At 56.6% G+C, this 140410-nt stretch overlaps 1 protein-coding gene across 1 annotated transcript; it reads left to right on the top strand.

Annotated features, from left to right (window-relative positions):
• The first annotated feature begins 73091 nt into the window (after positions 1-73091).
• On the top strand, positions 73092-119787 carry ZNF831 (zinc finger protein 831). The gene is made up of 6 exons (XM_037501654.1): positions 73092-73135; positions 73233-76752; positions 79009-79126; positions 118209-118357; positions 119008-119122; positions 119579-119787. Exons 1-6 carry the CDS (start codon positions 73092-73094, stop codon positions 119785-119787), a joined length of 4155 nt encoding a protein of 1384 aa, XP_037357551.1.
• The last annotated feature ends 20623 nt before the right edge of the window (positions 119788-140410 follow it).

Genomic DNA, 140410 nt, shown 5'->3' on the forward strand with positions numbered 1-140410 from the left:
ATACTGAGACATACACTTTGACCTCAGTGAATTTATGGAATTCATTTTTAGCCTGCTTGCAGAGATTGGAAATTTATACAGCTAAGGGCTGAATGCATGGAAAGATTTATGGGGCCCAGCTGAGGTCTTGAGCAGACAGCAGTCCTGTCGCCGATCCCGGGAGGAGGTGGGCATGAGCTCCGATGCAGCTTGAGGGAGGAGTGTGGCCCGACGGACACGCAGAGGGTGCACAGAGGCTCCTGCGTGGGTAGAGGGGCAGTCGGCGCTGGGCCACCCTCACATTTCTGCTGCGAGGGGCTAGCGCTGGCTCCGTGCAGACTCAGGACTCAGTGCTACCAGACTGAATTAATAAAACTGAGAAGTCTGGCCAAAAAAAAAAAAAAAAAATAATCGACACCACTGGAACCCCCAAATGCAAATGGGCTCTAAACCCAGGGTTTATTTATGAGGGTTTGGAACTCAGAATTCATGTCTTACAGAGACTGTGATGACAGTGGTCAGCTTCCTGCAATGGCCCATCCAGCCCTTGTGGGGCGGGCAGTGGGAAGGGGCTGTGCGTGGGCCACTACAAAGGAAGCCACAGAAACGATGTCCCTGCGGCCAAATCCTGTTGCCTTGAGAAAGATTGCGCGTGTCTTAGACGTGCAGGGGCTGTCCCAGGGGCCTCGGGGCAGTGTCCCTGGAGGAAGCACCATCAAGTTGATGCAGGGAGAGTGAAGGCGAAAACCCAGGCAGGTGAGGAAAGCTGGGGAGAATCCAGGGAATTACAAGAAAGTCTGACTTTGGGGTAGGGACAGCAAGGGGTCCCGCCCTGCTGTCCCCAGCTCCTAGGCGGAGCAGAGGAGCAGCCGGCAAGCAGGCCGATCTTCTCTGGCCGTCTCCTTCAAACTCTGTCTTGTCACTGGTGGTCGGGGTGGGAAACCTTGGTCCCCGAGACCCCTCCTTGTCCCCCACTTTCACCCACCCTCATCCAGTCCTGAGCCAGGCCCGTACCCCACTGTCCTCACTGCTGTGGCCACTGCTCAAGTCCAGGGACTTTAACACACGCAGCCCAGGTCCCATGGCCAGACACAGAAGGTTCCTCGCTCTTCTCCCCGAACAGCACGCCACCCCCCGCCGGCCCCCACGGGCCCCCGGCACTGTCCGGGCAGGGTCCCAGCAGCCGTCAGTGTTTCCCCACGAATGCAGAATCGTGTCTTCTCCTCTGATCTCCTCCAGCAGCTTCTTTCTAATGGTGTTTTCGGCCCCGAGGACTTCCTTGTTATGGCCAGAGCGGCTTCTCTTCTCCATGGCTTTGCACTGTTTCCCGTAAGAAAAACCGGGCACAGCTGGCATCTCGGAGCAAGCCGCTGGCACACGGAGGTAGAGGAGTTCGGAAATCACCTGCTGGGGCAGCGGGCGGGAGCGGGCGAGCAGAGAAAGGCGAGCGCAGGAAATCCAGCACTTGGGGCAGGACTTGGGCGAAGTGGACCCCTTCAGACACGGACAGGAAGAGGGGGAAGAGCTGCCGACGGCAGTGACGAAGCGCACAGGCCCCAGCTGCAAACACACCTCTGGGGAAGAGAGAGCCGTGAAAGCAGCTTTCTACGTCCCAGGAAAGGCGCGTGACCTGAGTCCAGAAATACCCTCCTGCAGCAGCGGGCCTTCCCCTCACACACTCTGCCCAGAGCCATCATTTTCTGACCCTACGAATTCTGAAGAGGTAAGAATAAGAACCCCACTGGGGTCACAGAGGCACTGCCTCAGCGGGTGGTAGTGAAAGGCCGAGACGCATTAAAACCAAGGGTCTCGTCACACGCCCGCCCGTGTCTGGCACAGGCAGGCACCTTAGCGAACGTGAGCCCCCCAAATGCGTGCTTTTAGGCCGCAAGTTCGGCATAAATTTACGATATATATACTTTATTCTGAGCAACGCAGGGCTTCCGAGCTCAAGAAACTTGCCAGATATCCTCCTGGCTTCTACACACCACGGGAAAATAAAAAACAACTTTTGGAATTGCCACTGAACTTTGATGCTACTCCCAGAAAGTTTCTGCTTAATTCCACATCTCTTATGCAAACTGGGTGGCGCACGATTTCATTTCAACTTATTAAGTCAATTACCTGAAAAATAGACACCAAATTACAATGTATACTGTTTTTTCCCCCCACTCTATAGAGAATCAAAATGTCACAGGTAGGTGGGATACAACAGAAGTTAAAAAGTTTTCTGCTTATGAATGATACATAATTTCAAATGACTCATAGCACTTGTTGAAATCAAGTATCAACCTGGCTGACTCATCCCACTGACATGGATTTCAAGCAGACTTTCCCGATTAGCAAAAATGGACCCCCGGGATGCATTGTCGAGAATTAATCGTGACGGTACCGCGGCACGAATGATCAGGCTGTCAGTCATCTAAATAAGCAGCACGACCCCGAGCGGAGGCTCTTGCCTTCCCAAGTCTTCTGGAAGTTTCGCAGGAACTTCTTCCCTAACTTGAACAGAACACGACGAGGTACATTTAACATCTTCTTGAGAGCTGGCTCTATTGTTAAGCTCTGATGGAAAAGTAGGGCTCTTTATTCGCCTGTAATTTTGAAAATGGCCTCATTTATTCTGCAAGTACATTCAAGACATTTTGGATAATTTAAGAATACTGTATTCTTAAAAACACGATGTGAGAAATGTCGGTGTCTGGGAGAGAAAAACACCCCGGTGGCATTATGTGCTGCCTCTCCTTTTGCACCCACCGGGCCTGATGAGCTCGCGGACAATGGATTTCCCACGCTGGGGTGTTTTCAGTGGGAGGGTATTAGGGCAGAAGAATAGGGCCCGGAATAATTAAGACGGATTCGCACTTGCCAGCTTGTGCCCGGGTCCTCCTTTCAGATTTGTAACACCTTTGTGAAGAGTCACCTTCCTCCATTTAGTCTCCTGCTCCAACATGGAAGATGAGGCTTTTACTCGAGTAGCGAAACCTCAAAGGGGAGAACTTCAGAACCAGGCCGAGCGCTCTCCGCAATCTGTCTCCATTTAGAAAAGACGAGAGAGCCTAATGGATTTACGCGCGGGAGGTTAGTGGGCTCGCTTTTATTCAAGCCCCAGCCTCGCACTATTCAGCTTTGCTGTCATTATAAACACCTTTTCTGTGTGAGGATGGCATCCATTAATTTTTTTTTTCCCCAAAGGAAAGTTTCTACAGAGAAAGTAAAAAGTTCTGGGGAAGGCGGAAGCCTCCCCCGGGAGAGGGCTCCTCTAGCGACCTCCAGCTCCGTCTCCCACCCGCCCGGCCCTGGTCTGGGCCAGGAGTGGACAAGGCCGCAGAGGCCTGTCGGGTGGGGTTTGCCCCGCGGCAGGAGAGATGGATTCTGGACCCCCACACACTTCAGGGGTAACACAGCATGCAGCTCCTGAGCAGTGGGGAAACTGAGGACACGCGGGGGTGCTCAGAGACATCTGGCCTGGCTCCCCGAGAAAGGGCCACGTTACCCGAGAGCTGGACGGGAAGACGCCCCCCAGGACCGCCTTGCTGGGGAGGACGAGGCGGGGTGAGAGGCCAGCCGAGGCCCCAGCACCCGGGCTGAGGACAGGAAGGGAGGAAGGAGGGGCACCTCCGCTGCCCTAGGGAGCCAAGGCGGCCGGGGGTGCAGGATCTCACAGCAGCCCTGAGTGTTCCCCTGGGGAAAGTGCAGGTTGGGGTTGACGTGGGCTGGGGGGGTGGGTGGGACAGGGGGACACGACTGAGGGCAAGAAGAAGGGTCCTCTCCTTTGCCCCTATCCCGTGGCTATTCCCCGTTCATGCGGCCGGTGTCTTCACCCTTCACCCTTCACCCCTGATCTCTGGCTCAGAGGAGGCTGAGATGGAAGTGTGCCAGCGCCGCTGGGGGGCCAGAAGGGTGAAGCTGCCAGGTCTGGGGTGAGGCTGGACTTAGCAGGTGGGTGGGTCTCTGTGTGCAGGGGCGCCCTGCTGGGCGCCAGGCAAGGTGAGCCATCACCATTTGCAGCACAATGAAAGGGACTCGAGGGGATGATGCAAGTGGGCTGGAAAGAAACAGGCCGATTCAGGGAGGTTCCATGGAGAGGAGCAGTGTGCAGAGTGGAGGGGTGAGCTGGTGCCAGCGGAGGTGACACCAACCAGCACACAGTGGGAGTGAACGGGGTCCCTGGGGGTGCGGGGTGAAGGATCCTGGACGGTGGTGGGAAAAGTAATAGGAGGAGAGACGGGGGAAGGGAGGGAAAGCAAGTGCCCATTGGGTTAGGGAAGAAATTTTATTTTGTCAACCATGATTTTTAAAAACTCTGTTCCAAAACAAATAAGCCATTCTGGGGTACATTTGTCTGAAAAATCAAAATGGTTCCTGTGAGTAGGAGCTGGCAAGTGACCGAGCAATGAGGGAGACGCTCCACACCGACACCGCCAAACTCTGGAAACTTCCCACATTTAATAAAATCAAATGTAAAGGATGAAAGTTGCCCTTTATTTCAATACCAAAAGAGATACTCTAGGTGAGAAGCCAGAAAATAAGTTATTAACTAGAGAGTTATTAGCAGGTGCCAGTAGCTGAAACTGACCAACTATAGTAAATATTCACACCTGTTCATTTTTTTTTTTTTAAAGACATTAAGTTGTTTATTTATTTATTTATTTATTTATTTATTTATTTATTTATTTATTTATTTATTATTTATACAAGCACTGGGTACAGTCAGAAGCGCGGGAGGGTGAGAGAATCCACCAGAGCCAGAGCGGGGAGCAGAGCAGGCAGAAGGACCGAAGGACACTGCTGAGGGGAGCAGCGGGCGGCAGCAGAGGTCTGCGCGCCATGTGGGACCCTCCTCCGGGGGCCGGGGAGCAGCCAGGGGTCGAACCGGCGCTGCAGAGGCTGCGGGCAGCTTCGCAACCCAGCGCTCAACCGCTGCGGCACCGGGGAGGCCCCACACCTTTTCACTTTATCGGGGTGTCCTTCTCTGCTTTGGTCTCAGGGAAAGACCAGCTGTGACTCTGGCAGTCGGTGCCCTCCGAGGTACATGGCTTATTGGAGTATGAATCAGGAACCATTTTGTTATCTCAGGTTAAAGCAGAGAGCGCTTCCCGGGACAGGTGTTCCTTGTTCCCGACGACCACTGGCGCAGGCTACACACACCCTTCTCTAATACCTGCCAGCAGCCATCCCCGGCTTCACCAACAAGACATCCCAACACTCCAAAATAGCTCTGCTGACCCCTTTTCTGCTCCTTACAATACAACCACCATTTTCTTTAAAAATAGGGCCTGCCATTATGCTGTGTTATCTTTGTCAACAAGTTGAGCTCCCCCAAACCGGAAATCTATGACAATCAAACACGCTGTAAAGACCAGCAGTTCTTGCTTGTGAAGCTTTCCTGGACAGGCGTACACTCAGCCTCCTGCTGGGTCATTCTTTCATAACATCCTAGAAAAACCCAAATACTTAGAAAATTAAAATTGCTATTCATTTTGTCCATATTTTTTATTTACTGAATGCAGGTAGGACTTTCAAGGTGACTCAAGTCACCCAACATTTGATGCTACGTTGGTTGGAGGGAGGGAGATGAGCTGAGACGCAGAGGACAGTGGCCAGGCGAGGACCAGCCCGTCGACCACCTTCCCCTAAGCTGAAGGGAATCCAGCCCCACGTGGGGAGGCCAGGAGACCCGAGAGACCTTGTCTCCGAAGAAGAGCAGCAGGAGGGGAGGGCATCACGCTAGGGGCTCAGCAAACCAACTTGTTCTAGGTTCGATACCAACTGAAGCGATGGCTGAACCCAAGTGACTGAACCTGAAAACCGGAGAGTTAGATTTGGCTGTTTATAAACTAAACTGTCCTGATGGAAGAGGGATTTCTGTGGAAACTTAGTGTCTTGCCTCATACCTTGAGAGCACAAGGGCGAAACCAATAGGGAAGAGACAGGCACAAGTCATCTCTGGCAAGCAATGACCAAGATGGATCTAGGCTTAGTATCTGCAGGTTTTAATGTAGGTGGTGATCTTGCTGAAGATCTGGTTCCACATTTTAGAAGGGATGAGTAACTGACGAAAAAGACATTAGACGGGATGGGAAGAATCAGCTGGATCAGGATTCCTTCAAGGTGATGTGTCAATATTTTGTTCACTATTAATTATAGCTGATGCAGCTACTTAGCTTTATTCTTGCTGGAGCAAGTCCGCTTCTACGGCCCTCCATTAAAGACTGAGGCCTGGACGTGCATAAATACTGCGCCAGGAGGACGCTCATCACAGCCTCGTTCACCAGGACGGAGAGGTGTGCACCACCAGCCGCCTCGCAGCCGAGGTTCAGGCCTCGCATACAGTGGCAGGAGCGTGGGCTGGGGGGGAGCGTGGCCACCCCCACCACGAGACACCGCTTCACCCTTGCAGGGTGTATGTCTAAAAAAATCAGAAAAGAACGAGTTTTGGGGGAGGACTGGAGAGAGACCCTCGAGCTATCACGTGTCGGGAGCGCAAAGTGGTTTGGTTGTTGTGGAAACAGCCGAGCTGTCCTTCAGAAAGCTCCATTGAGAACTACCAGATGGCCCCACGCCCCACCTGGGGGTGCACCCCAAGAACGGGACAGCAGGGCTCCAACACCGGGGCTCTGCGGTTCACTGTCCCGGCACCCTGGGCGGGAAGGTGCTGGCGTGGCCGTGGTCTAGCCACTGCCCTGCTCCTCAGCGGGCGGGAGCTGATTTGAGCTGCATGCGCATGAGCCTCAAAACGTGATGCTGAGCGAGAGCAGCCAGACCCGGAGGACCGAGCCGGGCTGGCCGTGGCCAGGAGGGGCCCAGCCAGAGGCTGGGTGGCAGCTCGGTGTGTGCAGGGGTGGGGCGCGGGGTCAAGTAGGGTGATGGCTTAGCAGGCTCAGGGCTTCCTTTTGAGACGATGGAAGTACCTGGGGCCAGACAGGCAGTGGCTGCAGCATGGGGTGACTGCGCCGATGCCTCCGTGGGGTCCCCTTTAAAGGTGGTCAGCGGTTAACTTGGTGCCATTTGAGTTTTCACTCAGTATAAAAAGAAAATGATGCTGGAGAAGCTGGTCCTGTGGTAAGGGAAACTGGCCGGCGTGGAGTTAGTGGGGAGACGTGTAAAAGCAGGCAGAAAAACAGTAGATATGTAAGTGTGCTGCTGCACCTCCTAAAAATAGTGACATACAGATAATTAATTATATGTTCATGCATCCTCACGTCAACATGGGTGGGGGCTCAGGGGTTCAGGGATTATGCGGTGGAATGAGTGTTGATTTAGTTATTTTCTTATCTGCATTTCCAAATATCTCATAATTATTATTAATACCTTATATCAACAAAGTAATGTGTAGGTGATACAACAGAAACGGGGGCTGTCAGGACAAGGCCCAGGGCCTTGCAAAGCCAGCCCTTTGGCACACAGTGGACAGACTGGGCGGCCCAGGTGGCGAGGCTCCTGGACATGGCTGTGCTTCTGCCCAAGGACTTAAACCTCTTAGCTGAGATAACATGGAGGTAATTATAGCCACACCATCCCGCCACCTGACTTCCGAATGCAGCCAAAAGAAATACACTTACCGGAAATACTATTCAAGAAAATATATCCATGTACTGCATTTAAATGCTCCCTTTCTAAAAGCACAATTTACTAAAAATCACTAATAAGCCCTCACTCTTTCAGTCACAAAGTATATCAAGATGTGATCAATTTAACCAGGATGAAAGCAGACGTGTATTTTACTTACCATTTTCCTGCTATTTCAGGTTGCCGGGGAAAGCAAGCCACTGGGACAATATCTGTATTTCCATGCTTTCAGAAACTGGATAAAAAGGAAAATTAAAAAAAGAAAAGCCAGGAGAATCACATGACTACCCATTGCATTGTAAAGAAGGGCTGAATTATTCCCTGAAAGAATGACTTTCAATGCAACCTGAGAACGTCAGCTTTCCTGAGGGAGCCCCCCGCCTTCCAGCGCCGTCTGTGTCTGTGGCAGGTGCCTGCCTGTCCCCCTGCATGGTCCCTCAGGGCCCCCATTGCCTGGAAGAGTCGGGCGCACTTGATACAATCGTGATAGACACTGGCCTGAAACGCCGGGTGGAGCCCGGCCGGGGGCAGGCGGTGGCTGAGCGGGTGTGGACGTTCCCTAATGGCGGGTGGGGATGAGCTGATATCTCCTGGACATCTGCCAGATTCTGGGCACTGTTCTGACCCTTCACCTCCACCCGGGGCTTGCTCCTCGGCACGGTGCTGATGAGAGAGGCCAGCGTCCGAGGGTTACACCACCTGCCCGAGGCCACCAGTGCTGGGGCCACCGCAAGGAGGACGGCAGCTCTGCCGCTGTGGAGGGGATGGGAGCAGTGGGCCAGGTGTCCAGCAGCGGCAGCAGGTCTTCAGGAGGCCTGGCTCTTGGGGCTCTACTAGGGGGATGGGGCGGCACGTGGCGAGGCCCCAGGGCAGTCGGAGTCTAGGAACTGGGCCTTCCTGGGGCAGTGTCGGTGCCGGTGCAGGGCCCGGCGGGGGTGGCAGCCAGGCTGTGGGGAGGGATGTGCCGGCTTTCTGCGGAGCTTGGACACATCTTGGAAAACTTCCTGGACCCAACTTCGACAATGTAAGATGGAAATGGCAACCGGCACAGCAACTCCCCTCCTGGGCATCTGCCGGAACAGGGGACTGTCCACTCACCGAACCACCAGCTCCATGACGCCGTCACAGCAGCCAGGCCGTGGGGGCCTCACCGGGAGAGGCGAGGGTCAAGCGCTGGCGCGGAGGCTGGACATCGCCATGCGCAGCCAAAGGGAGAGGGCTGGGGGGGCCCTGTGAGGGGAGCAGGTCAGAGTGACCAGACACTGGACACTGCCCACACAGGAGGAAGCGGCGGCTGCGTGGAGAAAGCAGGACCCTCAAGCCTAGCCGGCAGTGAGAGGGGGCAGGGAAGGGAGTGTAGGGTGTGGTGACGGGAAAACAACAAAAAGCAGAACGGCGGCGTGTGTGGTGGGAGGCACGGGAGCTTGGGAGGTTGTCCCCAGCCTGGCGGAGACTCCAAGGGAGAAGATTTCTGCCGGGACCAGGCCAGGAGCGAGGCTGGAGGGCACAGGGGGCATGAAGCACCCCCTCCCCCCTGCCGGGGTAACTGCATTACTGCTGAGGAGCTGGGGGCTGCATGTGGGTTCTTGTCGCTGCTGCTTCCCCTTAGTCCAGGACAGGGCAGGGAAGGCGAGGGCAGGGCTGGGCAGGGCGCGCGGGCGGGCACCGGGGCGGTGTAGGTGTCTCATGTGGGCACTTCCTGCTCCGGGCGGGCAATACTGATTTTTTTCCATTTATGCTCATTTCATAAAGTTCCCCGTTAAAATGAATCTAGTTGGGTAAAATAAATAAGTCTACCAAGGGGAAAGTGTAAACACCGGTGCAGATGGTGGCCGCCACCTCGACGGTGCGCGGGGACCAGGGCAGGCGGGAACGCCGCCACGGGGAGGACATTTCCCCGCTCAAATCATCTGAAACTTAATGTTTTCAAAAGTGTGCTGTGAACCGCTTCCCCTGCCATGCTGGAAACTGGCTGGGCAGTGCCACTTCTTGGCCAAAACCAATCCCCGCCCACTCGAGAGAAGAGGGCGTGTCCCTGGCCAGGGCTCTAGACTGGCCTTGGCGGAGGCTGTGGCCTCAAGTAGCCACCGTCGGGGGCTGGAGGGTGGCAGCGGGCACTGACAGGCTCCATGCTATTTTTTAATGAAACAACGACATTAAAAACAATATTTCCACGAACAAAAATCCTAATACTCCTTTTTGGGCAATATATTATTTCTTCACTCTGTATTTCAAGACCAAGTGGAAAAATCTCTTCTCTGATGCCAAGAAGCAGAATAAATCAAGGGCAGAGCTGGATTTGCCCATGGCTTCCAGGTGGGCACCGCCTCTGTGTGTGGCATCTACGGCTTCTGCTGGTTAGGGAACTGCAGATACTGGGGCATGAGGAGAAGCCGGTGAAGACAAATGCCACTTCTGCTTGAGGTTCCCCTTGGAACACTGCGTTGACTCGTGAATATTCCTATTTAACTCCAGGCACCAAGAGGTACTTGCCAGGGGGAGGTAAAAGATGGTCAATCCCAGACCCCTTTCCTTCTTCTGGCACACCCCAGGGCCGCATGATCAGCTTTGCAAGTTATGGGCATCTGCTGAAAATAAAATTCTAACATAAAGGGAGAAGACATAAGGTCTTAGTCACAGGTAGGGCAAATTACCTTTTTTCTGCTATTCATTTCTAAAGTTCCTCCAGCAAAATGTCATTGGAAAAGATAACCTGCAATTAGCAGGTCTTACATCGGGGGCTTCCAGACCCCAGTGGCTGCTGCCTGCTGCTCCGGATGGCTGTCTGGTCACAGCACTGAGGGCGGATCCGCTCTGGAGCTGATGGAACAATCATTGCATTAAAAATGAATCTGCTTAATACATAAGATGAATTCTCTGCTCCATCTGTAAGATCCATAAAAAGGTTGGGGCCACTCAATAGCATCTAAGTTCAAGATAAAGACATTCTGATCGATCATCAGGGAAGTGTTTGTTCAAAATGAAAATCTTCTATATTAAGGAAAATTCAGCTAAAAATCCATTAGCCTAAACATTAAAACAGGAAAATCAAAAGACACAAATCTTGATTTTTTGGTCTGCATCCTCCAGACAATTTTTAAAACAGCAAAAATATAGCTACATAAACTGCTTTCAAAAACAAGATCCTTGATTACTGGTGCCGTGAAATGGATAGGAAAGAAATTTTAAATGTCATCAAAACACTAAATCTGATTTTATAGCACTTCCCTCAAAACTCTAATTAAATTAAATGCAAATAATATGAGCATGTTACAGTCAGAAAGCTGATAAGCCTTCTAATAAAATTCATACGTTTTTTTAGGAGGTTTTATATAGAACAAGACAGACATTAGAATGAAAATATAAAAAAAAGAATCTACTTGTCTAAAACTTGGAAATAATAACCAGGCTACATGCTTAGGAGAGCAAGAATTCTTTTGGGTAGAAGCAAATGATGTTTTCATTCATTTTAATATCCATTAAACTAGCCAGATAATAACAACTGACTGGTAAATTTTTGTTACTACTTTATAAGGGTGACTTAACGTACCACGTGACCGGTTCAGATGCAATCACAATTTTAAGATTTAATAAATTCCTTTAAAACCCCTTTTAATAAATAAGAAAACCCCAAGTAAGTACTAAATTATCAGGGATGAAATCGTGAACTTCATATTCTCACTAACCACTCTTAGTGTGTATATCCCAGAAGTGTTTTCCAGAATGGAAAGCACTAAGGTAGAAAAACTGTTCATTATAGTAGGCAGGGGTTAGCAAATTATCACCTGGAAGCCAAATCTGGCCCACTGCTTGGTTTTGTAAATGAAGTTTTATTGGAACATAGCCACGTCTGTCTCTTTGCTATCATTTGTGGAAGCTGTCTTTCTGCAAAGGTGGAATATTTGCAACAGCAACCCCATGACTGGCAAAGTAAAAAATATTTCCTCTCTGGGTCTTCAAAGAAAAGTTTGTTGATTCCTGGCTTATAGAATCATTCAGAATAGTGATGATTTATATTCATTTTAAGATTCACCAATGATAGAGAATTGGCAAATTAATAAATTTGCTTCTCTGTTTTTCTGCACTCAAAATAATTTATGTGTTTATTTTAGAACTTGTGGTTGATCAATGCTCAAAAGCAAATAAGCAAAAAACATTCATCAGAACCAAGTTGCCTATAAGTTATTTTCATAAAAATAAATGAGGCAGAGAGTAAGTAGCACATACAATGGATACTACAAACAAGACACTAGCTCGGTGGTGGAGACTACCCTCCAGCCTCTCGGATGCTGCTGGTTCCTAACAGGGGATGATGGTCCTCCCCAGAATGTGGTTATCTCTTCCCCGCGAAGCAGATGCTCAGTCAAAAGCATCATGGCAGTGCTGATTTCAATAAAGTTCGGGAAGCCCTAGACCTTGTGGGAGATGGGCTTGTATTCTCTTGCCTTGTTTTCTTGTAAGAAATTTATGGTAAAAAGCTGAACATTGAATTCTGTACGTGCTCGCTACTGGTGTCAGCACTTGGGCTGCAGCCGTAGACAAGAATATTATAAATATTCTCTGAAATATGAGAGATTAGTCATAAAGGTTAAGATGAAAATAATTTCAATGATCAAAACATAATTAAAAAAGAATAAGAGGTGAAGTGAGTTGCTGGGAGCACTTCAGTAGGGGGGTGGGATGCTCTGGAATGGGACACCGGCCATCCCCAACAGGAGGACACCAGGGGGCGCCTCCTTTCTGAGCTTTCCCCAAGGGTTGTCCCAGTTGGTTGAGATTCCTGAATTTGGGATCCAAACAAGAATCTTTGATTAGAGCCTGAAACCAATAAGAGAACTCTGAAGACCTCGGTTCCTTCCCAAGCCCGGGGCCTCCCGTCTTCCAGTGGATCCTGGGAGTGAGTGGGGTGGCTGTGTCCCCTCAACCTGGGGTCTGGCATTTGCATGGATGTAAAGACCTACTGCCAAGAGGAGCCCTGGTTCTTCTTCACATGAATTGTGTTAAGGTTCACATTACTCCATCAGGAGCTGTCTGTGGGGAATGGGGGAATGTATTTTGGAATTTTGGAGGCTCGCTCGGGCTTTGCCTCATTCTTGAGTACGGGTAACCTTGGGCAAATTACTTGACCCCCTTGGGCTTCACTCTTCCCATTTGCCACCTTGCAGGACCATCACGAGGATAAGGGGCGATGCCTGTCAAATGCCCAACGCAGAGGGGGCACGTTGTGCCATCTACCAGCCGCTGTTATCCTTGAATTATATTTAAAAAATAAAAAGAATGAAATTCAGATCTTTACATTCACTACTGTTCAATTTCTCCTCAATTCTGGCTCATCTTTCACCCGCGAAGACCTTTCCTAAGCTTGATCTGTCCTGTCAGCAGAAGGACGAGCTTTCCCTCCCACCCCGGCTACACCCAGCTTTGATACACGCCCCTTTTCCATGTCCTCATCCGGGTGGAGCCCACATGTGCAGGCGGGGCCCAGAGGGGTACTGAGGGACCCTCCTACCACACTGATGGCAAACTGTTAACCGGCTCTTCCTGGGGGCAACCTGTCTCGAGTGATTAAAAATGCCCGAGTCCCCTGGAGCCTTGCTAATGTCCTAATTCAAGGTCATGGGCAGCAGCTGAAATGACCACAACTAGGCCTCGCTCCTGGGGTCCATGTTCCCTAGGTCTTCTTGCTTTCCTGTTGGAGGTCATTGGGCCATGAGCCTTTTGGTGGCTCCTGGTGTCTCCCCACGATGCCAGGCCTTTGGTGGTTTAGTTCTGGTAGGTCCCTGCACTGTCCTCATGCTGCAGAGTGGAGTGTGGGTGTCAGCACTGCTCTCCCCTGTCACCTGCTCCTGGTCGACCACTTTTGATGCTACATCCTGCACTGGGATCAGCTCGTCCCCAGCAGTAGGCCCACCCACCTGGAAAATGGGTTTCGGGGTGCTCAGAGAGCTTTTAAGCTTCTTTAGCTCCCTTTGCCATGTTACTTGCAACATATCCCCAGGGGTCAGCTCAGAAGGCACTGAGGGGTGCTGCTCAGGGCCATGGTGACTGCAGACTAAGTCATGACCTGGCTGCCAGGCCAGCGCAGAGGATGGTGGGGTCTTCCAAGCTCAGGAAGAGAGTTTTCCTTGTGAGTTTCAGACACAGTAAGGAGTGGGCACCTGTCTCCTCTCTTGGGGAGATACTATCTCCTGGACTTGTGTGTCCTCAAGTCTCCCTTTGTTATTCCTCCAAAGAGGCCTCACGGCTCAGATTAGCATCACTGCTGGTGACTTGCTCTGGCAGCTTCCGGGGGGTCCCATAGAGACCCCAACCTTGTCTCGTAATGCATTTCTTGACCCTCCACTAGAAGCAGATTTTGTCCTTATCCTGCAAACCATAGCTTTCTGGAAAGCCGGTCACCCAGGGCAGGCAGCAAACAAGCTGGGGGAGCGGGCCTGTCGCTGGGGCCGCCACGGGTGCATTCTGTCCAGATGACGCCTGTGCACGCTAAGAGGATCTGGGGTACATGCTGAAATACTTCTTAAGTGCTGTTCTTCCCTAAAAGCAAAGCAGGACTAATGATTTTCTAGTTTCTCAAGAGGTAGGCTATTGACATTTTATATTTTTAATTTGCTCTTTCCTGCTGCCAGAAAAACACTTGTTTCAGTCGAGTGGCCTCGGAGCGCCAGCAGGAAGCTTGGGGCTCTGCTCCTCTCCCACTGCCACCCCCCCCAATGCATCACCCCCAAGGCTCACTCTGGCAGGAACACACAGGTTAATTCACCACAACAATTCCATGCCGAAACCCCACACGCATTTTAGAAAGACACAGGATCTAGGCTGAACTGTTTCTTTAGCGATGCTCTTTTCTAAAGACAGGACTAGTGGTATTCTGATTTCTCAAAAGACAACGGATAATTTTTTAAAAGTGAAACTGGAATTTGCACACAAGCTGACCTTGCCTGGACCACCGACCAGTGCTTCTGGACACCGCCCCACAACTGGGAAGTCCCAGCATCTGCCTTGAGTTATCCAATTCTGCAGTCACAGTTCTGGAGGGGCCCTGTGCCTGCTCACCCTGCTGAAGGCCTCCAGCTATTATTTGCACCCTTTATTTGAGTTTGGTTGACTACCTCTAGGTCTTTTAAACTCAAAGAGCTTGCTCCAAATAGGATTGATACAAAGAGGGGTCCATCGGAGCTCAGCTCTAAGGAAGAAAGATGAGATTTGGGGTGCTTGGGTTCTGTGAGGTGGCCAGGACATGCAGAGGGAGACACAGCAGGGAAAGCCCCACCTGCTGCGGGGAAGTTAGCGATAGATGGGGCAGAGCAGGAGCTGGAGCTTCCTGGAGGGGTGTAGCACTGGGGTCCAGCATGAGGGCTGCCCGGCTGCCTGGGGCTGCGCTGCCTCATTCACCAGGGAGGACTGAGCTCTGCCGGCGTGTCTGATGCCCTGTCCCGTCGTCCTCTCCTCCAGGGCGGGAGCACCTGGATTCGACCTTGTTTTCCCACATCTCTGTGGTCTCTAAACAGGGGTCCCCAGCACTCGTTGCCAATGACGCAGCTGTGCTCACGATGGCCCTGCGGCTTCTCCTTAGCATCCTGGCTGCCCTTTCAGGGGCCATTTTAACTTCCAGGCCAGCATCTCTGAGGAGGGCAGTGGCGTCCTGGTGCTGAAGTCCCAAGTGTTCAGGTTGATAAAGAGAAAGTTGTTTCTGGACCACGAGGTGTAAGGCGTGATCTGGATGGGATTTTGAGCCAGAAAAAACCTGTTCTGGGCCACAGTGGAGACACTGGCAGCCGGCTCTGGGGGACAACGTCACCCACCTGCCCTTGATCCACCCCCTCCTTTCTCCCTGAAGACCAGCGAGGGCGTTATATCAATGTCAATTCCCTGAGTGCCATAGCTGTGTTGCCATTACGTCAGGGAATGGCCTCTTAGGAAATGCCCAGGGAGGTGCCCAGGGCTGCAGGAGCACCACGGTGCCGCTCCCCTCGGCTGGCGGGGCAGGGAGGAGGCGCGCGCGCAGCCAAGCGGAGCCATCGGCACATCTGGGTAAAGGGAACTCTGGACCAGTGCCCCGGCCCTTCTGTAAGTCCAAACTCACTTCCACAGAAAAAGTCAATGAAACGGAGTCATCTCGAAGGCCATGACGGCTTCCCCCGCAGCGTGACCAAGGGCACAGACCACGGTTGGTCAACACGGCCTTGGGGCCACAGCTCGCTGCTCGCGCCACTTCCTTGTCCGCCTCACGCCCTCCGTGTCTCAGAGCCCACAGGCCTCCGAGGCCCCTGTGCCCGCTGTCCCCCCCCCACCCCGCTGCTGCCCTCGCCGCCCCAGAGGCTCCACGGCACTCCCCCGCCGGCCGTGAACACGAGGGTGGCGCCGCGGCAGGTGCTCAGTTCACGGTCGTGCCGTGAGGCGGTGCCCAGAGGGTGCTTCTGAGCTGGCTTAGAAGGAACCGTGGGCATTAAATGAAATCGGGGGCACCTGCTTCCGCCCTCCCTCCCCCGAGCAGACTGGGCTTTGGCGTCCATTCCACTCAAGTCAACTGTCCCTGGCAGGCGCCAAGAGCTGCTCACTGGAAATCCGATGAGCAGTTTCAACCTTTGCCACGCTGACCGCTTCGGGGCTGTGTGAGCGGGAGGGTGAGAGCCGACGACACACACGGCGGCGGCACCGTGAGCATCACGGCTACTGATTTCTTTCTCTAACCCTAGACGTGGGGGTTGTTGTCTGTGCTAGTCTATGTTGGTAGCTGTAGCAACATATACCAGGTTGGGTGGCTGACACGCCGCAGAAATTCATTTCCCATAGTTCTAGTGACTGGAAAGTTCCAGATCAAGATGGCAGCTGGTCTGGTGCCCTCTTCAAGTGGCAAACCGTCCGCTTCCCTGTGTGCTCTGGGGCCGAAGGGACAAGCTGTCTGGACCTTTTCTTTTCTTTCTTTCTTTCTTTTTTAAGATTTATTTATTTATTTATTTATTTATTTATTTATTTATTTATTTTAAGATTTATTTATTTATACAAGCACTGGGTACAGTCAGAAGCATGGGAGGGTGAGAGAATTCACCAGAGCCAGAGCGGGAAACAGAACAGGCAGACTGACGAGGTACACTGCTGAGGGGAGTAGCAGGCGGCAGGAGTGGTCTGTGCACCATGCGGGACCCTCCTCCAGTGGCCGGGGAGCAGCCGGGGATCAACCCGGCGCTGCAGAGGCTGCGGGCAGCTTCGCAACCCAGCGTCAACTGCTGAGCCACCGGGGAGGCCCTGTCTGGACCTTTTCTCATTCCCTTCATGGGATTCCACCCTCCTGATTTCACCCCGCAAAGACTCACTCCCTAGGTCACTTTAAGGGTCAGGTGCCAACCTATGAATTTTGCAGGGGAGGACACACACTTCCCGACTGCAGTATTCCCAGACGTGAAAGCCATTTTCCAGCGAGATGCTGAGACACAGGTTCCGTAACTGACTGACTTTAGTGAGCCCGAGCCAGATCTGCGGCGGGCCTGGGTGCAGATGCCCGCCATACTGAAGGGCATCTGAAGTGCCTGGCTTCTCCCTGGGAGGTGCCCAACATGTAGCTGCGGCGTGAGCTCTCTGATCTTGGCTGGAGGTCCCAGGTTGAGGTCTGGCCCTGGGCTGTCCAGCCCTGTATCCTGTAGCTACCGGCAGCTGCCAGCCCCTGACGTGTGGTTACTGCAAACTGAGAGTGTTGTACATGCAAACTGCAGTTTGGATTTTGAAGATTGAAGACACCCAAAAAGAGTATAAAATATCTTGATAATGAAAATAACATGTTGGCTGTAGTGGCGAAAATAATATCTATTATTAATATTTAGCATTTAAATAATTAAGACATACTTACCAAGTGATCTACAATTGCGTATGTGGCTCCCTGGCATTCCTCCTGTTCAGGGCCGGCCTGCAGACTGGAAAGAAGGCATGAAGCCTGGGGCTTTCGTGGCAAGCAGCAGTTGGTCTTTTGGGACAGATCCGCTTGGGGGCGAGGAGAAAAGTGGGGCAGCTTTGGGGTAGAGGATCTAGGGCCTTGCATAACCGCCCATTCCTTCACACATTGCTCCGCGCAGTCGCTGCCCCACGAGCAGTTTTCTGAAAGCCCTGTTCTCTCCAGAATATTTGCAAAGTTTCTGGAAGCCGGGCCGCCCTGTGACTCCCGTACCTGTCTAGTCATCAGTCTCCACGGCTCGGGGCGGGGCTCCATTCCTGGCGGACCCCTCTCCCCCGCCCAAGCCTCTCCGGCTGCCTCTGCCCGTGAACGTGTCTTTCCACGTGGAGCTCAGGTGCAGCCCCCAGAACCTGCCTCTCTTGTCTGCACCTCCACCCATCCCCCGAGCGCTCCCCGGGGCCAAACCAAGGCCCAGGCAGGATGGTGGCGCCCTGACCTCGGGCTCTCCACCTCCTTTAACCACTGGTCCTAAATATATCTGGGGCCTCTCCAGTTTTCTGTGCTCCCCTCCAGGTCACCTGGACGACTGGGAGGGGCCGGAAGTGTCTTCCTGTGTCCGGTCAGCCCCGTGGGGCCCCATGCAGCCCCGCGCTCTCCTGGCACGTGCCCCTAAAGCTGCATCTGACCAGGCTCGGCCCTGCTAGGGGACAGGCCTCTTCTCGAGCTGCCCCGCCTTGATTCTGCAGTCTGCCTTCCCAGGCTTCTCCTCTCCCTGCTTTCAGGGTGTTACCCAGGTCTTGCTTTGCTACCTGAAATTTACTCTCCCTCAGTTCTACCCCTGTATCCAGAGCCACCACTGCAATCCCCTTAACCCCCCAAGAATTTTGCCAGACGAGCTCTCACTCTCCTCAGGTCTCAGTTTGGCTGCCCTTATCCTGTCTCCTCTCTCCCAAAGAACACTGCATTGAGCGTGGGCTGCTTTCCCCCCCAAGTTATGTTTATGGAGGTAAAAGTAGGTTTACGACTTTCTACCCGCTCTGGGGGTTGTGGGGTCAAAAGCTTACAGATGTCTGCTTCCACACCCTGCTCACCAGCCGTGCCCAACGAGCCTCCACCCATTCCTGGGGGCCCCTGCCTGCCCCCAATCCCACCCAGCGCCCTCCCCAAACCAAAACTGGCTGCCTCAGTTTTGCCTTCAAATGCTAAGAGTTTATTACTGGTTTCGTGGGGACTGATCCTTCATTTTGTTTCTCTATATTCCACATAAAGTGTAACCACTGGGTGTTATTTGTCTCTCTCCTGACTTACTGCTCTCAGTAGCACTGGGCTGCTTTTACTGCTTATTTCAAAAGCAGCATTGGGCTGCTTTTACTCTCCATTTTTGTCTCTAGACTAGCAAGTGCTGAGGAGATTGCGGTAGTTACAATAGCAGTAGAGATAATAACTTGTTACGTAAGCAAATGGATCCATCACAGCCAGCTGTTAGCAGACCTCCAGGTCAAGAGGAGTTGAAAGCTTGGTAGATGTGGACACTCGGATCTGCCTCATTTCCAACCTCTTATAAGAGAGTAAAGCTTTCAAGGCCAAGGGCATTAGCTTTCTAAAATCTAAGCTCCTTCCTGCTTGGCCAGCTGATGATAAGGCCGCGTCTCCCATTAGGGTGACTCCACGCTCTCCTGTTGCTTATGGTTTTCAAGAGTGGCCAGGTAAAGAGCGCGCCAGTCAGGGGGAGCTGGGAGAGGGTTGGGAGAAATGGTTTCTGCTTCACTGGGGAGAGTGAAGTAACTTTTCAAAATTGTGAGCTCCTAGAGACTTTTACTCAGCTTACTGTTTTCAGGTGTTGTTCCCAAATTTAATTTGAGTCATTTTCGGGACCTGAAATATCCTTCTGAATTATTGGATGTGGCCGTAACATACGTCCTCAAGGAACCCCTGGTAAATTTCACTGAGAGACAGTGATCCCGAGTCCCGCGTCGGCGGCCGTGGCTGGTCACCGTGTGGACGGGAGGGCTGGCGAGGATGTAATTTTGCCTCTAACTCTGCAAACAGCCAAGTGGCACCGTTTATTATTTTACATAAATCAGTCCTGAGACCAACTTGTCCTTGAACCGTGTTCTTCGGGCCTCTCCAGCACTGCTTGTATGGCCTCCATTGCTTGAAACTGCTCCCTGGCTTCTGCCCTGGGGGAGGGTCCCAGGACGGGAGGAAGCAGAGCCCCCAGAGGGAGCCCCCTCCAGCACACCGCCCGTGCTGCGCTCCACGAGTTAGAACATCTGGATGGAAAGCAAGGAGTCCGCTCCATGGAGAGTCTATTCTCAGCTTGGCCAGATGCCTTTTTCTATTCTCATTTAAAGTGTCTTTTGGAAAATAGGAAATTGTAGGTCTGCATGAGTCACCGCCAGGAAAACTTGTACAGGAATTTACTCTCTGGTGTCGCTGCTGGGAGGGTGGCCCCCATCCGCGGGTCCCGAGCAAACGTTAGCAAGAGCCCAGCACGCTGATGAGGATGGATGCTCGATGGGCCATATGCTTCCTGTGGCTGTAATGGGAACAACGTTGCATGTAGCATAATGGCAATATGGAAAGTCCACTTCCTTCTCCCGGCCATAGTTTTACTAATATAACATTATAATGTGATTCTCGCTTGTTTATCCCGTTATTTTTTATGGTTAAATTTTTAATTTGGTGTTTAGATGGAATTTGAATACTTCCCGGAGCTCTCCAGAGGCAAGGTGATATCAATTCTGCAGAAGAGAATAATCGTGATTATCACATGGCGCCGGATGGCGGCCAGGGACGCGTGAGGCCCGCGATTGGGTATCCGAGCTCCTGCCATCAGCTTCCAAAGCACCGTTATGAGCAAATGAGAAACCGATAAAAATAAATGTTTCTCTCCTTCCAAATTCAGTTACCAGAGTGGAAAATCAACTTGTTATCTTTTCTCACCATACTTTATAGGATGAAAATCTGGTCTTTAAAAAATTATTTAGGAGTAACTACCTCGGCTCCTTCTTTCTGTTGAGCTACAGGCTGCATTTCTAGGCAGGTAACTCAACTGTGAAACTTAATCCTTCCCTGTCTGATTTTGGCTGCTGTGCTGGGGGACGGATTATATTCTTCTTGTTGTTTATGCTTGTTTGTCATTCTCAGTCCAGTGAATTCTCCTCTCGAACTTCAACTCAGAGTTAATCTGCACCCCCACGATTTGATCTCCTTGCATGTGATCAGAAATGGCAAGTGACTTGGGGAACTTTGTGCTCCTGTGGTTCTAAGTGTTTGCTCGTTGGAGGCTGTTGGCTTTGCTTCCACTGTAAGCCGATACTGGCGCTGGAAACGAAAAAAGAAATCCCAGGAAGATGGCAGCGACAAGAAAGAATCAACAACTCCAAGAACATGGGTTGCACACCCCAAGTGTACCAGGCCCCGGCTGGCAACACGTTCTCAGCGGGGAGTAACCCAAGGTCCCTCTGTGGGAAGCTTCCAGGCGCAGAGGGAACCCAGGGAAGTAAGCCGGCCGCCACCCAGGCTGGTGTGGAAAACCAGCTGCCTCTGTGAGTGTAGGAGCCTCAACTATAAGGTCAACCCCCCCCTCACTGGTGTCACTATCATTGTGGTCTTAGGCAGACTCTGAGTCTCAATTTCCTCATCTGTAAAATGGAGATTCACAGTTTCATTTTCAGTGTGAGGATTAAATGAGTGGCCACATGCAGAACACTTAGCCTGGTGACCAGGGCATCTCCACTAGTCATGAAATCTTGGTGGTTTAGTAAGTTTTTGCCCTTGACTATAAATTCACAATCCCCAAACTTTGGTTTTCACACATTTTGCTGTATTTGCAGAAATCACATTCATGCAATTATTTATTTATAATTTATTTAAATAACTTCATCTTTCAGAATCTAGACAACAAAAACATTTATTTTCAAAAGAAAATAGGTGCAAATGGAAACACAACATAACAAAACCCGTGTACTACTGCAAAAGAAATACAAGAGGGACATTTTTAGTGACAAATGCCTACATGAAGATCTCAAATAAAAAACCCAACTTTAAACCTCAGTGAGCTACAAAAAGAACATATTAAGCTCAAAGTTAGCACAAAGAAGGAGGAGTAAAGATTAAAACAGAAATAGAAAATAGGGGGGGAAAAAAAAAATCAATGAAATGATGAGTCAGCTTTTTGAAAATATAATCACAGTTGACAAACATTTAACTTGACTAATAAGAGAAAAAGATAGAAGACGCAAATAAATACAATTTTAAATGAAAGTGGAGACATTACAACTGATGTCACAGGAGTGGAAATGATCATGAGACTAGTATGAACAATTGCATGGCAAGAAATGGGATAACCTGGAAGAGATGGATAAATCCCTGGAAACATATCACCTACCAAGAGTGACTCACAAAGAAATAGAAAATCTGGCCAGGCCAACAATGAGCAAGAAGATTGAATCAGTAATTAAAAAACCTTCCATCAACAACAACAAAAACTTCCAACACCAGATGTGTTCACTGCTGAATTCTATCAAACATTTAAAGAGTTAATGCCAGTTTTCTCAAAGTCTTCCTAAAATTAAAGAGGAGAGAACACTCTTAATTTTTTATTTCATAAGGCTTTGATAACAAAGCCAGACAGCAACACTACAAAAAAAGTTAATCTCTATTGAATATAGATGCAAACATTTCTCATCAAGCTATGATCAAACTGAATTCAATAACACATTAAAAGGATACTATACTGTGACCAAGTGGGATTTCTCTAGGATGGGATAAATGTATTTGTGAATCTCATAATTTATTACAGGGTTGTTCACAATCACCAGTCCTGGAAATAACTTAAATGTCTACCGATGGACAAATGGATAAAACAGTGCCCTGTCTGTCCGTCCGTCTATCCATCCATCTCTCAGGCATAAGGAGATGCAACAATATGGACCTTAAGGGTCCATCTGAAATAAACCAGCCAGAGAGAGACAAACACTGTATGATCTCACGTACATGTGGAATCTAAAAAATTGAAACTCGTAGGAACCAGGGGTACACTGGTGGCTGTCAGGGGTGGGGCTGGGGAACATCCCAGTTATAACATGAATATGATCTGGGGTCTCGTGGCGACATGATCTCTACAGTTTACAGTATTAAAAATTTTCAAAGTAGATCTTAAGCATCCTAACCACACAAGCACAGCGAGGTAACCACGTGAGTGATGCGTGTGTTAACTGACACTGTGGCCGTCATGTCCAAATACATATGTCTACGGAATCATCACCTGTGACCTGACGCTTACACAGTGAGTGTTATACGTCAATTGTGTCTCAGTGAAGCTGGTGAGAAAACCTTGTCCCCCCCTGAGCGTTCTGGGGGAAAATTTTCCCTCTTCCTTTTCCTAAAGAATTGGATCAAGACACTAGGAAACAAACGTTGTCTTTCAGAGGGGAGGGGTCAGTGTGTTACCTCTTCACATGAGCTCCCAGATTCATAATTTTGGGGCTCCCCTCCTGCTGTCCACATCCTTGAACACAGAGAGTGACCTCTGGCTTCACTGGGGCCCTGCGAAACATTGGGAACAGGACGCTGGGCTGTGACTGTTGCAATTGTTTGTAATTAGTGTGCTGTTTCTGCTCTGTGGTCCAGAAACTCATGTTTACTTCCAGGATGAAATGAATACAACCGGGGGATGGGAAAAATTTAGTTATTAAAAACTTTTCAGGGAGCAGGTGCTAGAACTCCCAATAGCGCTAAAGATAGAGAGCCTCAGAGGTTTAAAAGCGATTTCCCACCATGATCTACTGACCTTCTCTAAAGTTCAGAGCCAGTGGGACGGCTAGGAGGCTCTTGCACAAATAAGGAAAGTGATACTAAAAGGTGAAGGGATTTGCCTGAGGTCAGGCTGCTTGTAAATAACAACTGGCTGCTGCTCAGCCAGGGCTGACTCTGCCCTCCAGCAGACATCTGGACAAGGCGGGGGACATTTTTGGCTGTGACGGTTTGGGGGAGGTGCCACTGGAATCCAGTGGGTAGAGGCCAGGGATGCGACTCAATACTCTGCAGCGTGCAGGAAGGCCCCAGGAACACGTCTATGTTGCCAAGTGAGAAACTGCTTCTAGAGTCTTCCGGCGCTGGTCACCCACCGCTTTTCTTGCACTTCCATTCTGTCTGATTGAAAGTGAAAACCTCGCAGTTGCTTCCTACCGAGAGTACCTATTCCTGTGAGGGTAGCATGTGTGACGTTTTCTTTAGTGTCTAAATAGTCTCTGACCTTAGGCTCATGTTCTGCCAGGTAACGTCTAACTCAGGCCCGACACGGAGCGTCCTGTTGGCATGTTTTTCCTTTAGGAGCCGATTATAACAAAACAACAAGGCGCTGGGTAAAGCAGCGAGCTGGGCTGCCAGCGCCTCCCAGAGGTCTTAGAGGAAGCGGCTCCCGGCGCCACTCTCCGGCTTGTTGATGTGGAAAGCGCTCTCCGTGTTCCTCCCAAGAGCATGGCGGCATGCGGGCCCAGTCCTTGGCTGGCCTCTGGGCCGAGCCTTGTGATCCCAGCAGGGTAAAGGGGACTGTCATCTGGCCCACACCCTTGGCTGCCAGGCCGTATGCTTGATACAGAGCTTTAATTTTTGGAGCGCTGAGAATTCTACACCGCAGCGTGGACACGGGCTCCCGGGCAGGAGCTCACGGGGAGCAGGTGGCATTTTGTGATTAGTCAAGGGTTCTCGGCTTCATCCTGACCTCAGCTTCTCCCTGGGTCTTATCAGAAACCTTCTGCTATAGTTTCATTTGATTTATTTGTTGGCTTCATTTTTTCCTTTGCTTTTTGGTTATTGTTATTTCCCTGGAGTGTCAAGGCTTCGAGTGAGGGGATCAGGGCACTAAGCAACAGCTTGGAAACCTCAGCGACGGTGAAATTCAATCTCCTGTTGGGACAAATTTGCTGCGACCCGACATGGACACTCTGCGTCCACCCGCGCCGGCCTCGGTTTCCCTGATGAGAGGCAGAGTCTCTCGCCTACGGGGCGAGCAGACGTGCCAGCAACTCACTCGCCTTCCGGGGGGGCGAGGTGCTCCGTCCCTCACTCCCGCCGTCCACACGCGGGCTCTGGGTTGGCCCGACCCCTTCCCCACCATGATTCAACTCAGCTCACCAAATCCTGGTCCAACTCCAGCCTGCGGGCAGCCGCCCTCGTCACGACAGTCTGAACCACGGTGGCTAACTGTGGAATTGGGGCTTTAAATTCTCCCCCTCCTGGGGGCTGGGGAGCAGGGGAGTGAGAAGGCCTGTGGCCGGCTACCCTGAGGAGCAGGACCACCTGCGTCCCTGCAACATCTTCTCACTTGGCCTCCGGGTGGTGGACACACATGGGATTGGGGCGGCCCTTCTCCCCGAGATGCTGGAGGTAGCCCGGGTGAGGTCTCTGCGCGGGGCAAACAGTCACGCGTCTGGCGGCAGCACCAGCACCCATTTCCTGCTTTATTTTTTTAATCCAATTTTACCAACTTCTCATTCATTTGCGAAACTGTATAGTTTTCGGTGCCACCTCACACCTCAACATGTGCCCACGCAACACCCCCCTCCCCCAGAGCTGCGGTCAGTGTCCTGCCCCCTCCCGCCCGTCCCCTTCAACCCCCTCCCGCAACCTCCCGAGTTTTCACAGAGCCTAAGTGTGCTGTGCGCGTGCCCAGGTTCTCTTCTGGGGTCCTTTATATTCCACAAATGAGTGACACCACCCATCCCTGAAAGGCTGTGTGTGTGTGTGTGTGTGTGTGTTTTGGGGGGCTTGAATGTCCCAGCTTTTCCCTAGCTGTTGGCTATGACCTGTCAGGTGCTGGAGGGCGCCAGCTCTCTCTGCTGTAGGGGCTGACCTGTGCCCCCAAGATGTTGGCATCTCAACCCCTCTTGAACATGACTTTACCTGGCAGGTTCCCACAGACCACCAGCTCAGCTGGGCCCACAGAGTGACCTCTCAATCAACGGAATGTCCTTACAAAAAGGGGAAGTTGGCATCCAGAGACAGACACAGCTAAATCTCTGCTGTCTGAGTCCTGCTTTGGGGTGTCCTGTTGAGACAACGCCAGGAAAGGTGTCCACTGGCACGTGGTTACCCTCCCCATGCAGGGGCGCGGGGTGCACCTCCGCCCTCTGCCAGGATGGCGTCTTACAGAGCATACCCCACCCGGGGTGACCTCCCACCGCCTGGGCCATGTTCTGTGGGCCAGAAGCAAGCACAGGTCACAGAGGGAGAGGGTTACGGGAAGCGGGGCTGGTGGGAGGGTCACGGGGCCGCCCTCCTGGGGATGCAGGGCTGGCTCGTGGGTCCAGCCGCATGCCAGCCCCATGCAGGGCAGGACTGTGTGAAGGCTGGCCGCAGACCAAGCTCTCGCATCTGGTGAAACAGGGGAAAAAGCAGGAGGTGGTGGGTTTTTCCACGGAGCCAGATTTATTCACTTGAAAGAGATCTGATGTTCTGGCTTGCGACGGAACCCTCAAAGGAGATGAGGGTGACAATAGGGGGTGTGGGGCACTTTTGCTGGGGGGCAATCTCCTTTTGGCAGGGAAACTCTGTGTCATTCCCCCAAGTAAAGAGTAAGAGCGACCCGGCCTGTGAAGTAGGCCAGTCTGAGGATACCTGGCGGGGGCTCAGCCCTGCTTCGGGCAAACGGCAGACATGGCGGCTGTCGCCTCTGCCCAGGCCTGGCCGGGCCGGCTGTTGTTTGCAAGGCGTCGGCCCCCGGGGACAGATGGGCCGCCCGTCTGGCTTCAGTTTGGATGCTACAGCCTCCACCGGGTCAGCAAAGAGGCTGCCGCCTTGGAGCTGCCTGGCGCGGCCCCACAGGGCGGCCGGTCAGCCTCGCGCTCGAACTTTCCCCCATGCACCAGGGGAGACAGGCTGTTTTCTGAGAAACTGCTCTGAAAAACACCATCCATCAGGTTGTTCTTTGCCCCTTATTCCGAGCCCAGGGGATGTGAAGTGAGGGCTTGGAAGAAGCCGGCTGTTCTCGGCCAGCTCGCACACATTCCTCCCCTGGGCGGCCGGCGCCGGGGCAGCGGGGCAGCGGGGCAGCGGGGGCAGCGGGGCAGCGGGGGCGGGTGGCCGGCTCTCTCGGAAGGCGGAGGCAGCCTCTGTGCTCAGCTGGGGTAGTTTTCCACGGCCGAGGGTACCTTGACCTCCTGCGCCTGCCAAGTGCTTTCCCTCTCCTGGCCCTCCTAGGCCTTTCTTCAAAGCCTCACACGTTCTGCCCAAAGAACGTGGAACCATCCATCCGGAGAACGCCGGGCCCTGCGGGTCTGCCGTGGCTCTGCCGCGCGGGCCAGGCGGGAAGCGGCCGATGCCTGGCGGGGGCCGAGCAAGAAGACGTGCTCTGTCCGCACCAGGCACGCAGGGACGCCCACACGAGCACCACAGCAAGATGGGGGAACTTTGGGGGAAATCTGTGCAGTAAAGCAAGTCGGAACGACCGGCATCCGACGGCTGTACAGCGGGGCTTAGACAGCGGCAGGTACTGCTAAGGCTCGTGGACATTATAAGTGAAGCGAGGGGCCTGAGGTTAAGGGGGAGAAGGAGAAAGGGCTGAAGGGCGTAAGGGCTGGTGGTGGGAAAAAGGAAACGAACCTCATCAACTTGAAAAAGCCTCACTCATTTATCCTGAGAGCCTGTGTCACGCTGGCTGCCTCACCGCTGGGAAAAAAGGACACGTATTTTTAGGACTTATCTTCAACTCGTTCAAGTCTGCTGGCGAGTCTTTGAGGGACAGGCGGAGACACGGCAGTTTATCGTCCCAGGACCGGGGGAGCCAGCCTGCCCCAGCGAGTTTGTTCTTGAGCTGAAACGACCCCATGGGGGCTCCACATCTTGTTTGATAAAACAAAGCAAAACAACACAGTCTTCTGGGCCGACGGTATCTGTGTGTCTGATCACAAGTCAGCTCCGGCCTCTGGGGAGCGAGGGGCGTGTGTGGAGTCACGTTTCCCAGTCACTCTAAGGAGTAACGAGCTTTGTGCGTGAGGATGTCCCACCCCAGTCAATGGCCACAAACCCCTCGGCGCGCTCCTCACCCTCAGCCCCGTCTTCCCAACCACGAAGCCCCAGGGGCGCCAGGAGCATGGCAGTGGGCAGGCCTGGCGAGTCTCGTGCGCGGAATGTGCTGGTTTCTCCGCTGGTGGGCCTCAGGCCCTGCTCTCTCCCACACGTGTGCATCCTCCAAGGAGACACCAGACTTCTCCGCTCTCCCCACCACTCACCAGCCTCTTGTCCCGGTTTCTGTTCCCCAGGAAGTCAAGTCTGAGACCAGGACTAGCAAGCAGCTGGCTGAGGGGGTGAGGGACTTTTTCTAGACAAGTGAGGGGTGGTGGGCTGAGCTGTGGCTTGCAGCATGAGATGCCCCCTCCTAACATCCAGCTCCTATCAATGTGATCTTATTTGCAAATTAATTGGCCTGATGGCAGGTGTAATTATGCTAAGAATCTTGCAATGAGCTCACCCTAGATTTGGGGGAGCCTGCAATCCCCAGCCGGATGACTTTATGAGAGCCTGAAAGACACGTGGCAAGCAGACACAGGAGGAGGCAGGTGTTCTCGGTGGCAGAAGGGCAGAGGCGGCCGCAGCCAGGAGCTGGACGAGGCCAGACCCTGCCCCCGGAGCCGCCGAGGGACCCGCGGTGGGGTAGTGGCTCCAGCTTACTCTCAGGGCTCCCCTGTCACTACCAGAGGTGGGCCGTCTGGGTCACTCTGCATGTGCCCCCCCCCAGTGTCCGTGCCCACCACATTTGCCTCTTCCCATGGGGACCAGCCGTCGTGGGGCAGGGCTGCCCTACCCAGCGTGGCCCAACTGACCCATCACTCCTGCTGTGACCCCCAGATGAGGTCACGCTCTGGGTTCAGGGCAGGACGAGCAGTGGGGAGGCCGCGTCCTGCCGGGCAGGGCATCGGGCCTGCGTTGGGTAAGGGCTGTCTGGCCACCGGGCTTCGGCTCAGCCGCCCGCCCTCCGGGAAGCCGCTCCTGACCTCCCGCGCCAGGCCAGCTGCCCCCGGGGACCCTGCAGGTGGCTGGTCTGCCTAGGGCGAGGGCAGCCCTGCAGCGCCCACCCCCCAAGCCCGTGTACAGGCCGGGCAGCTCTGGCCGGTGCCACCCTCACTCCTGCTCCCGGGGGCAGACCTTGGGGACGCTGCTGGCCTCTGGCCTTGGGTCATGGAACAGTGGGACCCCCTAGACCAGCTGCCATGGCAGGGGATGTTTCTTGTCCCCCAGGAAGCCGCTAGGCGGGTGAATGCCAGGCTTCGCGAGCCGGGCCCCGGCCTTGCCCACACCCTCTTTCATGTCAGCATGGCGGCCGCAGGCCTTCTCCAGAGGGGCTGTGTCCAGACTCCCCCGCGTCCAGCTGGCTCCCTGCCCTGTGGTTACCAGTCAGGGCCGAGGCCTGCCCTGCTTCCCTTGAGGCCCGTCATCTGCCCGGGCCCGCTCCTCGGCTCGCAGACGGCCCTTCACGTTCACACGGCCTCTCCCTCTGCACCTGCCTCACCCGGGGACTCCTCGCTCGCAGACACCAGCCACGGGGCCGGCGCCGGCTCCCTGGCCGCCTCGCCCCCTGACTCCCGTGTTGTCACCCCTTCCAGACACCCTCACGCGCACGGCCCTGTGGGAAGACTCCAGCCTCCGCTTTTGGGGGACACCACTCAGCGGGACCCGGCCTCAGGCTCGGAGGTGACGCCGCTGCAGTCACGGAGCTCTGACCCCCGCGGGCCTGACTGGAGTTGCTGGGCTACTCGCTGCAGCCAGAAGCAAGGGCAGCAGGGCCAGGTGAGGCCCAAGCTCATCACACTGGAAATCCTGGCCCAGGGCATGAAAGCCGGGGATGGTCCCCAGTGATGGGGGCAAAAGCCGCCGGAATGTAAGGGCTAGAATGTTCCCGGAACTGCACTAAGCAGAGGTGAAGGTGGTCAAGAGACTCCTAAGAGGAGGTGGGGTCCAGGCTCACCTCGGGCTCAAAGCAATTTATTTCTGTGGCCCCGAAATAAATCAAGGAAATATAAAACGAGCCATACATTTTTAATGTTAAAACACACATTTTCTTTCCTTCAACCTTTGTATTAAGGAAACAATCACGCATCTGTGGGTGTTGAGAGGTGACGTGACGCACCCCCTCTCCTGCCACCCACAAATTTCATGGTCTTTAATACTTTGTCATCCTATCTAATCTGCTTCTTTCTTTCCTGGACTGTTTTGAGGCAAATAACAGTATATTATTTTATCTCTCAGACCTGCGAGGTGACATTTCTATCAATAGAAGATGCTTTTTGCATAATCACCCCCGTGCTGTTCTCACATCTAAGAAACCTCACCAGGAATCTCATCCAGGACCCTGGCAGCCACTTTCCCTGGTCATGAGAAGACTTTCTTTTCACATTTCACTTACTGGGATGCGGTCCAGACTTCGTCCACAGCCCACGTTTGATTGACAAGGCTCTTTCCGTCATCTGGGGAGCCCAGCCCCTCACTCCCCGCTGCCTTCGTTGCTAGCTTTCTTGAAGAAACTGGGTCATTTGTCCTCTAGAAAGACCCATGGTCTGGATTTTCTGGGGGCTTCCTTGCAGGGTCATTTGCCCTGTCACCCCCGCCCTCATTTTCCTAAGGCTTGGTAGGAAGTTTTAACTCGATTAGACTCAATTTCAACTCTCCGTGTCCCCTGGGGTCACCTCGGCAGAACTGATGTTGAGACATCTCACTGCGGCTGACCCCTGGGTTTCTGTGCAGCTAGCCTGGTTCACCCCAAGAGCTCCCTGTGACCCCTCTAGCTAAAGAGCTTCGAGGATTGTTGCCTAGATGCACGTTTCACCAGAGTGAGAAAATAGTGTTACTCTGATTTGATGATTCCTACTCATGGACTCACTAAAAATCCCTTACAGAGAACTCTCACACCTCAGCATTTGGCTGCCATGGAATAGTGGGTACCAGTTTAAGTGCTTTTTCCTTCCTTTATCACTTGCTGAATAAGCCGGTCCTGCCGCCTGCTGGGTGACCGGCCTGCATGGCTGCTGCTGCCCCTGGCCCCATTGCTGTGCTCCCGTCGGTTGGGGTCGTGGCTCCTCTTGCTGCCCCGGGGACCTGTCTCTGGCCAGTGGGAGCCCGTGGGGACCCCTAGGTCGGCTCCAGCTCCCTCCTGACTTGACTCGTGGTTTTTGATAGTTTTCTAGTTTCTAGTAGAACAGAATCCATCAATCATGTTCAGCTTGTACATTTCCTGCCCCCGCCCTGGCATCAGCCGTTTCTGCAGGGACCGCTGGCTCTGCGGGCGGGAAGTGACACGGCGACCTCCTTCCACAGCTGCAAGCGCTCAGCCCTCGCGGCATCATTCTTTCCAGGACTTTCCAGCAGCACAAGTGAGGACGACACAAGCTTTTCCTAATGAACTCACGAGCTCCTACGGGCGTTTCTGTTCAGACTTGAATTTATGGAGTTGAGCTCTGGGTTTTAGGTGTGTAGCTCTTTACTTTCATACTGAAACTTTCGGGCTGGGAGATATTAACATAACTGCCCTTTGCCTTAACCTACGTTGTCTGTACAATAACTCCAAAAGAGCAAGACCAGCATCATGAACAAAAATAAGCTGCGTCAAGACTTCCTGACGCCTCCTCTCATCCTCGGGGCTGTCCCGGGCCGAGGGCAGGTGCTGGCGGGAGTCACGGGGCTTTGTTATCTGGTGGCGCTCCTGTGCCCCACTCTCAAGTGTCACGTTTGCATTGATTCCAGTTTGGGTTCCGTTTCGGGGTGACTTTTAAAATTTTTAATTTCTAGCAGTTTGTGTGTGTTGGTTCGAAAATCCGTTCCATAAATGCAAGGACTTTTCAGGACTCATTTCCACACCTCCCGCCCTCCCCTGCTCCCTCCCTTACCCCTAGGAAGTCGTTTTCCAGTTTTTTAAAATATAAAATCTACATATGTCCTCCACTTTCCTACGCAAAAAGTGGAACCCAGGAGCCCGTTCCTGCCCCTAGACGTTCGTCGCGTTCTCGGCCCCGGGTGGGCCCTGGTTCCCGGGTGCCGGTGTGGACATGGTGCCGTGAGCCTTTCATGCTTATAAATCACACAAGAAAATCTGTTGCTGTGTCTCATGAGGAAAACGCCCATTGGTAGCACTTAGCTTGTGGTCCAAACCGAAGAACTCTCCAGCTTTTGCCACTGAATAGTGCTATTTTGTGGCCAATCTGAGAGGTGGTCAGAGAGACGCTCCTTGGCTTCTGGGGGACAGCAGGAGGGAGCAGGCCGGTCTGACCCATGACCCGGCCGTGCAGGCCTGTGCAGGCGGCCTTCACTTTCTGAGCCTCGAGTCTAACCAGTACGAAATGGAGTTAGCATTGTCCCCCCACGACACAGAGCAGGCTCTGCCAAGACAAGGGGTGATCTCCAGCCCCCCGCCCCGCCCCTTGGCTATAGCAGGTGACTGGCAGACTCCCTGTTATCACCACCACCTTTGTTTCTAATTTTTGCATATATCGTCACAAAGGGTGGGACCCCAGGTGAGGAAGGAAGGGGGAGGGCAGCGCCCTCTGGTCATCAGCATTAATGTCTCCCCTGCTTGGGCCAAGGGGCTCAGGTAGGGGCAAGAGAGGACCGAGGGGCGTGTCCCCGCAGGGTTCATTGAAACACCACCAAGGGCGTCTTTATTGCAGCAGGAACGTGTCTAAATAAAGATTGACCTTACCCTGTGGTTTCTGAGCTTTCAGGTCAATGGTCAGCTCCAGCCCCGACCCCCTCCTTGTGTTGACAAGAGAGAGCCAAGCTCCGTGCCAACAAGGCAGCGCCTGTCCCCAGGCCGCACTCACCCGGGCCTCCGTGGAGCCTACCTCGGGCCCTGACCTCAGGCAGCCTGGGAGGCTCTGGCTGAGGGACACGTAACTTTCCAAGAAAGAAGTTGGTTTATGCCAAGAGAGCTCATCAAGCTGTCCCCTCAGCCGACCTCCAGGCGCTGGCAGGGGGAGCAGCAGCAGGAGACGCTGGCCCAAGCCCCAGGACACTGTCTCCGCGGCTTCTCGTGATTCTGTGAAAGGTCTCTAGGCTCCGGGCTGGACCCCTGGGGCTCTCAGGCCACTGTGAAAAACACGAAGGGCACAGACCTTCACTCGCTGAGGTGGAGTTTGGGTTGGATTCCCAAGACCCGGCCGCCCCGATGGCTGGTACCTGCCAGGTCTCGCCAGGGTGCACCTGGAAACCACAACTGGGACCCCTGCTGCAGGGAGTCTGGGGACAGTCCCCTGGCAAGCACAGCTGCCATCCTGCTCTCAGAGGGATGAACCACCTCACCTGGCCCTGCTGCCCTTGCTTCTGGCTGCAGCGAGTGGCCCAGCGACTCCAGTCAGGCATGCGGGGGTCAGAGCTCCGTGACTGCAGCGGCGTCACCTCCGAGCCTGAGGCCGGGTCCCGCTGAGTGGTGTCCCCCAAACACCGAGGCTGGAGTCTTCCCGCAGGGCCGTGCGCGTGAGGGTGTCTGGAGCGGGGTGACGGCACGGGAGTCAGGGGGCGAGGCGGCCAGGGAGCCGGTGCCGGCCCCGTGGCTGGTGTCTGCGAGCGAGGAGTCCCCGGGTGAGGCAGGTGCAGAGGGAGAGGCCGCGTGAACGTGAGGGGCCATCTGCGAGCCGAGGAGCGGGCCCGGGCAGATGACGGGCCTCGAGGGAAGCAGGGCAGGCCTCGGCCCTGACTGGTGACCACAGGGCAGGGAGCCAGCTGGACGCGGGGGAGTCTGGACACAGCCCCTCTGGAGAAGGCCTGCGGCCGCCATGCTGACATGAAAGAGGGTGTGGGCAAGGCCGGGGCCCGGCTCACGAAGCCTGGCATCCACCTGCCTCGCGGCTTCCTGGGGGACAAGAAACATCCCCTGCCATGGCAGCTGGTCTAGGGGGTCCCACTGTTCCGTGACCCAAAGCCAGAGGCCAGCAGCGTCCCCGAGGTCTGCCCTCGGGAGCAGGGGCAAGGGTGGCACCGGCCAGAGCTGCCCAGCCTGTACACGGGCTTGGGGGGTGGGCGCTGCAGGGCCGCCCTCGCCCTGGGCAGACCAGCCGCCTGCAGGGTTCCTGGGGGCAGCTGGCCTGGCGCGGGAGGTCAGGAGCGGCTTCCCGGAGGGCGGGCGGCTGAGCCGAAGCCCGGTGGCCAGACAGCCCTTACCCAACGCCGGCTCGATGCCCTGCCCTGCTGGACACGGCCTCCCTACTGCTCGTCCTGCCCTGAACCCAGAGCGTGACCTCATCTGGGGGTCACAGCAGGAGTGATGGGTCAGTTGGGCCATGCTAGGGTAGGACAGGGTAGGGCCCTGCCCCACGACGGCTGGTCCTCATGGGAAGAGGTGAGCGTGGTGGGCATGGACACTGGGGCGGCCATGTGCAGAGTGACCCGTACTGCCCGCGGGGAACCGAAGGGCCTGTCGGGGCAGAGATGCCACCGGAATCCTGCCGAAGGGCTGAAGCCAACAAGTGAAAGCTCGTCCCGTCCAGTGTCCCGGCAGCACTGCTCCCGCGTGGGCACTCGTCAGCCACGAGGGAAGAGGAAATGGTGCTGGTCACACAAGACGCAAGGACTGTGAGGGGTGATCCATCAGATGACACCGATGGACTCAGGCCGCCACCACAGGGCCGGCCTGAGCCGGTGCCTGTGAGCCGTGGACACTCGGTGGGATGGGCCGGGGTCAGGTCAGGGCTTGGTCCAGGTAATGGACAGAGCGATGAGCATAGACTCGGCCCGAGGGAGGAAAGAAAAGAACTTACTCAGGCACACCCGTGAGGAGGAGAGGCCCAGGTACAGGAGCCAGGGGAGCTTGTGGGGACAGAGGCCCGGGCGGGGGAGGGGGCCGGGGGCAGGAGCTGGGAGGTGGCTGGAGCCCTCCGGGGGCCTAGGGGTCGGGGGAAGCAGGAGGTGCCCCTCCCCAAGCCTTCAGAGGGCACTGGGGCCATGGCCCTTGCTTTGGGCTCGGCCTCCAGCACTGCAGCCCACGGGTGGTGTTTGGTCAGGGACACGCCCAGTAGTCAGATGTGGGTGTCCCCCCACATCACTGCTCTGCACCCTCCTCAGATTCAAAGCCGGGAGCCAGCGGTGCTGTCACTGCTGGTGATTCTGAGGCCAAGGAAGAGCTCAGCTTTGGGCTCCGTCCCCATCCGGGCCCCTTTTGGACCCCTCATGGCAGCCTCCTCCTGTCTGACAAGGTCATTACCTCCCTCATCAGGCAGCCCTCACCCCCCACAGGCTCATGTGCCCATGCCCCACACGCACTCACATGTGTGCACATGCACTCACATGCACACACACCTGTTCAAGGTACTCACATGTTTGCGCACACATGCACTCACACTCACACACGCACACACTCACACACAGGTGCACACAGGCACTCACATGCATGCACACACATGCCCTCACACACACATGCACTTATACATGTGCATGCACGATTTTGTCCCCGTGCTCTGAGCAGCGGCACCCACCTTTACCAGAATATTCCTGCCGTAATAAAACCCTGGGAAAGGCCAACAAAGTCCAGAAGGCACGGACGTGATTTATTGACCCACTGGCTTAAGCAAAACACGGTGGCCCTGTGCGGTGGACGTCTGGGGCAAGCGTCCCTGGGCGTTTCTGAGAATTGCCTATCCCGGCCCGGCAGCCGCTGCGGCCCCAGCGCCACCTGGAGCCTCGCCAGCGTCCTCCGCCCACTGTGGTCGGACCCCAAAGGCGGACATTTCCCTGAGTTCTCCTCTTGGCTGCGGCAGCCCAGGGGCCTCACAGGTCAGCCTGGTTGTGGCAGGCCTCGTTTCCTGGGGCCACCCAAACTTTGAAGCTTCTCCGACTCCTGGAGTGGCCTGTGAGGTCCCTGCGCGAGGCACCTACGGGTGTGATGAGGTTTCTGGAGCAGGAGAGCCCCCGGGGCCCGTCTGTGGCAGGGCGAGCTGTCGTCAGAGCCCGGGCCCGTGCTGGCCAAGGGCCAGGGTCCACCCTGGAAGTTTGGGTGGACCCGTGAATGTTACCTAGAGGACTTAGAACTTCTTTTTTTTTTTTAAACATGTATTTATTTATGCACACAAGAGTTGGGGTCTAGGCCAGAGGTGTGGGGGGTGAGAGGATTCACCAGAGACAGAGCGGGGAGCAGAACAGGCAGACTGACTGAAATCCACTGCTGAGGGGAGCAGCGGGGAGACAGGAGAGGTCTGCTGCACCATGTGGGTAGCTCCCTGGCTGGGGATCGAACTTGTGCTGCAGAGGCTGCGGACAGCTTCATAGGTTGTGTCTTAACCCCTTGCGCCCCCAGGGAGGCCCCACCTAGGGATTCTTATAGCCATGGAAACATACATCTTGGCAGCAGGAAGCCAGGGAGAAACCGGTAGGGTTGCCTTGACAACAGACAAAACCCTGTCTTTGTTGTGAGGAGCAGAGATAATAGACCCACAGTCTTTTAAATTCTTTTACTTGTGGGAAGGAGAAGCTGAAGGGGGTTTGAGTGCCTTCCAGAGAGGGTTCGTGAAAGCCTGGCTTGGGAGGGCGACATTGCTGGGGGTTCACCCTGCTCAGTGGCGGAGTGTCCTGCCTCCCACATGGCTGGGAAGGTCCTGCAGGTCTATTGAAGGTTGTTGTCCTGGGCCCAGGAGGCCCTCATTTCTGGACACCGGGTGGTGACAGGGATGACCTCTCTCCGCCCTGTGTCCTGCCTCTGAGCTGACTGAGGGGATGCAGTGCTGGAGGGCGCTGACCCTGCTGGTCTCGGACACCGTGCCCCCTCGGCCTCCACGCCACCCCCCCAACCCCCACCCTCAGCCCCTGTGCCAGCCCCGCCTCCACCTGGGAGCCACTGGCGGTGACTTAAAGTGCCAGGGCCCACAGGGCACTTTCCTAACGGGCCCAGGTTTGCCTTTAGCTCAAGCCAGCCTCGGCTTTCTTGCTAGCTCAGCGTGGCTGTGTCAGGGACACGTTGAAACTTCTCTGACTCCAAAGTAGCCCAAGAGGTCCCGAGGGAGGCACCGTGGGTGCAATGAGGTGACGTGACAGTTTCTTCTCGGGGGGAGAAGAACACCCTGGTGGTGCCGCCTGCCAGTTCAGTTCCCAAGGGTGCGGGTGTCCCCAGCGGATTCTAAAACCCGTAGGATGCCTGTCACCGCACCAAGCTGCCAGCAGAAGCCCCGTCCGGCCGACGGGCAGCTTCACACCAGGAGAGCAGCCACCATCTGCCGAAAGGCCAGTGTCGCCGTCCCTGACCCTTGAGGCCCCCAAGCTCATAGTTTCTTCGCATTAGAGTCCGCAGACGTGGCCTCGTCACGCATCACCCGCGCCCGCAGATGAGGCGAGGAGGGAACACGGGGCCAGTTTCCACGTCCCGCGTCTCCGTGGCCCTGTGGGGGCTGAGCTGGCCTAGCTGCGCCCCTCGCCCAGAGCCGCTCTGTGGTGACGCTCAGCCGGGGCCTCCGCTGCTGCGTTGTCCAGAAGCAGCGCCCGGTGCGGGGTCACGCCGGGTGACGGCCTAGGGCCACTCGCCCACGTGAGCCAGAGACATGAATTAATCTGCGTGGCCCCTGAATGCATTTGGCAAGTTCTCTTAAAAACAAGAATCAAAACCGAAAACAAGGACAAGAAGGTCTCCAGAGCCCCATCAGGGCGCCCCGCCTGGGACTCTGGCCCGCACCAGCAGGGCCCCTGCTGCGTCCTGTTGGCTTCTGTTTAAAACCAACACCTTTGAGAAAACAGGTTTTGAGCTGGGGTTAGGGACTGCAGGGCGTGGTGTTCGGAGCTCGTCCCCCTGGCCTCAGGGGAGAAGCAGAGTCCTTGGGGTCCCCAGGTAGGAGCATCGGGGCGCCAGGGTTAGCTCAGCCAAAGCGGCCCGAGCTGGTTTCTAAAAGGAGTGTGATGGACTCTGAGAGCAGCTGGAGGCTCAGCGACGTTTTCCCCAGTAGGAAACCGCCCCATCTCGCGCTGAGCCGGCTGCTGCTGGCCGCGGCGGCTGACATCTGCCCTGCTCATCTGTCGGCCCTGGCCGCCCAGCATGCTGTGTCCCCTTCTGCGGGCCCCGCTGTGTTCTCAGCCCATGTGGCCTAAGTGGATCCACACGCAGACCAACATGCTCAGTGAGGGGACAGCAACATCTGCGGGGTCACCGGAAAGGGGAACCAAGAGTTCTTTCTAGAAGGGAGTCTGCAGGCTGGAGAATGCTGCGGCTTCGTCCTCTCTAGTGCTGCTTCTTGGCCCCTGAAACACGGTCTGCATGTAAGTGGGCCTGGACCTTTCCACAGGCAAAGCAGTGGGGTGCCAGATGGAGCAACTGCCTTGGCTGCCACCCCCTACCCATCCCGCCGCTCCACATGTTGCACACAATGTGTCTTTCCACCTATCCCCATCCAAAGGTGGGGTCTGCGACCTGCTGAGGTCGATGGACGCAGTGGAGGTTACCAGATGTCCCCTCTGAGCTCCCCTCTTCTCTCGGCAGACTGATGTCTCCACATGGAAAGGCCTGAGCTGGCTGAGGGGTGGGGGGGCTGCCTGTCCAGTCGTGGCCACCCCCTCCAAAGCCTTTGGCCAGGTGCCCCCCACGTTCTCGAGAATCACCTAAAGTTACGGGGTAGGAGTGAGCCCCGCTGGGGCCACAAGAATCACCTAAGCAACGAAAATAGCCTCGGTGGCAGCCCCCAGGCTCCAGGGCTGCTTGTTACACAGCAGAGCCGGCATCCCAGGACCCACCAGTCACGCTCGAGCCGCACAAGATCGGTCACTGCGGCCAAAGTGTCTAAACAGAACTTAACTCTATGGGGCCTGCAAGGCTCTGGGTGGTCACTGCCCCTGAAAACGCCAGGTGCTCCTGTTGCTGCGGGCACACGGGCACCCCACCGAGACATCTCTGTGCAGAGTGGAGCCTCGCGTTGCCTTGACAACAGGTTTGAAAATCCGAGTCTGATGAGACAAGAGACTACAAAACCGAGGAGGCTCAGGAGGAGGGGACAATTAGCCTCAAATTCTCCCCCAAGACACAACTGGCTCCATGCAGCGGGCAGGCTGGCAGGGCTGGCATTGCTGGGTGGGGCCGTCAGGGCACCTGGACTGTCCTCTCTTTTCCTGGCCCCCGGCCCCAGCAGCAGGACGCCACGCAGCCAGCACCTCAGTGTTGCCCCGAGGCTTTGCAATTTGCTCTCAACTAAATTTCTTTCCAAGCACGAGAGGGTGCCCCCCTGGAGGGTTCCTCTCTTCCAGCAGTGAACCCCCATCATTCTCCCCTGTAGCGGGGAAACTGAGGCCAGAGAGGGCAGGCCACTCCAGGTGAGCCAGGACGCCAGGGTTTGGGTCTAGTGTAAGTGCCTCGGCCCTGGAGTCAGCCCTGGGTGTCGCTAGCGCCAGGGGCCCGGGCCACTCTGCACATCAGCCGACCTCCTTCTGGATGGGGGTGGTGACAGCACTGGCCCCTAAACTGGGGAGCCCCAATGAGCAGGTGCTGGAGAGTTTGGAGCCGGGCCCAGTGACTGCGGGGCCTTCCTGTGCCCTCATCCCATCCCAGCCGCTGCTCTGCGGAGCCATCGAGGTGGCACAGGAGGCCTAGCTGGGTCCAGAGCCTCTCAAGGGCTGACCGCGCCTCGGAAGATGCCCGCTGTCGGGTCTGTGTCCTGCAGCCGCAGGCCACGGCTGATGACGTGCAAAGCCGCGGTCCCTTTCGTTTCCCCTTCATGGCGGTCTCAGCAGGCAGGCGGCAGAAGGGCGGCTCAGCATCACTTCGCTCACTCTGTCAAGGAAGATCGCCCCAAGTTCCCAGGGAGCGTCTGTCACCCCCAGCGCTGAGCCTGAGCCCGCTGGCATGTCCAGCCCCAGGTGCTGCCCCGCACACTGGCGTGGCTGGAGTCCCACCAGCCGGGCATTATCACCGGCCATGCTGGACACCTCATCCGTGGCTAGTAAGTGCCAGGCCAGCGGTGCTGGCATTCAGAGCCACGTCTCGGACCTGGCCGGCCCCTCCCGCCTGAGCGATGGCAGCCGGGACACTCTGCAGTGCATGGAGGGCTGTGCTGTAGGGCACCGCCCTGGGAGGCTGGGGCTGAGGCTGGCACGGCGTCCTCATGTTTGACAAGCATGGGCTGGGGACATGGGACAGACGGCCGTGGGGGGAGGACCCAGCTCCTGTCCATGGCTGGGAGGGCAGGGCCTTGCTGCCCGGTGCCTTAGCAAGTGGCAGGGGCCTGAGCTCCGTGAGTGTCTGGGCCTAGGCTGGCTTCGCAGCCACACCCCTGGGTTCTGATGGGCACTCTCCTCTGGACATGCTCCGAGGAAGAGGCTCTGCAGAGCGCCTTTGAAGTGGGTGCCAGCTGAAAGGAGACTGGAGTCTCGACCCCTGGCCAGGCCCAGCGCGGCACACAGAGCGGCCACACAGCCCTCCCGCTGTGCCGCCCGCAGCGCCCGCCGCCCCCACGAAGGCCCGCGGTGTTGGTTCAGGTGCGGAAGGCGGGAGGAGGGCGTTGGAGCAAAATAATCACGGTGGTGGCAGCGTCAGGTGACCATCCAACAGCTCAGGAAAAATAAACTTTCCTCCCACGGCTGCTGCCTTTCACGAGGCTCCGGGCAGACACAGGGCCCTGTGTGCGCCGACCGTCACCAGCGTGGCTCCTCGGCTCCGCCGGGCATGCCCGCCGGGTGGGCAGCCCCACCTGGCCCGTGTGCCCAGGCTGGAGGCACAGCTGGGTGTGGGCTCTGAAGAGAAACACAGTAGTCACCCCCTTTGTCTCTCAGCGGCACCCCTGATGCCATGTAGGCTTCTAGCTGTGTCCCTGATGTACCACCTGTCAGTGTGACCTGTCCATACCTGGTGACACTTTAGGCTCCACGAGCATCGGGACTGCCCGCTGGGGTCACAGCTTCACCCCAGCCAGCTCCTCCGAGTGCTCGGGGGCCTGCTGGGTACAGGGGGGTTGGGGTGCCCTTCCTGCGCTGGGCTCCTCTTACCACCAGGAGGTCAGCTTGGTGACCCTGCGCCAGAGTCAGGACTTGCCCTGTGAACCCCAGCTCCACCCCGGTGAGGGGTGACCCCAGGGTGAGACCTCTCCTCGCGGTGGGGAGGTGCAGGGGCCAGTGCCTGTGGCTCCAAGCTGGGACGCCTCCAAGCTGGGACGCAGGCCAGAGGTGACCTTTCCATCCTCACCAAAGAGCTAAGTTCTGATTAGAGCCTCGGCTCTGGCCAGCCCATTCCTCGGCCGGGCTGCTTTGGGGTGAACGTGCTTCCGCCATACCCCGGGGGCTTCTGAAAAGGAGGGTGGAGGACGAGACAGCTCTTTCTTTGGCTGGCCATTGTTGGATCGGACGAGAGGATGTGTCGCCTTGGCCACCTGTGATGGGGCCCTTCCGAGGACTGTGGCCACGCCCGGAGGCCAGGGATGAGGGGCAGGGTGTGCACCCCTGGAGTTCTCCAGGCCCTGACATGTGAGAGAACAAGAACTCCTGCGCTTCAGCCGCTTAGAAGTGCAGGCTGCATCCCCCAAAAGCCTCGCCCCTCCAGGAGTGACCTCGGAGTCCAGCCCGGCCCCCAGCCCGCACCCCAGATTTGCCCCCAATGAGCTTTTTTCCCACGAGCCCCAGGATGAAGGACTCGGTTCTGACAGGGAGGGGCTCAATGTCCCCCCAAGTGGGAGCACGAGGCGTTGGCGGCCTCAGGTGGCGGCGTGGGGAGGCCTCGGCCAGCACCTCAGAGGAAAAGATGAGAGGCTGTTTATTAGTTTCTGCTTCTCCCGACTGGGTTTCATCGACTCGCATTTGGGTACAGCATGGATTTCGATCGAAAGCCGTGAGTGCAGTAAAATCTCATTAATTCCGGCCTCACCAATTTTGAAGTGATAATTTAAATCGGGCCAGGCCGAGGCTGGCTGAGCGAGCGCGAGACGGAGAGCAAACTGTTTTTAAGGACTTTGGCTCCAAAGTGGATGCAAAGAGGCACTTCCAATTATAAATGAGCCTCGCCTGGGTTCAAGTTCCGCGGGAGCTGCTGGAGCTGCTGGAGCCCCGGCCGTCGGCACCTATTTCCCGCGTGTCCCGCGCTCAGGCCCCAGCGGGCGGAACACGCTTCGCTCCGTTCAGCATCACCCACGCGGGCGGGGGGCGGATTTCTCCAGGAAGCGGCTTCCTCGCCGGCCGGCGGGCGGGCACACTCCCGCTCCCGCTCCCGCTCCCGCTCCCACACGGCCCTGGCCCGCAGCGCGCCCGTCCCTTCCCAAGCCGCGGGCAGCTCGGGGATATCGCTGTCCCCTTAACACAACGGGCCAGCCTCGCTGGCGACCTTCCCAGCCGCCGTCCTATTTCTCTGCTCCCTTTGCCTAAAATGTCTTCGAAGCGCTGACTCTTTCCCCTTCCTGCCTGCCCTCCGTGTCTGCTGCAGCCCACCGACGTGGCTTCCCTCTCCAGACCCCGGGGCGCTGGCCTTTCCACGCTCCCGCATGGCCCGCGGCTGCTGAGTGTCACTGTCCACCCCGCTCTGTCCCGAGCCCTCGGGGGCGCACGGGCCAGCTCGGCATGTGCCTGGAAATGCTCTGTCTCCGGGGTCCAGCTCCATGTTGAGGCTCTGCCGACCTCACTGGTGCGCCGCCGGGTGTCTTCTTTGCTGGATTCTCCTCGGGGCCTGAGCCTCTGAGTGTTGGGGTGCCTCCCTGCGGTCCCTGAGTCTCTCCTGGGGGAGGGGTTAATGGGTGCCACGCCCTGGGGTCCAGCTTTAGCACTGCTTGGAGCTTTGGCCTTGGCGGGCGTCCTGCGGGCCCCGGCTGCTTCTGTCGCCCCGGCTTCCTCCTCGTCCTCCCCAACGGGGTCTGGACTAACGGCCTCTTCTCACTTGCTCTGGCAGAGCCCACGGAGCTGTCCACGCTCCTTCCTCTGCTTCCACCGGCTCCGTCGACATCCCCGGATCTGCGGCTGGAGGCACAGCTGGAACCCACACTTGTCACCGCCTCCGTGGCGTCTCCTGGATCTCCCTGATCCGAGGTCCATCCCGCCCGGTGCAGCTGGCCTCGGTCTACCTGAGGGGGAACCTCTGGCGAGAGCTGCAAAGTCAGAGGCAGCATGACCTGAGGAGAGAGGAAGCTGGGTCAGACTGGGGCTGGTGAGGAGCTGATTCTTGATGTTTTTGAAAACTTTTTATTCTGAAATAACTTTACACTTACAAGAAGTTACCTCCAGAGGAAATACAGAGAATTCCTCCAGGCCTTCACCCAGCCGCCACCAACGGTCACACCCTAAGTGACCACAGTGCATTGCTGAGTCAGGAAAAGGACCTTCCTGAGATTCTGTCGTGTGGCACACGCGTGTGCCGGTCTCTGCGGGGCTATCACATATGGATTCGCGTGACCCGCAACACTGTCCAGATACAGAACTGTCCACCCTGCTGTACTGTCCCTCATGGGTTCACCCCATGTCCCATCCCTAGCCCCTGGAAACCATGAATCTGTCCCCGTCGCTGTAATTTTGTCCTTTTGAGAAGGTTGTGTGAGTTGACACAGGCAGTAAGTGTAACTGGCTTTTTTTGGTCACCCAAGATCCACCCAAGAGGTTGGACGTGTCAACAGTTCATTCTTTCCCAGTGCCACATAGTTCTCTGCGGCGCTGCTGCAACCACTTACCACGGATGAGTGGCTTAAACCACAAGCATTTCTCACAGATCTGGAGGCAGGGAAGTCTGAGATCAAGGTGCTGGCGGCTCTCCTGTCTGGGGGTGCCCACTCCCTGGTTTTCAGATGGGCTTGTAGCCTCACGTGTGCGGAGCAGAGAGGGGAAGCAAGCTCTCCGGGGTCTCGTCTTACAAGGACATGAATCCCACTCATCAGGGTCCACCTCTGTGAAGGCACCGGATCACCTCCCGCCTCCTAAAACCACCACCCAGGGGTAGGGCTGCTCTGACGGGCTCGGTGCCCCCAGACTCCAGCCCATCCCAGCGTGGCCACGCCACAGGCAGCCACCCACCCGCTGAAGGGCACGCGGCTATTTGTCCTGTGAATAGTGTCCGGGACGTGCCTGAGCAGAGTCAGCGATTCAGTGGGTGCGCCGGGGGCGCGCCCGCGGCACGTGCGGTGGGAGTGTGGCGACAGAGAAACGCGGACCTGGCCAGAGCTCAGCTGCTTCACTTGTCAAGTGGGAGCAATTCCAGCACTTTCCACGCGGTGCGGGGAGGGGTGTGGCCCGGGAAGGGCGGGTGTCGGGCAAGAGCACACCCACACGTGCTGCTGCGGGAGAGGCCGCTGAAGCGCAGCGCCAGGGCCGCCTCTCCCGGGCAGGGCTCGTGAGGGACGTGGCCTTGGGGCTGGGCCTGGCAGCACATTCCTGGCGTCCGAATCGCCTCCTTCCCTTCCTGTGTTTTTCCAACAGGATGGGAGCCCTCGCAGCCGGTGGGAAACATGTGGGTTTTCCAAGTGTGAAAGGCCCCCTCAGTCCCAGAGCGAGCTGGCGCCGCGCCGCGCCTGGCCCCGGGCTTGGAGCAAATGGTCACCTGATGCCGCCTTTCATCCTACACCGGCCCGGCGAGCGCCAGCAACACTCATCTGGGGGTCGGGCCGCTTCCCTCCTGACGAACAAGACAGGCTTTATAGACGTGCCCGCTGCCGTGGGCCTCCCTCCTGAGTTCACAAGAACGCTTTTGAGATGCCAGGTGCCCCTCGGCTGAGCCTGGCAGCAATGTTGGAGCTGCTGGGAGGGACAGACCCAGGTCTCCGGCACAGATAAAGTGCTTCCCACTCACACATCCAGGATGGGTGCTGCGTGGGTATCCCCGGTGCTTCCTAGCTGGAGTTTGGGGGTGGGTTAGTCTCTCTCTCTTTCTCTCTCTTTTTTTTTTAAAGATTTATTTATTTATTTATACAAGCACTGGGTACAGTCAGAAGCGCAGGAGGGTGAGAGAATTCACCAGAGCCAGAGCGGGGAGCAGAGCAGGCAGAAGGACCGAAGGACACTGCTGAGGGGAGCAGCGGGCGGCAGGAGAGGTCTGCGCGCCATGTGGGACCCTCACCTGTGGCCGGGGATCGAACCGGCGCTGCAGAGGCTGCAGGCAGCTTTGCAGCCCAGCGCTCAACCACTGCGCCACCAGGGAGGACCCAGTTACAGTCTCTTATTTGGACTTGGGACCCAGGGCCCGGCCGAGTCCCTGCCTCTGTGCCCACTGGCTGTGTGACCTGGGTTCACTCAGCTCCCCCAGCTGAGGCCTCCTGGCGGGAAGGAGGGTGCAGAGGCCCCATGAAAGGCGGCCGTGAGGCCAGAGAATGAGCCTGAAGTGTGGTGACCGCAGGTGCTCAGGGAGGGCCGGGGTCTCACATGCTCTCTTGCAGGTGGTGGGGGAGGGGAATGCCAGCACCCAGCGCCCATCTGGGGGGGATGCAGAACCCTCCAGTGCCACTGAGGACCACCCTACACCCCTCTAATATGGACAGCGATGCCACATTCTTACGGAACAGTGGACAGCGGTGGTGCCGCCAGCAGCCCTCCTGCCCCCAGCCCCTCTAGGGGCAGCAGGACCCGGGGTGAGGGCTTCCTTCTGTCCACGAGGGTCTTACTCTTTGGTGAGTCTCTCCTTTCTTGTCCTAATCTCCTGGCAGGGCTAGTCTGTGGCCCCCGCGCTAAGCTGTAGCCCAGCACCAACAGCAGACAGGAGCAAGTCAGACGCCGCTGTGCCGGGCCTGACGGGGCAGTGCCCGCTCCTCGCCCTCGGTCCTCGCGGTCTTGGAGCACGTGGGCGTGGGAGGGAGGCAGCGGTCCGCTGAGAGGAAGCCTGGGCTGGCCCTGGGGTCGCCTGGTGCCTGCCTGAGTTGAGACTGTTACAGGACACCCCGGATGCCGGGCGCGCTCACGCCACGGTTACTCACCAGAGGGCGAGATTTTATCCCAAACCAGCAGCCCCCAGATTGCTGACAAGTCACGGATGCTAACATGCCTTTAAACGCCCCCAACACTCCCTTTTGGGGGGAGGGTGACTCAATGATGCATAAAAAGAATTTTATTTATTTATTTATTTATTTATTTATTTTACTATTTTTTCTATTATGTGTAATCAGTCCTCTTAATTCTGGTCACCAATGGAGTCAAGATGAAGGCCTGGGGGGCAGGGTGCTGGCTGACACCCCAGGGTCCGAGGAGGTGGTCCGCCTCAGATTCAGCCTTTTGAGGTTCTCTTGGTGCCTCGAACTTTATGGGGACACTTAAGCTGGGCTCCCGATCAGCGCCCCATTCCCTTGAAGCGTTTGTCCACGTGCTCGCAGCTAAGCTGGTGTGGGACGGGGCTCTCCGTTGAGGGGGGGCCACATGGGCCTGGGGCACCTGAAGATGCTCACCTTTGGTTCTCAGCACCGACAAACATGGCCCCCCCGGCGGTCTCTAGGGGTGGAGTGGTGCCAGCTGAGCATTTGAAGAGCCCAGCCCTGGGCGGGGAGGCTGGCAGTGCCTTGCAGGTTTCCGTGGCACCTGAGCTATCTTGGGATCAGCCCATTCCAGGCCCCCCAGCGAGCCCCAGCTCTCCTGTTGAGTTCCTGCCTGTTCCCCCAGGGCCACAGCCGGGTCCGCCTGACCACCGCAGAGAATATCCCTGGCCTGTCGCACCTCGCCCTGGCTACTGCCGTCAGAAGCGCGTTCCGAAAATCCCAAGCTGCAGGTGCTACGTGTGTGTCAGTTACTCGATGTATTTAATTGCAGGATTAATGCCGAGACACAGTAAAGTATTTAAGGACACATCAAAGGTATTATTCTGAAACCGTGATTAACACCGATTTTGGAGCATTTTGGAAGACTAATTAAATGATTGAAAACCACATTCTGGCATTGCAGTGTTTGCTCAACAAAAGCATTTGTGGAAATTAGGTGTAATCCAGCCACCTCATTACACAGCGAGCTGCCTCCCTCTGTCCCAGCGTCTGAGGTCAGAGTTAGGGGAGGCTGGGGTTTCTAGAGCTCGGCGGACTTTCGGACCGGTCTCTCCGCTCCTGGGGTGCAGCTTCTCCCGCCACCTGACCCGCCTGCACCTTGCCCATCACTCACCCGTGCCCTGGCCCAGCCTCCTTGCTCTCACCGGGCAGCGCTTGCTGTTCTCTCTCCTGGAAGCTCGTTGCGACTGCTCGTCACCAAATCTTTTTGGCTCTTTGCACACGTGCATGGTGGGTTACCCCTCTCCCCGAGTCAGGGGACCCCGTTAACTGGCTGGCAGTGAGTTAATTGTGGGCACAGGAAAGTGTCCCCTCTGGGCATTATGGGACAGTGTGGAATTTGCCCCATCCTTTCCCGTCACCACACAGCCAGAGGTTTTCCAGATGCTGATTTGGGTCTTTTTATTTGTTTGTTTTTGTTTAGAACCAACTTTTGAAATGTAAACTTTATTTTGGAACAGTTTTAGGAATGCAAGTCGCTAAGATAGTCAGCAGAGTTCCCCACACCCACGTCCAGTTTTAACATCCTCCGCTCGTGGGTGTGGTTATTATTGCGCCAGTATCAATGGCGTCCTTGCCATGCAGAGGCCATGCGTCATCCAGAGGTCCTCGGTTTTCACCTGGACGCCTGTTCTCCTCCACCCTTCCCCTGAGAGTAACTTCTTCTGTCGGGCGCCCCAGCCCTTGGGCAACCTCCCTGCCCAGGCCGTGTTCTCGGCTCTCCCGGTGCCCGGGGGCCAGGGATTCGGAAGACCTGGACTCAGCGTGAAGAAGCTTGAGGAATAGCCACCAGCTCATTTCACTTGTATTTTCATTTTCATGCATGCACAGTAGTCCAGGGGATAAAATCTGTCTCATTGAGGCTCAAAGATCTCTTTCAATACGTAAAAGGAAGGGCCCGGAGCGGCAGGAAGGCGCCGTGTCAAGCCCAAAATGGCGGCGCAGTTTTCTTTCCCAGTGGAAGGTGCTGCTCGCCAGGGTGTGTCTTAGAGCCCATGAAATGGGGTGTTTCTGTCTCAGGTTGCTCTTATCACAAAGACATCAGCTGTGTCATTCAATTCAACTCCAGCGGCGTTTAACCAAGGCCTCTGACCACTTAGGCAGTTGCCTCATTTCGTCTCAGAGCCTCTGAGATGTTCAATTTGACCTGTTCCGAGCAGGAGACGGACAGGGCTTTGCTTCCCGCAGCCAAAGGGTCTGCATCGCGAGGCTCCCGAGCTGGGCCTGGGCAGGACGAAGCTCCGGGCTCTGGAGACCACAGCCGCCCTCAGGCCCAGGCACCTGTGTGGCCCCATCACCAACTTTGCTGAATTCGTGAATCACCTGCAGGATTTGTTACTTTTCTCTTGAAAACTTTTAGTTTCCAATAATCGTGGAGTCAAAAATAGTTGCGGGGCGGCCAGTTGATGCCTCACGCCTTCCAACGGTGACAGCCTCATCACCATCGGGGAACAGCGGCGTGGGCAGCTGGCCGGGCACAGCACTCGCCGCGCTGCACCCCTCCCTGACTCAGATTTCACCAGACGTGTGCACGTGTGTGCAGTGTTGTCACGTGTGGACACTTGCGAGATGCAGAACCCCCCTCCTGAGCTTCCCTTCAGGGTGCTGCGGCCCTCTCTCCATCCCTCACCTCCGGGAAGCACTAATCTGGTTTCCGTCCTTGTAACTGCGTCATTTGGAGAAGGTCACGTAAGGCGAATCATATGGAAGGGGCAACGGGTCCTCCCCCACTCAGCCTAACGCCCTTCAGGCTCACCCACGTTCTGAGTGCTGCCGGCCGCTTATTTTTCTAGTGAGTCGTCCATAGCCTGGACGGAATATTCTACCCATGGCACGCACGGACCACAATTTACCCACTTGCTGTTGAAGGGCATTTGGGTTGTTCCCAGTTTTTGGTTATTGTAAATAGCGCATCCACGTTCCTCGTTTTGCATTTAGGTCCTTGGCCCATTTTGAGGTAATTTTCGTGAACAGTGTAAGGCTTGTGTCGAGGCTAATTTTTTTGGCAGGCGGATGTCCGGTTGTTCCAACACCAGTTTTCAATAACTCTTGTTTTCTATTCTTTTAACAGGGTCTTGGCGGAGCCAAATATTTGATTTTAATAAAGTCTAAGGTACTGTTTTGCTTTTGTTTATAGGGATTCTATTCTTGGTGTCATAGTAAGAACTCTTCGCCTTAACTTCAGACCCCCAATTTTTCTGCTGTATTTTCTTCTAAAAGTTCTATAGCTTTACATTTCATGTGCAACCCACAATCCATCTTGAGTTACTTTTTGTATAAATGGTGAGGTTCAGCGTGGATTTTTCTCCTCTTTATGCCAGAGGCAAACCCCCGTGGCTCCAGCACCATTTGTTGAAAAGATTAGCTTTCCTCCATTAAATTGCTTTTGCACCTTTGTCAAAATCAGTCAAGCATATTTGTGTGGGCTTGTTTCTCAGTTCTTCATTCTGTTCTATCGATCTGCGTGTTTATCTCCAGCAACACCCCCCTCTCGATGGCTGCAGCTATATGGTAAGCCTTAAAATCAGGCCTGTTGTTCCTCCAGCTTTTTTCTTTCTCCAAGTCATTTTAGCCCATTTAGATTTTTGTTTAACTTGGTTCTTAAATCTAAATAAAGGGGAAACATACTTTGATCTGTTAGCTAGGGCAGTTGAAGTCACATTAAATAAAAATATAACTACTACGACCAAAAAAGAGTCATCTGTAAGCTACATGAAATTAATCTATGAGCCCCAGACAGCAAGCAAGGGTCATCTCCTAGCACCCAAGGATTGGAAAGGGAGCTCATGGGGGTGCTGACTGTGCCCCTCTGGTGATACTCACTTGGCTCTGCTCCCCACTCGGTATGGCCCAGTGGCGTCTGTCTGACTCCACGGCAGTCCCTTGTGGTTTGCTGCTATAGGTTGGCCCACGCTCTGCGCAACTGGGAAGCCCTCTGGGGTCAAAGTGAGCCAACTAGACCCTCCCTGGCCACATTTGAGTGTCGGGGGCAGGGCGGGGGTCAGCAGTGGGGATGGGGGAAAGGCAGGAGGCAGCAGACACAGGGGGTGAGGCTTGCAGAAGGCGAGATGCAGTTGTGAAGAGTGACTGAGCCCCTGGGGTGGGAAGCACGGAGCTCTGCCCCTCCCCCGGCGTGGCAGTGTCTGGAAGTGGGACTGCCCTAGACTACCAAGAGGGCGGGAGCTGTCCTAGGTTCTGTACAGCCTTCTTCCCTCTGGAAGACCTCAAGTCCGGGGCTGGGGTGTCTGGGTCTCCTTCGACAGCCCTCCATGTTAAGGAATGTTCCAGGAGCCTGGAGTTCATAGCACTTGTGCAAGGGTGGCACACTCCTGGCACTGAGTAGAAAAGCTAGTCCTTTCCAACCATCTCAGCCTCGCTCAGTAGGTCTGGACCATGACCCTCCCCTTCCTAGCCCCTTTTTGAACAAAGAAAGGTGGCCCCAGCTTTGGAGCTTTTGATGAGCAGCACTCTCCAGCTAGCGCTTCGGAACATTGTTCTGCTTTCTTTGTGTTTTTGATAGTCATTGGACCACGTATTTGTTTCTCTCCAATAATGCCTAGCCATAGTAAAGGTTCAAATTCTCAGCCAACGAACTGTTGAATGGATTGGACTTTCTAAACTTGCTCTGATGTTTTTGGTCCTTTTAGCCCATCTGCCACGAGCCCCACGGAGGCAGGGCGGCTGCATTCCGCCCTTCCGTTCCCAGGGCCAACGGAGCACCGGCTCGGAGTGTCCAGGCCACTGTGAGTCCCCAGTTACAGTCGGGGCCAGTCTTGGGGTGTTCGTCCATTTTGCTTTGTCCACACGGGGCTCACATTTCCTGATGCACTTAGTCAGGAGCAGGCGTGGCCTGTCCTGGGGAGAGAGATGGGAAAGACAGGAAGGCCCAGGAAACTCGTCCTGCTGGCCTTGCTCCTTCGGCTCGCGAGGGAGCTCATGTGACTGTTGAGCGTGGGTCCACTTCAGTGTCCGTGTCCAGGCCGTGGCTGGGCTTTTCCTTCCCTAAAAGCCTTTTTGGGCCTGGGCTGGCCCCTCGCATAGCCCCCTGCACATGTCCCCCCTCCCTCCCCTCCGGGGCCCTTCCCTCCACTCAGTCACCTGCTCCACGTGCCTGTCCACGCTCAAGCCCACGGGGAATCCACCATCTGGGAGAAAACTTTCCTGGGCCCAACCCTGCGTCCTGCCTGGGGGGTCCTGCCAGAGCGCGGGGCAGAATGGGACACGGCCAGTGTCTGCCTTGAGGCTGGACGGTCGGCTGGAGCCTGAGTCTGAGCTGAGATTTCACGTCCTCTTTTTGTCCGTCCTGCCGATGTGCTGTGTGTGAGGCCGGCTGGAGAGGCCCCCCTAGACAGCCCCGCGGGCCACACGCATCGTGCTCTCAGCGTGACCCCTTCCCTCCCTCGGAAGAAGGTCGACAAATCATTTGAGCTTCGTTTAAAGCCTCTTTAATGGACTCTATAAGATGCTCTAATCACCAGTGATTGTCCGTCGGGGCACACGCGAGCTTTTTAAAGCTGTTCTGCACCCATTTCCCCGGGTTCACACAGGGCTCCGTTCTCTGATGCACTTCATCGGGGGGTGTTGCCCTTTGTTCTTTCTGGTTTTAATCGCGTGGTTTGGAGTGTGAGCACGGCAGGCCGGCTCGCTCTCTTTTTGGTCCGAGGCAGCGAGTTCTCACTCTGCTTTCCATCTCGACACCCGACGGGAAATCAAATGCCATCTAAGTGACTCGGAGTCCCTGGCCCGCGGAGAACCTCCTGGGTTCACTCAGAATCCTCGTGCATGTTGTCTCGCTGCAGCCCCGACCCGGGGTGAGGACCATGGGTACCAGGCTCCTGCCTGCACCAGGGCTCAGGAGGGGGGCCAGCAGGGGCTCTACCCTGGGTGCTGGCAGCATCATCCCCTGGTATGACAACCCCAAATATTCCAGACGCTGGCCCCCAGGGGCAAAATCAGCCTTGAGAAGTTGACTTGAACCCTGTTTTCAGACAAGGAGGCCAGGAGCCCAAGGGCTTGCCCACAGCCCCACGGCGGCAAGCTGTGAGCCCGGCCACTTGGCGTGGGTGGCTGCAGGTGCCCCGGATCCAGTGGTGCACCCGCTCTTCCTCTGTGCCCCCACTCAGGCCCTGCCTGCCCTCCTGCCCTGCTCACCCCCACACGGGGAACCATTCCCAGCACATCTCCCCTGGAAGCTTGGGTTTCACGCCCGCTCTGCAGCCAGGCCTCACCGCTGAGGGACAGGTTCCGACACGGACCGGTTTACGTGGGGATGGTGGAGTCTGCACAGGACGCTCTCAGACCCTGCGGTGGGGCTCACCGCAGGGACCCCGGGCCAACTCCTGGCTGTAGGCTGCGCCCCTCTGTGTGCTGTAGAAATGAGGATGACAGCCCCCACCGCCCTGAGGCATCACCTGCCTCCCTCACGCGTCAGACCGTGAGGCAGCCCCAAGTCCACTGGCTACTGCTTGGGGCTGCCATGACCCGCCAAGGGGAGACGGCCTGGGGAGGTGAACTCTGACCCGCCTGGTTCCCAGTGTCCATCTCTGGCTGCCCTCTCTCCTCTGGCTGAGAGTCCGGTAGGGTCAGGCACCTCGGGCAGGAGAGTGTGAGCGTGTGCTCGTGGGTGGCGGCCCAGGGAGCAGGCTCCTCGCGCATTTTGGCCATGCTGGCTTCACAGTGAAGTGGATCCTCATTGCAGGACTTCTCAGAGCCTTTACCCACCAATGTGCTCTGTGGCTGTTCTGGAACATTCTGGGACGTGACGATTCCCAAAGAAATTTCACCCTAGGATCCTTTTTCTTTCCATGGAGAACCTCACGCCACTGTTTACTGCCTTTTCCTTGGGAAAAGCATCACCCAGGTGTGAAGGGGCACCCCACAGCCCCTCCGGCAGCCTGTTCTAAGGTGACTTCGACACAAGGAAGGAGGGACGAGGCCACACAGGGGAACCCAAGCTCTCCTGGGTGAGAGGCTGTCGGAGGCGGCTTCTGGGCAGGACCCCCGCGGAGGCCGCCCCCTCCAGGGTCTGTCCTTCCCGACGCTGGGGCGCGTCTGCCTGTGCTGACCGGTCTCTGCCGCCGGCCGCAGGGGTGGGTGGTGTGGCTGGAGGATCCAGGGCCGGGGCACCCAGAGGGGCAGACGCCCACCCCCCTTTGCTCCTGCGAACCCTAAGAGGGGAGGGGCAGGGGAGAGCGTGCAGCAAGAGGCAGCAAAACAGAAGTTTCCATTTGCAGCGGACGGTTTTGTTTTTTGATCTGTTTGCAAATGTTCAGTGTAATGGTTTGAAACCCAGCCTGTGCTGCCGCCGCCCACACGCGGAGCTGCAGCGGCTCCGAGCTCCAGCAGGCAAGCCTCTCACCAGAGTCGGCCATTACACCGAGCCCACGCCAGGGCAGGCGGCTCTCCTGCCCCGGGGCCCTCGCCGCCCTCCGCCCCGGCGCCCGGCGCCAGACACCCACCACCCTCCACACACACACTTGGGCTTTTTTTAATTCCCAGCACTCGGTTTCTCTAGAGAAGGCAGAGAGACGCGAAGGCAGACATGGGACGAGCAGGGAGAGCGCTCCTGCCTCATCGGAGCCACCGGGTCCCGGGAGAGCACGGCGGCCCCACCTGCCTGCGGACGGAGCACATCAAGGTGAGAGGGTCTGTGTGATGTCTGTGTGCACCTGCCGGTCCGGGCGGCCAGGCCAGAGGAAGGGACCCTAATCACTGAGCCTTTCTGTTGCCTCCCGAGTGGTCCTCTCGGGCCAGCATGATGGACACTCCCTCCCAAGCACACACAGTCCTCTCCGACATGAGCCTGGCCCAGCGGCCCCCATGAGAGCTCTGGAACCAGGGGCTCCCAGCCCCCCTCCACCCTGCAGCACAGCCTCCTACGCCAGGGATGTGGAGTCAGGGGTGACCTGCCTCGGGCTGGGCCTGCTGGTTTCCGGCCGCGGCTGCCGGCCCCTCCCTGGACGGAGCACTGACCTGGTCCTCTAGGGCCATATGGAAGGGTTCTCCATGCAAGGGGCTTTGGGAAACCTGTTTCCCCCGTGGCCCCACGCCCGGTAATCAGAAGCAATCAGACCCAGCTGTCCAGCTAATCTGTATGAAATAGGCTTCCTTCCCAGCAGAAATCAACAAAGTTTAAAATAGAAGGGACTGTAATCGGAAACGAAGCTATAGAGCCTGTGTGTGATGCAACAGGCAGAAACATCCGCATGGAAAATATTAAGTGCAAATCACATAGGTCACAGCCATGTGAGCCAGGAAAAGCAAGGGCTTCCTTGCTTAGTAAGCAGGCGTGCGGGTCGGAGGGCACCGAGTGGGGGCATCTCTGGAAGGTCTGAGCCTCTCGACCAGGAGGAGAGAAATGCGAGGAGAGCAAAGATGGAGCGCAAGGGGAAGGCCATGCTGTAGCGCTCATGTCGGGGAGAAGCAGCAGAGACACTCCCCGCTCTGCGCAGCCGGGGGATGAATCAGTTGGCATAGGTCTATTTTTAGTTTCCAAGATCTGCTGCTACATTTGCCTGGCATTAATTAATGTCACAGGCGTGTTCCCCCCAGGTTCTGAAGGGCCTTTGTGTGCCATCCCGCCGGGGTGGGGGGAGGTGTCGGCCCTCCCATGTGGGCGCCCCCCAGTCTTCTGGGGTCTGGGCTCGGACACAAACATGTGTGCAGAATGTTCCACTCTTCGACCTTGCCCTCTCCGGGTGCATCCGTTGATCTCCCGGCTCCAGCCCTGGGATGTCTGGCCCCTGGCCAAGGAGAATTGTGATTGTGATGTTTTGTTTTTCAAAAAGGAAAGGCTGTACGGGCTGAAACTGGGGGTGGGGGAAGGCGTTGGGTCCTGGCGTGGAATAAGAAAGTGGCCTGGGGGCAACTCTACCTCCACAAAGAAGAAGGAGGCTCTTAATCTCCAGCGAGGCTGATCTGACAAAGCCCATTTCACACGCGGGAGCATCCTCCGTGTGGTTTGGGCGGTGTGTAGTAGTGAGCAGAGGCTGGCGTTGATGGCGCCGGGCTGAAGGTGTGCGTGGGGCTAATTACCCTGGAAGAGCGGGCTCACATTCCGGAGCTGGGGCTGTGCATCTGAACCGAGACGCAGGCAGGGTGGCAAGCCCGCCCTTAGCTTTGCAGGTGAGCGACAGGTGAGCACGAAGACTGGAAGGCTGAGTTCGAGGTCCGCTCTCGGGACCACTGTTGTGAGCATGTGCGCCTACTGCCAGACCTGTACGGATATCAGCTGCACCGGGGCCCCTGATTAGAAGAGGCCTCCCCTATGCTCACTGGGCTTATCCAGAACATTCTCCTACCTTTCCTAGAGTCTGGCCAGGTGGGTGATTCTAGCTATCCCGCCCACTTGCCAAGGCCCACGTGTCATCTTCATTTGGCTCAGAAGTCACTTACGCTTGGTCCATCCAAGACAGGGGCCTATGGACTATCCCCCCAAGTGGGTAGGGGGTCCCCACACCACGTGCCCGGCCCTCTGTGAGCAGAGACATACCAAGAGCATGAATGAGCTCCATGGCCCCTGGCTGGCCAGCTCCCAGGACTTTGGGTAGTATTGCCCATGCTTTGGAAGTGTCTAAAAAGGGCCAGGACCCCAGTGGGCGTGGGAAGCATGCCGCCGAACATGTGTGTTCCACACGGCCCGATGCCCCCCTTCACCCACATGGCAGATGCAGGGACCCCGGTCCCCTGGTGAGGGTGTCTGGTGGTCACACTTGCCCCTTGAAACGGGCATCTTGGCCCGGTCAGGTGGGTTGCCCCAGGCTGAGGGGCACCGGTGTCCAGCCTGTGCAAGGAGCCAAGGCCTGAGGTCTGTGGGCGTGGGCACACAGATGGACGTGTCAGGCCCAGCAGGTAGCTCTTAGGCAGGTGTCCCTCTGCTGAGACCCCCGAGGCCACGTCGGAGCCAGGTGGGCTGAGTTGGTGCTTCCTGTATGCGGGGGAGCCTGGAGCAGGCGAGGGGCGTCATCGTCGGCCCCACCAGGTCGGAGCAGGTGGAGGTCATGTGTGCCCTGTGCTGAGCTGGGAGGCCGCCCGGGGCTGGCGCTGTCCTCACCGTCACGCTGGGAGGAGGCAACTGACCCTCTGCGTTTCCTTTCACTTTTGGCTGCTTTACCTCAAAGACACGAAACTTGTGCGTCGTGCTCCATGGCATGTCCGCTCATCTCGTAGAAGAACACTTGCCCCGAAAAAATCTGGAAGGAAATCATGACTGTGGGGGAGGTGCCTGGAGCCTCGGCAGGCGGAGCTCGGCCGTGGCCTGGCCTCGGCCCGTCAGAGTGACCGCCCAGTGTAGTCGATGCCCGGCCTTCTGGACAGTGATGCCAATGAGTGGGAGACCCCACTGGTGCCTTCCCTGCTGGGCCGCAGCGTTGGGGAGGAGAGGGGACAATCCCTCCCGGGCAGGGCCAGCGGAGGGAGCGGAGGGGTCTGGGGCCATGGGGCTCCAGGAGCCTCCCTCGTCCCAAAGCACCGCCCCGCCTGCCCGCTGGCCCCTTCCTTTGTGACCTGCCGCAGGCCCCATATCCTGAGGTGCCCAGAAAACAGCGGCAGGAAACGTGCCTGGCCACGGACAGTGACCACTGGCTCCTCACAGAGCCAGAGGGACCGGGCCTTGGGTTTTTAAATAAATTAGGAAACACATGTCCCCCTCCCGGCCGCTGCCCCCAGCAATTCTCAGTCTACCCCACATGCCGGCTCCCCTTCCTGTCCTGCATCGGGAACTGGACATTTAGGAAATAAAGTCCATGTCCCTCTGGGCTGAGGTAGAAGCTGTGCGAAAACAGGATATTCACGATAATAGGAGCCAAGGGGCCCCGGGGTCCAGGCCGGGCTGGAAGCGCAACGCGGCCCCCAGCTGAGTTGCCAGGACACGTGGGTGTTTTGGGTCTAGCCAGTCCCAGAGGCTGCCCATGACACGCTTACAGGAACTGACCGTTGGGCGTACCTCCACCTCTCATTTATTGTTTCCTTGAAATTCACATTTCGCGGGTGCCCGTGCTTTCACACACCCGCTGCAGCCAGCCGCGGGCGCCGGGACCCGCCGGGGGCACATCCGGAAGCCCGTGTGGGCAGCACCCACCAGACCTGCCCGCTGTGCGCGGGGCCACAGGCACCTCCGTGGGCGCGTCTCCCGGGTCTGGCAATGGAGTGTGTGGTGAGGGGCTCGGGGGAACCTGAGGCCCGGGAGACCCGCCCGACTTGCCTGGGTCAGACTAGCCGGGCGGAGAGCTTGCTGGCGGCGGGCGGGCAGCAGCGAGGGAGCGGGCGGGAAAGCAGGCGGTTCGGGGAGCAGTAGTGGCACGTTAGTTGGAAGCCTCTGCGGGGATGGGAAAGGCTGAGTCAACACAAGCAGATTATATGCAAATAGGCTCCCCCGCCCCCCCCCCCGCCAGCACCCCCACCAGAGGGAGGCAGACCCCACCAAGGCCAACCCCGTGGGTTGAGCAGGGCAGGAGTGCCGGCCCGTGGCCCCAGCCCCCGAGGTCCAAGTTCCCCGGGGCGTACGTGGGCAGGCAGGAGGCTGGCTGCGGGGGTGCCCACACGTGCCCTGTGCTGCGGGGCTGCGAGGGGGCTGGTGTGGGGGTGGATGCGTGAGGCTGGGGAGCTGTCGACGGAGCGTGCACACCCAGAAGCCACAGCCGTCTCCCGGGATAACCTCTCTCCAGGCTCCTCTGGCATCTCTCTGGAGGGGACGAGGCCCCTCTGGCCAGGCGTTCCTGCAGGGGTGACCGGTGGCTACTGACACTGAGCCTCGGTGCCCGGGGCTCTGACTGTGCCCGTGAGGGAGGTGGAAAGAGGCGAGGTCACCTGCCCACACTGGGGAGGCAGGAGCTGGGCCTCCACACAGGGCAGCTCCGCCCTCCCGGCCGGTGGATTAACGGACAACCAGCCCCGGCCCGGGCACAGACTTTCTCGAGAGGGAGCATGTTTTGAGAAGTTCTTGGGGAGATTTGCAAGTGTTTTAACTGAGTTGGTTTCCATTTGTGTGTAGAGCTAGTTGGGTTGCCAGCTGCACCCCACATGCCGGGAGATGCTCAAGAGAGGAGGCTGCGTGCGGAGGACAGAGGCGGGCGGCGTCTGCAGGAGGCGGCCTGGCTGGGGCCGAGCGCTGCATGCCAGGCAGGGCCCAGAGGTCTGTGCAGACCCCTGGCTGGTTGGCCTCGAGCCCCGCCTCGCCTGCCCAGCCTCCGACCCTCACCTGTGAAGTGGCGTGCGGAGCCGCTGGTTTATTACCCCAGGGCTTTGCGTTCCCGCTGGGCACTGCCACGCGCCCGGCGCCATCCTGGGCGCTGCTCAGGCCGTGACAGCGGCGCACAGACGCGGCTCTCACCTTTGACATTCTTCAAACCCAGCAAGCCGGGCTGAACCCGTCACCGCGTGAGGAGGGGAAAGCTGCGCCCCGAATGGGCCTGAGCGAGGGGCAGGACGGGCTCCCAGCAGGGGGCCTGGGAGTCTGTGGACCCAGAGGTGGTGGCTTCGGCGTGGGCTGGAGAAGGGGCTCAGGCTGAGGGCGTGGCTGAGGGCGCGGCAGTGGCAGCAGTTCGGGTGGGTCCGGAGCAGCTTGGTCTGGGCAGATGCTCCTCCACCGTCCACCCGGCGGGGCGGGCTCGGAGCCCCTGACCAGGCCCAGAGGCCCTGCCCGCAGGCTCTTGTTTTGTGTCTTTAAGCAAGTCTCGGCCACTTCTGAGTTTTAATTATAATTGGGGTGTCCAGGGATGTCTGACCGGGCAGGGAGCAGGCACCGGGGGCAGCTTCCTGAGGGCGGCTGCTGGGCGAGGAAGCTTTCACAGGGACGGGGTAGGGGTGCGGGGACTACCCGACCCCTGGCCCTGGGTGGCGCCGGGGGCCTGACTGAGGCTGGGTCTGAGGAGCTGAGGGACAGTGCATGGCAGGGATAGACCCAAGAAATGGGGTTTGGGGAGCGCTGGGGAGGTGGGCGGTCCTGAGGGCACCGATTCTCAGAGCAGTGGGGGCGCAGTCACGAGGGCTGGTAGCTAGAGAGGGGCGTGTGGACGAGACCCCTGGGGTACAGTGGGGACTGGTCTCTGGGGGCAAGGCGGCTGGGGTTCAGCCAGCAGACAATTTAGTCTAAACCACGTGGCTGCCCCCTGCCCCTGGGCTCTCGGCGCTCACTGCTTAGCGCCTGGGCCGCGGTGTGAGCAGAGCTGTACCCGGCCCGGGTCTCCCCCCGTGGCCCTTCAGTGAACACTGCGTGACCCTGGCCTGTGTTTTGAGTCCTCTTCTGAGCCAGATCCTGTACCGCTGCGTCCAGAGAGAGCGCGGCGGCAACACGATGCCAGGTGTGCTCGGACCCGCCACCTGACTTCTGAGAAGGTCGGCTGAGCTCTGCTCGGCCTGTCTCGCTGGGCTGGGCGCGCCACCCTGGGGCGGAAGACCTGGCAGCAGGAGGGAAGGCTTGGGCGAGAGCGAACTGGATGCTGCCCAGCAGTCTGGGTCTCGTAGTCGCTGAGGCCTGACTGGGACCCCTACCCCCACCCCCCACCCCGTCCCGTGCAAGGCAAGCCAAGGGTGGGTCTTTCCACCACGTGAGCTCGGGAGGACAAGGACACACAGGAGCAGGCTTTGGTCACCTTGGCCTTGCACAGGAGCCGCCTGGCTGCTTCGTGCTGCGCTGAACTTTCTTTGAGAAAACCACAGCGAGTGTCTGCTGCCCCAACGCCAAGGGGAGGATTCCGTCCCTTGTGGCCTACCAAGTTCTTCCCGGGAGCCTGGGGCGAAAGCGACGTGTTGGCCCACACCTCCCCGGAGCACGTGGTCCAGTGCGAGGGACAACACATAAACCGTCGGCACAGCCACTGTTCTGTGAGCAGGGGCCCTGGGCCCGGGGAGGCCCCGCTGCCGGCCAGGAGGGTGTGTCTCCTGCTGGGTGGGGCTTTTTGTCATTCTCTTATTTATTTTTTAAATTAATTGACTAGGGAAATTCTGGTCCAACTTCTTATATAGAAATTTTCTTGGGGCCTCCCTGGTGGTGCAGGGGTTAAAGTCTCAGTCCTAACAAGCGATCTGCAGCCTCTGCAGCTCGAGTTCGATCCCCGGCCAGGGAGCAACCCACATGGCGCAGCAGACCTCTCCTGTCTCCCCGCTGCTCCCCTCAGCAGTGGATTTCAGTCAGTCTGCCTGTTCTGTTCCCCACTCTGTCTCTGGTGAATCCTCTCACCCTCCCTCACACCTCTGGCCTGTACCCCAGCTCTTGGATGCAAAAATAAATACAAATAAATCTTTAAAAAATAAATAAAAAATTTTCTCAGACAATCTCATTTAACAGTTTGAATCAGCTTCTTCCACCGCAAGGAGACATCACCTGGCCGGGCTGCTCCAGGGGTCCACGTGTGTGTCTGCACGTTGCGAGCTCCAGGGCACCCCTGGCTGGGCGGCCCCTGTGGGCCAGTCTCGGAGCAGCTCTGGAGCCCCAGGCCGGGTGTCAAACAGCAGAGAACTCTTGTCTCGCCTGGGATTTCTTTAGCCCTGGGAGCAGAAGCACAAGCCACAGAAGTCCTGCCCCCATTTTTCTTATTTTCCATCCCCTTCTCTCAGCCCACCGCAGCGCCAGCACCGCACTTCTTCAGACTCTGAACATTCCTTCCTCCATCAAGCCCCTGACGCTGCTCTGAGCTGCCTTCCTCATCCTTGCGCTGGGTCTGACATTGCATAGAGTGAAGTTCCTCCTTGGCCTAAAAAGCTCCATATCACTTTCCACCTGCAGCCCCCCGGGCTGGTCTTCCTGTGCTCACCCCAGGGCCTTTGCACCAACCACTCCCTCAGGCGGCCCCGTGGCTGCATCTTCCTGCTCTCTCAGGGCACTGCTCAGGGAGGCGCCGCCTTTCCTCTCCTCTCCACTCTTCGGGCCACACCTTTCTTCTCAGAACTCGCCTGTCTCTGAAATCATCTCACTCACTTATGTGTTTCCCTGTTTATGGTCCTCCCTCACCACAGTGTCGGCCCCCGAGGGCAGGTCCTCATCTGTCTTACTCCGCCTTGATCCTTTGGCCGAGAACAGAGCTCAGGTGTCCTCGGCTGGAACTCAAGGAAGAGTTGGTGAGCCGTGGAGTCATGTCAGCGGCGCCCGGGTGCTCAGGCGGGGAGTGGGGCTCGCTGACCTCTTCCCCTCCAAAGACTCCAGCAAACAAGGGCCTCACACAAGGAACTCTGGCAGCGGGAGGAAGGGGCTGGTCTTCCTGGCGATAGCGAGGCTGGAAGGTGTTTTCTCTCTAGTCTGAAAAATGAATCTACAAGCCAGAGGCAGACGCCGACCAAATCGCCTCAGCTGCTGAAAATGATCTCATGGTCACTCTTGACCGTGCGTCGGAAGCCAGGGTGCACAGCCGCGCCCCATCATCCTAAACCAGGATGTGATTGCGGGGAGCACACGTCCCGCCCCAGCCTCCCGCGCCAGTGGCTCTGGAGTGCTGGTCCCGTGTGGCCCTGGGTGGAGCGGCCGGGGTGCTGAGCGGGAGGACGTCCTGCGGAGGCCCAGGGCCTCCCTCCTCCCCGCTGTCTGATGGAGACCCTGCTCTTGCTGTCGCCGCCCTGGGAGCTGTCCCCGACACCAGCCTCGGGTCCCTAACACCTTCAGGGCCCCGGGAGAGGGCAGGACAGTGTAGGGTAAGGTAAAAAAGTATCAGGCTTTTCTGCCCTCCCGCCATTAGGACTGATGACGGATCTGCCGTCCTGCATGCTCGCCTGATGGCGGCTCCTGGAGTGGGGCGTGGGCGTGCGTAAGTGGGTGCACCTGGGCTGAGAGACTGGGCTTACAAGGGCGGCGTCACGGGGACGCCAGCAGAGCAAAAGAGAGAATGGCCGAGAGCTCAGAAAGAGTGAAGCCTGCCAGCCTCCCGGCCCCCCGGCACCCCTGCCTGCCGTGTGCCTGGTCAATCCCAATAAAAGCCTGAAAAGCCAAAGTGAGGGCTCCAGGACTCTCTCCTTTACCCCGTCTGCTCGGGTCAGAAAACCTGCTCTGTGCCTTCCTGCCCCTGCAGACAGTTTGGGAGAAACTACCTTGTGAGTCAGCAGGACACGGCTAGGCCAAGTTCTGTCCTCTGCCCACGGGCCGGTGGCCGGGCGCCGCAGCTCTTCCCAGAGGGGCCAGAGGCCCCGCCCTAGTCCCGTCCCGTGGGTTCTAGGGTCAGAACCAGAGCCCCAGGAGGCCAGCTTGCCCCAAGGCCCCGGGCACTTCCGTGTTTTAACTTCTTTAAGGTCAGGTGGACTTTCTGAAAAAGGTTTCATTTTGGAATCATTTGGGGTTAACAGAAAAGCCCGAAGGCCGCGCAGGGAGCCCCGTGGTCCTTGTGCACCCCGCGTCAGCAAGCACCTGGGCCTCGGGCGGTGGCACCGGCTCCAGAACAGGCTCCAGACGCCCATGGCCCTCGGGTCTCCCACCAGAGCTCGTGGGGCCAGACCAGGGCCGTGTGGGGCCCTTTGAGACGCCCTTTAAAAACCATAATACTGAGGAGCAAGTCAATGGCCACAATGATGGCTGAGGACCATGTCAGCCACGGTCACAGCGCGGGACGGGTGAAGTGGCGAGACAAGCCGGTGGGAAGAAACGAGCCGTAATGGCGACTCGTGCCCTGCGAGGTAGGCCAAGACTTGCTGTGGCCACGCTCTGCCCTCCGGCTGCAGTAGGGCAGGCCCGGATCCACGTCCTCCGCGAGCTGGGACCATGTCCTGGGCAGGCCGGGGTGGGGTGGTGGGCCAGGGCCCCTCCACAAGCAGCGGCACCCCCTCCCTGGTGGAGGGCGGGAGGGAGGGGCAAACTCTTGGTGGGAGTAACGATTCCTTTTCAATTATTCAGCTGAACCCTGACCCCCCATTACCATGGATAATCAAAAACTGGCTGGATGCAACACGCTTTAAATAAAAACACGGTTTAAGTGGCCCCAGGACGTGCAGGCAGATAATTGCGTGGGGGCCTGGGGCCGGCGCGCTCCGGAGGAGGCACTTCTCCCGCAGAAGTGGAGTGTGGCCGTCATCAGGATGTCACACGCCCGCGGCGCGCTTCCCGGAGGACTCGGCAGGCGCCCCCGGTCTCCGTCACGCGCCGATCGTGATTGCACACCTCTCCCGGCCGCGCGGGGGGCGTGCGGGGGGGCGTGAAGGGGAGCGGAGCCCATGGGGCGGGGGGACGGGCTTCAATAAAAACCGGAGAGCCCCGACCCGCCGAGGACGCCCTCGCGCAGTGTTCCCGCAACTGAAAAAATCCCACGGTTAAAGCAGAAAGTAGAAAATGAAGAGCGCTCTCTGAAACCCCCCTAAAAAGATCCACGTGCTTGTTTCTGAGATTGGCATGGCGGAGCCCCAGATGGGGGTGCCCACCGCGTCCCCCCGAGCCCACCCTGCCTGAGCTCTGGGGGGTCAGAGACCACTGAGGGTGGGGGCCGGGGGCTCCTGGCCTGTGAGCCTGAGTCTCGGGCAGCCGGGTTGCACGGGAAGGTCATCCCCGGGCTCCGCTCCAGGGCTGGCCCTGCCAGGCTGGGGTCTGGGACCACAGCTCTCTCAGCCCAGTGAGGGGGGCAGCAGGCGTGACCACACCTGGGTCTATGGGCGTCTCCCTGGGGAGATGGGTGGCCGGGTCTGGACTGGCCTCCCGAGGCAGGAGCAAGCATGTCGAAGCGCTCACCGTCCTCCGTCTCCACGGGCCCACGTGCTTCAGGGGCCTGGGTGGCCTGCTGGGCGCTACTGTAGGCCACGTTCAGTGCTGTGGAGAGGCCTGGCCCCTGGGAGCAGATGGGAGACCCGCCCCTTCCACTATTGATCTGACTCATCAGGCACCCCGAGGCGCCTGGAAGGGCCCCACTTGCTGTGAGACTGGGGGTCTCGGGAGCCTGCTTCATCCATGTGCACGTTGGGCCCCGCTTCCAAGAAGGGGTGACCTGCATCCAGTCCCCGCCCCAGCCTTTTTGCCCTGTGGCTGCACATTGAGGGGTTGGGGAAAACCCCAGCATGGAACCCGAGGATGGGGATTGTTCTGCCACCCCTCCCCCCTGTTTGTCCCTGGGGCCAGGTGGGGCTGCAGGTGCTTCTCTTCTCACCTGTACCCTCCCGGACAGCAGCCCGGCCTTCCACTGGTCTGCTGGGCACTTTGCCGCGTGAGCCTGGCTCTTGGCAAGGGAGTGACGGATCCTTTCTGTTTGTTTCCTTGGGGGGAAGGACCCGAGCAAGCTGGCTTACCATCGGGAATGATCCTCTTGCTCCTCGGGGGCCATGGCCACAGTCTGGCCCTTGGCCGTCTGCTCAGGAGATGGCGGATTACGTTCAGGCTGAGGAATCGGGAGCACAGCCCCCCAGAAGGCGTCGCAGGCTGCACCCAGCTGCTCTGCACGCCCGTGTCTTGTGGCCAGGCCTTACTCCTTGGCTGCTGGGCGGGGGATGTCCAGGGTGCTGGCCGGGGCACGGGAGGGGCCGCGCCTGTGAACGAGGTGTGTCACCCGACTCTGCGGCTGCTCTGGGGCCCCTCAGCTACCCGCTCGCTGCCGTTCGAATCTGTGGAACTGGGGTCTTACGAAGTCCCGCTCACCGGCCAGAGGACATGGGCCCCTGCGGTTGAGAGCCGCGGCAGGCTGGGCACCACCGCTGGCGGAGTGGGAGCCCCTCCCTGAGGCACACACCACGGCGGCCCCTCCACGTGGCACGGCCGCTGCGCCTGCACACCCCCGCTCTGCCTGCCACCCTTCCCAGCGATTCCGTTGCTCACTCCTGCTCCGGTGGTCAGACGGCTGCCCTGCCCCTCGGCCGCCACCTCTCAGAGACTTGTGTCTCTTGCCCTCCTGGTACCCGAGCCTGTTCCTCGGAGAGGCAGGTGTGGGCCAGCATGGACTGGAGCGGGGAGCACGAGCACCCAGGCGGCCCTCGCTCAGCTGCCATCTTCTCAGAAGGGAAGATGGACGCGAGCCCAGCCGCGTGGAGCAGGACGTGATGTCTGGACAGAGGCGCAGCCTGAGCTCCCGGGCAGCTTCCACATGACACTGGGCCAGGCCCACGGAGCCCCAGGCGGCCCCACGCCCCGGGGGCCTCGCGTCCATGCTCCGCATAGGAGGGCCCTCGGCTGGGGCTGGCCACGCCCTCCCCCAGGTGACAGTCCCCACGCAGCTCAGCTTGGGGCCAGCCTCCCTCCCTGGGCCCGGCTCTTCCTGTTTTCTGAGGGTGCTGCTGTGACACGGTGAGGTACGGAAAACAATCGACTTCCTATTTCTGGGCCGGCCCAGGGTTCATCTGCCTGAGGCTCCTGTGTTGCTCTTCTCCGTTAAACGGGGGCGTCGTCTCCGAGGCCAGGTGCGGGGTGGGGTGTTCCCTCCTAGTTCATTTCTAAGAGGCAGAGAGAAGCTCTTTGTCCCGTGAGGTGCTGCCTGCCCCGTGGGGACGCCCCCCACCCCCACGGAGGTGTCCACCTGCTCAGCATGGAGGGCACAGACGGGCAGGCGAGGCCCTCTTGCTGGGGCCGGCCACCCCCATCCCTTCTGGAACCACAGACATCCGCTCAGGCCCAGCTGGGTGCTTGGGCCTGAGCTGGAGCATCCCTGGCAGAGCCCGCACCCCTCTTCACGAAGGTATGTGCCCTGAGTCCCCGAGAGCGTCGAGATACCACCCCTAAGAAGGCCAGCCCTTTTGCCCCGTGTTCTTGATGGTCTATTATTTGTCCTCAAGCGCAGCGGGATGGAAACTCTAGGCAGATGGGGTCCGCGGGCCCCGCGCGTCTCCCGTGCGCTTCCCACCACCCCTGCTCTCGTCAAAATATTTCCTGCGATGCCTAATGGCGGCCAGAGGCCAGGCCCACGGTCCCTGTTTCACTAGACAGAAGAACTAGTGATAAGGAAATGTGTTGCTTTGTAAGCAGTTTCCCTCCAAGGAAGGCCCGATTCCAGCGGAGGTGTGACTCGGCCACCGCCCCGGCTGTGCGAGCCCAAGAGTTTGAAAACAAGGCGGCCCGCGGAATCTGAACGCCCAAGTATTTGACGGAGACGCTATTTATAGCAGGTCTACAGGGGCGCGTTTTTCAAGGAGATTTACAAGGGACCCTGGGCCCGGACCACGTATTTATTTCCATGTTTGCTTTCCCAGTGTCCGAAATAGCGAAGGGCTAAGCTCCGATAAGCCCGGAGCCCGCGCGGGGGCGGCTTCTGCTTTCCCGCAGCAAATCTTTCTGTGCGAACGAAACCAGAGATGTTATCGCCCCAGAGCGACCAGGGACAGGATGCAGCGCAGAGAAACGATAGCATCAGGGCAAAAACAGAATAAACGTCAGGGCCCGGTTAAAATAGGCGCCCGTGACCCACCCCAGGGCCCCAGGAGTCCATGGAGGCCTGTCCAGGCAGCCGTCCCGGGGCTTGGGGCACCCCAAGAGGCACGGGAAGGAGATTTGCTTCCTCGTTGTGCCTGGACTGGGCAGTCAGGGAGGGGGCGTGCTGTGGGGGAGGAGCCTCCATAGCAGGGTCCCCCCAAGAGGCCTCCAGGATGGCAGGAGGGCAGCTGGGCGGGGGGAAGTGAGCTCGCCGCACGGGGCAGAGGTGGGCGAGCCCCGGGCTTCCTCCTGGCAGAAACCGCAAGGTGCTCCCAGAGACCAGGAGGCTGGGGGGCCAGGGCTGATTGCACAGGCTGCACCCTGTGCTGCTGCTCCCACCCCAGCCCCGAGCAGGCGCGGGTGGAGAGGTTGGGGGACCTGAGCTGCGCTTCCTGGGGAGCAGAGCGAGGTTCAAAGACGGAGCTCGCCTGGAGGTCTGGGAGTTCAGGCGTCCGGGCAGCCGAGCGCGGGGCCTCTGCAGCTCCCGGCTTTGGCTGTCTCTCCGCGCCCGCTCGGTGCTGGCAGCAATGGCCGCCCCTGCCCGGGGTGCGAGCGTCCTTGCAAGAGAGGCGCGAGGTAGGGGAAAGGGACAGTGTGCAGGGGGTGGCGTGCCAGGCCGGTGGCTGTCCCCAGGCAGGCTGCGTGGGCGGGGGCCCCGCCAGTGACCTGAACTCACGCGTGGGCGGGGTTCCTGTTTCAGTTCTCTCTGCGTTAGCTGTGCGCGGAGCCCTCCCGGCCCCGAGGTCACTGCAGGTGAGGGCAGAGACACAGGCACCAGCTCCCGGCCCCGCCGCTCTGCAATCACAACCAGGACGCGGGCCTGGCCCGCACTCCCGGCCTCCTGCGCACACCCTGCTCTCCTCGTTGCTGAGTTGTGACCTCAAGAGAGGGCGAGGGCCTCTCCTGCCAGCGTGGGCCCCGGAGCTGCCCGGTTTGGGCCGTCGGGGATGGGCGCTCCTGGGCTGTAACCGATGAAACTGCTGCGGGCGTGTGTGGGCTGGGCTGTGAGGACCTAAGTTTTCGTTTCTGTGGGGTGAACACTCCGAGGGCAGTGCCTGGGCGGGCAGGTGATGGCGAGTTTCGTTTTCCAGGAGGTGGCCCGCTCTGTTCCAGAAGGGCCGGGCCACCGTGCTCACCCGTGGCGGGCCCTCGGTGTCCTCCTGGCGCTGAGTGGCCTCGCGGACCTTCACTTTGGCCACCAGACGTGCTTCCTTCCAGACGCCATGACCTTCCGCGGGGACCTGTGTGGGTGGTTCTCTGTCAGTGGAGCGTCCACAGCGCACACGCTGAACCTTGACAAGGCCCAGTGTGTCCCACCTGATGGCTCCCGCTCTCCTGCCGCCCTGGGAGCTCTTGTGCCCCAGGCCCTGAAGACTTTCTCCTGTTTTTTCTCCAAAAGTTCACCCACCATGTTGGCATTTGGGCCTGTTTTGCCACCTGAGTGGACTCTTATTGAAGGCAGGCCTGAGCTCCGCTGAGGTTCCCGCTCGGGCCTGTGGAGGCCAGTCCTGCAGCCACGTGCATGAAGGGCCACCTCACACACTGTGGCTCTGGAACTTTCCTTACAAGTCGCTGTGAATGTCTGGCGGGCGCCATCCTGTCGCGTTGGTTTATCTGCCCACTCCTGTCAGCCCAGCGCGGTGTTGCTACTGCAGCTGGATAATCAGTTTTCACGTAAGGGGCTTTCCGTTGATTAACCTGTTTTCAGATTGAGTTATTTCAGGGGCCTCCCTGCTGGCACATGCGGTTAAGTCTCAGCACTATGAAGCTGTATGCAGCCACTGCAGCATGAGTTCAATTCCTGGCCAGGGAGCTACCCTCATGGCGCAGCAGACCCCTCCTGTCTCCCCGCTGCAACCCTCAGCAGTGGATTTCAGTAGATCTGCCTGTTCTGCTCCCCACTCTGTCTCTGGTGAATCCTCTCACCCCCTGCATCTCTGGCCTGCACCCCAGCTCTTGTATGCATATATAAATAAAAGAAATCTTTAAAAAATTGAGTTATTCTCATTCCTTTGCCTTCTATAGACACTTCTGAGTAATCTTGTCTATGCCCACGAACACCCGTACCAGGGTTCGCAGGAGCGGTGCTCACCTGTCTACCAGTTTGGCAACAGTGAGGAGATCCCAGGGTCAGTCTTACAAGCCACAAACACAGCTTGTCTCTAGTATTTAGATTTTGTTCAAATTCCTTCGCCAGTCTTTTGTAGTTTTTAGCACGTAAAGCCTGTACATGTTTTCTTAGATGAACATCTCAGCATTTTGATTTTTTGTGCATTTGTATTTCTACCTGACAAGATCCAGCTAGCCTTTCACGCGAGGGACTTCTGCTCTTCTGCAAAATAAGAAGGTCTAGTCACTGTCCGTCACGGGCTGTATTCTCAAGCTCAGCCTGTAATTTCTCAATTTCAGCCAGACGTTTTTCAGCATCAGTTGCCGTCACCTGTCTGCAGGGCGGGTACCGGAGCATCCCTGGGCCGCACGCCGTGACTTCTGGCTCCTTTTACGGTACAGCAGCTGTTGGCGAGCTTCTGGAGAAGGGTTTTGCTCCTGCGCTCACGAGAGACAGAGCTCTTTAGTTCTCTTTTTTTGTATTGTCTTTAGTTTTGGTGTCAGTCAAATACCTCACTTCATAAAATGAACTGGGCTATGCCCCCCCCTTTTAATTTTCCGTGGGAGTGTGTGCTGGATTGGCATTATTATTATTTTTTAAATATTAGGCAAAATTATTCAGCAAGGCTCCCAGGGCCTGGAAGTTCCTATTCTTGTATTTTTATAATTACAGTTTCAGTGTGTTGATTGTTCTAGTGCTGTTCAAATGGCCTGTGTCAGACTGGGTGAATTCTGATAGTTTGTACTTTTGGAGAAACTGGCCGACTTCAGATGACTAGTTGTCCACTCTCCGTTGTTAGCTTCTGACAGCTGCCGGTCGTCATTCTAACCCGCTTCCCTCCCGACGGCGCTCATTTATACATTCTCGTTTCTTTTCTCAATATCTGTAGATTCTAATATTGATTTTTATTAAAGGATAGCTTGCTTTTCTTCCATTGACTTTATATTTTTCTGTTCCAATATTTCGGCTTTGGCTACTCAGTTCACACAAGCCCACCGTCCCTTCTCCCTGTTCTCTGCTTCCACCTGCTTGTCTGGGTTTACGCTGCTGTTCTTTTTTTTTTTTTTTAACGATTTATTTTATTTATACAAGAACCGGGGAACAGGCCAGATGCGCCGGACAGAACAGACAGACTGATGAAATACACTGCCGAGGGGAGCAGCCGGGAGACAGGAGAGGTCTTCTCGCCATGTGGCCGGTGGGGATTGAACCGGTGGGAATCGAACCGGCGTTGCAGATGCTGTGGACAGCTTCACAGCGCTGCGTTCAACCACCTGTGCCACCAGCGAGGCCCAACGCTGCTGTTCTTTATCCCGAGGCGCAGTTCAGTTTTTCGGCCACTTTTCTCTGGTGCTCAGATTGGGCGAGTTTATTTTTTCCTCTTTGAGTTCACGGGCTCCTTTTCCTGACCCTGCCCCCTGCTCGTGAGCCCCTCACTGAGTTCTCAGAATGCTGACCCTGGTTTTCAGTGCTGAAAGTTCTATTTCGTTTCCCTTTTCCCGTCTTTCTCTGCTGAGCCCTCCTTGCGTGTGCTCCAAGCCGACGCGCACATTTTTATTGACGTATTTGCCACGGCGGCTTCCAGATCGCTGCCCGAGGCGGCCCCGCTCCTGCATCTTGTGTTGGCGCTACGGGGGCGTCCACTGCATCCAGTGTGAGCTCTTGCTGGTTTTGGTGTGGCAAGTGATTTTTGATGGAAACTTGGACATTTTAGGAACTGTATTAGGAGAATCTAGATTTATCGAACTGTCTGTTCTCATTGGTCACCCCTGGTGCCGCCCAGCGGGGACCTGGGTGCCTGCCCGGCTCTGCTGGCACCAAGGAGAGCTCGTCCTTACTGCTCGGTGAGGGTGGTGGTGCTGGCCCCTGGGCCTCACTGACATCTCTCTGGGAGGAGGGACCCCCGGCAGAGGTGGGGTGCTTAGTGTTCCCCACGTGGCCTCCACTGGCGCCGTGGGTAGGGGGACTTCACTGCTGTCGGAAGTGATGTCGCTACTCTGTGAAAACCCGACCCTCCACCAGGCCTCCTCGGACACCACCCCGCGGGGAGGGGAGGTGGGGGACAAGCTGGGGTGCACCCTCACATTCAAACGCTGTCAGCCTTCTAAGGAATGAGGGACTAACACGGTGACAGCTTGGTGGACCCCAAAGACACAGGCTGAGCCCAGCAGCTCCCCTGGAGCCCCGCAGCAGTGCTGGCGAGGTTGGGGGGCAGGGAGGCAGCGTCCTACTCGCAGGCTGGGGAGGAAGGAGGGGCTGGAGGGGCAAGGAGTGCTGGGGGGTGGGGCTCTCCAGCATCTACAGGGTGAATTGAAACTACTCTACACCCTGCTGTCAGGCTCTCGGGGGTGTTAGCACCCAGGTTCTCTGCAGCTGCTCACAGTCGTCAGATGTGGAACAACCTACATCTCTATTGACGGATGAAGTTAAGAAAAAAGCAAGACTGGGAAAGTTCATGTCACTTACGGTTCTGTTTACGCGACAGTCTGGAAAGGGCAAAACTGTAGGGACAGAGAGAGCTCTGTGGGGTGAGGGGCTGGAGTTAGGGACTGTTCAAATCGGTCGGGGTGACGTGGGTTGTATTCTTTATTTATTTCACTTCGTTTCTTCTCTCTGTCTCTCTGCATTTTACAATAAAGAAGCCCGGAAAGGTCCTTCCCCACCATCCCTTCCTCCCCTCCGACCCGCGCCCCTCCCTCGCCCCCTCAGAGACCTCACTTCTCCTAGTGCCCACTGCTCTTTCTCCGTGTCTTTCTTTGTTGAATGTCACACAAATGTCCAACCTTTGTCCTTGTCACTCTGATTTGCTTCACTCTCCGGAATCCCTCGAGCTCCCTGCACTTTGGGGTAAACAGCACCACCGCGTCTTTCCCGAGGCCGACGCCTTCTCGCCCGGCCACCGGTCAGCGGCGCGGCCCTGGTCCCCCGGGTCTCCTCCTGTCTTCTCCCGCCGTGGCGGCCGTGCAACCGTGGCTGCTTATCGAGATTCCTAGAACTACACACCCAGGGGTGCGGTGAGCAGCAGTGTGCGAACTGTGCTGTGTGCAGCTGTGCCTTGTCAAGAAACGGCTCCGTGCAGGAGGCGTGTGGACGGCTCAGACGTCTGCGGAGCGTGAGCTCTTGCCAGCTGTCTGTGGCCCGAGATCGTCTTTGCAGGCCCCGATGGGCAGGCCTGTGGTGTGCGCTGAGCATGGCTGTGCGCACATAGTGTGTCCACAGGGGGCCCAGCTGGCCATTTACCACGTGGCGCCCTGTCGTCCTCTGAACCCTCAGCCCTGGCCCATTGTCCTGCTCCTCCTTGAATTCAGGGCTGTGTCTGTTGCTATTATCCTGGCTAATTAATGTAATGAAATAAAACAGTAACCAGCACCCACACGGACTCTGACGGGCCTTACCTGGTGACAGCCTGCACAGGGCTTGGTCCTGCTCCATTCCGCGGGCCTCGCTGCCAGGCCTCGGGACCAGCCTCGGGCATGCCCAGCCCATGGGCACAGCTGCTCTGGGGGAGCTTCCCTCAATTTGTTTAAACAAAATACATGTTATCACTAAGTGGGATTAATTTCAGCGACGTCCCGTGGGAGCAAGTGTCTGGTCCTGAAGGCGCCGTAGGGAGGGAGGCCTGCTTGCAGGGCGGGGTCCTCGAGCCAGGCAGCCACCCTCAGAGAGGCTTCCAGAGCCCCTGGACTCTGACAGCAGTCAGAGACGCTCTCGCTTTGGGGGAAAATTCACCATGTGTGTAATTGAAGTTGTAATTTCACTTCGGGTCCCGCAGGCCCAGATACCCACATGAGTGGGCACCTTGGGGAGTTTCTTGGAGGGGGCAGGGCTGGCAGCTGTGTGAGGCGTCACCCCACAGATGGGGCAGGGACTGTAGTGGGGGCCTCGTGCCCGGCTCCGAGCCACCAGCACAAAACGTGCCCCCCATGCCGGGCCCCCCGTGGTGGGCTGACCCGCCGCTGCCCGCAGCGCGGTCAGGCTCGATGACACAGCCTCGGTGGGCAGCTCCGTCACCCGCCCCCACGGCCTTCCCGAGTCGCTCCCCGGGACATGCTGGAGGCGACGCCTTTCCTGGGGCGCCCATCCCGAGCGGCATCCCTTTCCAGAGGCGCTGAATGGAGCCTGCGGCACTGACTGGTGGGGGAGGAGACAAGGGGTAGGAGGGAAAAGAGGGTGGGGGAGGAATTGCTCGTTAATAGTTCAAAATATTATGGCGTGAAGTTGAAAACTCAGGCAAGCCGAGGCTGGCTCCTGCGCGGCGCCTGCGCGAGCTCCCCCGGCCTGCGGCGGCTCTGCCGGGCCTGGGTCCGGCCAGCAGTGTGTCCAGGGCCCGCGCCAGCACAGCGGTGGGCAGGGACGGGCCCCGGGCGTCTGCTCCCCCGGACGCACCACCCAAGTTCCGCAGCCGGTGGAAGGGCGGCCTGGGAGCCAGCCTGTCCTGCGGTCAGGTGGGCGCGGAGATCCGAGCGGCCGCCGCCGTCTGACAACCTTGCTGCTGAAGCGGAACTTTTTTTTTTTTGAGGGGCTAAGCTGGAAGGTGGCTGAAGGGCTGTGCAGCTCCTAGGGGTGGGTCTTTAGGAAGCGGCATGTCTGGCCCCGTCCGCTAGTCCCAGGCCTGTCTGACTTCCCCGGGCTCTGCTCCCCTGCCCCCCGGGGCATGGCCAGGTCCCTGCCCCTGCCTTGCTCGAGCCCACTGGCCCTGGCTGAGCAGGAGCTGGTTGTCTCTCAGCAGCACCTGGAAGGCTTGGAGGCCCCACCTTTGAGCAGAGACCCACACAGGCCAAGAAGTGCTCCCTTTCCACTGGGGGGCCGTGGGGCAGATGTAATACAGGATGCCCAGCTACATCCGGATTTCAAATACACGATGCACACTGTTTGAGAGCACGCATGATGCCCACGAGGCTTGGGGCTGCTTAGACTAAGTCCCGTGTCATTTATCTGAAATTGAAACGTGGATGGGCCCTGAGGCCGCTGTGCCCCGCAGGCCAGCCTGCCCCCCAGGGACCCCTCTAGCCGCGGGCACAGCGCCCAGGCGGGAAGGCCCGTTGGAAGCACCGGCTCCCTGCCCACCTTATAGACCAAGTCCCCAGGAGATGGTGGAGGCTCGCCTGCCTGTGGGGACTCACCGGTCAGCCCGTCCCTGAGGGCCTCCCTGGCCTGGGCCCGGTGTGGGGGCCGGGGAACGAGGCTGCGGGGCCTGTGAGGAGGCCCAGAATCAGAGCTGCCCCAGTTGTATCAAACCGGAGATAGAGCCAGGGCCTGGGGCCAAACCCTGTGAGGCTCTCGTGGGGAGTCAGGGCTTCCCTCTCTGACCCGTTTGGTCTGGCCCAGCCTGGGGCAGCAGTGTCTTCCTGGGGCACCCAGGATTCAGCAGGCGGGGAGATGCCCCCGGTGCAGGGAGGGGCATGCCTGGATGAGGAGCTAAGGTAGGGTCTGCTTGTGTCCACAGATTGCCTGTGATCCCGACACCCGATGATGTGGGATGGAGGTCCCAGAGCTCACCTGTCCTGCCTCACCTGCCAGGGACCAGCCGGCTCCTGCTCCTGGCCCCCCCGGGGCCCCAGGTGGGCAGGCCTCACCTCACCTGACCCTGGGCCCCGTGATCCTGCCGCCACCGCCAGAGCAAGGCCTGGCCCCCACCGTGTTCCTGAAGGCCCTGCCCGTCCCGCTGCACCACACAGTGCCCCCCGGGGGCCTCCAGCCACGTGCCCCCCTGGTGACCGGCGGCCTGGACGGGGCCAGCGTGCCCTTCATCCTCAGCCCCCTGCTGCAGCCTGAGGGGTCCGGCCCCGCCCCGGTGGCGGGGAAGCCGACGCTGGCTGTGAGCATCGTGGGCGCCCTGCCGGTGCTGTCCCCGGGCCTGGGGCCCGCGCTGGGCAGCCCGGGGCGGGTGCGCGGCGCTGGCCGGTACCTGTGCCCGCACTGCGGCCGGGACTGCCTGAAGCCCAGCGTCCTGGAGAAGCACGTCCGCTCCCACACGGGGGAGAGACCCTTCCCCTGCGCCACCTGCGGCGTCGCCTTCAAGACCCAGAGCAACCTGTACAAGCACCGGCGCACCCAGACGCACCTCAACAACTCCCGCCTGTCCGCAGAGTCCGACGGTGCGGGGGGCGGCCTCCCGGAGGGGGCAGGCAAGGCCGGGGGGCCCTCCGCAGCAGACAGACATGGGGACACCTGGAGCCAGAGGGCGGGTGCTGGGGTGGCCCCGGGGACGGCCCTTTCCCCAGGCGTCCAGGCCACCACGCACCCGTCCCCCGTGGCCAGGAGCCTGGAGACGCAGCCGGACACTGTCCCCTGCTCGGGGCCCCCCAGTGCTGACAGAGAGGCCCCGAGCCCCGGGGCGCCCCCTGTAAGTGCACAGCCCAGGTGGAAGCTGCCGGAACAGAAGTCCCCCACGGCCTTCAAGCCGTGCCCCCTGCAGCAGCCGCCGTCTCAGGCCACTTGCGCGGAGAAGTCCTGGGAGGCCAAGGCCCCGGAGGGGCGGCTGCGGAAGTGCGAGAGCACCGACTCGGGGTACCTGTCCCGCTCGGACAGTGCCGAGCAGCCCCTGGCACCCTGCAGCCCCCTGCACGGCCTGTGGGAGCAGGGCGCGCCAGCCGAGGGTGAGGGCACCCCGGGGCCCGGGGAGCGGGGCGCCGGCCTGGAGCTGGAGAAGCGGCAGCTGGAGGAGCGCATCGCCAGGCTCATCTCGCACAACCAGGCCGTGGTGGACGACCCGCAGCTGGACCACGTGCGGCCCCGCAAGACCGGCCTGTCCAAGCAGGGCAGCATCGACCTGCCCACGCCCCACACCTACCGCGGCTCCTTCCACTTCGACATCCGCGCGCGGGAGCCCGGCCGCCGGCGGCCCACGCCCCTCTGCCCCGCGCGCTCCACCCTCACCCTGCTGGACAAGGCCCGGCCGCTCTTCTTCCACTCCGTCCCCACCCAGCTGTCCACCACCGTGGAGTGCGTCCCCGTCACCAGGAGCAACTCGCTACCGTTTGTCGAGGGCACCAGGACGTGGCAAGAGCTGCGGGACCCCCAGGGCGCCTGTCCCCCGAGGCAGAAGCCGCTGAGCCCCAGGCCCACCCCCACCCCACTGGGGGGCAGCTCGGGGCTGACCTGGGTGGGTGTGCCCAGCGGTCACCCCCGGGCCCTGATCAGACAGTCTGCCGTGGAGGACCGGCCGGGCACGCCCCCCGGGGACACGGCAGCCCCAGCGGAGGACTCCGAGGGCGCGCGGGCAGCTGGTAAGGGCAGGGCGGCCGCCAGGAAGTGTGGTGCGAGGAAGCTGCAGGCGTTCTCCCAGGACAAGTGGCAGGTGTACGGGAACGAGACGTTCCAGAGAATCTACCAGAAAATGAAGACCTGCCGCCCCGGAGGCAGGAAGGCCAAGGAGGCCAGAGCAGGTGGCAGGGCAGAGCCGACTCTTCCCCTCCAGGAAGAGGCCACGGGCCGCCCAGACACCCCGCCCCGGGATGTCAGGACCCCTGTCTGCGGGGACACTCCGGCGGGAGCCACGCTGAGGCCTCGGGGAAGCCCACCGGCCTCAGAGGGCCTCGTGGGGACCGGGCTGCCCAAGCAGAGGGAGACTGCGGCCAGAGCGGGAGGTGGTGGCCAGACCAGAGTGGACAGGGCCGCGTCACCCCCCACCCTCTGCTGCAAAGAAGACCCTGGTTTGAGGAACGAGGACCCTCATCTTTCTCCCCATGGGCCGCTGGAGCTGGGGAGTCAACTGCGGCCAGCACCAGGTCCCCTCGACCCAGCGAGTCCCGGGCCAGTTCTGCCGGGTGCCGAGACGGGTGCTGGGAGGGAGGAGGCGGGCCGGCAGGCCCCGAGCACCAGGAGAGAGCAGGGCTGGGGCGCTGGGGAGCCCCGGCCTGCAGGGGACAAGCTCCCCTCTGAGAGGAAGAAGCTGAAGGTGGAGGAGCAGGGGAGCCAGGAGCAACTGGAGCCTCTGGGAGCAGGAGAAGCCCCCGGTGGGCCCACACAGGCCATCTCCCTGCCAGCCGAGAGCCAGGACAGCCATCTCAGGGAGAAGCCCGGGGGGCCGCGCGGGAGTGGCCGCAGCCCGACGAGGGACAGGGCTGTGCAGCCAGATGTGCCCTCGGAGGCTGCTTCTTCTGTGGCCCTGAAGAGGGTGGAGCCAAGGGACAACGAGCCCCCACTGTATGCTGCAGCAGCCACGCCCGAGCCCCGTTCCCCACTGACCCCCCAATCTCAGGCTCCCAGTGGCCTCACCACCCAGGAAGACACTGCCTTCACCCCTAAATACCTCCTCCGGCTACCTCAGGGAGAGACCCACCCACCCCTGCCTGTCCCCAGGAGCCCAGGACAAAGCCAGGAACCCCTCTGCAGGCGCAGATGGCCTGGGGAGTGTCCATCCTCTGCTCGACCAGGAGTGGGGACCCTCCTGTCTCCTGGTCCAGCCTCAGGCCTGGCCCCAGGAGGAGCAGACTGCTTGAACAAGAGAATGGGGGTGCAGGGAGAAGAGAGGGGGGACACAGCAGACATGAGCACCCCAGCAGCTGGGGAGCCTTTCAGCTCAGCTGCTGGGGCCCCCAGGGGGACAGTTTCCTTCCTGACCACCCCCTCTGACATCCGACACCTCTGTATGGGCAGCACTTTGTCAAGGGCCAGGCCCTCCGGGGATGCCCTCCACTCCTGGGTGCCCAACCAGGAGCTGGGGGCGCCTCCTGGGAACGCCCTGGAAGACCCAACTTCAGGGCCCCTGGCAGGGCCCCGCCAGTGTGGCCAGCCCAGCTGGCCCGAGCCAGCCTCGTCTGCCCACTCAGGGACGCCCTGGGGCGGCGGGGCCCAGAGTCCTTTCCCCACCCTGCGGACCGAGCCCCGGCTCACGTGGTGCTGCCTGAGCCGCAGCCTCCCTCTGCCTGCGGAACAGAAAGGGAGGGCCGCCTCCGTGTACCTGGCCCTGCACGCCCCTGGCCGCAGCCTCCCGGACGAGGGTCGGGACACCCGGCCCGTGAGCAAGGCAGCGCCAGCGCGGGGAGGACAGACCAGCGCCAGCCAGGACGGAGGAGGCCCGGCACGGCCGCCCAAGGTAACAGCCCGCTGGGGGCCGGCCGGGGGGAGGGCATGGTTATCGTGGCCGTGTCCAAAACCGGCGGGCCCGTCCCCTGCCCCGGGGTGGGAGAGAAGCGGGCCACGAGTAAAGACATTTATGAAAAAAAATTTCCGAGGAAAGAATTGCTGTGCTCAAAGCGCTGGGTGAGATATTTTCACGATCAGACATACAGTTTCACTCTGAGTTTCCAGGTAACAGAGGCAAAAGTTGAACGAGACGCTGCCCAGGACAGCTGGCTGGCAATCTAAGCTGACGAGCCAGAAACTCTCATTGAGAGACGGACTTTGACAAGAATCCATCTCTTTAAAGGAGAGAGCCTTTGTACTGGGCGCTCTGGAGAAATCCTGGGGTGACATCCAGCCTATGTCTGAGCTTCCTGGGAGCCGTGGGGAAAAGGGAAGTTGGTGGGTGCTTTAGAGTCCTCACCCGCTGATTCCACGATCACCCAGTGGCTGAGCGCACGCCATCCTGGGAGGGCTGCCACGCACCTGGCTTTGCCTCAAAGACGATTCCCTGCCTTGGGATGGTTGGGTCAAGGCTGATCCTGAGCCTCTGTCTCACTAAACCCCACAGGGTGGGACAAGGCCTGTGCCCCAGAGCCGGGCAGCTGTCCTCTCCTAGGGGGGCAGGTAGCTGTGGCAGCACTTTCTCTGTGCCAAGAGGGGTAGACTCGTGAACGCATTGGGCCCAAGGGCAGGTGACGCCAAGGTTTAGACCCCTCCCTTGGGTTAGGCGTGGGATGTGGGGACTCCTGGGGAGGGAGGCCTGGGGGAGATGATAGGAGCTGACCGTGGTACCCACAGGCTTCTGTTTACACCAAAGGCCTGGGTTTTGCTCTGTGGATCCCTCCCAGGCAGGGTTCCAGAAAGTTCCGCGCAGGAACGCTCAGACAGAAATGCAGCCTTTCCGTGCCTTGATTTCCCCAGAGAGAACCCTTCTGTGTCGTTCCCACCACGAGGGCTGTGAGCAATGTGATGTCAACATGCCTGGTATTTTCAGCTCGCCCGCCCAGTAGCCCCAGGGGTGATGTCCCGGCACCAGGTGCCTGAGCCAGAGTGGAAGACAGGACCGCCTCGTAGGAGGGCGAAGAGGTCTCGCGCGCGCAGCAAGCTGAGCAAACTTGGCACCAGCTCCAAAAGGTAGGGCCGCCTCTCTGTGGTGTCCACGTGCATCCACCCGGAAGTCAGCTGCCTTCTGGCTGGACCCCCAAGAAAAATTTACTGTGGGGTTCCGAAGCAGCCCTGTGCCCACGAATGAGCTGCTGTTTGGGGTCGGGGTCGGGCTCTGCTCTCCCCGTCGGCCCCGGGCGCTGCGGGTGTCAGGGCGGCCTTTCTGGGCCAGGAACCCAGCAAGTATTTGAAATAACCGAGTTGAAAACACATCCATCCAGTTTAAGTCCTGAAGAGAGAGTGTGTAAATTATTTACAGCTTTTATTGCTTTTTAATTATGCAAGCATTGCATGTCCTTTGCAGAGAAACCAGAAAATATAGATGAGGAAGGAGAAGACGATAAAGCTTCCCGTCCCCGTGCAGGCTGCTAATGTGGGTGCCCCTGGGCGCCCCCTGGGCCGGTGCACGTGCACCTGCCGGCGACAGAGGGGGCTGTGGGCGCCGCCCCCATCCATCATGTCCTTCCTCCACTGCCTGGCTCCTCTGCTCCAAACCCTCCTGGCCGCCCCCGCGCACACGCTAGAAAGCAACTCCCTCTTGGTCTCGTTTCCCACCGTCTCCTCCCGACCCCCACCCCACGGTGACTTCCTGCCATCCTGGCCCCTCCTGGGGTCTGCTCCGCACTGGGCCCTGCTCCTGGAGCTGCCTGATCCCTCCACGCCTCGGGCCACTCACCCCCCGACTCGCTCCCTGCCGGCCCCCGTCCTCGCTGGTCTCTGGCACTGCGGCTTCCCAGTCCTTCCCGGGCGCTGAGCCCCGCAGTCGGTGCTGCGCTACCTGCCTGGGCCCAGGGCCCCCCACCCCACTGAGGGCTTGCTGAGGGCCGGGCCCTGCACAGTGACTGAGACAAGGGCTACGACTAGCTGCCCGGGGACTCTGCTTCGAACCAGCCTCACTCCAGAGCCGTGTGCCAGGCAGTGGCCGCCCGGGCCCAGCAGGCAGCAGGTCCATGTCGCCTGGGCTTCCCGGGATGGGTCTCTCGTGGGGGTCTCAGCAGACGAAAGCCAAAGTGCCCCTGCGTTCCTCTGGGGCGCCGTGAGCACTGGTGTCCTGCTGCCTCAGGCAGGCGACAGCATCGGTTGTGCCCCCGGCCCCAGCCAGGCGGGCCCCTCCCGCAGGCCAGCGCTGACTTTCTTCCGTCTCCTCGCGCCGATGCTGGGCACGGACGTCTTCCGGGGAGGTGGGGGTCATATTCTGCCCGCCCTCCGCTCCCACGTGAGGGGCTGAGCACACACACTCGTGCCAATTTGCACGCCCACGTCTGCGGTGTGTGGTGTCTGCTTGTCTGTCGTCACCCCCCGGCACGTGGGGTCTCACCCCAAGAAAGAAGTCTATGTCTTCATTCCCTTTCGCCCCTTCACTCGGGTTACCCTAACAGGCCTCAGAGAATGAGATTCTTCAGCGGCCTCCCCCACCCCCCGCAGGCCTCGGGCCCCAGGGAAAGGGAAAATTCGCGTACCCACAGGGCCGTCCTCGTCTCACAAAAGCAGTAAGTGCAGGACTGTCAGAAAATATACTACAAAGTGATCCAGACTGAACAAGTGCTGACATTTTGCCATATTTGCTCATGAGCCTTAAAAATAAGACAAAATATTTCTTCGTGTGTGGTGCAGGTCCTGTAAGGTGAACACTGCAACAAAGGAAATTACGTGGCTGTATGTACTTGGGACTAGTTGTCTCCATCCACGCTTGCATACTTTGCAAAATAATATGTCTACGAATAAATACAATATTGTTTTGTGGCTTTAAAAGTGTTTATTGCTATCCCGGCATCAGCCACTCTTCAGTGAGACTTTCAAAGACGTTGTCTGTCTTCGTGGGTGCAGGACACTGGTGCCCCCAGGCGATAGTCAGTCATCCCCGTTCTGTAGATTTTTCATCTTATGAGCAGAATGCACTTTGTTTTCCAATCCCTTATCTGTGAACATATAAATTGTTTTCAAAAACTTTTTTTTTCTGGCTTTGCAGTGAACTTGCTTATACGTATCTCTTAGGCGTGATGTAAGAGGTTTTCTAAGAAATGGACCCATGAGTGAAATTGCTGGGTTCTAAGAGAAGCACATTTTCAACCTTGTAAGTTTTACCAAGTCCCTGTACGGGGTGGCTGTGTTGTTTCTCATCCTCCAGCTCTGGGGGGTGAGTGTTACTCCTCCTCCCACACCCTAACCTAGGTTTGTTGTTAACAGATTTTTTTTTTCTCTTTGCATTTCATTTGGATAATTTCTATTGGTGTGCTTTCAGATTCACCAATTTACATCTTCTGTATTTCTATTTTCTTCTAGCTCCTTGACCAAATGAGGCTTCTTGGTCATCCTTTTAAGTTGAATCTTATGGAAGAAATTAATTAAGAGAAATTTTTTTTAAAATTTTATTTTTATATTCCCCATACAATTGCAACCCCCTTATTTTGACCCCAATCCCTCCCCCAACCCCCCACCCCTTATAGAGTGTCTCTGGTTCATAGTTGTTTGTTGATTATGGTTTTCACTTTCTTATAGATATTCATTTTCCTGGTCCCTTATTTAAGTTTTCTAGATTCCTGCCATGAGTGAGACCATCCGGTACTTTTCTTTTTCTTTCTGGCTTCATTTTCTTGCCCAATGAACATGACTTGTAGGCTCTGTATGTCGTCTAGATTTGTTCTGTCACATATGCTGCAGGGAGTGTTCAAGGCCATTGCTTGTTTTTTAAGTCCATTGTATTTAGCCACAGAATTGGGCGTATCTTTCTTCTCATTCCTTTTTGCTTATCAAATCTTCCTTCTGGGATTGTTTTCTTCTGTCTGAAGCATATTCTTTAGAATTTCCTTTAGAGAAGAAAATTCTGGCATTGGTAGGCTGAAAACACATTTATCTCATCCTTGTTGTTGAAAACATTTTTGCAGGGTATACAATCTCAGATTGACGTTATTTTCTCTCAGCACATCAAAGCTCATACTGCATGATCCTCTGACACCCATTTCATGGCAGCAAAGTCTGCTATTAGACTCCCCTCTGTCTTTTGAAGGTCTTTTATCTCTGGCTACTTTAAGATCTTCTTTTAATCTTTGGTATTCCGTCGTCTTTCTTTGATGGCTAAAGGCGTGTGTTATTGTTTATTCCATTAGGAATCCATTGGTTATTATGATCTGTGGATTGATGTCTACCTAGAAAATTTGTAACCATCATTCTTCAAACATTGCCTGTATTTCATTCTCTCTCCTCTTTTTGAAACTTTGGAACAAAGTATATCAAAGCTTCTCTATCTTTCATCTCTCTTAAACCTCATTTTCCAAAACTTTGTCTTTCTGTGCTAAAATCTGGATACTTTGCTCAGAACTATCTCTAAGATGTTACTAGTTTTCTTAGTCCAGAGTTGTTTATTTATTTATTTATTTTTTGCCAAGCTCTATGAGGTATATTGAATTTGGATGAATTTTGCATTTTTAAAGTGTACAGTTTAATTTTGACTTATAAACACACTGTGGGGCAACACAGGCAAGATAATGAAGGTGCCACTGTCCCCCCAAAGCTTGCCTGTGTCCTCGTGTCCCGCTGTAGTTCCTCCTTCCTGTTCTCCTGGCTGCCTTCCCGTGCCCAGGTAGCCACCGTGGGCTTTCTGTCACTGTAGATTGGTTCACATGTTCTAGACTTCGATAGAAAAGGGGGAATCATGTGGCACATGCTCTTAACTTTTTTCCATTTTTCCTTTTCACTCAGCATGATAATTTCCAGGTTTCCCCGTGTTGTTGTATTAACTATTCATTCCTTTTCATTGTGCAGTAGGCGGCATGGAGTGGCTGTGTCGCGGTCTGTTTAGACCCCACTCCTGGGCACACATTTGGTTTGTTTCCATTTTAGGCTGTTAGAAAGAAAAACTACTGTAAGTATTGATGTGCAAGACTTTGCATGAATATATCCTTTAAAGTCTCTTGGCTAAACCTCTAAAAGTGAAATGTCTGCATGGTAAAGTAGATGCATGATTAACTTTTTACAGAAACTGACAAACTATTTTCCAAAGTGCTTGTATCATTTCACCAGCAGTGTGTGAAGACCCAGTTTCCCTCAGTCTTGCCCTCACTTAGTGTGGCTGTTCTCCTTAGTCACTCAAATAGGTGTATAGTGGTGACATTATAGTGTGCATTTGCCTTTTCTTTTTTTTTTTAAAGATTTATTTATTTATTTATTTATACATACATACAAGCACTGGGTACAGTCAGAAGCGCGGGAGGGTGAGAGAATTCACCAGAGCCAGAGCGGGGAGCAGAGCAGGCAGAAGGACCGAAGGACACTGCTGAGGGGAGCAGCGGGCGGCAGGAGAGGTCTGCGCGCCATGCGGGACCCTCCTCCTGTGGCCGGGGAGCAGCCGGGGATTGAACCAGCGCTGCAGAGGCTGCGGGCAGCTTCGCAACCCAGCGCTCAACCGCCGCGCCACCGGGGAGACCCGCATTTGCCTTTTCTTAATGGTGGCTGACAGTAAATATCTTTCACATGCTTATTAGCTATTCACGTGTTTTCTTTGGTGAAATACTGTTCATATCTTTTGCCTATTATAAAAATGGGTTGTTTGTTTTCTTGTTACTGAGTTTTGAAAGTAATTTATACACTCAGTTTATAAGTTCTTTATAAGATATATGATTTGAAAATATTTTCTTCCAATCTGTGCTGTGTTTTAATTCTCTTAACAATGTCTTTTAAAAAACAGACAGTTTAATGTCTGTGTGTAGACATTAAATGATGAAGTCCTACGATCATTCTTTTCTGTTGATTGTTCTTTCAATGTAATAACTACAACAACCTTTCACTGATTTGCTGCCTCAAAGATTTTTATCCTAAATTTTCTTCCAAAGTGTTTTAACATTCAGGCCTGTGATGCATTTTTGCTTAACTTTTATATATGGTGTAATGTGTACATCAAAGTTCTCATGTTACGTACACGTGTATATACAATCATTCACCTCACTGTCTATTTTGTTTATCTCATTGTCTGTTTTCTACTTTGATGGAAACACCGCGGCATTTTAATTTTACTACTTGCTTTGATAACTTACTATAAAGCATCAAAGTAGACAAATAAGTTAATGGACTAAAGAGTATATAAATAAACCAAGCACGTATGTGCTCAATTGAGTTTTGCTTAAAGTTTCGCAGGAAATTCCGTGCAGAAAGGATAGTCTTTCCTACACGTGGACCCAGGGAATCTCCCCACCAGCAAGCTGAAGCCTCACAGGCTCCCCTTGTGTGTTCCTCTTCTCTCAGGGATCCCAGTTCTTCCTCACTCAAGGCCCAGGTCTTGAAAACCAGTGTCTCACACATTTGTCCGGAAGTTTTGTTTGGAGGGTGAACTTATTGCTGTTAGACCTCCTTGGGCAGAAGACTCCCCTGGACTAGGTCCAGTAGTGCAGAGTTGGTTCCCCTGCTTTTATTAATTTGCAGAGTTTTCAATTTTATGAACAAGGTGGAGTATGTTTTATTTTTTTTTTTATTAATTTATTTTTTGGGGGGGACCCTCACTGGTGGCTGGGGATCGAACTGGCGCTGCAGAGGCTGTGGGCAGCCTCGCACCCAGCACTCAACCGCTGTGCCACCAGGGGAGGCCCAAGGTAGAGTATGTTTTATTTCCAAAATGTTTCATTGAATTATTTTTCAAATCTGCTTGGTAATTTTTATCATCTTTTGTTCTTTGCTCCTCTTGACTGAGGTATGTTTGGCAAACAAAAGAGGGCACAGTCTGAGCATTCTTGATGACTCTGGAGATAAACATATAGCCACGAAACTGTCACCACATACACGGTCTTCAACTTGTCTATCAGCGCCGGGAGTTGCGTTCCTTTCTCTTTTCTTACTTGAAACCCTGGAACACACACACACAGCATTGTTGACGCCTGCTCCAGGGCCGAGGACAGCCGTCTGGGCCTAGTCAAGCTGTGGAAGTCACACTTTATAACCTGGATCCATACCTCCTGGGTTCTCTCTCCCTCCAACCCCTGATAACCACCCCTCCTCTGGCTTTATGAATCGGACTTACTGCATTCCTGAGCTGTGGATCATGTGGAATTTGTTCTCTAGCTGACTTTCACGTAGCATCTTTCTCTTCCCAATTCATCCATGGTACAGCTCTTCAGCGTGATGCTGTCCCACCTCTTTATTTTTGTTTTGGGGGCCACATGCACATGTGGCCTCCAAAGAAACGTTGTGGAGGCCGATATCAACATTTCTCCTGTTCTCTTCGAAGAGTTTTACAGCTTCAGGTCTTACCTCATCTCTGCTCTGTTGGAAGATCGAGTTCACCACGCTTGGCAGGTGCCCTCAGAGCAAAAGTGCTTGTCTTTGCACGTTGCACCCGGTTTTTGACTTTAAATTTTTTACTTTCTAATCAGGCACCAATGCATTTGAAGATACGTTTTATACATTTTAATCTTTTAAAACACATTATTAGTGATTTCAGGAGGGGGAGAGTGGAAGGCTGAGGGTTCCGGCACACTCCAGTGTGTATTTTTTAATCTTGTTTATGATCTTTTGTCAAGTTGTATATTTTGCTGTAGTCAAATACCTAACAGTGATTTTATTTTTGTCCATGTGGAAAACCATGGCCTTTGTGTCAGGTTCGCTGTAGGCCTGATCTCGTACGTCCGGAGGAGGCTGTCGTGGTTTTGTTTCACGTTTGTGAGATGGGAGGGATCTAAGGAGAACACATGGTGGAGATGTGGTCTGGAAAGCGTCAACTTTTCTTATCTGGGCCTTTATACAAAACGCTTGCAGAGCCCTGGATCGATTCACTTTCTCCTCCCCGACTTGCTGTGTTTTGCCTTCCACGCGTATGTGGAGTCCGTCTCACGGCCTTCCGTTCTGTTTCATTTGTCTGTTTGTCGCCGATTCCAAATACCACACTGTAATAAAATGGCTGTTTTCATTAATGAAACTACACGAGTTAAAGGAGAGGGATTAGAAAATGCAGGATCCATTTTCAAAGTGGAAATGGAAAAATATAGAAAATTCATACTTGGGTGCCTAATTGCCCTGACATTAAGTAGAGGCATGGAGACTGAGCGCGCTCACAGCACACGTCTCCGCCAGGCCCGAAGCAGCCACTGGACCATGGAATTGGATTTTATTGATTAATTTGTAACTGTGTACAGTGCCGGATGAAGCATGAAGCACTCGGAGGCTTGTTCTCGGAAACTTCTGACAAATGGAACCATGGATGGTGCAGCCCCGAGTGAATTGGAATGAGCGAGGAGGAGATTGGAAGTTGTGGGGGGCAGTGTGCTCTGTAAGCCTTAAAATACACATTTGTCATCGAGGGGAGAGCGGAGGAGAAGGACCCGGGCACCCGGAATGTGTCTGCTCCTTGATGGCATTTCCCGCTTGACGTGGACATGTCTGCTCCCCTCAGCCAGCACATGGTTCACGTCCACAGAAGTTGCGCTCTCAGGGACGAGAGCATCCCGGCAGTGAGATGAGACGTGGCCTGGAGGCGTGGAGGTGAGGCCGGGGCCCTTCATCAAGTCCTCCCTGGCCCTGGGGCCTGAACGGCAGGTCCTGCGCGGGGAGGAGGAGGGGCCGCTGCGCCCCACCAGCTCCTCTCCGCTTTGTGGTTCCTCGAGCCGTGAGAGAAGGAAGGGGGGAGAGGGATGAGGTGAGGACCGCAGGGCGGGTCTGGGAGAGGCTCTCGGGATCCGCCTGCTTTTCCTCAGAGGCACTCGATGAAACAGGCAGTGGGCAGGGCAGGGTCGGGTGGGCTGGGTGGTCAGGAGGCTTCAGCCAGCCTCAGGGTCCACTGCCCACACTCACCTGCCTCCTGTGAGCCTCGCCCTGAACTCCAGGTCCAAAGTGGACCCGGCCCGGCCTCCAGGTTGCTGCGTACTTGGCGGCTGTAACCAGGCTGGGGAGCTCCTGCTGCCCCGCCACGCGCTGTCCTCCGGCCTCAGCCTCCCACCTGCATCGTTGTTCAATCACAACCACAGAACCAACCCTCTGTGGTTCTGCGGCTCTGCACGGGGACGTCCAGACGCACCGACGGCGGGGTGCCTAGGATGTGAGGCCAGAGCCTACTCCATGTTCATGGCGTTGCCGACTGACAGACGCACACACAGGCCCAGACGGAAAGACACGCAGACAGAGGCCCGAGCCCCGTCCTTGCGTGCTTGGCCTTCCCGCGGGCGGCGGGCCCTCTGTTTTGGAGGGTGGACCTGATGACCGTGACGGGCTCCTCGATCGCTGCTGTGGAGGAGACTGTGGACGTGCTGGCAGGTATGGCAGCCGCTGGCCACGCGTGGCACCTACGTTCATTACAGTGAAATATAAAGACCTCTCAGCACCTCAGGCCACATCTACACTTCAATGGCCGCAGCCACAGGTCAGGGGCCGCCACGTCCATCGGGTGGATTGTGGAACGTTTCCTTCGCTGCAGAGACTCTCTCCGACGGCTGTTTGTGAAGCTGGGAAGCCCCTATCGCTCAGGATCTGGTCGCCACGACTAACCCGCACCAAGTATTTGCCTGGTGCTAAGCGGCCTGGGAAGCATTTTACATATTTATTAAAATTGTGGGTTTTTTGTGTTTTTTAAACTGAGGTAACATTGGTTTACAACACGATTTAGGGATCCAGGTTCACACCCCTTCAGATGTATGTCACCGGCCAAGCAGCCGCAATGACCCACCACAGTCCACGGCCCCTTCGCGCCCTCCCTCCCCTGGGGGCCTCCACGTGCCGCCAGGTTCCCAGACTTGCTGCGTTTAGTTTTGTCTGTTCCTTTATTTCCTCTCTTTATATTCTATGGAGAAGTGACATTATCTGGCGTTTATCTTTCCCCTTCTGACTTACTTCACTCAGCATCACCCCTGCAGTTCCATCCATGTTGTCCCCACTGGCAAGGCGGCAGCTTTCTTGTTAACTGCTGCATAGTATTCCACCGTGGAGGAAGACCACCTCTTCCTCACCCACTCCTCTGTCCTTGGGCTCGTAGGCTGTTTCCATCCCTTGCTATTGTAAATCGTGCTGCAGTGAACACGAGAGTGCAGAGAGCCCTTCGAATTAGCCTTTAGGAGCAGAATTGCTGGGTGATGTGGAGCATCTAATTTTAATATTTTTTTTTTTTAGAAGCATATATTTTTATTTATTTATTTATTTGTTTGTTTATTTATTTATTTGTTTACACATGCACTGGGTACAGTCAGAAGCGCGGGAGGGTGAGAGAATTCACCAGAGCCAGAGCGGGGAGCAGAGCAGGCAGAAGGACCGAAGCACACTGCTGAGGGGAGCAGCGGGCGGCAGGAGAGGTCTGTGCGCCATGTGGGACCCTCCTCCGGATGCTGGGGAGCAGCCGGGGATCGAACCGGTGCCGCAGAGGCCGCGGGGAGCTTCGCAACCCAGCGCTCAACCGCTGCGCCACCGGGGAGGCCCTAATTTTAATATTTTGAGACCCCCCCACACTGTTTTCCGCAGGGGCTGGCCGCCTCACTCATCCCTGTGACAGCCTCCTGAACGAGGCCCCCTGTTCTGTCCATCAGCTCCTTGGTGGCCAAGGCCCTGTCCCGTTTCGCCAGGCACCCGCAGGACCTGGGGTTTTCTTTTCTGAGCACCTCCTGTTCTGAGACACGCTCTCCCGGCTGGGCGCTGACCGTGCACCTGCTTCTCTGTCCCGCAGGTACAGAGGGAATTTCTTTCAGAGCCGTCCTCAGCTGAGAGCCAGCAGGCTGCGCCCGCCCCTCTGGGTGCTGCGAAGAGACGGCTACCCTGGCCCGCTCCAGGGGCTGCGCCCGCGCAGGACCCTTGGGCAGGCTCCGTCCGGAACGGCAGGTAATGCTCCCCTTGGAGGGCAGGCGCCCGGCTCGGGGGTGCAGGATGAGGGCCGCCAACCGGCCGCACCCTCAGGGGCCACCGTCAACCGGGGGAAAGCAGCGGGAGGGATGAAAGCGGGGGGCAGCGGCTGACCCTAAAGCCGGGAGGTTGTGGGAGACATGGTGAGAGGCATCGAGATGGCAGAGGCGCCCTTGGGTGCTGGCCTGGCCAGTCCTGAGCAGCAGATCCCCTGGGCCTAGAAACTTACTCCCGGTCTTGGTGTCACGGCGGCAATGCCTCCCCCACCACCCCTACGGGAGGTCCACGCCCCGAGGTCCTCTGAGTCACGTGGGTGCGCGGGCAGAGCGCAGGCGGGGGCGCAGGCACCGCGCTCATGGTGGGAGCAGAAAGGGGCGCTCCTGGCCCCGCTGGAATAAGCACCGCGTGACCTGTGGGGGTGTCCGGAAGGAGGGCTCTTTGGGGCAGCAGTCACTGGGCAAACGGGCAGCCGCTGGCCTTCTCTGACCGTCCACTCCCCCGCCTCCCCTGGCCAGTAACGGGCCGTGTGTGCGGGGCTTGGCCGGGAAGGTGGAGACCATCTGCGAGGAGGCGGCGGCCCATCTGGCAGGGGGTGCCCGCATCTCCCTCCCTTGGGGCTGATTGTTGTCTGTTTGGTGCAAGGGACGACCCTGGGGACAAGGGCTGACCCTGGGGACAAGGGCTGACCCTGGTGACAAGGGCTGTCCCTGGGGATAAGGGCTGTCCCTGGGGACAGGGCTCTGCAGTTCCTCCCCCACCTGTGTCCCTCCAGCGCCCCCTGAGGGCAGGTGCGCTCCGAGCCCCTCCCCCAGGTCTGGAAGGGAAGGGCCCGGGTTTCTTGGCCAGAATGGACGTCAGGGCAGGTACCTGCGTGGCAGGGGTCTGCTGCCAGCACCGGCCAGGGCGTCAGATCAGCTTTGAAAACTGCAAGTCAGTCCCGAGAGTGGGGTTGGCGTCTCCAGCTCTGAGTAGGAATTTGCACCCACAATATACGTGAGGGCCTCTGGGGTGAGCAAAGGGAAGGGAGCGGGGGCCCTGAAGGTGATGGGGGCCCTCCCCAGAGGAGGGGGCGAGGCGCTGTCCTGAGTCCCTGTTTTGCTGCTCCATGTTCTCCCTTTGGGCCTAGCGCCCAGCCTCTAAAACCCGTGACATCCCTGTGGGTGGGTTGCTGCTGGCGGGCGATCAACCAGGACACTGGCGTGGGGTCTCCTGGGAGGTGTGGCGAGCAGAGGCCCAGAGCCAGGGCTCGGGTTACGAGCGCAGAGACAGCCCTGCTGTGGGGCTCTCATCTGCCCTGCGCACCTGTCTCCCCGGAGCCGGCTCAGGGATGGGGGCAGTTCTCTGCAGTCCCTTTGTGCCACCTTGCGCCAGCCGGTGTAGGTCCTCAAGGGACCCTCTTCTCTCGCTTGAGGGTCTCACGCCCCCACGTCCTGCAGATGGCCTCTCCGCTGTTGACGTGCGGGCCGGGCCCCGGTCAGCTTTGCAGGTGCGCGCGCTCGAGTCTGGGTGTTTTCTACTTTTCCACTAGAAAAAGCAACTGCAAAGCCCACACGTCCAGATGAAGCAGGCGATGACCCCAAAGCGCGAGCTGCTCGCTCTCCTCTGCGGCGCAGCCCGCTGCGCTTGCTGATGGGGTCACTGCTCTGAAATGAAGACTCTCTCTTCAGAATGCGGGGCGCAGTGGGGTGAATGCGCGTCGCTGAATTCTGTTTGCATTTCAAGTGGGACTTTCTAGTCCCCGGGAGCTTGAAACCCATCAGCCGCCACCCTGTCGCGCCGCCCCTAGCGGCTCTGCCATTGACCCTGGGCTGCGAAAAAGAATCTCATAATTAGGTTCGCCCTGTTTCTGTGTTTGGATGTACACGTCTTTCTCTCCAGCCGACGACAATAGCGGCTTTTATTTTTTTATTCCTGAACTCCTTTGTGTGCCGGGACCTACTCCATTAGCCGAGGCCGGTGCTGTTTACTCCGGCGTGGGGCACATGACACGTTCCCGGAGTGCAGGCGCGCGTGCATCTCCTTAGAAACGCACTGGCGGGGCTGCGTGCAGAACGCTGACGTGCTGGAGGTTAATTATTCGGGCTTTTGCTGGGCACGCTGGCGTCGGGCGCCTCTGCCCGGGGCACAGACTAAACTCGGACCGCGGGGTGGGGGGCAGCACGCGACCCTGTGCGGGCGACGCAGCCGAGGGCCTGTCGGTGGAGCGGGCGTTGTCTTGAGCCTCCTGGAGTCTGTGCCCTCCCGCCGCTGGGGCGGGTGCCCAGCGAGACCCGCCAGGCCCGGGGGTGCAGGGCGAGGGTCCCGCCAGCCAGAAACGCAACTCACAAGGCCTTTGGCAAGGAAGCTCGGTCCCCACGCAGAACCCCCCACAAACGTGGGGTGAGTGCCTTTATTTGATTTTGCAGTTGGAGAGACCCGGCTTTCATGGACTTGTCTGTGTGACCCCAGGACGCATTGGGTAGGGGGGGGGGTGCTGTGCCTCCACTTCCAGCAGCCCCCACGTCACCCTTGGGAAGGTTCCAGAATGCCGGCTCTCTGACTGTCTGCCTCTGTCTTCCTTTCGGCTCGCTGAAAGTGAACTACATTTTTAAAAGCGTAAATACATTTATTTTAGCGAGAAGTGGTTCCCCGCCACGCAGCCGGAAGCTCTCATCACGGCCGAAAGGACAGGCTGTGACAATACCTTCTGGTGCCGGAGCTCCAGGCAGCATCTGCCGTGGGGGAGCCTGGGCTCTGGGGACGCTGCCCCCGCGGCCAGAAACCTGAAGGGTCAGGCGGGAAGGGAGCGGCCGAACCCAGAGGCGCCTCCTTCCTTCCTTACCCGCCAGCAAGGAGGGGAGCTTCCTCCCGGCCTAGCTCGCTTTCACTTGAGGCTTGTGACTCTCGCTCCTCCACGCTGGGGCCTGAGCCCCTCCTTGGGACCCTACTGGGTTGCCTTCACCCCTCTTTTTATAGCCCCCCCATGCTGTCTAACCTCCTGTTTCCTTGGTGTGCGAAGGCCTTGGCCAGCAGACTCCTCCCCTGCGTTCAGTGGGGTTGGCTGTGACATGGCCCGGAGCCCGCAGGGGGGTGGCGTCTGCGGGGGCTGGTGGGGAACTGTGCTGGCGTGTGTCTGGGGCGCAGCAGGAGGCTGGGATTCCAGGGAGGCTGCCCATCTGAGGGCAGAGCAGACCTGGGGGGCTGACCTTTCTCCTGAGAGTGAGGAACCATGAGGGATGTGGGTGCAGGGGAGGGGGGACCCTCTGAAGGAGGTTTAGAGAGAGCCTGGGGCGTAGAGTAGAGGGAGGCCGCTGAGGCCGAGGAGAAGGAGGTCGGAACAGGGCGGGCACACTCCAGCTTAGAAAGAACTCAGGAAAAGTGTTGCTCCACCTAGAGGAACAAAAAAAAGTTAATTAATAGTTTTTAATTACATGTAATGACATTAATTATGTAATTGCAGTGACGTGTGTAATCGTGAACGATACTTTGCTCACCACACTCCAAGACGGCAGCCAGGCTGGTCCTGAAGCCCTCCTGAGCTAGTGCTGCAGCTGCCATCGGTGCGCGTGCGTGTGTGTGCATGAGTGTGAGTGTGACGTGCTGGCACCACCTGCACCTCTGTGCGCCTTCCTCTCTGCACGGCCGTCGCTCGAGCTGGGGCAGTGCCCATAGGCCCATGTTAGCCTCACACAGGTCAGGGGCTCTGGGGGACAGACTCTTGATAAGGGGCCATGTGGCCGTCTGGGGTGTGTCCACCAGGTGATGCTTGGTGGGCCACTGTCCGGGACTCTGTGGCCCCCGTCGAGCGGAGGACCAAGAGCTGGTGTTGGGTATTCTCGCTGCTCGCCTCTACGGGGTATTCCGACTTGCTTCCAGTTCTCTGCCCCCAGTAGCACCTGGACCGCCTGTGCCCTCCTCCATCTTGTCAGACTTTCCTTTTAATCTGCACCATGGGCAAACTGTGCAACCTCTAATGCCCGTGGCCAGTGGGGGCCCCACTTCGCATCCTCCTGGGGGTGTCTGATGTCCAGACAGACCACCGGCAGGCTGGCATTATCCAGTGGAGGGGAAACAAGGGACACTACAGAGGGTTTTTTAAGTCACAGGGGACTTAGCTTCTCATGACCAAACTTAAAGGCCAGTGCGCAGAATTTGATGTTCCTTCCCAATATTAATAGACTGTCCCTCGGCCGGGGCACGTGCCGCAGTCGCTCCGAGAGCGTCCGTCACTGCTGAGGGCACGGAGGCGAGCGGGTTCCTCCAGGCCTCGCCAGTTCATTAGGTTGGGTTAGCGACTTGCAGAAGAGATGAATTGATTTGCAGCCTGCTGAGCCCGGAGTGTTCCTCAGCCACTCCCAGAAGCTCAGGCCGCCTGGGGGCTCCACGGAGCAAACGGCGATGTGTGAGCTTTTGCTCAAAGCCTGGACGCCTCTTCCTTCCACGTTAAGAACAGAATCCGGAGCTGAAGGTCTCAGCCTTTCTGGTTTAGTGTGGGATTGGGGGCCGTGGTCCCGACTCCCAGGATGAAATAAAAAGGCTCCGGGCCCGCGCCTGTGACAGCTCTGTTTCTCTTTGCAGACTTTTGTTATCCCCACCCACACTGTGGCCACCGTATTCCAAAACGTTGCTACTGGCGGTGGCTACTGCGTCAGGGAGGACTCTGGGCTGCGAAGAAAAAGACACAATTCAAACTGGCCTAGCTCAAAGCATTATTTTAAATATCTCATGTAACAGAAAGGGCGGCTTCAGGCTCGGCTGGATCCAGGGGTGGCAAAGGCGCCCCCAGCACTCAGCTTCTCCATCTCTGGCTCCTCTTTCTCCTGGGTCATCACCACCAGCTTCTCTGGTGCCTGCGCAGATGGCGGTGCTACTGGAGGCTGTGCTCCCCACCCTGACCCCCCCCCCAAACTGAGCCTCACGGTCCTGGTTGGGGCCACATTGGGGATGTGAGTGGTCAGGGCTGGGGTGTGTACGGAGGGGTGGTTTGGGGGCTCTGCGGCAGTTGCCAAGAGGAGGAAGAGATGGTTTCTGAAATCGGAAAGAGCGGGGCCAGGCAGGTACACGGCACAGATGGCCAAAGCGTGTCTGACTCACGACTCCAGCCCCGTGTGCCCTGAAGAGGGGGGAGCGGGAGGTGGGATGAGTCCTCCTCTCTGAGAGCTGGGGAACGGCTTGGTAGACCGAGACCCTTTGGAAATAGATGAGAGTCACACAGCCTGAGGAGCGCAGGCAATTACCGGGGCCCGCGCCGTGCCAGGCAGTGTGTGGGAGCAGGAAGAGAGGCAAATAAGAACACGACACGGCCCCAGTCCTTGGGGAGGGCCCAGCCTGGCAGAGGAGCCGGCACAGACTGGTAAACAAGTCATTACAAATGCAGTGCGGTGAGCTTGCTGATATGATTAAGCTTCCAGATGAGGGATCCTGACAAGGCCGGCTGGAGCGGCTGGGCGCGCATAAACAGGAACAGAACCAGGGGGGCTGCTGTGCGGCCCCAGAGGCCCCTCATCCTGCAGGGGAGCAGGCTGACGCGCGAGCGGTGTCGCCTCTCAACCCCATCCCTGTTCGGATCACAGAGTTTTTGCCATAAATCCCGAACTGCTGGAAATGGAGGCCCAGGGCTCAGCACTGCGGCTGGCTCGTGTGTCTAAAATGCCGAGTGTCCTCCTCGGTGATCACGAACAGACACAGATCCCGGCAAAGATGGGGTGATACGCTCAGAATTCTGATGTTGGCAGCGACCTAGGGGGAGGGCACAGGTGGTCAGGGCACCCACAGTTGGCTCAGTGGTGGGGACCGTGGCGGCAGGAAGAGAGGATCGCTGAAAGAAAGGTTGAAATGTGGGTATTTGGAAAGACAAATATGATTTTACGTTAAACGTTTAAAAGGGGGGCAGCTGCCTCCCCCCCACCCCCACCCCCCGAGTCTGTGATGGAGCCTGCTCTGTTCCTGAGGGCTTTCTGAAAACCCTTCTCACTTCAGAGCTGAGAGAGCCCTTTCTCAGCAGAGACCAAGGCTTGTTCTAGAACCTTCCCAGGTGACCCGCTAGAGCTGGCAGCCCAGTGGGATCCGAGGATGACCTCAGGCATTGTGCTCTGGACCTGGGGGCAGGACCCGACTGAGCAGGGTTCAGGGCTCCCTTGGTAGTGTCCCCCCTCCCACCCCAGCTGCTGTCTGGGCTCAGGAGGGACACAGTGTTTTTGCTTTGGAGACAGGTGAGCCTTCGCCGTGAATTCTAGCCAGGGTACCGGGGCCAGGCTGGGGCAGAAGTGACATAGGGACCAGGAGCTGATTCTTCTCAAGTTCCTTTTAAGCCCCTCAATTGCGTCACAGAGCAAGTCTTGCTTTGATGCTAATATGCCCGAACACCTGCCCAGCTAACCTGCACTAATCTCCCTTCTGACAGAGCTTAGGTCTCCACGGCCACCTAGAATTTGAGCACGTACTTCTGTTCTGGGCCTGTTTATTTCCATAGCTACCGTCTCCTGCCAGACCCCTCCGAGCCATGTGCGTCCTCCTACCATAGTCCTAGGAAAGCCAAGTGCCCCCCAGCCCCCCACTGCACCTGAGAGTGGTGCAGGGAGGCTTTTCAGTTTCGGATTTTGAAGAACTCACTGGAATCCTAAATGTTCTCTCACCGCTTCTCTGCTCAAGGGCTGTTCCTTCTATTGGCCTCAGACCCTCACCTGTAAGACAGTTTCTGGGTCCACAGACGCCAGGGGTGTCTACTGGCCCTGGTCAGTTAACCTGGCCCTTGAAAGCCCCACAGGCCCAAGTGGGAGTTTACCCAAGAGACAGTGGGGAGGGTGAGCCGCAGGGGACGGTGGGTGGGAGACTGGACAGAGTTTCAAGGGCTGGGCAGGGGTGGTGGGCGGGCGCAGGGCCGGGCTGAGCCCCCGCCCGGGGTCTGCAGGAGACACCTGCCAGCCGAAGGGCGAGTCAGTAAACGGTGAATTTCTGCCAGAAGCGAGTTGGTCTTGGGAGGGTGTTCAGGGGTTGCTGGAGTCACACCACACGGTGGACGGGCGCTCGCCTGGAGGTGAGCCTGGCCGGAGAGGCCGCGAGGAAGGCCCAGAGGCCAGCCGTGTGCTCGGCCCTACCCACCCCGCCTCGGGCCGGCCGCAGCCTCTGCTGGGCGCTGCCTCCACCGGCCTCCGCGCCTCCACCGGCCTCCGCCCCAGCGTGGCGCTGGCAGGCAGCGTGGAGAAGGCTCGACACCCGGCACTGCTTCCTGCCCCGCGTTTGGAGAGTTTCCGCCAAATGTTTTTCTTCATCTAATTTTCAATATGGCCCCGTGGGGTCAGCCGGGGGCTGTTGTGGCTGTTCTCCATGCTAATTAGGAGTCGTGCCCAAGTTCATGCACTGAGGAAGAGAAAAGCAAGTCCCATTCCAAGGCTTTTCCTTTGCTGAAACTCTGAGAATTTGGGCTGGCTTATTTCCTTAACTTCCAGAGACACGAAAAAGTAATTTTTGTCCCCCCTCCACATAGACATCAGTGATCATTTTCAGTCATTTTCTGCTCTCCCTTTTTTGCTGCGAGGCACCTGGCATGCCGGGAATGGACAAAAGCCATTTTTCTAAGTACTAGCATTTGAAATTATTAAGTGTTCATTAAGCACCCCCGGGTGCAGAGCACTCTCGGAGATGTTTGTTTCTCAATTTTCTATAATTTCCTTATTTTTCCCCCTCGCTAAAGGCAGATTGAAAAATGAACTCAGTGCATTTGAGTCTCTGAATCATAGTTAATGCGGACGCCCCCAGCCTTTCCCCGCTCTGCTTCCTCCTGCCTCCTCTGGTTTCCCTCCTTATCAATCCCAGAAAGTTCTTCTTTTAACCCTTTCTCGGGGACTTCAACTTTCGCTTGATTCTGGACTCTGCCAGCAAGAGGGGAGCTGAGCCCTGCCAGCCTGCACCCGGTGCTGCGGGATGGGGGGAAGACACGGGGGTGGCTGCTGGGTCCCCCTGGGCGCCGGGGCTGCCTGGCCACGCTGGTGCAGAGCTGGCGGCTGCTCTCCCGGCCCCCCACAGCCCCCTGACGGGTGTCAGGGGGTCTCCAGAACCACGTCTCTCTGTGGACCCTGCCGGAGAGAACATCAGAGCCCCAGCGCCCCCTCCCACCCAGCCCCAGCACCCCGTGATTCTGGGTCTTGCGTGAGCAGAGGAGAAAGCTCTGTGGTTTTCTTTATTTTCTTCTGACAACAACCTTATATAACCTCAAAAGTTACCCATGAATTTACCAAAACTTTTTATGAAACTATTTTAACCTCTGGTGGGGGTTAAAAAACAAGCTCTGTGAATTTATTACCCGGAAAAAGTGAAGCACGACTTTTTATTTGATGTGAAACCCTCTTGCAAGCTTCAAGGGGGCCCCCTAGCGCCAGCGGGGAGCAGCGGGCGGCCAGGGATCCTTCCTGCCACCGCCCAGGCTCCCCGGGGGCTCCCAGGGAAGAGAGGCACCTGTGCACTGGGGGGCTCTTCTGAGACCCCCCTCAGCCCCAGGGGCCCCCTCGGCATGAATTGGGGCCCCTCGGCATGATTTGTTGTAACTGCGGGAATCCAGGGGGCTGCCCGCACTGGCAAAGGGAGGGAGGGGCTTTGGGCGCGGGGAGGGGGCTGGGGCCAGGCTGGGAAGCGACCACGGCCACCGCTCAGCCCTTGGCCACCTGCCCCGGGTGGCGTCCTTGCTCTCACGGAAATGCGACCATCTGTGTGAGGAGGACAGTGGTCATGGCTGGTGAGACGGGGGCTGCAGAAACCCGGGCTGAGGACCAGTGGGAAGGGGAGGGAGAGAGAAGCGAAGACAAGGTGGGGCCGAAGCAGCAGGGACCAGCTGGGCAGGCAGGGGGACAGGACCCGCCTCTGCAGCAAACTGCAGCCCGGGCCTGCGGGCAGCCCAGGGCTTCCAGATCTTTCTGTGCCCAGTACGGGAGGTGTTGCTACCCTCTCCAGCTTGGAGAGGCACTGGTTTTCTTTGGTATTTTAATATAAAAATAAAAATATTTAATATAAAAAATCCTTAGCACCAAAACGCCTGTGCAGCCCCCGCCGCCCGCGGTGTCCACGCTGGAGGGGAGAGGCCGGCACGGGCACGCCCCGGGTTCACGTTCAGCTTCGGCCGCTGGGCCTTTGTACTCAGGGCCGGTCGTAGCTCCTCCGTGCCTCAGTGTCCTCATCTGTAACACGGAGGTGATGACAACAGCACCGTGGCGTGGCCACTGTCTGACGTGTGTGACATAAGATGGTGTCAGTGCGGGGGGCGGGGGGTTCCAGGGGGGGGGTGGCCACTCTTGCCGGGACGCTCACTCCATCTCCCGGTGTCATGCGGTGCCACTGTGTTCACACTAGGACACGCACACGCACACTCCCGTCTCCAACAGGCGGCCAGGAGGGGGAGGAAGCACGGGAGGGGGACACCTCGGAGGACAGGCACCCCAGGGGTCCCTTGGAAACCACGCTGGACGGGGGTGGCCCCTGGGCCCCCTCGCGAAGGGGACGGTGCTTCTGTCCTGGTCCCCCCGGGTCGGCACGTGCGTGGCTCGCCCCAGCTCCCACGGGTCCGGATCCCTGCAGGTGCATCTCGTCCTCCGCCGTTCAGATGGACTTAATATAACATGGTATTGATTTTAAAAAGTCCTCCCATTAGTGGTTCAAAAGAAATTGGTTTTGGATGTTTTAATAGGAAAGCAATTAGTTTGCTGTGAACACCGCCTCCCCGGCGGGGCCTGGTTCCCCTTTCGCTCTCCAGTGGGGAACGTGGTGCCGCTGCGGGGACGCCGGGGCTCCAGCTCCGCCGACACCGCCCGGCCCTGCCTTTTAAGTCCTGCGTAGTGTTCCGGCGTTCCAGTCATTTGGATTCATTTAAGTAACATTTCATTACAGATTCAATGCCTAAAGATTGTTTTTCTTAATTAAGGAACGGAGAACATTTTAGTGGTTTTTAAGTAATTCCACATCGAAGATAAGAAAACCCACTTAGTCTGGGGTGCTCTGGACGCCTCTGCGAAGAGGAGTCTCTGGTGCCGGCCCCGTGCCCCACGCCTCCTCCTCGGGTCTACACCGCCGCGTGGGCAGGACCGGCTCGGGCCCTGGCGGCCGAGGCTCCCCGCGCTCCCGAGGACACAGGGCCTCCTTCTTCTTTGCTTCCAGTTTGCCACTCAATAAATCTGAGGCGTCACGAAGCCGTCATCTGTGTAGTTAGATAAGGAAGAAAATGATGATTTCTCTATTATTCTGCTTGGAAGAAAGGGGAACTAGATTCATCAATGTCTGTCAGAAATGCCTCTGTGTGGAAAAGACAAGCTTCCTTCACCGAAGTCATGACTGTGTCTCGTCCGCAAACACATTAGTTGGTTTTCCCGGGGCTGGAAGTGGCCATCAGGGTCTGAATTGTGGCTGTCGTCAGGGGGCTCCTGGGGGTAAATCTTAATAGTTAGAAGGACGAGGGAGAGTCATCAGGTTTCCATGGCGCCCACCACTTCATCCTCGGCGGCACAAGGACTTGAGAAATGTCTCGGTGGCCAGGACGGACGCCCGACTTGGGGTTTATGTGGTTTATGGGGTTTATGTCTGTGTTGATAGACGCTCTGGGGTGCATCCTGGGGCTCTGGCCGCACTCCAGGGACCTGTGTCGGGCCCTTCCGCTCCGAATTGGCTTTCTTTTGTGTTGTCCTCACCCCCAGGCACATGGTGGCCCTTGGGGGCCCCGGGTCAATGCTGCACCCTTACAAGGGCGCTTTGGAGAGCCTTCTACTCCAAGTCTCGATGCTGAGCATGGTGGGGTGCGGTTTGGGTCGTGTGCCTCGTCCTGAACCTTCTGTGTGGCGAGACTAGTAGCCTCTGTCCACGCCGGGGTGGGAGCTGGTGGTTCTAAGTCAGCCAGTTTATATGGAGAAGGGCTGTGCCCCGGGGGAGTATCAAGGAAGGAGGCTGCTGGATTCCAGAACAGCAGACGCCCTTCTCCCTACTCTTGGGTGCGCGGCGAGGCATCAAGCAGTGTCCGACGGTCAGTCACACTCCCCGTGCCGTGGGTTGCCGTCGGCGGCTCTAGGCTGGGAGTAGGTGCGCCGGCACCCTGTCAGGCTGGGCACCCACCCACCCCCTCATCCTAGCTCTTCGGGGTGCCAACAGCTGACATCTGTCCTTTCTGCTCTTCCCCCAAGGACTGGGCTTGGCTGATGGGAACCACTTCACCCTCTCCACACACAGAAGTCGAGGGGGTCCCCGTAGTTATAGACAGATTGTTGGGGGGCAATGACTGCCGAACCCTTCAGTCTCTGAGTGGGACAAATTTTATCATGCAATTCACACTCCAGAGCCCCTGTGGAATTCCCCAGATATCACATTCTTAACTTCTTTCCACTTCTCTCACACCCCCAAGTTTCTCCCAAGAGCACCACCTCCATAAATGACTTCAGGGCCGGTCACCTCTCCATCAGGAAGGGGAGCTATTTGTCCTTTATGGCTGGAGAGAAGGTTTCCCTTTGTTTCTCAACGCAAAGATCAAGAGGCGTTTCCCAGCCACCAGGAAATACACAGAGGGGAAGATGAAGGGCGCGTTCATCTTACAGTGATCATGGGGCCGGTTCTGCTGGGACGGCCTCTCCATCCATCCATCCTCCATCCATCCTCCATCCATCCTCCATCCATCCTCCATCCATCCTCCATCCATCCATCCACAAGTCCATCCTCCATCCATCTCCATCCATCCATCCTCCATCCATCCATCCTCCATCCACACGTCCATCCTCCATCCTCCATCCTGCTCCCACCCACCGTCTGACGCCATCTCACCATACACGTGCCTTGGAATTGGCATAGATCAAATTTCTTTGGCCAGAACTCAGTTAACTCTTCACACTTGGCTGCAAACAAGACTGGAAAATACGGTTTTCGGCAGAGCAGAAATGCACCCCAACTAGAAGGCAGGTTCTTATTACTAAGAAAAAAGACCGGGTGGCGAGGAACACGCATGCCCTGCTGCATGGGCCGGCGCTAGTAAGAAGGTGAAAATCCAACATTTTTTCCTTATGAAGAAAACCCCAGTGAATGCTCTCAGAGGAGCCATCGCCACGCCACCCCGCCACCCGGGCCGGGTCTTGGAGCGCAGCAGCTGGGACTCTGCTTACACCCCGCGGCGGGCTCACCCCGTCCCCAGATGGAGTTGCCGCGGGACCTCAGAGAGCAGGCGATGCCCCTCAGGCCCGGGGCCTTCTCCCGAGTCCGCATCTATGAGCCAGGCCTTTCCCACCTCCTCTCGGGGCTGCCCGTGCTGTCCACGCGGTGCAGGAAACCCCAGGTCCACGTGGAGCACCCCGAGGCAGCAGGAGAAGGCGGCTGCGGGGAAGCCAGACTGTGCTTTCTTCTGGGTGCCCCACGATCACTCGGAGCGGCTGCCCATATACTGGGACACCCCCAAAGAAGATTAATATTGTGGGTACCACAAGGGAGCAGGACCCCGGGGCACACACGAGTGAGCCGGCTTTTCACCTGGAATGCATGGCCCCCCCCACGGCCAGGCCCCCTGACATGAGGGACACCCCTCATCTTCTGCTCCAAGCTGCCCTCAGACGCAGGCCTGTGACCTTCGAGATGCCTACTCAGCCTGTACAGAGACCGTTAAAGAAAAAAAAAAAACAACCCCAATTCCTGATGAATGCAAATTGACATTAAATGGAGCTAAAAAAAAAAGAAAAAGATCAGGGTTTTAAATATGATTACAATCAGCGAGAAGAGGGAGCAGAGTCCGCTACTGGCCTCACTGGTGGGGTGGGAGGAAGACCCGCTGTGAATTAATCAGAAAAGGAGATTTTCTGCAAAACTCTCCAAATGTGAAACCCGTCCAGCTCTGCCCTGGGCCCCCCGGAGAGGCTGGACACTAAGTGAACCCTGAACGAGGCCCCCCTGGATCTGCCCCCGTTAAAGGGAGGGTGGGCTCTGCGGGGGGTCTGCTCGCTATTCCGAGGAATGAAGTGTGAGCTTGGGAATCAGACTGATTTTCATTGTTCATGGAGAGATGTTTACTGAGCTAGTTGTGTGAGCCAGTTGTGTGAGCTAGTAGTATTAGCTAGTAGTGTGAGGTAGCATTGTGAGCTAGTTGTGTGAGCTGGTTGTGTGAGCCAGTAGTGTGAGCCAGTAGTGTGAGCCAGTAGTGAGAGCTAGTGGTGTGAGCTAGTGGTGTGAGCTAGTAGTATTAGTAGTGTGAGGTAGCATTGTGAGCTAGTTGTGTGAGCCAATAGTGTGAGCTAGTGGTGTGAGCTGCTCATGGTGATGTGGGTGCAGGAAAAGCTGACAGTCCAGGCGGATCGCGTGCGTCATGCAGGGAGGGTCCTGCCTGTGGCCCACAAGCCAGGGTGAGCAAGCGAGGGATGACAAGCGTCACCCCTGGGACTGGGAGAACCTCGCTCTTCCAGAACCCCACGGCCCCGGGTCACCTGCTTCTCCCCGCTGGCCTTGCAGACCTCTAGGGTTGCCCCCGTTGTGTAGATGGGGACATGGGGCCCAGGAGGCCCCCTCTCCGTGGGGCGAGAGCACACGGTCTCTCAGGACTGTGGCTTCCTGCCTGCCAAACCGGGACGGCGCGGTGAGCTGTCCAGCTGGCGGCCTGGTGGCCAGTCTCCTCCCGACTTTGTGCCCCCCCGGGTGGGGCGGGCCTGGGCAGCAGGGCGAAGGGGTGCTGGGCAGGGGGAGAGCGGAGAAAACAGACACCAAACCATGACAAACCCCAAATCAGAGAGGAAAGAGCCAGCAATTTAAGTTCTTCAAAGCCAGGCTTTCAGGTCACGAGCAGCCCCCCGTGGTGCCTCCTGCCCAGGGTGCCCTTTGGGAGTGGCTGCTGGACGGAGTCTCGTCTGCTGGACAGAAGCGTCTGTGCCTTGTCCCAAATGCGTGGCAGGGAATGGGGTGCGGCCTTGGAGAGTTCTCTCAAGCCCTCTTGGCGGGGGGGGGGGGGGAGGCAGAGACACAAGAGACACAGAGAGAGACAGAGAGACAGGAGAGGCAGACACAGACAGAGAGACAGAGGCAGAGAGAGACAGAGACAGACACAGACAGAGGAGACAGAGAGACAAAGACAGAGAGGCCGTGGTGCAAGGACCTACCTGGTTCTTGGGACAGTTGGGGGCGCCCTGGTGGGCATGTGGTAAGTGCCTTCTCCAGGAGCAGGTGTGTTCTTGTGGCTGGAGGAGGGAGCCGGGTTGGGCAAGACCCCGAGCCGAGGGCCTGACCACATCCTGTCAAATGGTCAGTGCGCTCCTAAGTGACACCTCTGTTGGGTCTACCCTGGCCCAGCAGGTCCTCGAGGCTCCCCTGCCAGGCCCCACCCCTGCTCCCGACGTGAAGACTCCCACCCGCAGGATTCGATTCTCCTCCCAGACAGCGTCCGCTGCCGCCCCCCGCCCTGCCCGGCCACCGCTCCCTCCGGGGCCTACTCCGCCCCGGCCACCACTCACCGGTGCCCGCTCTGGGAGGCCCGGGGCCCTGCTTCCGGAGGGGAGACGGCCCAGGCCGCTGCGAGGCTACGTGAGGCCCCGGGCTCACCACAGCCTTCCACTGAACCCCAATGTTATGGGAAGGTCAGTTGCTTTTCGTTTCCTTGAAAATAAGTGCTGGGAACTGCACGAGCGTCCTCGCGGAGAAAACGCACCCCGGCCCTGCAATCTGAGGAGAGGTGTTACCTGCCGAGAAATAAAGAGCCACAGGGTTCATTTCCACTCCGAAACCTATTTTAGATTTTATTATTCACCCCGTCCTATTTCATGGGCTCCCACCTCCTCCGCCTGGATTTACGAGCGGGTGGGCTCAGCTGGGCTCCCTCGGAGAACCTTCCTGATAATGGAGCAGTCTGTCTCCCCGGCCAGAGGAGGTGGCGGGCGGCTGTTGCTCACCGAGAAAAATGGATAGCCTTGGGTCCTCCTGGACGGGGAGAAATATTTCTGAGCTAAATAGACTAATAATTTTTTAAAATAGAATTTTTGAAGGCTGTTTTTGCATAGTGAGGTTACAAATGTCTTGTACTGACAGGAAGGAAATAGGATACTGAGTTTTCAGCCTGGCCATCCATCAATCCCTCACCTTCCACCCGCGCGGCCTCCTGGGTCCCTCGGAAGTCCTTGTGCCAACTCATTTCCCCCGCGGGCCGCAAGGTCAGCATGGCGGGGCCCGGCTCTCCGGCTGCTGCGGGCGGCCGGGTGAGGGCCACGGGGTGTCTGCTCCTGGCGCGGGAAGTCCACCCCAGCCCCTGCAGTGTCCTCGCCAGCCACGTTTTAACAACAGCAGCTAAGCTCCCAAGTGCCCCCCCTACCCCGGGGCTGTTCCCCTCCCCTCCGGCTCGAAAGTTCTTGAGGGAGACTTTCATGGAGAAAATGTGCCAAACCCGCGATTCCTGGCGGCGGCTGTATTTCCGCCCCCGCACGCGTGCTCACCCGTGGCCCCCATCTGCCCGCTGCCCTCAGCCTCAGGTCTCGCCCCGGAAACAGACCTTCAGCATCGGGGGCCACACTTCACAGGGCCTCCCGGGGGTCTGGGCGAGGGAGCCTTTTGGGGAGGAAAACTGGAAAGGCTGGGTCCGCGCGACACGGGGAGAGGGGGAAATAATTTTGAGCCCAGAGAGACATAATTTTTCAAGAGAGACTTTTTTCCATAGTTTTTTCACAGCGGGGTCGAAAAGTTCTTCAAAACCATAGACGAGCGCTCTGGCTGCCTGTACTGCTACCTGCCTTGTCTTTTCCCGGGGCTTGGTTCTGGCGTTTTGGGGGCGCCCTATGGGATGTTATTTCTCCACCGTCTGAAGACAGCTTTATGGCTAGTAGTTGCTCACCCAGCAGCTGTTTCTAAATCACCAGCATTCCCAGCCCGGGGCTGCTTGGGGAGAGCGGACCCCCACCTGGAGCCCCACTAGGCTCTCTGGGTACAGACGGTCCGGCCAGCTTCTCCTGTCTGGACAGCCTAAGGTGGGGGGCCAGACTTAGCAAAAAGGACTACGGACCTCCAAATCAGTGCTGAGTTTCAGATAAACAGCGAGCATGTATTTTTAGCTTCCGTGTGCCCCAAACATTGCGCACAACACACTTAGGCTAAAAGTGTTCACTGTCCCTCGAAATCCAAGTGTAGAGGCTCCGCGTTTGGCCTGCACCTCGCTGAGGCTCGGAGCTCCGGTTCTGGCCTGGACCTCTCCGGGGGACTCCGTGAGCTTGAAAACTTACCCCCAACTTCCAGATTTTGCTGGGATCATGAGCATGTGGGGGTTCCTCCTTACTCTTGCCAGTCAGCCTGGCCCGCCCTCCCCTGTGCGCTGCCTGGTAGGCAGACTTCTGGCTGAGGCCCGCTGAGACCGGCGGGGCTGGTTTGGGTCACCTGGGCCAAAGCCCCCGAATCCTCCGGCCCATCTACTTGGCGTCTCACTCTCTCGCTCTTGCTCGCGCTCATCCTACAAAAAATCTTTGGATTCCGCACACGGCTCGGCTCGCGGCATATTAGCGTAGTTGATCCTCACCACTAAGGCTCTTCTTGTTGGCTCCAGCCAGCACTCGCTCAGCCCGCCCGCCCTCGGGCACCCTCCCGCTGGCCTGCCCGGCCCATCCTGGCCTGAACGTGTTGAATTGGAATCTTCGCGTTCCCACGAGTTCTGGCAAAACCCGCATGTTTCGCACCGTCCTGGGGGTGCCTGGCGGGCACGCGCTTCTGCCCGGTGTGGGCAGAGGATCTGATGTCAGTGCAGAGATGCGGCTCTTTTTTCTGAATTAACCTTATTTCTTGGGATTTAAGAGACTAGAATGTGTTTTTGGGGACGGCCTAGCTAAAACTTGCAGAAACGGCAACGTGTGATGGAGGGGAAACATCAGGGTCTGGTTTTCCTTTGATACCTTCCTTTACTCATCCCTTCCTTGTCTCTCCGCCTGCCCCTCCTCCCCTGTTTCTCATCCCCCTTCTTTTCCCGTCTCCGTCTTTCTCCTGACTCGTTGACTCCCATCAAGGGTTCCTTCTCAGAACCTGAGGCCTCTCAGGCCTTGCGCTCCCCAGGGGAGGTGCTTGGGGGTGGGCTCCAGCCCCTTCCCCCAGATGGGAAGCCCACCTGCAGTGCTTTCTCTTTAAAGCTGCGCCACAGGAGGAAAGGGGTTCATTTTCCCTCCTCTTTGATATTTGTGAGGGAGCCGCATCCAAGGCACCCCGCTCCAGCTCAGAGTCCACACTCCTAAGCATCGAAGCATCGCGGCGGCGGCAAGCTGCGGTTTTATGCGCAGGGTGCACGGCTACACTAAAGCCTATTTTAAATTTTATTATCTACCTCGTGCGATTTCATCTCCTCTCGTCCTCTCCCCCTTGTATTTATTAGAGGCTGGGTATGGATTTCTTTCCCTGAGAGAACTTTCATAATAATGAAGTATCCTTGGCAGTGGCTCTTGGTGAACGTGGGATTGGAGGCTATTGGGCAGGGAAAACGGATAGCCTTGTTTTCCTCTGCAGGAGAGAAATATTCGAGGTAAAATAGACTAATAATTTCTCAAAATAGTAGTGTTGAAGGTTGCTTTTGCATAGAGATGTTGAAAACTCCTTGAAGTGATAGAAAGCATGTGGGGTGTTATAATGATCGTTATTACTCCCCCCCCCCAGGCAGGCCCTCTGTTCTGCCTCCCGGGGACCTCTGGGGTTCGAACTCTTCACATTTTTCCTTCTGCCTTCTCCACGCTGCCTTGCTTTTGCGTTTTTGGTTTTTTATTTTTCAGGAGGGTCTGAGGAGAAAGCCAAGCAGCCCTCCTTCTTTGATGGATGTTCCTGCAATTTTCTCATTATTTTTCTGTCAGCATTCACAGAAATAGCACAAACTACTTTATTTCAAAACCATTATGTTAGTTTACTCCATGATAATTTAAGCTGTGTATTCTTTTTCTGATTTGAATTTAGTAATAATGTATTTTAAGAGATAAGCCTAGAAGATTCCTTTTTTTTTTTTTTCCTTAGATTTATTTATTTATTTATACAAGCACTGGGTACAGTCAGAAGCGCGGGAGGGTGAGAGGATTCACCAGAGCCAGAGCGGGGAGCAGAGCAGCAGAAGGACCGAAGTACACTGCTGAGGGGAGCAGCGGGCGGCAGGAGAGGTCTGCGCGCCATGTGGGACCCTCCTCCGGTGGCCGGGGAGCAGCCGGGGATTGAACCGGCGCTGCAGAGGCTGCGGGCAGCTTCGCAACCCAGCGCTCACCCGCTGCGCCACCGGGGAGGCCCCTTAGAAGATTTCTTGAATAAATTTTCCATCCCCACTGCTGAAGACCATCTCCCCTCCCCCCACCCCACAACCGCTTGCTGTTGGGCCTCCGTGGCGCCTACTGGCTTCAGTTGTCATTCCCTTCTGCACACACTTGAAGAAGACCCTGTGACCCCTATGGGGCATACATCTCAGAGGTCACCTTGTGGCCCAGCTATGGACAGCTGTGTGGGAAGGCCTGGCAAGCCCCACCCTGTCCAGCCCCAGGCCCCCACCAGGAGGAGCCAAGGCTGACATGCTTCTCAAGGTGGTCTTCTCCCCTCTGGGAAGGCTTCCATGTTTCAAGTCCCCTCCTCCCCCATCTGCCTGAGTGTCTGCCTGCCCCTGTGTCCGGGCATCAGCCTGCACCTGCCTCCCACCCCCCAACTTCATCTCCACCGTTGCTCCAGGTGGAATTTTCTGGGTGTAGAAGATTGTTTACAGCCTTTTCCAGACAATAGGGACACCCCCTTTCCCATGTTGCATTAGAATTGCAAAGTGGGCTCCTGTTGAGGGTGGTGGAGTTGATGCCTCCAGGGAAGTTGCAAGGATGTTTTCAATGCCTCAATGCCTCGCTTTTCTAGATGGTTCTTTTTCCATCCACCACTGCTCCGAAAGGAAATCTAGGAACGAAACATCTTGATTAATTTGGATTACAGATGCTTTCTGGGGCAGAATTCTTTCCTTGCAATTCTCTAGCTCCCTTTAATGTCACGTTGGTCATCCTGGCTGTACTTCAGGTGAACTCTGGGTGTGTGTGTAAACTGAGCTTTTGAATTTCCAGTACATCTTAACCAGGCTGATTACATTGAGAGGAAGAAAGAGGACAGTCCAGGAGATAGTTTCTTAAGTGAAAAACAAAACAAAACAAAACTTGAGATACAAGTTTCACCACTTAAAAGACTTCCTAAAGCTGGTGTGAGGACAGGAGTCAACTGAATAGAATTCTGCAGGCATTTGGCCATTTCTTCCTTTTGTTACAATCGTCCCCTTTACCTGTGTCTCAGCTTCCTGGTTATGTGAGTAAAGTTCCAGTCTCTGAGGTGCCCTAGCATGGCAGAGCAAACTCTTGCGATTGTTTTTTTAAAAGATTTTATTTATTTATGCATACGAGAGCTGCGGTACAGGCCAGAGGTATGGGGGGTAAGAGGATTCACCAGAGACAGAGTGGGGAGCAGAACAGGCAGACTGACCGAAGTACACTGCTGAGGGGAGCAGCGGGCGAGACAGGAGAGGTCTGCTGCGCCATGTGGATAGCTCCCTGGCGGGGGACAAACTCGTGCTGCAGTGGCTGCAGATAACTTCATAGGTTGTGTCCTAACTGCTTGTGTCACCAGGGAGGCCCTCTTGTGATTCCCCCCCCCCCAACTTTGGTCTGAAAGAACTCACGACTTCTTTTATTCATTAATTTATTTTTTTGGTCAGGATCCACAGAAACCACATAGAGGCTTTTGCTAAAAAAAAAAAAAAAACCCAACAACAAAAAAACCCACTACTTGAGTCACATCACTACAGAATTGCAACTCCAGAAGTGGGCTTTCTTTTGAGGTGGGAATCTCTAGAAAAGATGAAGATGAAGCCAAGGGAACAACAACAGCACAGCTGAGCTTTGTTGACTCTTAAGCAAACCACATCCACACTCACACTCACTCTTGCACGTACCCACACACCACACACTCGCACACACACCACACACTCACACACACAGGCCAGAAAACAGACATCCTTGACTCAATTTTGGTACGAAAGTTCTCAGAGAGTGTCTGGGGCCAGCTTTTATGCTTTTCCTTTTCTCTCGGGTTGCTTTCTCCTAAATAGCATTTAAGGAATGATGTTGAGCTCTGTGCACGGACAAGGTTTTACACTACTGAATGGTTCAACAGACTCTTCTGTCCATGTTGTTGGCAAGAAATATCTGTGCGGGAGAGTTTTCCGTTTCCCAAGCATTTGCCTTTCCTGTAGGACACGATAAAGTAAAAGGAAAGGCAGGAGTTACGAAGAATGAAAATTGCCCCAGAGAGAAAATCTAAACAAGTCGTGTGAGCAGAGCCGTGTCCCTCGACCCCTGTGCCTGTGGTCCTGTGAAATCAGGTCCTGCCATCTGCAGGCTTGGTTTGAGGCGAGAACCGGTTTCTTCCTGAACATGTCTTTCCTCAGAGACTGACTTCCTCCTAAGGTGGCTGGGAAGCCAGAATTGATGAAGCCAACTCCAATATTTTCTTTCTCGTCTTTGTTTCTCCTTTGAAATTAGTTCATTTTTCCCTCTTATCAGGATTAATGAAGGAGAAAAGGGAAGATCTTTCTTCCCAGCTATTATCATTGAAATGGATCAATTTCTTCTTTTTAAGGATGCAAATCTTGAGGAAAAATGAGCTCTCTCAAGTACTTCAATTATATTTCGAGAAATGGACTGTCTTTTACAGACTCATTTAGTAACGAGATACATTGAAAATAATAATTCAAAGAGTAGACAGTCTTGATTTCAATCTCGGCCTCCTGGATTTCAGGCCCAGCTGGCACTTTGCACAGCGGCTGCCTTCCCTCCCCCTGTGTCCACTGTCTACATTTTAGGTCCAGCTTCTGGTCCGGGTGCAGACTTTTAACTGAAGGGCTGCTGTTAAACATGACTTCCCACTAAATAGCTTTCAGAGAAAAAACTTAATCTCAGAGGGAAACGTTCTATCGGTGGCCTCTCATTAAAGAAATAGAAAAGAAATGAGGGCCGCAAAGAAAAGCTGTTTCTAAAATAAAACATGATTTCTGGGCAATGACAAAGGCAGAGACTGGCACGAGGAGAGAGGAATATGCTCGTTTTTTTTTTCCTTTCAAGATTTATTTATGCATACAAGAGCTGGGGTACAGGCCAGGCCAGAGGTGTGGGGGGTGAGAGGATTCACCAGAGACAGAGTGGGGAGCAGAACAGGCAGATTGACTGAAATCCACTGCTGAGGGAGCAGCGGGTGAGACAGGAGAGGTCTGCTGCTCCATGTGGGTAGCTCCCTGCCCGGGGATCGAACTTGTGCTGCAGAGGCTGCGGACAGCTTCATAGGTTGCATCTTAACCCCTTGTACCACCAGGGAGGCCCCTATGCTGGTTTTGAAAATGTGCTTTTCTGTCTTTCCAATGGGGGCCTTGGAGGGTCCCGTCTGAAGAGCCATTTAGTTCCCGGCGGCTCTTTGAGGTGACTGGGCTGGTCCTCACCCCAGTCACAGGCCGGTGTCCTGCAGGTAGACTCAGAACGTCTCCTCTGTGCATCTCCTGTCCCATGTGCCAGTCTCGTCAGCTCCCCTCAGCATACACAGCACCACCCGGTGGAGCTGGGCTTCAGTTCCAGGCCGGAGGAGGCCGTCCTGTTCTTCCTCCTCATCTCATCTCTTACCGGACACTTCTTTAGGATTCTGTACGTAACTCAGCTTTTAAGTGACTGAACTATTTTAGCTGGATTTTCTCCCCATTAACATAGTTTAGGGAAAATTCCTCTGAGGCTAACATCACCAAAGCAGCTAGCTTTCCTTGAGGAAAAAAAAAAAAAAAAAGAGAGAGAGAGAGAGAAAGAACCTCTCTGACAGGTACTCTCTGAGATAAAAGGTTTACCTAATCGTGTTGAAGAGGTAAAATAGTCAAACATTAAGCGAGGCTGCTGGTGTAATGCTCTGAAATTAAGGAGATTAGATTTTTGTTTTCCTTTTAGCCTTTAAACTTGTGTTAGTCAGTTATGAGTTGCTCCTGCTCTGTTCTGTCTCTCTCTCCCTCACAAATCACCTCAAAATGTTTTCTGAGGAGAAACAAAATGGCGCCTGAACTCCAGGGTTGGCGCATCTACTCCCTCCCTCGTCTCCACGTAGAGCTAATGGCTCTGAACCATTATTTTTCCTGTCAGAATTAATGGGGAGATATTCTTTTCCTAAAGCCATTAGTTAAGTAATATTGCTTACAGAATTGCTGAAACAGGATAACTTCTCCTTCTCCAGGGTGTAAATCTTAAGAAATGATGAGGCAATTGCTTAAACACATCAATTATATTCCAATGGCTGAACTTTTTTTCCCTACAATTTTCATTTGAGTTAAGAAAGTTTGAAAGTAATGATCCATAAAGTAGGTTCTTTTGATTCCGTTTGGCATTAAATAATTCAAATAATATTAGCAGGGTTTTTTTATTGTTGTTTTGTCCCCCAGCCCCCCTTCGTTTAGCTTTCCTTCTTCCTCACAATTTGTCCTCTCTTTATTTTAGGGCATTTTCTTATTGTCTGGGCATGATTAAAGTTTCAATTTACCAAAAGATTTTAAGCACACTTGCCCACTCAGTATGTTTTTTTTGGAGAACATGGTAAGTGAAGTGTTCTAAGCCGATTGCCTTTCATCAGAGACACAGGCGAGAAATTCGAACGAGGAGAAAAGTGGTTTTCTGAAAAAAAGAGATTGAGAAACAATTACTCAGAAGAGGCAAAATTTCCAAAAACTTAGGACAGTAGAGGCAGACTCTAGACTTGGCTAGAGATGGAAATGTCTCTTTTCTCTTGTTTTGGTCAGTCTCAACTTTCCTCTGCCTGAGAAATGAGACTTCCTCCCTAGGGCGTGAGGGCTGATCTCCTGCCGGCAGCGTCTTCTGTCTGCCCTGACTGGCCCTTGCTTGGCTAGGCGCACCCCACATGCTCATTATTCTCACTCTGAATCTTTGAGCCAATGTTTTTATTTGTCTCTTATTCTTCTGTCAGCCTCTACAGCAACATCGTGGTGTTGTGACAAAGAACGCAGCTTCTGTGCTCCCAAGGAATGGCTGCTGAGCCAGCCTCCTGGCCCCCTGAGGCTGCCAGGGTCCGGCGGATGCGTCTGTCTCCATGTCCATTCAAACAGGGCCAGGCACTTTATTTTGTTTTTGTTTTGCACAAATAGATCATACTGCACATAGAAACCTGCACCTCTTTTTAGTGCTTCTTGTAAATAACTCCAGGTCTATATTGTATAGACAGACAGATCGTTTCAATAACAACATAAACTCCCCCAGGACGGCTGCCCAGCACTTACTTGTTGACCCTTCCCCCGCTGGTGGGCTTTCTTGTTGATGCCGATTGGTTTTCCTGCTGCAACTATCGCTTCGGGAAAGAAACGCACATGCTCAGTTTCCCAGCTAGCGCTGGGTCCAGGCATGTTCTGTCAGTATCGATGCTGGGCCATGGGAGAGCACCCCATCACTTTTCAAAAAAGGGCTCACTCGCCCATCAATAGTTTCTTAACAGTTTATTTTTTAAAAGAAAGTTTGTTTTATTTTAGTGAAAGAGCAAAGCCTGAGAGAAGGCTCCCCAGGGCTCCCCTGAGTTCCCACCACCTTGCCTCTCCTCTCCGCAGCAAGCGCCCGCCCAGACACAGGCTGCAGGTTATGAGGGGGTTGTTTGAAAATCAATTCATTGCCAGTGTTGGAGGCGGGGAATCCACATCTCTGCGTTTTCTTGGCAAATGGGCAGATCTGGCTAACTGCTCTCTCGGTGACTGGGGAGCTCAGCCGGGGGGAGCCGAGGGGCCGCGCCGGGGCCAGCCCCCCCCCCCACCGTGGTGTCTGTCCTGAAGCTCTGGGTTTATGATTCTGGCATTAAACCAGGGCCCTCAGCCTCAGCCCTGCTGACCTTCTTCTGGATCTTTCTCTGTGGTGGGCCCATCCTCACTGCAGGGCAATTAGCAGCACCGCTAACCCCACCCGCAAGTCAGGACAACCCCCCTTAAGTCTCCAGACACCAGCGCCCCCTTTTGATAACCAGATCCGAGGTTTAAAGGTGTTTTCAGGCCAACTTTCCCGGGGTCCGGAGGGGCTCCCACGACTGCTCTGCATCCCATAGGCTTCCATTTTCGCTTTCATGGAGGAGTGTTGTGGGATGGTGTCCACCACCGAGACTTAAAGTCTCCGAATGTTTCCAACAGCCCGGTTCATCCAGATTGGGGAAAATTTCCGAGGGGCAATGTAGGGTAAATGGGGTTCAGGCTTTTGGGGCCCCCGCCATTAGGACGGCCCTGCCTGATGGGGCGCCTGCATTTGCTATGTTGTTGAGGTTGTGTTGTCTACGTCTGTGGGCCGCGGCTGGAGTGCAGAAATATTCACCGGGAGAAGCAGGAGCAGGAGAGCGGCAGGAGAGAAGGGCAGGAAGAAGGCAGAGAAGCGCAGAGTGAAGACTTGCTGGGGGCCTGGCCCCCCGCGCCCCAGCCTGCCCTGTCCCTGGTTGCCGCACCACATGTGAAAGCGCAATAGAAGTCTGCGAGAGCCCCCGAGGACTCCAGGACGCCCCTTTACCCGGGTCTGCCGGACCCGAGGAAACCTGCGCTGTGCCCCTCCCGCCGCTGCAGGCCAGTGGTCAAAGCAGCCTCCTCGCCTCTTGGGAGCAGAGATGGAGAACCGGCTGTGATCACAGGTGGTTTCTGAAGTAAAAGCTTCACCTCGTTACAGACACGCAACAGATAGGGTTTCTGAACACGGTGTGAAGGGGTGCAGAACTGATCTGCACCCCAGGAATAAAGGGGGGGTCGCCTTTGTTCACCGGGTCTTCCTCAGGGGCTGCTTTTGCTAGGGCGTCCGGCCTCCTCTGAGGGCTGCCTCTCTCCGGAGCCCTCCCTCCTGTCCCCACAGGGATTCTCCTCAGAACCGGGTCCTGGGTCCCGAAGAAGCAGGAAGGTCGGGGACGCGTCGCCTGGCCTTCACTCCCCTTCTCTGACAGGAGCTAACGACTTCCCTACATCTTTCCTCATTAGAATTAATAGAGAGGTATTAATTCTTTCCCTGAAGCTATTAGTTAAGTCATAGTGCTCTGAAATTGCTGAAACAGAATAATTTCTCCTTCCTTCTAGGGTGTAAATCTTGAGGAAAGATGAGGCACTGTTGCGAGTGTATCAATTATGTCCCAAGGAAGAGCCCCGTGTAGGCAATTTTCATTTAGCAACGAGAAACTTTTAAAGTAATGACACATCAAGTCCATTTGCTGGAGCCAGTCTTGACATTTCATGTTCCAAATGGCAGTTCTTCTGTCACCTGCTTTTTCCCTCCCGTGATTTCATAATCCTATTTTTGCTCTGTATTGTAAAGTCACGCCTGTTGTCTGGACATGATAAAAGCAGCTTTTAAACACCACTTTGCACTAAACATAGTTTAGGTGAAGAATGTCTGTGTGGGAAGAGTCCTCGTCCTGATTGTCTTTCATCAGAGAAATAGAAAAGAGATGAAAACCACTAAGAAAAGTGGTTTCTGAAATAAAAGATTCGTTGGTGATTACTTAGAGGCAAACTTTCAAAAGATTGTATTAGGATAGCACAGAAACACCCTGGGCTGTTCTTGATAAATACATTTTCTGGTCCTCTCTCGAGCTGCCTTCTGCAGTGGAACTAACCTGGGGGCTGCAGCTTGCCACTCACCACCCACCTGCGCCCCCCCCCATTTTCTGATTGGAATCGATGTTCCCCGGCTTCTGCCGAGGGGAACGGAGCCTCTTCCGTCCATCATTTTCAGCCACTATTTTTTTTTTTTTTTTTTTGCTGCTGCAGAGCTTTATAAACAAGAATTGTGGTAGGATCGTGGAAGGAAATTAATTTGCTTGCAAAAAAAAAATTTTAGTACAACATCTGATGTGCAATAGAGACTTTGAAGATACGGATTGAATAATTACACGTACGAGTGATCAGACTATTAGAGAGAAAACCAGCCCGGAGTGGGAATGCTTTTCTTCTTTTTCTTTTTATGGAGGTGATGTTGGTGTACATGGGGGTGAGTTGATAGCCTGCTGGGCTCCACTCTCCAACCTGTAGGTTTTTCCATTGTTGACAGGGGCACGAGAGTCCCATTTCACCACCTCCCAGCATCCCCCGCTTTGTCCTTCATAGTATTTTACTGCATTTGCTCAGTGATTTATGTATTTATTTTAAAAAGATTTATTTATCTATGCGTACAAGGGCTGGGGTGTAGGCCAGAGATGGGGGGGTGAGAGGAGTCACCAGAGACAGAGTGGGGAGCAGAGCAGGGGGATCTACTGAAATACACTGCTGATGGGGAACAGTAGGGAGACAGGAGAGGTCTGCTGCGCCATGTGGGTAGCTCCCTGGCCGGGGATCGAACTCGTGCTGCAGAGGCTGCAGAGAGCTTCATAGTGCTGTGTCTTAACCCCTTGCACCACCAGGGAGGCCTCTCAGTGATTTTTTAAAGTCCTGCATTGGCTGACTGAGTTTCTCCCCCATCCGGCTGTCACTTCCATGATGATGTCTGTTTTGCTTGTCACTCACTGAAGTTTCTGGCACCTGGTACTCAGCAAAGGGGGGCTGGAAAAATAGGGCTTTGGAAAAATGGGCTCAAAATAAGTGAGTTAGTAGCTGCCCACAGAGTGATTCTCTTCAGCGCTCGGCCCGCAACCTTTGGTGCAATAACTGCACCCTTTGGTTGCTGCATGTCACGCAGCCCTGGGCAGGGGGTGCTTCCCAGCAGCTGAGTCTCAGATCAGTTCTGCATCCAGGGCTGACCCTGCCTGCCTCCCCATTCGCCTGGACCTGGCTTCGAAGGCCCATGTGCAGATTGATTTTTAGTGCTTGCAATGCCAGGTGTTCCAACTCCACACGCAGAGTTTGCGGTGTATTGGGGCAACTGAGAGAAACGAAACAAATTACTTACATTTTCAGGTAATGATATTAGGGCAGTACATCTATTAGCGTCGTAATAAGGCTCAGGAATTAGAGAGCCCAGACAAGGGCTAACGTTCAAGACTTCTCCGTTGCGTTGTACTTTTCTTACCAGGCTTCCTCATTCCATTTTCTTTCTAATTATTTTACAGTTTCCTATGGCCTTTTCAAGGTGGCTAAATTTAAATTCCCGACAACACTTTAAAGCAGTCTCTTCCTCTAAACACAGCTTGGCAATTATTTCTGAGGAGAATTATTAAAAACGCAGCCTTTAAATCAGGGGAGAACAGAACAGTGCCCGGAGCTGGGATGAGAGATGACTTCTCGGACAAGAGTCACGTCCCTGGGAAGGACGGTCGAATTTCCGAAGGTGCCTTGGAGACGGCCGGGCCCGTTGCTTCTGGACACACAGGAAATGACTCACGGATGCGAGGCCCAAGCCCAGGCAGACACGCTCGGGGCCTTCACGCCGGACGGGGCCGCTCCGCCTGCTAGAAAAGGCCATTCATTTAAAAGCGAGTTAGCATCCTTCTTCCATAATCTAAATTAGTTTAACACACTTCAGTGACATTATTTGGGCATTTTTCACAATTACGAAAGCTAACTCACTTTCCTCTGTAGACTGTAGGTCAAGAGCAAATGAGATCTATGGATTTTCTCCCCTTGCTTTCTCCGATGAGTCAGAAGTTATTGGGCAAATGCGTTCGTGGCCTTTCCCTGAAGCTTCAAATCCCAAACAACCTGTTGAGAAGACATTTGGCCAATCTGATTATTTTCTCTATACTAATTGGTTTGACTTCTTCATTGAACGGAATGAATAGCCGGGCGCTGCGGGCGCTGCGGGCGCAGGCCGGGGCCCTCGGAGTGGGGCGGGATTGGAGACGTGCGTCATCGTTTCTCAGCTCTCGGCGATTGCGCGTGGGCGAGGTGGAAATGAAAACACATCCTGAGTCCATCTGATTTACCCAGGGCTGCGTCCACCCCCAGGTCACTCTCAGAGCCTTGACCCCTCGCGTCTCTGAGGATGTAGCTCCCGGCAAGACGCTGGGCTTGCAGCGAACGCAGAGTAACAGCTGCCCCTTCCCAGCTCCTGCCTTCGGTCCCCCAGACCCCTCGCCCACCGCCTCCTCCAGCGATGCCCGAACTTTCAGACCCTCCCCCTCAGCGTCGGGTTCTGCTCCCCGTGGGGACCGGCCCGGCTCTCTCTCCCCGGAGGTCTCATTTCAGGTGTCACTGTTCCAGAGAGAGCTTCCTGGGGGGTGAGTCAGCCCCCCAGTTACTCTCGGGGTTGCCCCCGCTCCCTGTAGCGCCCTGAGCCCCCGTGGCCTCTGTACCCCACCCCTGTGGTGCCCCTCTCTGTCATTCCTCAGGAACACCCCAGTCTGTGTTCACTTCTTCACAGCCTGGAGCCAGCTGCCGGCCTGCTTGTCTCTTCTTCCCTTGCCCCCTTGGGGCAGAGGATCCCAGGGCCGGAGCACCTCTGTTTGCTCTCCCGTTCCTCATGGGGGAGCACCCTGTGGGGAGCATCCTCGTGGGGAGCATCCTCGTGGGGGAGCACAGTGTCTAGTTTGCTGAGGGCCCGGGACGCGGCGACAAAGCCTGCTGCTGTGGTCAGTCCCCGCACGGGTCCCCGCGCCTCGGTGCTGGGGCAAGACTGAGTAATGAAAACTTGGGCTTCCTGCCTGGACCAGGGGCTTCTCTGTAGCTTTGCAGAGTTGATTTGCTGGGGAGACTGCACTGGGTCATCTGGTCCCTGCCTTTGGGACTCAGCTCCAGGTGGAGGCCTGTGCAGTCAGCTCCAGGTGGAGTCAGCTCCAGGTGGAGGCGGAACCCACCTGTACTGTCCTCTAAAAACGCAGGAGCAGTTAGGGCAGGGCAGGGCAGCAGCCGGCCCAGGGGGCAGACCGCGCAGGAGAGGCGTCATCCCATGTGCACAGTGGGGAAGCCCTGACACCAGGTGGGGCTGAAATGGAGATGGGCAGAGCCACTGAGCCAAAGCCCTACTCCCTGGCACTCCCCTCTCTCTGCACTTGCGCCCTCCCTCCGTGGTGGAATATGTGGGCTGTTTCTGGGGTGCACACAGTGCTGGACACTGGCCTCTCGAGCAGGGAGTGAGGGCTGCATTGAAAACAGGCTCATTTGGCGCGATCGTTGCCCCTAAGTGTGGCGCCTGCTCCCTCTTCCCGAGTTTGACCCCAGATTGCTGGCAGCCGGGCCCCTACTTTCCAGGCAGGAGATTGGGGTCTCTGCTTGGAGAAGCTGCCTGTGCAGGACCCCTAAGGAGAACTGCCACGAGGGTTGCCGCGTGAGCAGGACACTCAGGGAGCCCACGGCAGCCAGGGCGGACACTTCGGGGCACCCAGGGCCAGCTGCCTCGTGCCTCCCACTCCCAAGCACGAGCAGAGACTCATATTCGGGCTTCGGGAGCAGGATGGAAAGAGAAAGAAAGACCAAGACAAAGTAGCGGAGGACAGAGACTTGGCAGGGAGAGGCTGGCGTTGGCGCTAACAACCGATCGTTCACGTCGGGGGAGAGGGAAGAGGAAAGAGACATGGACCGAGAGATGCCGGCCGCCCCGACGGAGGAGGACGGGGTGAGGCCATGTGGCCAGGGGGTGGGTGAGGGGTGCTCGGCAGTACGGACTGGATGGCAGAAGCAGACACTCGCACGCTTCCCCAGATTGTATACAATGACGGAGCAGAAAATAAAGGAGAGAATATCAGAAAAAATAGATGGTTGCTGGGGAGGGCGAATAGTCAGACCTGAACGTTCTAGGGACAAGAGGAGAAAGCACCAGGAAGACAAGCAAAGAAATAAGGTTTTTTACAATTTTTTAAAAAGATGTATTTATTTATGCCTGCAAGAACTGGGGTGCAGGCCAGAGGTGGGGGTGGGTGAGAGGATCCCCCAGAGACAGAGTGGGGAGCAGAACAGGCAGATCCACTGCCCAGGGGAGCGGCGGGGAGACGGGAGGGGTCTGCTGCGCCCTGCGGGGAGCTCCTTGGCCAGGATTGAACTCGTGCTTATTAACTCAAAGGCAAGGACGTGGCTCAGGTGGGAGAGGCGGGAGGGGTATCAAGGCTGGGATTCTGGGGACAATGAAGAGCCTCGGGGCTTCCGGAGAGACACGCAAAGCTTGGCCTGAGGGTCGTGAAGTGTGAGTCCTCCGCGGCCCCTTTGGCTGGAATCCGGGTCTCTCTGAGTGGAAGAGAGAGTGGGGCGAGGGGAGGCAGCCACTCTCAGAAGGGAGATGCTGTGAGGGCACCCCGGGGCTCAGCTGTGTGCCCCCCTGCTCCCGTAACCGCAGCCTTGCAAAGCCAGCCCCTCCGCCTGCCACCCAGGGTGGCATGGCCGGAGGAGGAGCATCAGCCTCGGCTTGGCCTGCAGAAGAGGCCTCTGTGGGAGGCCCCACGCGGCGTTTATTTACCGGTGTCAGGGATGTTTCTAGTTTGGGGACTGGCTTTGTCTTTTCTTTCCTGGCAGAGGTGGAGACGTCACTGGAGGTGAATCGAGTAGACTGGGGAGGGGGGGCACTCTGGCCTTGAAGACACGGGAGCCCCTTTGGCTGATGTCATTTCCGATGTGTCTTCTCGCCCCTCTTGCAGGTCCCCAGCTGCAGGGGGAGTTGGCTTGTGCCACCTCAGAGCCGCCCCTTCGTGGTGGGCATGGAGCGCGGGAGGACGGCAGCGGAGCCGGGCTCGGGAGCACTGCCGGGGCCGCGGGAGTGGACGCCACCGCGGCGGGGCTGAGGCGCGTGAGTTCCTCTCCTCTCTGCTGTCCCCGTTCTGTGTGGCTCTCCTGTGTCTGTCCAGTTGTCCGGGGTGCAGAACTTGTGGGGACACATGCTGACACTTCCAGAAAGCCTGCGAGGCCGACAGCTCCAAACTTGGTGTCTGAAAGAGGGGGCGGCTCTGGCGTGAACAGGCGGGGAAGACGCGGTGGTTGATGCGACCCCCGGAGCATGTCCTTGATTCAGACCGGGGTAGAACAGTGACACTGCCTCCTCGACGTGACACCCTGCCAGGGGTGCCGGGAGGGTGCCAGGGGGTGCCAGCTGAGAATGGCGAATCCAGGCACTTTGAAAAGCATGAATCTGGACGGCGCTTACGTGCGGGGTCCTGTGCAGTAGCACCCACTCATGAGCAGCGGCCACTTCAGCTTGACCCTCAGGGCTGGTGGACAGCCACGTGGCTCGTGTCTCACGAAGTCAGAAAAGCCTCAGCAATCTCGTGACCTCTTCTGAGTCAGCAGGAAACTATGGAAGAGCTGCTGAGGGTGCCCCAAAGCCCAGCCCCAGAGTCTAGCCCCTCCAGGCCTTGTTTTCATCGAAGAGCATGTCTCACCCCACGTTTTTCCTTTTGATTCACCGTCCCCCCATTTATTTCCCTTTGTGCTTCGTTGCAGGACACGTCCCCACCTGCTGGAGATCGTGGTCCTCAGGACACAGCTGAGGCGTCGGGGTCACTGCTGCCTTCCACCCCTGGCTGGGCCGGGGCCCGTGCCAGCCTCCTGCCCCTGGGCAGGGATCTTGGCATTGGATTGCTTGAGTCCCACCTGCCGCCCTCCCGGGGGCAAGTCTCGCTGGGCCACGGCGCTCAGGAGCCTCCCCCCGAGTCCCCTCCCTGTGGCCATGCTGCAGGCTCCACGGCGGCTCCCCTCACAGCCCTGGGGGCTCAGGGCCCGGAGCCCCGGCGCCATGGCTGGGCGGCGGGGGGGACGCTTGCACGCGGCTCCACAGGCGGGCAAGCCGCAGCAGAGGGCAGGGCGCCGTCGCCTTTGCCTGGAAAGCTGTCGCCAGGGCCGGGCGCTTCGAGCTCGGTCCCATGGGGGCCCACAGGAAAACTTCCTCGCGAAACGCCAGCTCCGGGCCCAGGCTCAGCCGGCTCTCAGCAAGCGGAAGGGAGGCACGAGACGCTCTTTCCTTCCAGGGGGCAGCGGGGGTGTGGGCAGGTGGCTGCCCCCTGCCCTCCCTCAGGAAACGACCGCGGGGGGCGTCGGGGGCCAGACCCGACGGCACCCAGGGATGGCGCGGCTCCTGCTGACCCCGGGCAGCCCACAGGGTTCCCCGCAGCCCTCGCGAGAACCATCAAGAAGAGGAGTCTGGAAGGAATGAGGAAGCAGACGCGCGTGGAATTCAGTGACACCAGCAGTGACGATGAGGACCGGCTGGTCATAGAAATCTGAGCCTGGGGAGGGCGGGTGCCCCGGAGCAAAGGCCAGGCTGGCGGAGAGCCAGACCCTGCTGGGGGCCAGCGCCCACCGTTGGGTTCCAGGCAACCCCAACTCAGCCTCACCTGTCCCCGCGTGCTCTTGGGGCTCACCTGTGGGTGTTTTCCTGGTCGCGTCCAGGAATCTCGGCACGGGACCGTGGCCCGACCACCCGCCCTGCGCCTGCCTCGGCTCCCCACTGCCTCCTCCAGCCAAACGGCGTCCACCGGGAGGACAACCGAGCCACGCGGTCAGACGCCCCCCGCCTCTGCCAGTAAACCGAGGGCGGCTGCGCAGGCGGTGAGCGAGTTTGGGATGCTTAGGGGGGTTTGCTGAGGGATGGGTGTGACCTGGGACAAGTGCAGATTCATTCAAGCCCCGGAGTTTGGACGGAGCGATTCGCCTCCTTAGTGGAAGCTGTAAATACACTTGGAACTGCCCCTGCCGGGTAAAATGCGGATCCCCTTTGCCTGCTGCGCCCGGCCGGAGCCTCCGTGGGGCCCGACGCCAGCACGTTGTCTCTCGAGCCCGGTGCCTTCTCCGTCCAGGCTCGCACACGTCTGGTTTCCCAGCTCCTTCGAAGGAACGCCCTGTCACAAGCGAACAGAACCGTCTCTGTAATGAGTCATTTTTTGAGGGGGAAAATTCACTTATTTTCCTCTGATTCTTTCTGTCATCTCGTGCTCTGAGCAATTTCAATTAGAGGGTTACATTTTAGTAATCTCTGCAGCTTCAACGGATGCCTGCGCATCGTGACGGCAACCTTTCAGGCTTCCTCCAGGAGCTGCACGGCACAAAACTAATTGGAGTTTTGACGCTGTTTCACATCTCAGTAATTTTATTTTGGGGGCTTGGTGTTACTTTGCTGTCAAATTAAATCAGCCTCTGTATTGTGCAAGTCGGAACAGCGAGAGAAAATTCCCCGCACCCCAGCCCGTGTGCCCGCGGGGAGCGGCTGATCCGCAGCCAGCCCGGGAGGGACTCCTCGGAGCCACGCGGAACTCCTCACACGGGAGGGGAAAAACTTAGAGATTTATGCTGCTGCATTTCAATAAAATTTTATACTTGCTTTTGGTATGATTTTGTACAATTTGGAATTTACAGCCCAGCTCTTTTGGCTTCCCTCTGCTGTGATGATGTTCACATGACTTGTCTTCAAAGGCGAGGCCCAGCGTCGCTCACATCTGAATACACTTCCCCGCGTCCTCGCCCGCTCGGCGATGGTCCCCTTCCAAGCGTCTGCTGGTGAATTTTCCAGTTTTAGGGTTATTCATAGACAACTTCAATGCGAGAGCGGCTTCCCCTGTGACTCAGCCTGTGCCTGCGGTCACTGCATAAGTATCCGAGGGATTCAGGCCAGGTTGAGCAAAAACAGGAGGGAGGCGGAGAGGATGTGGGGGGCTCCTCGTGTCCCCCCTTGGTCAAGCCCACGGGAGGTTACCTGCCCCTCGGAATGATCCTGGCGGAGGCTCTCACGAGGTGTCTAGGAGCGGGGTGTGGGGCTGAGGGAGAGAGGGAGGCCTGACTCTGCCCTTGCCTGGCTGGGAAATCCTGCTTCAGACACAGGGTCTCTCTGTGCCTCAGTTTCCCTGAGGACAGCGGAGAGGAGGAGGAGGTGGGTGGGACGGGAGGCACCTCCAGCCTGCCCTCTGGCGCAGATGGCTGCACCCCACCCCCTGCCCCATGCAGGGCTGGAGGGGAAGATGGCCCCATAGAGGGGGTTGGGGGGGTTGACGCAAAATCACCAGCAGTGAACTGTTGCCGTGAAGAAGGGGCGCTCAGGGGAGCTCCCTCTGCTTCTCCCCCAAGTTCCAGATTTGCAGGTGCCACCATCTAGTTTGTAAATGTTGGCTCATCAAAATTTAAAGTGAAGCCCAAAGCTGCCGTGCGAGTGGAAGGAACCTCTCCGTGCAGTGACTCAGTCCTGCCAGGCTCTCGTCGGGGGAGAAAACTTCCTTCCGGAGCCTTCTCCGCTGCGCGGCTGCTGAGCGGGCCAGTGCTCGCTGGAGCCATGAAGGGTCGCGGCTCAGACGGCGCTGAGCTTGGGGCAGAGGTGGGAGCCCCGGCCCAGGAGCCGACGTCCCTGCTGCCACAGTCAGGCCCAGACCAAGGCTGGCAGCCGCTGACCACACCCGCTGACCGAGTCTCTCACAGCCTGGCTCTCGGCTCCCGGTGGCGGCGTTTACAAGTGCGCCTTCCTCTCTGTGAACGTGCACTTGCGGAAAGCTGCGTTTCGGTGAATTAAAGTTTTTAAAATGTATTCTGAATGACCTAGGGGGAATGGCTACTGGAATCATCCTCAAGGTTTTTCTTTTATGGTGAGGACTCCTTGAACAAGCAACAGCCACGCTCTGATTTCATAAATCCTAGTTTTCTTCTGAGTTTTCTTAGATAGAATGCAACCACAGGGCCACATTTTAGGGATAGCATTTCGTGACCAATAGCCAGCCCAGTATGGGTTATTGAAAATAAAATTGTCAATTGATAATTGCTGCACAAGTGTGTGCAGTGTGATAATTCTACACACGTGTGTGCTATGTGACGGCGAAGGAGACACACAATGACTTTAGAATAAGGCAACCCAGATTTTAATGATCAGGGATCCCCTGTCTTTCCCCAGTGCTGTTTCCTCTACTGTCCTTTTCAGGTAAGGGTCTTAGCCAACCGGTGCCTCAGCGCCTTCCCCAGAGAAAGGCCCCGGGGTGTTGACGTGGGCGAGCTAAGGGCACCTGTGAGTCTCGGCTAGATTCTCAGGGAAGGTATGCAAGTGCCTGTGATGGTCAAGACTCACCCTCAGCTTCCTTGCAGGTGTGTGCCTGCACCTGGCAGGTCACACATGCTAAAGATGCATAGGGGACAGAGGTGTCACCTTCTCCCTGGGCAGCCTGCTCCGTTAAGTGATTCTTACAGTCACAAGGTTTTTGATGCACAAACTAAATCCTCGTTGTAAGGGATGGTGAGAACGACTCACCCTCCTGCGACAGCCGTTGAGATGCTGGACGAGGCCGCTTCCCTCACAGAACCCAGATTTCATTTGCTAAAAGATAAAAATGATGGGGGAGGGGGTGCCCCTGAGTTCTCCTCAAAACCCTGTCAGTGGCACTCTGGGTAATGGGCGGAAGTCACTGTCCTTCCTGAAATGGCTCAGCTGGGGAGGGCAGCCTTGCAAAATCGCATCGTGACCACAGCTCTTGGCACAAAAGATGAACGATTTGTAGCCTCGTGCCAAAAAATCTTTCCTTGCATTTACTTCATTACTTAGAATGTTCACATTATTCATTTTTTCCCCAGCATAGAAATTTGCATTTTGCACAAAATTTGCCTGGTGCAGCAGATTTTTATAGTTATGGAAACTGTCATCATTATCGGGAGATGCTGCTGCTCAGCCCCCTAGACGTAATTCACTGTGGGGAGGAGACAGCAGCCCGCCCGGCTCCATGGCGATCATATTTCTACCGCAGCAAACACGGCTTGTGCGTTTTTCCTCACTTCAACCGCGATTCCCAGGTTCTTGTGCCGGGGACACTGGCTTTTGAAACACTACATTCCTTGACACTGAAGCCCAACTTCTTGTCCGTATCTTTCAGAGCTCATTAAATATAGATGTCAGGGCCCAGAAAATCGTAGGTGGGGGTAGGTACTCTGCGCGTTTCTTTTCTCCCGTGTTTCGTGCTTCATGCGGGCGTGTATGTCATTCGAGCTGAGGAAGAATGGGGCACGGCTCCACTAGAAACAGGAGAGCAGTCAGCCTCTGTCACTTGGAACTCGGGGGGGTGACGTGATGTCTCAGGCGGCCAGCTGCTCAGAACTTACTACTCTATGTGCTGTTTGTAATCAGGGAAACACTAGGCTTCTTGGTTGTAACTATTTCCCTCTTTATATGATGAAAATATTTTGTTTTCATAAAAATAAAACTGAAAATGACAATGTCTTATGTGATTTGTTAACATTTTCACCAAAACTATTGCAAGCGAACACCCTATCAATTGACCTATGATTATTGACGAGGCATCGACCAGACACGCCATATTGGTTTCCCTTTCCACTCAATGGAAGGATTAGGTAACAGCAAATGATGACATTTTCTTGTGCTTTTTCCCTTTCCCACGTGTCTCATTTGTCATTGGCTGCCATATTTTATAGTCCATAACTTAGATGTGCTTTTAAATTCTTAAATGTAGCTAAACGTTGAAGCCACATGAGGGCACTATCCACAGTGCAATAACCCAAAATTTTCCCCTTCAAATTAGTGTTTCTGGGATATTTAATATTACTCATTAACAGAGAATAGGTCCTTAATTAAAAAAAATACCTTCCTGTGAAACAATTCATGTACTCCTTGCAAGAATAGATTTATTTTTATATATCACCACCATATTACTACTTTCTGTCTATATCTCTTACAGCCACTTGAAGTCAGTGGAGACACCATGCATTGGGAGAGAACATGGGCTTGGGAATGGGAAGGAATAGATAAAGTAATTGACGGATCTGAGCAGCTATTTTTGTTAACTCGTCAAACTCTAATAGTAGTAAATGAATCTGCTATTTCCAAAACTGTCACTGGAAAACCATCTTAATGTATTCTCTTTTTTTGCCATATATATCCACATGTTGGTATGTTATTTATGTAATACTTTTGTTTAAATCATCTATTTTAAAGAACCAATGATTGCCCTAAATATCTGTAAAATTTCAGTCTAAAATTTGGCAGATATGTCTATTTTCTGACATGGATCAAAGTAATATGAAACTTGAAAATTGCTTATCATCTACCAGAATCATTCACGCACCAAATATCATCTTCATACCACGACGCTGGGGGACACGTCATGCTCGTCTGAAAGGCATCTGACTTGTTAGTTTCTCGAGTTATTCTAGTCCCATTTTCCCTCCAAGCTAATAGAAGTGGTGGAATTACAGGTTTGTCAGGTAGGTTTCTTCAGTCAGACTTTACAGTTGAGTTATTAATCTTCCCAGTCAAGGGATTATTGCATCTTTTAGTCTCAATGGAATAAACATAGATTGTCTTGCTGCAGGAATGTGTCATTTTTTGTTTTGCTGTCTTGTGGTGGACACAGAAGGACATGCAGGGAGCACAGCTGGGGGCTCACAATGAGCCACAAACGCTGCCGTCGCTTCTGCTGGGAGCCCCGTCTGCTTTCTACTGAATCGAAAGCAAGGGGCCTTGAGTAGACTGCAGCCACGAGCACAGACATCCCACGCGGCGACCGCCTGCTGATCTTGGAGCTGTGGGCGCGAGGGACTCGCTCTGTGGTGTCCAGGACTTTTGTCTCCAGCTGTGACAGATGTTTGTTTTCAGTTTCCCTCAGTGTTTCTGCTGGAGGCAAATTTAACACCCTTCAGATCAAGCATCTGGGATTAACCATGAGTTCAGCCCAGAAGTCAGGGAATTGCTTTTTTGCGTAAATGCGTGAGTGAACAGACCCCTGCAGGGAATTGGGGGCTCTGTGTGCACAGCTTCTGGGTCAGAGTGGTCCAGCCCGTCTCCGGCCACAGTGGGGATCTGGGCGTCTCTTGTGCAGGGAGCACAATTCAGAGGGAGCAAGGCCTCTTGACTCATCAAAGGGAAAGACCAGCTGGCCAGGCTTCCTACTAAATGCTGGTGTTCAAACGAGACATGCTTGCTCTAACCCCTACACACACACACACACACACACACACACGCACACGCACACGCACATGCACACACCCTTCCACCCACAATTCCCACAAAACACCCAACACACACACAACCTCCGTAAAACACACAACACACCCCACGCCCAAGGCCCTACTCCACAACCCTCTTCTTACTCAAGGCTGGGGCGGGGGAGTGAGCTGTCCAGGCGAGGGGAGCTGAGTGCAGGTCCGTGTTCCGGGCTGGTCGTGCTCCTGCTGCACCTCTGGGGGCTCGCACGAGTTCCGTTCTGGAGTCTCCTTCTAGCATGCTTCTGAGGTCTCTGCACAGTGGACCAGCCATGGCTCGTGCTTCAACTAACCTTCCTTTCTTTACTCTTCATTCTCTCTTGAGGAGACAGAACCAGGGCATGGGAGGGCAGGCTGAGAACAGGGCTGCTTGTCCATCTCGAACGTTGAGTGGACATTCAGAAAACATTCACAGACACAGGGCCCAGGTGGTTGGTCTGGGCTTTCTTCTTCAGGACACTTGAGGACCAGAGGATTTTGCTCTGACCCGGCCGAGCTGGGACAGGCGCGGTGGCTTCAACTCAAGTCCAACCTCTGTTTCTGAAGTTCCCGTTATGTCCTGCCTGTCCTCACTAAGAGTGTGCAGAAGAACAGTGTATTTTGTAAAGATTTTCTGTATCAGGTTTTGAAAATATCAATGAATGTCTGGTTGGCTGGAAATTACCCAGAAAATTTAATTATTTGGACTACCCCATTCCTCAAATGTTCCAGTTAATCAAGGTTTGATTGTGTTTGTTTCTCAAAAAGAAAACTTCTCTCCCCAGACATTTAGACCCAAAGAGATGTGAGCAGGGCCCTGTGGTATCATAATTTATGCGCTCGAGTTGCTGTTTGCTGGGCAATTTGGCAGGGGTCACAGGTGAAGACAAAGATGTTAAGAGTAAAAAAGACATCGCCAAAAGCTCTGGAAGACAAACACTTCACATCCTCAATTAGACGGCAACCGATGCAGAGAGAGAATAAATTAATTTAAAAACCTCCTGCACAAAGAAAATAAGGGAAAAATACATCACAAGTAGTTATCCCCTTTGTGCTAAAAACAAGTGATTTGGAGAAAATAACTGCATGGGGCTGAATGTGTTAGTCTTATTATCTTTTTCTGGTTTTAAATTCTTCAGGGAGAAACAGAACAAGAGAAAAAAAGCAGCTCTCATTGTTTCAACAAACATTTATTGGGTGTTTAGTATTTGCCAGGCGCCAGGCTACACTTTCTGTGACTTTTTCTTCTTTTAAAATTACTTTCAATCATGTGAAAGAAACTTCTAGATGTCTCATTGCTGATTCCAGTGGTGGCTTCAGAAAGGCCATTTCTTCCAGGTTTTTGCCAATTCTGTGACCGCCCTTCTCAGACGGGCGCTGGGAAGATAGCTCGTTACTTCCCCCAGGAGCCTGAATTTTGGGGCTTGGCTTGGCCTAGGTGTGGGGGGGACCTCCATTTCCTGACAGAGGACCTTCCATCGCTGGGTTTGTGAGTGTCGCAGCCTGGTTTTCCCAGAAGCCGTCTCTGAACCAGAGTCCAGATGGACCCGGGACGTGGGTGCCTCTGGACACCTTCCGCGCTCTGGACCTGGAGTCAGAGGGACGCGGCGCCTGCCCTGCCCTGACTGTCCCTGCAGGGCTCTGGTGACACAGGAGGGGAGTCTCGGTCCCCACGTTGGGGGATACCCTCTTGTCAAGCTTTGGGGCCTTCCCTCCCAAGTTCAAGCAAAGCTCAGGGGTGGCATGGGCTGGCGATCCTGGCTAAGGAGCCTTGGTCAGGAAACCTGCATCACTCCCAAACAGCGACTCGCACTCCTGGGATCATAAGGGAACACCAGAAATATTAAAACTAATTCATTTAAAGATAAATAACAAAATGAAAATAACGATAAGCCCTTTACATAGTTTTTATGGAAACGGTGTTTTTCAAGGCCGGCTTGGGTGAAAGGGGCGTCTCCAGCCTGCGCAGTGCGCCTTCCTCTCGGTGTGGGCTGAGGGCGGAGTGAAGCCCCTCCAAGCGCCTGAGGGACCCAGCTCACCCTGAGCTCCCTGTGGCCAGTCCCTGGACCTCACAACAGCCCTCGGGGTCAGTGCCGTTCATCCCCCCTTTTTCAGGTGAGGAAATGGGGTGCTGAGACGCGGGTGGGGGGGCCTTGGCCTGGACGCACAGCAAGGAGCTGCAGACGCGCCACGTCTGGCCTGCGTCCTTCCTCGCCCCGGGGCCCAGCTGATGGGGGAGCACCAGTGTGGGGACCCCACATCCCCCTGGGGCCGGCTCATCTCTCTCCCTGGATTGGTCTGGGGTGGGGGTTTGCCGACAGCAACGTAGAGCGCGGGGGGCCTGGCGGGAGCCGGCCCATCTGGAGCCCCTGTCTGGTCTTTGATCCAAACCTGGGTGGTGGGTGCAGATGACCTGCAGCTGGGGGTGCGCTGAGTTCCCCACAGAAGAAGGACTATTTCTCACGTTCTTCCTCGCTGTTTTATTGTGCCTTGATTTATTGCGCTTCACAGATGCTGCATTTTTAATAAGACCCTCCACCAGCAACAAGATGACTTGCCGGCGGCGCGGCGGTGGCTGCACCCTCTAGCTACAAAGTCTTTAATTAAGGCTGGATGTGGCTGCCCGATGCCGCTTAATAGAGTCCAGCGTGGTGTGAATTGACTTTCAATTTTTTTCCTTAAATTTTATTAATTTTTACCCATGGGCTATTTACCTTTTTTTTTTTTTTTTTCTCAAAATCCCACCCCCAACCTTGCCATTCACCTGTTCCCAGTTGCCAGTTCAAAGGAAAAACAAGACCGAGAAGAAAAAGAAAAAAACAGCTGCATTAGAATTCACGGGGAGAAATTAGATTGCTTTTGAGACACTGGCAACCAGGTTCTTGGTTTTATTAGCATAGTGAATTATTAATTCAGCGCAGGAAAAGCACAGATCTTTGTCATATAAAAATCATCAATACCGCAGGGACCTGCACACACCCGCGCGGTAATAACATCTCACCGCCATCTGCATAAAGCCGCGCCCTGCGCAGCCCCCAAGCCCCCGGGGGCCGGCTCTGCAGGCTGTGGGGACGAGCCCCGCCCATGGGGCTGGCAGGAGAGCGGGCATTTCACTGGGCGCTGTCGTGCCCCCCGACTGTGGACAAACACTCTAGGTTCAGCCAGAAGCACCAGGGGAAAGTGTCATTCCCACGTAACACTTGCCTGCTGCAGTCCCGACCTCCATGACGCTTTCAGAACTTGCCTCTGAGAACCAGGCCACGCCGGCACAGCTTTGGGGAGAGACTCTCATCTTCCCTGAGCCCCTTCTTCCCTCCCAAAGGGATGGACCCATTTGCTGGGTCGTGCCCCAGCACCTGGGACTTCTCTGGGGTTAGCACCGAGAGCCCGGGGCCCAGGCTGGCGCGCCTCCCATGTGGACTGGTTCCCCCTACGTCGCACTCTGAGTTCTTGGACCTGGTCTGGGAGCTTTGTGATGGAGCTGTGGGGTCTGAACCCAGAGGCCTGCTCCCCTCCCCTCTCCTCACCCCCAGGCTGTGAGCTGTTAGCAGAGTTGGGTGCTCGGCATCACACCACCCGTGCTCTTTGGGGGAGATCCCCACAGGGGGCCTCTCTCTCCAGGAGCCAAGGGCGGTGGGTGCTCTTTGCACCCCTGGGACTCAGACCTGCATCCTCACTTGGCCAAACACATGCTCTCACCTCAACTTTGAATCTTGAGGGGTCACGTAAAGACCATCAGGAGACTGTTGGAGACCTAGCAGCAGAGTTCTGCTGTGGGGGCAGGGAGGGCCAGCTACTGCTTCCAGGTCATGGTCTCTGGGGTGTGACCTCAGCAGCTCCTCCGGCCCCTTAGGAACAGCTTCCCGAGCTCACCCCATCGACATTGTGGCTGTTCTCTGAGCTGACAAATGTCTTTCGGATCAACGCCTTCAACACTGAAGCTTTCTGGTGTCAGGTGCTGATGTCTGCCACTGAGAACCTGCCCACTGTGATGGGTCAAGCATGGTAACATTATACCTCCTCATCAGCTAGATGTACCCACCAATTTATCTGCCCACCCATCATCCATTCCTTTATCTCACTCTCAGTAAACCTCCCCACCCACCCATCCATATATACCCATCATCCATTCATCATCCTTCCAGCCAGCCAGCCAGCTGTTCCCTCTCTTCATCCATCCGTCCACCCAATCACCCACTCTTTACCATCCTACTCCACTTCCTTTCCTTGTGGCTCATGGCTCACCATACAAACATATTAATCGTGTTGTTTATATTTTTGCAAAACGTGTATGATTGCCTCATACGCACATACACAACATACACATACATGCAAATCTCAAGTGCATCCCCAGTGGGCTTCACACATGCCCTGCTCAGACCCACCAGCTAGATCAAGATGCCGAAGACTCCCAGGTCCAGAAGTCGTCACGCCCCTCTCAGTCAGCTGCACTCCCAACCCCAAGGGAACCACTATTCTAAATTCTATTACCAGAGGTAAGTTTCGTGCATGTGTTTTCAGTTTACACAGTGATCTTGTCCAGTTTCTTAACTTTTTCATGAAGTCCTGTGTTGTTCACACCCAGATGTTGCCAGGATCCGCATCACCATCGTTTTTTGCTCACATATCAAACTGCTGGGGTGGCCCTACCTGCCCACCCTTCAGGTTGCCACAGCTGGCATGAATGACACTATATGTGTCCCCAGTGCATTTGCTCATGTTTTAGAAGGTCAAGGTGACACCCCGGTGGTGGGAGGATGGTTGACCAGAAGGTTTTATGTGTTAGGTCCTGACACTTCAGCTGAGCTTGTCAGCAGCCCCTCTCGATGAGGGATTTGTTAGGAGACGTGGCGATCCTTGCTGGACAGAGCCGTCCTGGCTGCCCCTTGATGACTCCCCCAGCTGCCCACCTCCGCCTAACTACCCTCCGTGGCGCTGACGATTGGGGTGAGCTTGGCGTCACTCCTGTGTGCCCCCCCCACCCCACCATCTAGCTTGCCAGTCCAGACACCCTAAGAAGGTCTTTCAAGGACACCCAGGGAGAGGCGAGAGGCAAGGGGAGTTCAGCCAACTTGGCCCATCGTCCTGCTGCTCCCCACCTGTGTCATTGTCACAGCCCGGTCAAGGGACACGGAGGTCACAGCTCGGGAACACAGTCCCAGGGGCCCCACCCCGTTCTGTTTGTGAGAAAGTTCATTTAGTTGTGTGGATGGGGGTGCTGAAGAAATGTGATTTGCCCGCAGACCCCAAAGTTTATGGACAAAATAGCTGCGAAGCAAAGCCCTTGGAAGCGCCTTTCTGTCCGCGGAGGCGGCTCGTGGAGGCTGGAAAGCCTGCTCGTCCTGTGCAATTCCGAGAAGACCCAGAGGTTATCCTGGGAGGATTTAGTAGTCGAGGCTGATAGAGAAAGAAAATAAATGAATAAAGGAAAATAATCATCTGCTGGGATGTGGCATGAGAAAAAGCAGCATAATCCTGACCTCTAATCCAGACCAGATGGCTCTAGCCCCACCAGCCCAACACCCTACCAGCTCCACCAGCCCACCAGCCCCACCAGCCCCGCAAGCCCACCAGCCCCACCAGCCCCCCAGCCCCACCAGCCCCCAGCCCCACCAGCCCCGCAAGACCACCAGCCCCACCAGCCCCCCAGCCCCACCAGCCCCCCAGCCCCACCCCCACCAGCCCCACCAGCCCCCCAGCCCCCCAGCCCACCAGCCCCACCAGCCCCACCAGCCCACCAGCCCCACCAGCCCCCCAGCCCCACCAGCCCCCCAGCCCCACCAGCCCACCAGCCCCATCAGCCCCACCAGCCTACCAGCCCCACCAACCCACCAGCCCCACCAGCCCCCCAGCCCCACCAGCCCCCCAGCCCCACCAGCCCCCCAGCCCCACCAGCCCCCCAGCCCCACCAGCCCCCCAGCCCCACCAGCCCACCAGCCCTCCCCAGCCCCACCAGCCCACCAGCCCCATCAGCCCCACCAGCCTACCAGCCCCACCAATTCACCAGCCCCACCAGCCCACCAGCCCCACTAGCCCCCCAGCCCCACCAGCCCACCAGCCCCACCAGCCCCACCAGCCCACCAGCCCCACCAACCCACCAGCCCCACCAACCCACCAGCCCCACCAGCCCCACCAGCCCTACTCCCGTGCTCTGTCTTGGGCCCGACGGCTGTGGGTGACAGAGCTGAGGGGCACAGACTGTGGGCTCTGGATCCCCTGGAGGGGCTCAGGTGGGTGGGCTGTGCCCCAGGCAGGTGGGACAGGAGCCACACCTGTTCACACCGATAGCTGTTCAGTGATTTGGGGCAAATTCCTGACTTCCTGAGCTGCAGCGTCTCATCGGTAAAGCGGGAGGAGCGAGCGTCCCTGCTTCCCTGGGTCGGGGCACATGACACTGTGAACCTAAGAGGCCTGTCAGGGGCCCAGGGGCCAGCGGAGAATCCGGGTCTTGCGAGCACACGGGGCGCGAGGTCACCCTTGCCGTGTCCCGGGTGTTCCTCTCCAGGTCACGTGTCAGCTTCTAGACGTCTGTCCCGCAGCAGCATGACCCAGACATTTTACGAGCACACAGCTCCGCCCCGGTGCAGCTCCTGGCCTGTTGCCCTGTTCTGTGTGTCTGGCCCCTCCGAGGCGGCCAGGGCAGCGTCTGTGTTAAAGATGGCGCTGGTGACGGCGCGGCCAGGCCAGTGAGGAAGGGACGGGGAAATGGCATGAGCCCCCCTGAGCTCGGGTTGCTCCTCTGTCCACACTGTGGCGCTGAGCCCTGACATCTGCACCAGGGCCTGGTGGGTGTGGAGGTCACCATCGGGGGGTGGGGGGGTGGCCTGGCTGAAGGCTCTCAGAGGCCCAGTCCAGTCCAGGCTCCGCCCATCAGACGGCCTCTCTGCCTCGGCCTCCTCTGTGCTCATGGGGCGCTGAGCAGCCTCCTGGCCCTGGCGGGTGGCACCAGCAGGCAGCACCCCTCCTGGGGACCGTCAGAGCCAGCTCCAGCAGGGCCAGTCTCCCGAGGGGTGGCGGCCCGGAGGACAGTGTCAAGGCATACCAAGCCTTGACTTCAGCTCACTCTGAAGAAGGCGTTCACATGCCCAATAGAGAGATAACAAGTGGGTGGGAGGGGAACCCCAAAACACAAAGCGAGCTAGGAGGAAGTGAAGTGGAGACCTCACTCTTGGGCGTCCTGGGCTGGAGGTTGCCAAAGCTGACCCAGTCGCCGCCCGCCCTCCAGGAGCTTCTGGGAGATGAATGGGCTCGGGCGTCCGCGGCGCCGCTCACCTGCGCTCAGCTGGAGCCATTTAATTTGCCCAAACACTTCCCACCTTGCTCTAACCTGCATCTTGTCTCTTTTCCTGTCTTGCAGTGGAGGTGGAGGTTTGCCGATCATCCTCATCACACGTACGTGGAAGTGGAATTCCTCTCCAGATGACAGACTTGCTTTCTGCGGAAGTTATGCAGGGAATGCTGACGGTGGACCCTGTAATTAATTGGATTCTGTCACCAGAAAGCTCGCTTTCCTCGCCTTTGGCGTGCAGGTGTGAAAAATCTCAGGCGGAAGTTTCCAGGCGCTTGCCCTGAAGGGACCGGACCTGGCGGCAGCCCTTCAGCGCCTTCCTGTGTTTTAATTGGCTTTTGAGGGCGGCCTCCGTCCTTCCGCACACGGCATCTCCCCTGCGGAAGCTGCGCGGCTTTGAAGATCCACTGCCCGCAGCCCTGGCCTCTGCTTGTTACTTCTCAAAGCTTATTTTAACAACCTCTGGCCTCCTGTTGGGTTTATGTAAGGACTTTCCCAGGAGACCCGGGCCTTGCTTCCCCGGAGTCCAGGGCTACGTCTGACTGTGAAATCGTATTCCTAACTCCAGGGTGGGCCAGGACGGGGCGCTGAGTCTGCGGGACCTCGTCAGAGGTGCAGAGCAAGGCTTCCCTGCACAGACGTCCCCACAGGCCTCGCTCTGTCAGAAAAAGCGCCATTGTTCTTACTCTGTGTGGAAATGCACCCGTGGCAGACACCAAATCTGCAAACCTTGCTCGAGCAATGACAGCCTTTAATCCAGCCTTTAATTTCATCACCCTACTGTGTCCAGAATGTCCGGAATTGTCCTTTAATTCCCTGCCACAAGTTTCCAGGGATTTCCCCACCTCCTGCCAATCCCAAACGCACAGACTCTGGGGCGGGGTGCAGTGGGCCAGCGCGTGTCGGGCAGGAAGAGCAGACAGCGGTGGGTGGTCCAGCCAGTGTTGGAACCTCAAGCCCAGCCAGCCTCGCCCCCAACTCTGCAGTTTGCAACCGATTGATGCGAGAAGCCAGGTGAGCACAAACCTAGAAACTGACTTTTCAAGGCCTTCCAAGGGACTGGTACAGGGTAAATATTTATGGGAAACAGAAAACCGTGCAAATAGCAGATAATCTTGCTTCCGGTCACTGACAACCCGGTGCAACTTACCCTCTAAATTGCCTTAACATCAAAAGAACCCCTTCCTCGAAAATATTTTCCAAAATGCCATCGAAGCACGAATCTTTCAAAGCCAAGCCCACTGGGGGGTCTTCCCTTCATGGAGCGTGAGGCCGCAGGCGATGCCGGGAGAGCCCAGAGTGCCATGGCCGGCCTGGGCGGACGGGGCCTCTCGGGCCTCACGTGCTGTGGCGCTGTCCGTGCGGTCACTGCCGCACACGCTCCCCTCTGACGCCTGCGCAGGGCTCCGCGCTGCCAGGAGGTTGTTGCACAGAAGAAGCTAAGACAAAACAGTGTGTGTGTTCCCAGGGCCCCCCTGTCTCTAGCCTCTAACTTCTTCGGGTCGACCGGCTGCACCTCCGCCCGCGGGGGCGCTGGGGCCAAGCTGCCGGGAAGGAGGGCAGTGCCGAGAGACGGTGCGATGAGAAAGTTCCGAGCCCGTCAGCCTTCCCCTCAATACCACGGATAAATGATGAACTTGTGCCAAACGCTGCTCAGGTGCCATCAGGTGCGAGTCCCTCAGAGGCGAACCCATCAGCCTCCAGCCACTCAGAGCACTTTGGTTGGTGCCACAGCCGTGCAAGAAGGGGGGGGCAGACTCGCGGTTCACACGCCTGTGACTTGCCAGGGAGATACAGGGAAGCAGGGATCGTTAGCTCATCATGCAAGACAGACGCGATGGGGCTCGGCCTCGCTGGCGTCCGGCGTCCGCGCATCCTCGGCAGGGGTCAGCCCTGTGCAGAGCTGCCCACACCCTCTACGGGGCGGCTCCTGCCCCAGTGGGCGCTCCCCTCGTCACTTTCTCTTGCTCCCTAAATTTTTCCCTCAAAATGTTTGCTCTAGGAGAGACAAGTTCAGGCGCATGAGTGGAAACCAGCCGCGTTGCCATCAAGAAGTACCTGGACGCTCACCCAGAACGAACACTCGAAGCACCGACAGGACGGGGTGCCGAGGCGGTCCGCGGGCTGGCCTCTACACACGGGAGGCGGTGAGCGGCGGTAGGTGCTCCAGACGAGCTGCGGGCAGGGAGAGGGTGCCCCAGGGCTATCCGGACTGAAGTGGAGCGGGAGGGGGTCCTGGACCGCGTCCAGGCCCTGGGGCTGCTCTGAGCCCAGCTAGGCAACCATGACCCCGGACGGCGCCTGCGGCCTGGGCGGCATCCACCTGCTGACCGTGAGCCCTGCGTGCGGCCCTAATCTCAGGGCGGGCCTTGGAGAGAGGGGACAGGTGGACACCCGGACTAAAATGTTTTCTCATCTGTGGTGAATTACGGGCCCCGGGGTGCCCACGTGGCAGGCGTGGGTGAGGTGAAGCGGGAGCAAGGACAGAGGACACTGCATGTGCCCATGGAGAGCCCCCCGCCCTCCCTGCCAGGGAAACCTGACGCAGGTGCTGGGGGGCGCGGCCCTTACCGGACCCTCCCAGCAGAAACAGGCCTTTGTCGCAGCTCTAAGTACACCATCGAGAAGTCCCTGGTGTACCCAGGAGCATCAAGAAGGGGTGCCTGAGAGGTGGGGAGGGGTCTCCCCAAACCAACAGCCCTTCATGGGATCTGACTACACAGTCAGGGGGCGCAGTGAGGAGTTACTAACCACTAACAACCCGATCTTATTGTTCCCGACCTTGGGGTGAAGCAGCCCTGGCTGGGCCTCTGCTCGGAACCCTTCACGCCAGTGCAGCAAAGCCGAGGGCAGCACAGCAGGCGGGAGCTCTACTCGTCGGTCAGGACTGGAGAGAGGTGAGCTCAGGCTCAAAGCAAGGGCTGTGGGGTCCTCCATGCCCTCACGGGTCTGGGGGGGCCAGTGGTCACATGCAGAGGACTTCTTTTTTGCACTAGGCACTTTTTTGCGCACGTGCCCTTTTGCACACATTGCTGCGTTGACCTCGTGGAGGAGGCTGGTTTGGCCCGGCCCTGCCTGGGTGTCTCTAAGGCCCGGGAGCCTGGGGCTGGGGACGGCAGGCCTTTCAGTTGCCAGGGGACATGTTGCTCTTTCCAGAATGTGCCACCTTCATTCCCACCCCAGCCCGGGGTCTGCAACGCTCTTCCCCGCTGCGCAGCTGGTTTTCTCCCCCAGCTCTTCAGCCGCCTCAGCAGTTCCCCTCCCCACCCCTGCACACCGGGGCCTCTCTTTGTCCCTTCCTGCTCCTTCCATCCATGTAGCTTCATTCATAGCACGTAGCCCAACCCCAGTCACGTGGATTTGTTCCTGTGTCTTTGCTGGTCACTGTCTTCTTGCCAGCGGCGGAGGCGCCATCTTGCTCGCGTCTAAAAGCAGAGACTAGCACGGGGCGGGGGGGGGGGGGTGTCAGGAAAGGCACGTCACAGATCATTGCTGGGTGAGGGAAGCAACACACCGAGAACCTTTGTTAAATATATTTTCACCGCGTTACCAGCTGACATCTCTGGAAGTTAAGAGCTTAATCCTAAGGTTAGAAAAAGGGCCAAACTTTTCCTACTTCCTCCCCATCCATCCAGCGCCGCGGTCCAGCAGGAGCTTCTGCTACGTGTCAGCTGCATGTTTCAGAGAAGGTACCAGGTCAAACCCTGCCCTCTCTGGATTTCTGAGCTTGAGTTATGACTTCCAGACTCAGTTGCATTGCATTGCTCTTTTGTTTAACTGGTGGCCTGCTGAGGCAGCTTCTCGTGTCTTTGAGAAGGAAATCGTTTCTACCCGACAAAATGTGGAGCTCATTAAAAGATTGTGAAATTTCTTTCAGAAGAAAACACGTCTGTGCCATGACTTGAGAAGTTCTGCCGAGTCCCTTCCTCATCCTTACGCCGGAAAATGCCAGGATCAGGTGGTGCCTCGGAGCCCCGTCCTGCCTTTCTTTGCCCTTGCGCCCCCCACCCCCAACCTCTTCTCCTTCACCCCGTTCATTTTCATCGCCTTCTTTTAGGCACTTTGTTGTGGCAACACACCATGAATGCAGCACCCTTCGAGGACTTTCGGTCTTCCAGGGGAGACTGTTCACTCACAGCTGTGATCATCAAAACGCCGACTGTTGCTGGGAGATTCTCTTAAATGCTTGTTTATCTGCACCCTGCACCCTCGCATTTAACCCTAGAACAACCGACTGGACAGTCACACCGTTATCCCCGTTTCAAAGATGAAGAAGTGAGGTTCAGGTGACTTGACCCCTCCAAGGTCACACAGTGGGGACTGGGCGGGGGGAGTTAGGATTTTAATCCAGGTCTGTGCAAACCAGAGCCCCTGGCGATGCTGCATGGTGCTTCCGTACTCCAAGGCTGCGTGTTCTAGTGGTGCTAAGGGGAGCACAAAGAATCCCTTTTAAATAAGCAAATTGGTAGAACTTTCTAGAAAGGACAGTGTCTAGGGCTCCGGCAGGAGTCCTGCTATGAGGTGAAGGGAATGGAAAAGTGATTTTGTGAATATTTTCCTTCTGCAAACAGATGAAGGCATTCAACAGCTGCAGGAGTCAAGTTTCCCAAATTCAGTGATTGGCTGCAGTTGGTCGACAGGAATTCACTGCTACATGAGCCTTAGAAGGACACAGTTTGCGAAAAATTCCTCGGGTAAAAGTCAAGGCCACTTCAGGGCGGGGAGACCTGCAGGTGTGCCCGCGGCTTGTTTACTTAGCTTGCTCTCGAGTGTCTCCCGCAGGCCCGCGGGCGTCTGGAGCCCCCGTCTTCAGGTGAGGTATGGCAGGAGGAGCAGCTCAAACACCTGCTGCTGCTGGAGATCAGGTGCCAGGCTGTGTGGGAGGGAGTGGGCAGGCGGCAGGGGGTGTTACAATGGGACCTGGCGCCTGAATATGTTAGTGGCAGGCTAAGGGTCACCCCGGGCCCCCAAACCTTGCACTCTAAGTGTGTTCTGTCACCCAGCGCATAAAGACAGACGTACTCTCAGTGTGTAAGACCCTCAAAGGAAAACAACGTTACTAGAATTAGTGTGTAACAGAGAGAAGAGGGAGAATCTAGTCTTCAAAGGAAGCACCCAAAGTCGCCTGGGCCCTCGGGGGGAAGGCCCAGCCAGCCAGGGTTGGCCCAAAGCAGGGCCACCGTGGCCTGAGATCTTGCCACAGAGCTAAGGAACCTCTTGGTGGGGACCCACAGGAAAGGGGCAGACTCTTCTGGAAGCAGAAGAGCAAAGCCAAAATACAAGTCAAGATAAAGGCGGCCACGGCCAGCCTCCCCCCGGGCCGCTTACCCGCGTCGCTGTCTCCTTCAGGCATCTCCGTCCCGAGTTCCCGGTCCAGGTCCCAGGCTGAGGCGCCAGCCTGGCTCCATCACAAGGGCCACACACTCCTGACATCCCCCTCCGGCCGTCTCTTCCTAGTCCTCTCTGGTGTCCCCTCATTGCTCAGCTCCCTGCTCCCTCGGGTGGGGCAGGCAACCTGGCGCTCCCCATTCTACGGGATCACACCGTCATCCCCTGGCCAGGTGAACCAGCTCGACCATCCAGCTGCTGTTGAAACAGCCATTACCTGGCACACCCCCTGCCAGCAGGTGCTCGCCGCCCGCCCCACGCTCTGCTTCTGCTCTCGGACGTGGTCCACTCTTGGGCAGGCTTTTCCCCTCGCGGAGACAAGGGTGCCACCAGCACCCCCAGCTCTCCGATCCCTCCACAACTCCACGGAGAAACAGAAGAGCCGCGTGTTCAAAGTCCAGAACTGAGTCTCGGGCCCTCTGCCAGGGTTCCCGGGCCTCTCCCTGGACCAGACGTGCGCAGAAGGGTATGTTCACGTCCTCCGGCCGCTGCGATGACCCCCCAAACTCAGCAGCTTAACCAGCACGAGTGTATTATCTTAGAATTCTGGAGTTCCGGTGGCTCAAAGGCTGGGCTAGTGCGGAGAACCAAGCCCGGTGGGGTGCCCCACTGAGCCCCAGAGGATGGGGAGCAGCGCCAGGGCAGGGTACCCGGGGGGCAGGGCACCGAGTGGGCAGAAAGAGCAAAGTCCATGGCGGACCCCAGGGGTGGACTGTGGGGTTGTCTTCGACAACTTTTGTTGAGCTCGCTCAGCTCTTTGCGGGGGGTTGGCCAATTTCTTCCTGTCCCACAGCGCCTGTGCCTGGCAGGGCTGGCAGGTGTGTTTATTGCCATCATTCTATTTCATCAGGAACACTGTGCACAATTGATGTCGGTTTTACAGCAAGGAATTCAGAGCCTAGGACCTCCTCGGTGGGCCACATGGAACAGCACCCAGTTCTCTGTTTGAGCAAGTCCAGGGTTTCCGCTGATTTGGGTGGGTGGAGGAAGAAACTCCAGGATAATGGAAAACTACATAATTATTATGTTATTGTCACTTGAATCCCCTAAATTTAACGAAAAACAATCTTCAAAAGAGTCATAAGACACATGAAGAGGCAGCTCAGGGGATGTTTATCCAGATAAATCACAATATTCTTAACAGCTGATTTTGAATCAAAATTGACGCGAGCGCTGCATCCTCCAAGGCAGAGCTGCAGCGGCCGGTGGGGCAAGTTGATGGCCCTGACCTGTCACTTCTCTTAGGGGCACATCTGAGGACGGAGGGAGCAGGGGCCGGGGCGGAGGGCCAGGGAGGGCTGGCGCGCACAGAGGCCAGGGCCTGGCAGTGCCCTCTGCAGAGGAAGCGCAGCGGCGACTCCAGGACACGCAGACGAAGGTGAGCGTGACGGGACGCGGCAGAGTCCTGCTGGTTGTGGACTCCGGCCCTGGGGTGGGAGAGCTGAATTCGAATCCTGGCTCTGCCACAGCGTCTCTGCGACTGTAGATCTGGCACTTCGCCTTTTGAACCTCAGATTTTTCATCCATAAAACGGGAGTAAGGCTACCACAGGCGTTCCGAGCTGTCACGGGGCAAAACAATGATTAAAACCTGCCCCCAGCCGGCAGCTGGTCACGTGAGCTGTGTTTCCCTCACCTGGCCTGGGGCCAGCCCTGGGAGTGTTCCAGCCAGCAGGATAGTTTTCAGTTGAAAGTAACAGACTCCCAGGTAAGTGTAAACAAACAGTAAATTATGAGCTACTGCAAGTGGAAAGCAGAGGCTGGCTTAGGCTGCAGGCGTGGCCCGATCCAGGGGCTCAAAACGGCGCATCACGACTCCTCCCTAACCTCGCGCTGGTCCTCACTCCATCTCCTCTGTGTCGGGTTCACTGCAGGGGCGTCCGTCACGGCGGAAGCGGCTCAGGCCCATTTTCTCCTCAACAATCCCAGGGAACGGAGCACGTCTTCCCCAGGTGTTCTAGCGAGCATGGACTCTGTGTCATCCCACCTGGCCGCCAGCCCTGAGCCGATCAATGTGACCAAGGATGGGCTCTAGCAATCGGCCGGATCCACATGTCCACCTGGGAGCTCCAGGGCCAGCTGACCACACAGACAAAGGCTGGGTGGGTCCACACAGAAGAACACAAGCACTGCGACCAGGGGTGGGGCGTGGGCCTGGGGGGATAAGAGCAGCCAACATCTCCCACAGAGTCTGTCAGGATTACGGTGAACGAGTCAATCCCTGAAGCATAAATGC

The sequence above is a fragment of the Talpa occidentalis genome, unplaced genomic scaffold (genome assembly GCF_014898055.3).
Source record: "Talpa occidentalis isolate TD23 unplaced genomic scaffold, MPIMG_talOcc4v2.1 talOcc4.10, whole genome shotgun sequence".
Lineage (NCBI taxonomy): Eukaryota > Metazoa > Chordata > Mammalia > Eulipotyphla > Talpidae > Talpa > Talpa occidentalis.

What these genes read in the sequence shown, in the direction of transcription:
- ZNF831 (XM_037501654.1), top strand. Translation starts at nt 73,092, where the DNA reads ATGCCCCCGGTGCAGGGAGGGGCATGCCTGGATGAGGAGCTAAG. An exon ending in TGCCTGGATGAGGAGCTAAG is followed by an intron (nt 73,136 to 73,232) that starts GTAGGGTCTGCT and finishes CTCACCTGCCAG; the next exon opens with GGACCAGCCGGCTCCTGCTC. An exon ending in CCGCGGCGGGGCTGAGGCGC is followed by an intron (nt 118,358 to 119,007) that starts GTGAGTTCCTCT and finishes GCTTCGTTGCAG; the next exon opens with GACACGTCCCCACCTGCTGG.